At 42.8% G+C, this 107493-nt stretch overlaps 1 protein-coding gene across 2 annotated transcripts; it reads left to right on the top strand.

Annotated features, from left to right (window-relative positions):
• Window positions 1–21629: 21629 nt before the first annotated feature.
• On the top strand, window positions 21630–74296 carry LOC145348860 (uncharacterized protein C3orf85-like). 2 transcript variants are annotated; one of them, XM_080196872.1, is made up of 5 exons: window positions 21630–21703; window positions 27354–27403; window positions 37479–37615; window positions 71960–72051; window positions 74000–74296. In XM_080196872.1, the coding sequence occupies exons 2-5, from the start codon at window positions 27355–27357 to the stop codon at window positions 74073–74075; spliced, it is 354 nt and encodes a 117-aa protein (XP_080052998.1). In that variant the 5' UTR covers window positions 21630–21703; window position 27354; the 3' UTR covers window positions 74076–74296. The 2 variants fall into 2 exon arrangements, with proteins under 2 accessions (XP_080052998.1, XP_080052997.1); XM_080196871.1 differs by lacking the exon at window positions 21630–21703 and adding an exon at window positions 27085–27200.
• Window positions 74297–107493: the final 33197 nt, after the last annotated feature.

Below are 107493 nucleotides of genomic sequence, written 5' to 3'. Positions count from 1 at the left end.
TCATCCACACTATTCAGAGTCCTCCTGTTAGCCCTATACTCGACACATCTGTTATTCCTGCCAAAGTGAATTACCTCACACTTATCCACATTAAACTCTATCCGCCACCTCTCGGCCCAGCTCTGCAACCTGTCCAAGTCTCCCTGCAAACTATGACACCCTTCCTCACTATCTAGTTTAATTGGAACATTTTAGACATATTTAAAGGTTATGCATTATCATTGTTGCTTTGCTTGTAATTGATAAAAGTTGTTATTGCTAATTGTTTTTCTATACATGTTTTTTAAACTTTCTTTGATTAAAAAAGCTCCCTAGTGGGTCATTTGAATCATACTGAAGTGAACTGTATCATGCTTACCCTAGTCAAATCCAAAGTGCAAAACTTATGATCCAGGTGGACTTCATAAAATACTTTGGAGTTCCTGACCTGAATTAAAACTATCTCCTTCCAATTCTTGATACAGTTATATCCTGGTTCCCACTGGTTTTGAAGTCAGTGCCCAGTCAATGCTTTACCCTTGTGCCTCAGCTCAGGACAATTGAATGGAAATGAAGGAAACAGCATGGCTGCAGCAAAGTCGGGTTTATTGATAGAGACCCAGCAGATGATAAGCATTATATGAAATGTCTGTATTAACAATCCCCTAGGTTCCTTCACACATCTCATTGCACTCTGCCTGTGGTCCCTCCATGTCCCTGGTTAGGAACCTTATCCAAATCCACATCACCATGCCTGTTTGTGAAATCCACCCTCTGTTAGCTGCATTGTGACGATGAAACTACATGAAGACATTAATCTTGCAGTCCAATGTCTTCTGTTCCAATTTTATGCCCCACTTGCTGCCACTCCTCTTCAAAATTCTAGCCTGTGTTTTTATGCAATTTTAATGATTTATTTTCAGTCTCTTTATGCAACATAAGGTGTGTTTTCCTGAAGCTGATAGAATAAATATTGGCACAGACGCTGATCTTCAAATAGTGGTAGTAGATCATTTTACCTGACAGGGCATTTGGCTCTGGGTTTAACATCTCACCCGAAAGATAACACCTCAGAATGTGTAGCACTCCTTCAGTGCTGAAGTGTCAGTCCAGATTGTGTGTTCATGGCTCTGGTGTAGAACCTGAACTCTCAATCTTTTAACACACAATTTCAGCAACCACTGAATCATGATTGACTATTTTAGTTCTGGTAAGAGGCCATTATTTGCCTTCACCACTTGTGCAGCAGATGGGTCATCTGCTATTGAAACCTGTCAGATTTTTGGGGAAAAGAAAATTGGACGAGATCTATAATAGATTCTCTCGTTGCTTCAATGGCTGAGTGTTCAGAAAACAAAAAGATTGGTTCATGGTCCTGTGTGGTATTAAGCCAAGTCTCCATTTGCATAACCAGTTGAAAATACTGCATTTGAAGTCAGTGTTAAAGTTTAAACTTTTTTTATTAGTCACAAATAAGGCTTACATTAACATTGCTATGAAGTTACTGTTAAATTCCCCTACTCGCCACACTCCAGTGCCTGTTCGGGTCAATGTAACTAACCATTGCGTGCTGGAGGGATGGATGGAGGATTGACTTTGTCAATCACTTGTCCTAAAAGCACTTGTGTATTCTCAAGTGTCAAAATTGCTTGATGACCTTGATTGCCCAGAGTTGTTTTTCCACGTATTGAGATTTGGCTTGCAAGTTCTAGGTTAGTTTTTATATCTATGTTTGGGATGTCCTGCAGGTTCCCATGTGCCTTTGGTTGTAGAATACTGCATTCGGTATAAAGGAATTGTTTCTGGCCAATCCAATGAAGCTGAGTTTTGAGTTTGCTGTTGATTGTTGACTTGGGGCATTAAGAACCTTGGTGTTGAGGATTTTATCCTGCCACCTGATATTACAACTAGATCCCAGATAGCGAAGATGGAATGCCTCGAGTTGTTTTGCTTGATGCCAGCAGGTTGTCCAAATCTGTGCCCATAAAGAAGTGATGTAAGAACAGCTGCCTGGTAAATGTGTGGAATTTATCTCCAGAACAAAGATCAAAGCTTTTTCCACAGTCTGAGTGAGCTTGCCAAATGCTGAGCTTGTGTTTGACAAGCGCTGATTGATTTTGTTATCCGGCATTGTGTTACGGAAGATGGTACCCCTAAAATAACAGAACCTCTGCACTGATCAATCCACACCACCAATTTGCTGTACAAGTAATAAAAGTAAAAATTGCCTCTATGAAAACTAATGCTATGGCAATATTCAGAGTTTGAAATTTGCTGAGTTGGTGGAAAGGACGCTGCAATTGGCCTTTGTGCCCCTGGAAATGTTGGTTGGAATATTGTGGATTTGTGGACCAGGCTTGGCATTAATACGGCTGCCTGTTGAGATTTAGACATCAATTGTAAATTTGAGATATCAAGAGAGGACAGCCAAGAGGGAATGTATGGCTTGTCATACGTGGAGAGTCTTCAATGCTGCCAGATTCTAGATGACCACTTGTGTAGGACATACTCCCAGCTGGAGTGCCAAGTTTTGGAGCTTGAGCAGCAGCTGGAGACACTAGTGCATCCATGAGGCTGAAAGTTGTGTGAATATGTGGTCACAGCACAGCTCAAGGGACTAGAGGAAAAATGGCAATGGATGAACACCAGACAGCCCAGAAAGGACAGGCAAGTAGTCCAGGAGTCCCCTGGGGTCCTGTTCATTAAGCGGTGTTCCATTTTGGAAGCTGATGAGAGCACTGGTACCTTGGAGTGCAGTCAGAGCCAGCTTCTGACACCACAGCGGCTTGACTGTACAGGCAGGTGGAAGAAGAAAGGAAGAGCCTTAGTGATGGGGGATTCTTCAGTCAGGGGAGCAGACAGGCATGTCTGCAGCCACAGACATGACTCCAGGATTGTGTTGCCCCCTAAGTGTCAGAGTCACAGGGGTCACTGAAAAACTGCACAGCATCCTAAAAAGGAAGGGTGTTGAGATACAGGCCATGGTACATGTTGGTATCAATGATATGGGCAAAGTGAGGAATGAAATCTTGCAAAAAAGAATTCAGGGAGATAGGCAGTAGATTAAAAAGCAAGATCTTAATCTCTGGATTACTCCTGGCACCATGTACTAGCAAGTGTAGAAATAGGACAGATGAATGTGTGGCTCAAGAGTTGGTGTAGGACGGGAGTGTGTTAGATTGCTGGATCACTGGGAACATTTCTGGAGAAGGTGGGACATGTATAAATGGGACAGTCTGCACCTGAACCACATCTGGGGCCAACATCCTTGCAGTAGGTTTGTCCGTGCTGCTGAGAGGGGTTTAAACTAGTCTGGTAGGGGGAGGGACACAGTAAGAAGTCTCACAACACCAGGTTAAAGTCCAACAGGTTTATTTGGTAGCAAATGCCACTAGCTTTCGGGGCTTTTCCCCTTAGGTGGGGGAGGGGCACAGATTATTGGTGAAATAGAGACATGTCATGTTATAATCAAGCAAGTCAGAGTGAATTCACCCATGTTGAATGTCATGAGAGTAAGGCAAGGCTAGAAGACTGTTTTAGTGACTGGAGGCCAATATCCAGTGGTGTACCACAAGGATCAATAATGGGACTCTTGTTGTTATTTACATGAAGATGAAAATGTGAAGGGAATGTTAAACAAGTGTCCAGACGATAGCAAGATTGGTAGGGTGGTTAATAGTAAAGAAGATGGTTGTAGATTACAGGAAGCAATAGATGGGTTAGTCGAATGGGCAGAGCAGTGGCAGATATTTAACCCTGATAAGTGCAAGGTGATACACTTTGAAAAAAGAATAACTATTTGCTACTTATCTCTACCAGGCTCTCTTTGTTAATGGTATGTGATCTGCTGGGATAATTAATTCTTATGAAACACACTATTTGACAATGAACAAATAATTAAAAATTTCCAAAATGAAGGCATATGGAACTCTTGCTTTTATCAGTTGTGGCATAGAGTATAAGAGCGAGGAAGTAACGATGGAACTGTACAGAACATTGGTTAGGCACAGCTGAAATACTGTGTAGCTTTGGTCACCTCAAATTAGGAAGGATGCGCTAGAGGAGGTACGGGGAGGTTCACTGGCATGTTGCCTGGGATGGAGTATTTGAGCTGTAAGGAGAGACTGGATAGACTTGGATTTTTTTTTTAAGAGCAGAGAAGGCTGAGGGGATCAAGATTGAGGTGTTCAAGATTGAGGGGTATGGACAGGCTGTTCTCCTTGGTTGAGGGATCAATCACGAGGAGACATAGTTTTAGAGTGAGGGGCAGGAGAGTCAGAGGGGACTTGAGAAAAAACTTTTTCACTCAAGGTGGTGGGAATTTGGGAAGGTAGTGGACTGGAAACTTTGCAACCTTTATAAAGTATTTGGATGAGCACTTGAAATAGCACATCATTCAAGGATATGAGGCAAGTGCAGGAAAATGGGATTAGTGGTAGTTGTTGTTGGTGCATACTCGATGGGCTGAAGAGTCTTTTCTGGAGTGCATGACTGACTTTATGACACTTCGAAGGAAGAAATCATTTGAACTGTACCCTAGTGTATAGTCCTCATCAGTGGAAGAATGGCAAGAAGAGAGTGGTGTTGAAGAGTTGGATGTTTTATCACTTCCAATACTTTTAGTTGTTCAAATTGATTTAGAAAGTCATTCCTCGGGGAGATGCAGAGAAGCTATTTCCTCTGATAGTAGAATCCAAAATGGGGAGGTAACCATAAAATTAGACATATGCCCATTTGGAGTGAAATCAAAAAGCACCTTTTCTCATAAATGTTAACAGAAATCTTGACCTCTCCAGGATCAAATGTAATTTTCAAGAATTGTGTAATAAAATAAATTACCCAGAAATAATATTCAGTTTCCATTTATGAAGATTCTTGAGGAGTACCTTGAAGAACCCTATAGTTGGCCTAGGGCAGAATAAGCAGAAGCAATTAGTTATTTGCTATTCATCTCTACCAAGCTTTGTTTGTTAACAGTATATGATAGCCTTAGAGCTTTATAGCATGGAAACAGGCCCTTTGGTCCACCTTATCCATGTTTTCCCCTTTTTTAACCACTAAGTTAGTCCCAATTGCCTGCGTTTGGCCTATATCCCTCTTACCCATATAACTGTCTAAATACTTTTTAAAAGACAATTGTACCTGCTCTACTACCACCTCTGGTAGTTTGTTCCAGACACTCAGTACTCTGTGTGAAAAAAAAATGCCTCTCTGGACCCTTTTGTATCTCTCCCCAGTCACCTTAAACCTATGCCCTCTAATTGTAGATTCCCCTACCTTTAGGAAAAGATGTTGACCATCTAGCTGATCTATGCCCCTCATTACTCTAACTATCCGGTAGGATAATTTTTATGAAACACACAATAGAACATAGAGCAGGCCCTTCGGGCCTTGATGGTTTCAGAGGTCAGCGCAACAATCTAAAGCTTATCTAACCTACACTATTCCAATATCATCCATATGTTTATCCATTTAAATGCCCTTAATGTTGGTGAGTCCACTACTGTTGCAGGCAGGGCATTCCTAGCCCTTACTACTCTGAGTAAAGAACCTACCTCTGACCTCTGTCCTATATCTATTACCCCTCAATTTAAAACTATGTCAACTTGTGCTAGCCATCTCCATCCAAGGAAAAGGGCTCTCATTGTCCACCCTATCTAATCCTCTGATCATCTTATATGCTTCTACTAAGTCACCTCTTAGCCTTCTCTCTAACAAAAACAGCCTCAAGTCCCTCAGCCTTTCCTCATAAGACCTTCCCACCATACCAGGCAACATCCTGGTAAATACTCTCTGCACCCTTTCCGATGCTTCCACATCCTTCCTATAATGTGGCAACCAGAACACGTAGCTTACCTGTCCAATATTTGACAATGGGCAAATAATTACAAATTTCCAAATGTTTTCCTAGCAGGTGGACTGAATAATTTATAGAACATGGTCGTAGTTCATAGAGAAGTAATACATCTAATGACATGTAGCTTACCTATCCATGAATATAAAGGAACCAAAATAGGTCACCAGATGATGGGTGTATAGGACTTTATGAAAATAGGGACATGGGCAGCAAAACTTCAGAAGATCCCAAGTTTACAAGACAACTGCATTGTCGTAAGCCACCCTAATAGCAATTCACAAACCTGTTTGACCACAAAATAAAAGGAATTTAACAAGAGACATCTCAGGATATGTATGCTTGACTCTAATGCAGAGTTGTCCTTGTTTAAAACTGTACCAAACCAAAATAAAAATCCCATTTCTATATAACAACTGTTTGCAATTATTAACCCATTCAGCCATATCTAAGCAAAGGAGATTGGCAACTTTGATAGCAAAATGTGTTAAAGGCCTTAATGTTGAGAATTTCTGTGCTTGATGGTACAATGTTGTTATTTATCATTATTTTTGATATTGCAGGCTGGTAATTACAGTTTATACACAAACGAGGAACTAATGATACATTGTTTGTTTTAATGTGCTATATTAAGCACCTGAGTCCACATTCCATTTTATTTCTGTTCAATTGTCTTTGCACTTCAGTGTTTTCGCAAGACAGCCACTCAGACTGTGGCTGTAATTTGTGTTTCGTCAGCAGTTCAAGGAACTTAACAGACATCTTCAGGCTATTTAAGATGCAGGAGCTCACAGCACTTGATTACGGTTAGCAATTTTGAAGCACATGAGGAATGATTACCAAGAACTGGTGTTCCCAGTGGGGACTATTATTTACAGGGAGTACAGCTGGTAAAACTGAAGACATAAGGCTTGTGGTTTTCCAACCATTCATTTTAATCGAATAGAGCATTACAAGCTGCAAACCCTCAATTGTACAAGACCTGAGCATCTGATTGTAAGATTGCTCCGAGGGAGAGCAGAAGAGGGAGAAAGAACTTTTCAGGTGAATATTTTCTAAGGGGCAATTCCAGGTGATGGAACGGATGGAGTTGGCAACGTTGTAGGAATGCCATCATGTGACAACGCATTTCCTACTTCGTTGCTCACAGATTCATACAAATGCACTCTCTCTCTCGCGTACATAATCTTTATGATGGGTCCTGCTCCTGGCCCTGTTCTCGCTTCAGTTCTGGCTCCCGCTTCCACTCTGTGCTCCTACTCTGGGGTCTGCTTCCGCTCTCACTCAGGGCTCTACTCTCGCTCCAGGCCCCACTCCCGAATGAACTCGTCTTGCAGCCCTGGAAACTGCAATTGAAAATTTACCTTCCAACTCCTTTCCACTAGATGATGATCATCAGCAAGTGCAAGGAGAAACTAATATGTGATTGAACAAGCAGCTTTACAGCATCTGTTATATCTCCAGCAGTGTTTTGAGGGCTTGATTCTGGCCTCTTGGCCTGTTGGATAAGCCTGCTCTCAGAATAGGCAGTTGAGGTCCAGCAGTTCACGGGGATGATCATCCTTTGTTGCAGTGCATTTTGTATCTCTCACCTCTGACTTACCTTGTGATTAGCTGAGAACCACAACTTCCTTGTCTGCTCTGGGTCTAGTGGATGGTGTCTCTGTGAAAGAAAGGAATTTTCTGCTGTTTATAACTTTCCTCAGAATCTAAAGACAGAATTTCCACTACTTTTAAATAAAAGGTTGAAGATTGTTATTGGAAAGAAAGTGAGTCATTCAACTGGTAAGCATCATCTGTTTTTACTAAGATTCTGAGCAATATACCAACATTACCACTCAATAAGGATTTTGAGAAACAGGATCTACAAGCATTTAGAGACGTAAGGACTGATTAGAGACGGTCAGCATGTCTCACAAATTTGATTGAGTTCTTTGGAAGGGGTAACCAAGACGGTAGATGAGGACGGTGCAGCTGATGTTGTCTACATGGACTTTAGCAAGGCCTTTGACAAGGTACCGCATGGTAGGTTGTTGCACAGGGTTAAATCTCATGGGATCCAGCATGACATAGCTAAATGGATACAAAATTAGCTTGATGACAGGAGCCAGAAGGTGGTTGTCAAAGGTTGTTTTTCAAAATGGAGGCCTGTGACCAGCAGTGTGCCTCAGGGATCAGTGCTGGGTCCACTGTTATTTGTCATTAATATTAATGACTTGGATGAGAATATAGGAGGCATGGTTAGTAAGTTTGCAGATGGCACCAAGCTTGGTGGCATAGTGGACAGTGAAGAAAGTTATCTCGGATTGCAATGGGATCTTGATCAATTGGACCAGTGGGCTAACGAATGACAGATAGAGTTTAATTTAGATAAATGTGAGGTGATGCATTTGGTAGATTGAATCAGAGCTGGACTTACTCAGTTAATGGTAGGGCGTTGGGGAGTGTTAGAGAACAAAGAGATCTAGGGGTACATGTTCAGAGTCCCTTGAACGTGGAGTCACAGGTGGACAGAATGGTGAAGAAGGCATTCAGCGTGCTTGATTTCATTGGTCAGAACATTGAATACAGGAGTTATACAAGATACTAATTAGGCCACACTTGGAATACTGTGTACAGTTCTGGTCACCCTATCTTAAGAACATAAGAATTAGGAGCAGGAGCAGGCCATCTGGCCCCTCCAGCTTGCTCAGCCATTCAATAAGATCATGGCTGATCTTTTTGTGGACTCAGCTCCACTTACCTGCCCACTCATTGTAACTTTAATTTCTTTACTGTTCAAAACTTTATCTTTCCTTGCTTTAAAAACACCCAATGAGGTAGCTTCAACTGCTTTATTGGACAGGGAATTCCACAGATTCAAAACCCTTTGTGTGAAGAAGTTCCTCCTCAACTCTGTTCTAATCTGCTTCCCCTTATTTTGAGGCTATGCCCCCTAGTTCTAGTTTCACCCGCTAGTGAAAACAACTTCCCTGCTTCTATCTTATTTACTCCCTTCATATCTTAGATGTTTCTATAAAATCTCCCCTCAATCTTTTGCATTCCAATGAATATAGCCCCAGTCTACTCAGTCTCTCCTCATAAGCCAACCCTCTTAACTCCAGAATCACTCTAGTGAATCTCCAGTGCCAGTATATCCTTTCTCAAGTAAGGAGACCAAAACTGTATACAGTACTCCAGGTGTGTGGCCTCACCAAAACCTTATACAGCTGCAACATGACCTTGCTGTTTTTAGACTCCATCCCTCTCGCAATGAAGGACAAAATTCCATTCACCGCCTTCATTATCTGCAGCACCTGCAAACCAACTCCTTGAGATTCCTGCACAAGGTCACCCAGGTCCCTCTGCACAGCATGCTGCAATTTTTTTGCCATTTAAATAATAGTACATTTTGCTGTTATTCCTACCAAAATGGATGACCTCACATTTACCAGCATTGTCGAAAGGATATTATTAAACTAGAAAAAGTGCAGAAAAGATTTACTAGTATGCTACTGCTACTTGGTGTTTCGAACTATAAGAAGGGGCTGGATAGACTGGGACTTTTTTCTCTGGAGCATTGAAGGCTGAGGAATGATCTTATAGACATCTATAAAATAATGAGGGGCATAGATCAGCTAGATAGAACATAGAACATAGAACATAGAACACTACAGCACAAACAGGCCCTTCGGCCCACAAGTTGCGCCGACCACATCACCTACCAACCTACAGACCTATCTATAACCCTCAATCTCATTAAACCCCATATACTCATCCAGAAGTCTTTTAAAAGACCCCAGCGAGTTCGCCTCCACCACCACTGACGGCAGCCGATTCCATTCACTCACCACCCTCTGAGTGAAAAACTTACCCCTAACATCACTTCTGAACCTCCCTCCCCGCACCTTAAATCTGTGTCCTCTCGTAGCGACCATTTCAAACCGGGGAAATAGCCTCTGAGAGTCCACCCTATCTATTCCTCTCAACATTTTGTAAACTTCTATCAGGTCGCCTCTCAACCTTCGTCTCTCCAGGGAAAAGAGTCCCAGCTCCCTCAACCTAACTTCATAAGGCATGCCTCCCAGTCCAGGCAACATCCTTGTAAATCTCCTCTGCACCCTTTCAATAGCTTCTACATCTTTCCTATAGTGAGGCGACCAGAACTGCGCACAATACTCCAAATGAGGCCTGACAAGGGTCTTATAAAGTTCCAGCATTACCTCCCGACTCCTAAACTCAATCCCTCGATTAATGAAGGCCAGTACACCATACGCCTTCTTGACCACCTCCTCCACCTGCGAGGCCGATTTAAGAGTCCTGTGGACCCGGACCCCAAGATCCTTCTGCTCCTCAACACTACTCAGACTTCTGCCCTTAATAGTGTACTCGTTCATCCCGTTGGTTCTGCCAAAATGGACGACAACACATTTATCCGCGTTGAAGTCCATCTGCCACTTCTCCGCCCAGTCCTGCATCCTATCTATGTCCTGCTGCAACTTTTGCCATCCTTCCAGATCATCCACAACACCACCGACCTTCGTGTCATCAGCGAACTTACTTACCCATCCCTCCACTTCCTCATCCAGGTCATTTATGAAAATGACAAACAACAAGGGTCCCAGAACAGATCCTTGAGGCACTCCGCTGGTGACTGACCTCCATTCAGAAAAAGCCCCATCCACAACCACTCTCTGCCTTCTGCAGGCAAGCCAGTTCTGGATCCACAAGGCCAAAGGCCCTTGGATCCCATGCCCTCTCACCTTCTCAAGAAGTCTTGCATGGGGGACCTTATCAAACGCCTTGCTGAAGTCCATGTACACTACGTCCACGGCACTTCCTTCGTCAATGTGTTCAGTCACATTATCGAAGAACTCAACTAGGCTTGTAAGGCACGACCTGCCCTTGACAAATCCATGCTGACTATTCCTGATCATGTCAAACCTCTCCAAATGTTCGTAAATCTTGTCCCTCAGAAGCCTCTCCATCAGCTTACCAACCACTGAGGTCAGACTCACCGGTCGGTAATTTCCCGGGCTATCTCTGTTCCCTTTCTTAAAAATAGGAACTACATCCGCAATCCTCCAATCCTCTGGAACCTCTCCCGTCTCCATTGACGACGCAAAGATCATCGCCAGGGGCTCTGCAATCTCTTCCCTCGCCTCCCACAGTATCCTGGGGTACATCCCATCTGGTCCCGGCGACTTATCTACCTTGATAGAATTCAAAAGTTCCAACACATCCTCCTCCTTAATATTCACGTACTCAATCCTTTCCATCTGCTGCAAATCCATAACAAAATCTCCCAGATCGGCTTCCACCGTGAATACTGAGGCGAAGTACTCGTTAAGCACCTCCGCCATTTCTTCTGGTTCCACACAAACCTTTCCCCCCTCACCTTTTATCGGTCCTATCCCTTCTCTTCTTATCCTTTTACCTTTCACATATTTATAGAAGGCCTTGGGATTCTCCTTAATCTTACTCGCCAAGGTCTTCTCATGACCCCTTCTGGCTCTCCTAATTTCCCTTTTAAGTTCTCTCCTACAGTCCTTATACTCCTCAAGATCTTTAACATCTCCTAATTCCCTGAACCTCTTGTACACCTTCCTTTTCTTCCTGACTAGGTTCAACACATCCTTTGTGCACCACGGTTCCCTCGACCCACCAAAACCCCCTCGTCTCATCGGAACGTTGTCATTCAGAGCTCCAGACACACATTCCTTGAATATCTGCCACCTTCCTTCGGTACTTTTCCCTAAGAACGCCTCCTTCCAGTTTATTTGTCCAAGTAACTTCCTGACTTCTTCGTATCTCCCCTTACCCCAGACAAACACCTTCCTAGCCTGCCTGATCCTATCTCGTTCCAACGCAATTGTGAAGGAGATAGAATTATGGTCACCATATCCAAGATGCTCTCCTACTAGTCAATACTTTTTCCCAAAGGTAGGGGAGTCTAAAACTAAAGGGCATAGGTTTAAGGTGAGAGGGGAGAGAAAGAAAGTGCACAGAGGGGCAATTTTTTCACAGAAGATGGTGAGTGTCTGGAACAAGCTTCCAGAAGTAGTAGTAGAGACGGGTACAAATTTGTCTTTTAAAAAGCATTTAGACAGTTGCATGGTTAAGATGAGTATAGAGGGATATCGGCCAAATGTGGGCAATTGGGACTAGCTTAGGGGTTTAATAAAAAGGGTGGCATGGACAAGATGCTATAAACTTCTATGAATCTATAGTAAGCATCATCTGTTTTTTTTTGAAAATTCTGAGCAACATTATCACTCAAGTGATAGTGGTGGGGGATAAGGAAATGGCTGAGGCCTTGAATAACTTTTTTGCTTCGGTCTTCACGGAGGAGGACGCGAATAGTTTGCCAGGTGTTAACGATGGAAAGGTGGTAGGAGTGGAGGGCCTGAATGAGATCATTGTTACTAGAGAGGCAGTGTCCAACAGGCTAGAGGGACTGATGGTGGACAAGTCCCCAGGACCAGATGGAATGCATCCAAGGGTCCTGAAGGAAATGGCAGAGGTGATAGTGGATGCCTTGGTGATCATTTTCCAAACCTTGCTGGATTCCAGGGAAGTGCCGGAAGATTGGAAAACGGCTAATGTTACGCCGCTGTTTAAAAAGGGTAGGAGGCAAAAGGCGGGGAATTATAGGCCGGTTAGTTTAACATCTGTTGTAGGAAAAATGCTGGAATCCGTAATCAAAGAGGAAATAGCGAGGCATCTTGAGAAGAATTGTTTAATAGAGCAGACACAGCACGGATTCGTTAAGGGGAAGTCACGTCTGACGAATTTATTGGAATTCTATGAGGATGTGTCTAGTGCGGTGGATAGAGGGGAGCCGGTGGATCTGGTGTTTCTCGATTTTCAGAAGGCGTTTGATAAGGTGCCGCACAAAAGGTTGTTACAGAAGGTTAGGGGGCATGGAGTGGGGGGTAAGGTGTTAGCGTGGATAGGGGATTGGCTGTCAAATAGGAGGCAGAGAGTGGGGGTCAATGGGTGCTATTTGGATTGGCGGTTGGTGACTAGTGGAGTGCCTCAGGGATCAGTGCTGGGGCCTCAACTATTTAGCATTTATATCATCTGGAGAAGGGAGCCGAGTGTAAGGTGTCGAAATTTGCTGATGACACAAAGACAAGTGGAACAGCAAATTGTGCGGAGGGTGTGGAAAGTCTGCAGAGGGATCTAGATAGGCTGAGCGAGTGGGCGAGGACCTGGCAGATGGAATACAATGTTGGCAAGTGTGAGGTTATCCACTTTGGTAGGAATAATAGTAGGAAGGACTACTACTTACAGGGTGAAAAGCTGCAGCGTGCTATGGTGCAGAGGGACCTGGGGTCCTTGTGCATGAGTCGCAAAAATCCAGCCTACAGGTGCAGCAGGTGGTCAGGAAGGCAAATGGGATGCTGGCCTTCATAGCGAAGGGGATTGAATATAAAAGTAGGGAGGTCTTGCTGCAACTGTACAGGGCACTGGTGAGGCCGCAGCTGGAGTACTGTGTGCAGTTTTGGTCGCCGCACTTGCGCAAGGATATTTTGGCCTTGGAGGGAGTGCAGAGGAAGTTCACTAGGCTGATACCGGAGTTGAGGGGGTTGAGCTATGAGGAGAGGCTGAATAGACTGGGCTTGTACTCATTAGAGTTTAGAAGGATGAGGGGGGATCTTATTGAGACATATAAGATGATGAAAGGGATGGATAGGGTAGAGGTGGAGAGGTTCTTCCTGCTCAGAAAGGACAGCAGGACTAGAGGGCACAGCCTCAACATAAGGGGGGGGCAGTTTAGAACAGAGTTGAGGAGGAACTTCTTCACTCAAAGGGTGGTGAATCTCTGGAATTCTCTGCCCGTTGAAGTGGTGGAGGCTACCTCGCTAAATATATTTAAGACGCGGGTAGATAGGTTTTTGGTAGGCAAGGGGATTAAGGGTTATGGGGAGAAAGTGGGAAAGTGGAACTGAGCCACTTCAGATCAGCCATGATCTTATTGAATGGCGGGGCAGGCTCGAAGGGCTAGATGGCCTACTCCTGCTCCTATTTCTTATGTTCTTATGTTTATGTTCAATAAGGATATACATTTATTGTAAAGAATATAGAGAGAATCAACCATCTGGCAACCATTGCAGTTAAGAGTGACTATAATCCTGCCTTTTATTGGAAGCTCTATGCTGGACCTTGTAACTTGATGTCCAATGGATAAAAAGTCATCAGCCAAAGCCAGTTGAGGTCATCTGCTCAGTGTCAGTTTTTTTAGAAAAGCTTTGATTTTGCACTGTAATTGATGATCTGGATTAAAACTATTTACTTCCCCTAGAACTATGTTGTCTTGTCATTTCCTGGACTTTCCATTTCCTGGAATTTGTGATGTAAATATCAACTTGTATGTTACTGATTGTTGAATTTGAAGAAATGCCTAAAATGTCCAGTTTTGCCACGCTAGAGGGTGTATTCAGCACTCTCTGCTGTGTAGCCCTGGCATCTATGATGGGTTTTCATACCACAATATAAGCATCTCAAAATGACTTTCCTAGAGTTTCCTATCCTCTGGTTGGTTTGGTGGGCTTTCGTGGGGTTGCTGCTTATACGCCTACCTAATCTATGGAATCACATGAAGCATTGGATTTGCCAAAAGTTATAGCCTGATTAAATGCTCTAATATTGGGCTGCTTCATATACTAGACCACCTAGATCAAAAGAGCAGAAGGAGGCACTTTGGCCCATCCAGCCTACTCTGTCATTCAATGAGATCATAACGGATTTGATGTGATAATCACACTTGCAGACTGAATGCCAGATTTTACCATGTTTTCTAGGGGCTCTTTTGCTCTGAAATTGTTCATTAACTTGTACATTACTGGGCACAAAATAGCTTGTTCCTAAGATGGATCCACAACATATTATTTTAGGAAACTATCTTGAATGCTGTCTTATGAATTCTACTTCTTCCAATTTGATTTTCCTAATCTACATGAAGAGAAAAGTCACCAATGATTAGTGTCCTTTTTAACGTCCCCTTATTATCTTCTGATTTATTTATTTTCCATTCTATAGATTACTCCCACCAGTGTCTTCTTGTCCTTGTTATTTCTTATCTCCATCACCATCTATGTGGTGTCAGTAGAAAGTCCTTTAGTAGCTGTCCCTGTAGATTTTTGAACTTTTAAGAAGTACGGAAAGCAACAATTGGTTGTAGAATCATTCCAACAAGCAAAAGAAGTCAACGAGCCACCAATCTGCACAGAGATCGTGACATCTTTAAATAGGAAGCAAGAGGCTTCCTGCTGCTTGACATGTGTTCAGTTGTAGTTAGCCTAAATAGTGTGTGTCAGCTAGAATTCCAAAATAACAGTGCTTATATCAGAGCAACTTTGCATGTTGACTAGCATGGATCTCAAAAACAGGATTACTGAGCCCAGTATCTTGCTTCCTGTGTTTACAACTTGCCACTTGAAAACTTGAGCAGGTAGTGTACACTCATAAATACCTGACAATATATTTAGTAAAGAGAAGTAGCTGAAAGAGCAGCATATGCCTTTGTTCAGGAGTCAGTAATTAAAGGCTTTTTGACTGTTCGTTTCCACAAGTAGAGAAATAATTCTTCATATTCAACATCAAGTGGTGAATTCCTGTGGCTAATTTATATGGGCGAATGACAACTTGGCAAAAGATTTTTTTTCCCTGAGCAAGTTTTTCCAATGAAGATACATTGCAATTTCATGCAGAAATCCTCCTGCTGTTGAGCTGTCATCGATATAATGACAACTGATTTGCTATCCATTGAACTCTCAATCACTAGGTTTGCTTGCTGGCATCATTCACATCATAATTTGACTGAAATATTTGTGATGGATTAGTAATAATTCAAGATATCTTGTTGTAATAACTAGAGAGTCCATTTTTGTATTCTGCAATCACCTGCCAGTAAAAGGTTCTGTTGATTGGTCATTGACCTGAAAGATTAACTCTCTCTCCACTGGTGCTGTCTGACTTGCTAAGCATTTTCTCCTTTCATTAAAATATTCTTCCTGGTGTGAATGGGTCATTGCTGGGCATGAGGCAAACAGTTGAGTGTAATTTATGTATATCAGATGTTAACACTTTTACAAAACCCAATCAATTAATCAGTTAAGGAAAAGATTAACGGTTAATAATTATTGCACTGACAACATATTAGCTTACATTTTTCATTGGCCAGATGGACAGAAGCAATATGCCATGTTAATCAAAGTCATACACACAGAAGCTGCGATAATATGTACAAACATGCCAACTGGTCAACAAGACACCATCTGTTACAGATTACAGAAATAAAGTCATTGCCTGTGTGTGACAAGATAAAGGTAGCTTATGGATCAACTTACAATACCTGGGAAAAACCCAGTATACTTTCAATGCCTGGCTAAAATGCAAATTAAAGAACATATTTTCTTGCCTAAAGTAGAATAAACTCTTACGCTCTGCTTTTCAAATCTAGTTGTATTACTCCGAGCAAGCTTGAATTCTGCCTAGTGCTGGACCTACTCCCATTTCTGTTGTTGTAACATGCCTTTTAGAGACTACAGCATGATATCATTAAAAAGTAAATGTGTCATGTGATCCAGTTTTAGTTTTGCTTTTGCTTTCAGCAGAGGACACGTACAAACACACAGACACAGTTCTGATGTCTTAACATATATACAGAGGCATAAAACTTTAGCATGTGCCCAGTCCTAATGGATTACCTATAACATGTTTAAACCATTCCCTATGAGCAATTAGTGCTTTTGTATCATTATAAAAACACAACCTCCCTGAGGAGATGAAACAAGGTATCTGCTGCTCAAGTTCCAGGCTGAAGAAGCTAGAGTTTAATATTCAGTGTTTAACTGGAAGACCAAGATCAGGGTGAATGGAAGTTGGCCTGGGAAAGGTCTTCATGAACTCTCAAAAAATTTTTGAGGCAACACAGACCTACCCTATTAAACTAGCAATGAGCAGATTCATTCTAGCTTCTGCCAGCCATTGGGATTTGTGAATCTCAAATAGATGAGTTATCCTGGATTCCAGAATAACATAATGAGAAAAAAAAACAACTAAATTTATCTGGAATACTGTGACAAGACCACAAATAGCTAACACGCACTGGAATATCATGATGAGAGCTGAAATAACTAACACAATCCAGAATATCCTGGAGAAAGCAGAACTAACTAACACAATCTGGAATGCCATGGTTAGCTGGAATAACAAATTCAATGCAAGAAGGAATGGATAGAAATGCATATAGATGGAGAAAACTATAGAATCAGATGATTCTCAGTTGAGCAGATGAACTTGGAAGTTCTCCTCAAAACCACTCACCATTCTGATATATTGCTGTTCCTTCAGTGTTGCTGGGTCGCATTCCTGAAACTTCCTCCCTATCAGTAATGTGTGTGTACCTATACTACATGGACTGTAGCGAATCAAGAAGGTAGTTGCCATCACCTTCAAACAGACAATGCAGGGTGGGGAATAAATGTTAGCCCAGCCCGTGAAGCCTATATCCCTTCAATGAACCCACAAAAACCTTAATCCCTTTACAACAATCATTCAGTCTTATTGTTTTTCTCTACTGGCATAGACTCAATAGCTTTTTTGGGAAAGAGTGTTCTAGAATTTCATTATCTTTTATACAAAAAAATACTGTTGGTATCACTCCTGAATAATTTTAAGATTATGCCATTCTAAGAACATAAGAAATAGGAGCAGGAGTAGGCCATCTAGCCCTTCGAGCCTGCCCCACCATTCAATAAGATCTGCCATGGCTCAGTTCCACATTCCCGCCCTCTCCCCATAACCCTTAATCCCCTCACTTATCAAAAACTCATCAACCCGCGTCTTAAAAATATTTAGCGAGGCAGCCTCCACCACTTCAATGGGCAGAGAGTTCCAGAGATTCACCACCCTTTGAGTGAAGAAGTTCCTCCTCAACTCCGTTCTAAACCGCCCCCCTTTATCTTGAGGCTATGCCCCCTAGTCCTACTGTCCTTTCTGAGCGGGAAGAGTTTCTCCACCTCTATCCTATCCATCCCATTCATCATCTTATACGTCTCAATGAGATCTCCCCTCATTCTTCTAAACTCTAACGAGTACAAGCCTAGTTTATTCAGCCTCTCCTCATAGCTCAACCCCCTCAACTCCGGCATCAGCCTAGTAAACCTCCTCTGTACTCCCTCCAAGGCCAAAATATCCTTGCGTAAGTGCGGCGACCAAAACTGCACATAGTACTCCAGCTGCAGCCTCACCAATGCCCTATACAGCTGCAGCAAGACCTCCCTACTTTTATATTCAATCCCCCTCGCTATGAAGGCCAGCATCCCATTCACCTTCCTGACCACCTGCTGCACCTGCAGGCTGGGTTTTTGCGACTCATGCACAAGGACCCCAAGGTCCCTCTGCACCGTCGCCTGCTGCAGTTTTTCGCCACGTAAGTAATAGTCCTTCCTACCATTATTCCTACCATTATTCCTACCTCGCACTTGCCAACATTAAATTCCATTTGCCAGTTCCTGGCCCATTCGCCCAGCCTGTCTAGATCCTTCTGCAGACTCTCCACACCCTCCGCGCAATTTGCCATTCCACCAATCTTGGTGTCATCAGCAAATTTCGACACCATACACTGGGTTCCCTCCTCCAGATCATCTATATAAATGGTAAATAGCTGAGACCCCAGCACCGACCCCTGGGCCACTCCACTAGTCACCAACCGCCAATCCGAATAGCACCCATTAACCCCCACTCTCTGCCTCCTATTTGACAACCAATCCTCTATCCACGCTAACACCCTACCCCCAACTCCATGCGCCCTTACCTTCTGCAATAACCTCTTGTGAGGTACCTTGTCAAACGCCTTCTGAAAATCAAGAAAGACCACATCCACCGGCTCTCCTCTATCCACCGCCCTAGACACATCCTCATAGAGCTCCAATAAATTTGTCAGACACGACTTCCCCTTAACGAAACTGTGCTGCATCTGCTCTATCAAGCAATTCCCCTCAAGATGCCTCGCTATTTCCTCCTTGATGACGGATTCTAACATTTTACCTACAACAGACGTTAAACTAACCGGTCTATAATTCCCTGCCTTTTGCTTGCCACCCTTCTTAAACAACGACCTCAACATTCTGTTGAGGTCTCCCACACCACAGCCCTGACCTTCCCTTTAAACATCTCAAACACTCCAATTAGATAATTTCTTATACTCCAGGTAACATAGTTCTAAATATGCATCTTGCTCTCATAATTTAGCCATTCTATTTCTGTTATAATTTTGGTGAATTACATCCTTCCTATGACCTGGGCAGGACTCTCTGGCCTCCCTATGGTGTGTTTCTCACACTGGGAGGCAGCATAAATTTGGCCAATGGCAGGTTCTTTTGATCCCACTGTTGTCCACGCCACTGGGAAATTATCAGCAGTACCAGAAGATCCCACCAGCCATGGTGACCAGAATAGAATGGAATATTTCACTTGGTTGCTAGGAATAACTGTATAATTTCCAGCCATATATATTCCAGCCCTCTTGAAATGAAAGCCAACTTTCCAATAGCCTTTTTAAAGAGTCCTTATTGCCTCAGGTGCTCCTACAGAGTTCAGGAAATCAAACAGATGCTGTTTCAGCTTTCCACAAACATCTGATTTCTAGAAGTACATGTAGGCTTGTATCTGCCCATGGGCTTTTGTGTGATTTCTGTACATGGACCCATAAATTTTTTTGCTTCTCTCCAGTTCCTGCCATCTCACTGATTGATGCTTATGTGGTTTTTGACTCTTATGTGCCCATGAAATGGTTTAGCAAGCTATCCAGTTCAACGGCAATTAGGATGGACAATAAATGCTGGCCCAGTCAGCGACACACACATCCCATGAATGAACTTTTAAAAATAACCATTTAGAAAATTTTGCTTCACACCTGGGGGTGGAATGGCAGACAGGAAGTTTGTAAATAGTGTCATAGAGATCTGCAGCACAGAAAAAGGCTCTTCAGCCCATTGAGCCTGTGCCAGTCAGACAAACTGCAACTATTCTAAGTCCATTGTGCTTCACACAGTGGTGCCATGCCCATCATAGCCTTTTTAAAGGATCCTTGTTGCCTCAGGTGTTCCTACACAGTTCAGAAAGTCAAATAGATGCCTTTTCAGCTTTCCCCAAACATATTCTGATTTCTAATTGTAATGTAGACCTGTACCTGCCTACCACAACCCTGCAAGTATTTTACCTGCCTATGCCAGGTGATATAGGCTTCTGCCGCTATTTGACAAAATGCATACTTCACACCCTCGATAGATGAGACAAAAGCTTTCGGAATTTTAAATCAATCTTTTATTCAAAAAATATATAAAGAAATTTAACTTCCACAAGATGGCATACAGATTTGTTGAAAGATACCTGGCATACACAATTGCTTATCTTGCAAGTAATTTGCGCATACCAATTATAAGTATACATTTGTTCTGAAGTACTTGATATCCAATTACAGCTAATAGTTTCGATTATTTCATTTATGTCAGGTGAATATGTATACCTACATGGTGACACCAACCAACTATGACACCTGCTGTTAAGCCTACCACCTTGTGATTTACCACAGTTCTCTGTACCCGCTGTCCTTTAATCAGCTTGTCCATCTGTAAGTGTGAAAACATAGTGAAAACAGCTTCCCAGAGAACTATGTGCTGTATCAATTCACATGGGAGCTCTGCTGCATTCAATGATTTTCGTGCTTTTAACCCTTTCATGAGCTCACCAGGATGCCCAGCAAATGGAAAAAAAGGCTTTGTAAAATTTGTGCAACTATCAGTGAAAACAATGGAGAAGTATTTTATTTAATTAAGTTATTAAGTTGTTATTTATTAACTTAAGTTATTAAGTTATTTATTAATATTGTCAATGCAAGAGTAAAATTTATTAAAGTGAAGTCTATTCAAGTGCAGGAGATTTTAATGAACAAGACATAAATATTGTCCATATTGGATATTACAAAGCCATCAACATAGAAGGTAGTAACAGCAGCAAGACAGTTAGCTCAGCTGGTTAGTGATACAGAGCAATGCTAATACCATGGGTTCAATTCCTATGCTGGCTGAGGTTATTCATAAAGGCCCTGCCTTTTCAACTTTGCCCCTCATCTGAGGTGTGCTGATTCTCAGGTTAAATCACCACTGTTTAGCTGTCCCTGCTCTCATAAAAGAGCAGAGCAGTCAATGGCTTGTAACTTTATTTTTACATTTATTTACTTCAGCTGTAGCAGGAAATCACTGGTTGTAATGCTCATTTGTGCAATACTTTCATTTAAAGGCCATCAATTTAGTCAAATGTTCCATTACCTTTGTTTCTGAAATGTGTCTTAGAGGTTACCATTTGCCAAATGTGGATTGTTGTTAGTTTCTTTGCCAGGTGCCCAATGACTTTTATAAATGGATATTTCACTTTCTGAAAGGTCCAGAATAGCATCCAATTCCAAGGACATTCAGACAGTTGCAGGGAATCTGCATTCTGCAGTCAGAGATCTGATAACCACCCCCACAACTCTACCACCACCTTAAAATCCATTTATGTAACAACCACTTCCACTCTGCTCCAATGCTAAACTCACAATGTAAGATGGGGGTCAGATGGTCACAGGACTGATAGGGAAAGAAATTACATTTTTGGGGGTTTTGGTATCATGCTAAGTTTGACTTTGTCGATCATTTGTGCACAGTACAATGAGTATGTTCCTAATGGATTTGAAAATGTAGATGCAACTACTTGCTGTTCAGAAGTTTAAAATGTAATTTTCTTTTAAATAGCAATGCTGGGTGACAGGTGTCTGCAACAACAAATATATACAGAGCTTTCACCTGGATGGTGAATTTGAATCGGGATACTAAGCAGGTGAGGCAGTGGTGTAGTGATATTGTCACTGGATTAGTAACCCAGAAACCCAGGGGATCTGGATTTGAATTCCACCATGGCAGAAACCAGGATTTAAAAGTCCTATGATAACTATGAAACCATTGTTGTTTGTCGTGAAAACCCATCTGGTTCACTGATATCCTTTAGGGATGGAAATCTGCCACCCTTAACTACTCTGGCCTGCATGTGACTCGACCCACAGCAATGTGTTTGACTCCTAAATGTCCTCAGGATGGGCAATAAATGCTGGCCCAGCCAGCGATGCCCACATCCCATGGAAGTATAAAAAAAGTAGAGAAGGTATCGTCTGGCATATTTTAAGATAAATATTCAAGATTTAAGAACATAAGAGAACATGAGAGATAAGAGTAGGAGTAGGCCATTTGGCCCTTCTGATCCAATTGTAGCTTTATAGAACATAGAACATAGAACATAGAACATTACAGCGCGGAACAGGCCCTTCGGCCCACAATGTTGCGCCGACCAGTCTTATTTTTAAAAAAAAAACATTGACCCACTAATCTAAACCAATCCCTTTTCGTCCATAAACCTATCCACCAATCTCTTAAACGCCCCCAAACTAGGCGCATTCACAACTGCAGCAGGCAGGGCATTCCAGTCCCTCACCACCCTCTGGGTAAAGAACCTGCCCCTGACATCCGTCCTATAACTACCCCCCCTTAATTTAAAGCCATGCCCCCTCGTGCTAGATTTCTCCATCCGAGGAAACAGGCTATCACCATCCACCCTATCTAAACCTCTAATCATCTTATATGTTTCTATAAGATCCCCTCTTAGCCGCCTTCTTTCCAGTGAAAACAACCCCAAATCCCTCAGTCTCTCCTCATAGGACCTCCCCTGCATACCAGGCAACATCCTGGTAAACCTCCTCTGCACCCTCTCCAAAGCCTCCACATCCTTACTGTAATGTGGGGACCAGAACTGCACACAGTACTCCAAGTGCGGCCGCACCAGAGTTGTGTACAGTTGCAACATGACGCTGCGACTCCTAAATTCAATCCCCCTACCAATAAACGCCAAGACACCGTACGCCTTCTTAACAACCTTATCTACTTGATTCCCAACTTTCAGGGATCTATGTACACATACACCTAGATCCCTCTGCTCCTCCACTCTATTCAAAGTCCTCCCGTTAGCCCTATACTCAACACATCTGTTATTCCTACCGAAATGGATTACCTCACACTTCTCCGCATTAAACTCCATCCGCCACCTCGCGGCCCAGCTCTGCAACCTGTCCAAGTCACCCTGCAAACTTCGACAACCTTCCTCACAATCTACCACACCTCCGACTTTGGTGTCATCAGCAAACTTACTAATCCACCCAACTATACCCTCATCCAGATCATTAATAAAGATTACGAACAGCAGTGGCCCCAAAACAGATCCCTGAGGCACACCACTCGTAACCGAACTCCATGATGAATAATTACCATCAACCACCACCCTCTGTCTCCTATCTGCTAACCAATTCCTGATCCAAGTACCTAAATTACCACCAATCCCATACATCTGCATTTTCTGCAGAAGCATACCATGGTGAACCTTATCAAACGCCTTACTAAAATCCATATATACCACATCTACTGCCTTACCCCTATCCACCTCTTTGGTCACCTTCTCAAAGAACTCAATAAGGTTAGTAAGGCACGACCTTCCCGCTACAAAACCATGCTGACTATCTCTAATCAATTCATTACTCTCCAAATAACTATAAATCCTATCCCTAATAATTCTTTCTAAAACCTTGCCCACTACAGAAGTAAGACTCACTGGTCTATAATTCCCAGGGAAGTCTCTGCTCCCCTTCTTAAACAATGGGACAACATTCGCTGTCCTCCAATCTTCCGGTACTATACCAGAGACCAACGACGACCTGAAGATCAGAGCCAGTGGCTCTGCAATCACCTCTCTTGCCTCCCATAGAATCCTAGGGTAAATCCCGTCTGGACCAGGGGACTTATCTATTTTCAACCCATCTAGAATATCCAACACATCCTCTGTATCAACTACAATACTTTCTATTTTACACCCCTTCACCCCAGTGACCTCCTCAGCTACATTCATATCGTCCTGCGTGAACACCGAAGAGAAATAATGGTTCAATGCCTCTCCAATCTCTTCCGGTTCCACACACAACTTCCCCCTACTGTCTGTAACTGGCCCTAATCTTGCCCTGACCAACCTTCTATTCTTGACATACCTATAGAACGCCTTAGGATTCTCCTTAATCCTATCAGCCAAAGTCATCTCATGCCCTCTTCTAGCCCTTCTTAACTCCCTCTTCAACTCCCTCTTAGCCAATCTAAAGCTTTCTACTGCACTACCCGAGCCCTCAAGCCTCATCCGAACATAAGCCTCCTTCTTCTTCCTAACCAACAAATCAACTTTTTTTGTGCACCACGGTTCCCTAGCCCTACCAATTCCTCCTTGCCTGACAGGGACATACCTATCACAGACCCACAGTAGCTGCTCCTTGAAAAAACTCCACATTTCAGACGTTCCTAGTCCCTGTAATCTCCTAGTCCAACCAATGCTTCCTAATTCTCTCCTAATGGCCTCATAATTACCCTTCCCCCAGCTAAAACTACTGACCCGAGGTTCATGACTATCCCTTTCCATCACTAAGGTGAACGTAACCGAATTGTGGTCACTATCACCAAAAAGCACACCAACTTCCAAGTCTAGCACCTGGTCTGGCTCATTTCCCAGCACCAAGTCCAATATAGCCTCACCTCTAGTTGGCCTATCTACATATTGAGTTAAAAAACCTTCCTGCACACTTTGAACAAAAACTGACCCCTCTAACGAGCTAGAGCTATAGCTATTCCAATCAATGTTAGTAAAGTTAAAATCCCCCATAACAATTACCCTATTACTTTCACTCCTAACCAGGATCGTCTCTGCAATCCTTTCCTCAACCTCTCTAGAACTTTTTGGAGGTCTATAAAAGACTCCCAACAGGGTGACCTCTCCTCTCCTATTTCTAATTTCTGCCCATACTACCTCAACAGACAAATCCTCATTAAACTTCCTCTCTGACACTGTGATATAGTCCTTGACCAATAATGCTACTCCACCCCCCCTTCTACCTCCTTCTCTACTCCGACTAAAGCACTTGTACCCCGGCACCTGCAACATCCATTCCTGACCCTGCTCTATCCACGTCTCTGAAATGGCCACAACATCAAAGTCCCAGGTACTGGTCCACGCTGCAAGTTCATCCACTTTATTGCGAATACAATGTCCGCTTTTCCGCCTGTCCTGCACCCCCATAGACCATAGCCCTTTGCTCCCATGTAGGTAGAAAACTGGTGTACTCATCCTTGAATATATTCAATTATCAAGTGTCCAGCGGGGTAGAGACTTCCAAAAATTAACAAGTTCCGAGAGAAGAAATCTTCCCTTCCTCCCATCTCTATCTTAAATGGGAGACCCCTTATTTCGAAACTATGCCCCCCCCCCATTCTAGATTCCCTCATTTCATATGTTTTAATAAGATCACCACTCGTACTTCTAAACTCTAATTATTATAGGCCCAACCTTTCTTCAGAAGAGAATCCATTCTCAGAAGCAACCTCATGAACCCCATCTGAACTGCCTTGGATGCAAGATTGGGGGAAAGGCAAATTGTGCGGAAGGTGTGGAGAGTCTGCAGAAGGATCTAGATAGGCTGGGCGAATGGGCCAGGAAATGGCAAATGGAATTTAATGTTGGCAAGTGTGAGGTGGTCCACTTTGGTAGGAAGAATGGTAGGAAGGACTATTACTTACGTGGCGAAAAACTGCAGCAGGCGACGGTGCAGAGGGACCTCGGGGTCCTTGTGCATGAGTCGCAAAAACCCAGCTTGCAGGTGCAGCAGGTGGTCAGGAAGGCGAATGGGATGCTGGCCTTCATAGCGAGGGGGATTGAATATAAAAGTAGGGAGGTCTTGCTGCAGCTGTATAGGGCATTGGTGAGGCCGCAGCTGGAGTACTGTGTGCAGTTTTGGGCGCCGCACCTGCGCAAGGATATTTTGGCCCTGGAGGGAGTGCAGAGGAGGTTTACTAGGCTGATACCGGAGTTGAGGGGATTGAGCTATGAGGAGAGGCTGAATAAACTAGGCTTGTACTCGTTAGAGTTTAGAAGAATGAGGGGAGATCTCATTGAGACGTATAAGATGATGAATGGGATGGATAGGATAGAGGTGGAGAGACTCTTCCCGCTCAAAAAAGACAGTAGGACTAGGGGGCACAGCCTCAAGATAAAGGGGAGGCGGTTTAGAACGGAGTTGAGGAGGAACTTCTTCACTCAAAGGGTGGTGAATCTCTGGAATTCTCTGCCCGTTGAAGTGGTGGAGGCTGCCTCGCTAAATATTTTTAAGAAGCGGGTTGATGGGTTCTTGATAAGAGAGGGGATTAAGGGTTATGGGGAGAGGGCGGGAAAGTGGAACTGAGCCACAACAGATCAGCCATGATCTTATTGAATGGCGGGGCAGGCTCGAAGGGCTAGATGGCCTACTCCTGCTCCTATTTCTTATGTTCTTATGTTAAGTACATCCTTCCTTAAAGAGAGTGAAACTATCTATAGGTGTGGCCTCACCAATGTTCTTCACAGCTTTAACAAGACTGACCTACTTTTATACGTACACCATGCAATAAAAGCATGATGGACCATGAACAGATATTCAATCAGAAATTTCCTAAAGTTTAAGATCAGATTTACTGTGGGAAATGAAATTCCTGGGAAATGTCATTTTGCTGCAAAGGCATCCATCATTACAGCATGAACACAGTTTGCAGCTTTCCTGGGCCTTTTGCCTCACTTGCTTCTCAAATAATAGGTTATGGTTTAAATCCTACCCCAGGTATTTGAGCACATAAGGTGTGATGATGCAGCACTGAGGGAGTGATGGTTTATCCGGGGTGCCATTGTTTGAGTGATTTTTAACTGAGTTCACTTTCTTTGGTTGACGGTAAGGGTATGGCGGTACTTGAAGAAGAGCAGGGTGATATCCTCCGCTGTGCCCTGGTCAATGTTTATCCCTTAATTAACATTATTAGAGTGATTGTGGGCATTGCTGTTTTGTCTGTGCATGGTTCGCAGATACTTAGAGCTGGCGAAATATGTTATCTCAATACACGCTCTTTCTTTCGAAAAAACTGCTTCGAATCTGAACTATTCACCTGCTGTCCATTAATTCCGGCAAACAGTAACAACATTACTCCCCCGAAAAAAAGCCCAGAAGAATTTCCAACACGGTTATGTGCCAGAGTTGCCTTGGCCGCCTGGAGAACCGTTGAGCTGCATGAAGTAGGGAAGTACGAGTGATATTATTGCTAGGTCTTTATGAATGAAGGGGCGGAGGTGGGGACAGTGCCAAAGGCAATGGGCAGCTGAGCCTGGAGTCCCCGGAGTGAGACCTCGGTTCAGCATCAGACAGATCCTTCTGTCCGTGCTCCAGCAGACAATCAGGGTAAGTGAGCAACTTTGTACCGCATCTCAATACCAGGTGAAGCAGCTTTACCCAGTCTATGGGGCAGCAACTGGATGCATCTGCTCAGTTCTGACATTGTTTTGCGGCGTGTAAAAACTTACCCGATGAAATATGTGTTGTGTTTTCTCACAGAATGGCGTTTGTGACTATCCAGCTTACTCTCGGCGCTCTGCTCATTTATGGTAGGAATGAAACATACTTGCTAACCCCAACTATATTATACTAAAATTCACGTAAACCATCCTCTGGCTGAGTATACAGAAAATTTATTCAGATTGCTACCACCAGCAAACTCCTGATATGTTAAAACCACGAAATACGCACATTTCAGGCAAAGGTGTTTTTTTCTTTAAATTCTCTGTGAAGGTCACATTCACAAAGTGTTAAAAAAAGGTCATATCCATCATCTTCAGCTTGTGCCATGCTGTTTGCAAACTGGAGCTTTTGTTTTTTTTAGATGTTCATGATGATATTTTGGAGTTTATTTGAAGTTTTTATTTATTAATGTCACAAGTAGACTTACATTAATCCTGCAAAGAAGTTCCTGTGAAAAACACATTGCATCAGTTGACATTGAACTGGTTTTAATTTATTGCTATGAATGGTTATGAAATGCTTTGCAGTTAAGATTTATTGAACTAGTTTATAGCAGTCTGGCATGCTGAATTCACGAAACACGTGTCTGACCAAATTGGTTACCAGAGAATTATTTCAGAAAGTTTATTGTTGACTGAAGTCATAATTGAAAGTGCCCTAATGGACACTTGTTTCACTCTCCAAAAATGCTGCTAGACCTGTTTTCCCAGCGCATTCTGCTTTTATTTCAGATCACTAGCATTTTGCTTTTATTTATAGGATTATTTGATTTGAACTCTAATTATTATTAACAAATGCACTAGTAATTTGGCCAGATTTTGGGGGCAAATTCTTTTTGATGTCACAGAAATAAGTATATGGAAGTGGAACTGAGTGCAGAATCTGAAGATAGTACACTAAGTCACATCCCCAACACATTCCTGCCTTTGAACACTTTCTGAAACCAAGTTGAATGTGACAATAGCTGCCACACCCGACAGCAGCAGATAGCCAATTGAGGACTAATTAGTCCGGCAAGATGGCACTGTTGGAACCAGCCAGTGTCAGACAGCATCTGCACCCCCCCCCCCCCCACCCCCCCGCTCCCCAACCATCCCGATGAACTTGAAGCCAGAGGATAATGTGGTGGCAGGTTGCAGTGGAGGGCCAACAATACCTCCTCTAAATCCCCCCATGCTAAAGACATGAGTATCAGAGGGACACAGCCATGGCTACAGAAATCCTGTGGTGGGGTTCCTCAGCCACAACGATGCCAGCTATGGCTGTTCTTCATTTTGAAATGTTGATAAATCTTCAGAGAGCACCTTCATTTTCAGGGGACCTTGCAGTCTCTGATATGCTTTAACAGCTCCTACCTCACCTAGTGAGGCCGTTGATTGTCCAGATTTTGAGAGCACTTGACTGGGTCACCCGCCTCAAGAACTCATCCACTGTCCTTAATTAGAAAGCAAAAGGTGAGGTTAATTAACCACTGCGATAAGATTACAATGCAATGCGACCAGCGACAATATTTGATTCATGACATGTTTTTGGTCCTGACGTGAGATAAATCTGAGAAGTGGTAAGATTCCATTCTCCTCAATTAGCCAACACAAACTATACGCAATGTCCTAAGAAAGAGTTTGTATTTATTTGTTTAGTGCCTTACCACATCCACCAAATGCTCCAAAGCAATTTCACAACCAGTGAGTTACTAATTTTTGAACTGAACTCACTGTTTTAAGCCAGATTGTGCAGGACACAACATCTTTATGCTGAAATTTCACATTTCCCACATTATACTCCATTTGCCAGATCTATGCCCCTTCACTTCACCTATATTTTTGCATAGCCTCCTCAGATCCTCCCCATAATTTCCTACCATTCATCCATTTTGGTAGGAATAACAGCAAAAGGGACTGTTGTCCCCATATCTGCATGGGTTTCCTCCAGGTGATCTGGTTTTACCCCACATCCGAAAGACTGGCAAGGTGCATTGGCCATGCAAAATTCTCCCTCACCTGAGCAGGTGCCAGAGTGTGGTTACTAGGGGGTTTTCACAATAACTTCATTGCAGTGTTAATGTAAGCCTACTTGTGACAATAATACAGAAATAAACTTTGTGAGATCTTGATTTGATTTGATTTATTATTGTCACATGTATTAACATACAGCAAAAAGTATTCTTTGTTGCGTGCTATACAGATAAAACATACCGTTCATAGAGAAGGAAATGAGAGAGTGCAGAGTACGGTTACGGTCATGGCTAGGGTGTAGAGAAAGATCAACTTAATGCAAGTCCATTCAAAAGATTAACAGCAGCACGGAAGAAGCTGTTTTTGAGTTGTTTGGTATATGACCTCAGGCTTTTGTATCTTTTTTCCGACATAAGAAGGTGGAAGAGAGAATGTCCGGGGTGCGTGGGCTCTTGAATTATGCTAGCTGCTTTGCTGAGGCAGCAGGAAGTGTAGAAAGAGTCAATGGATGGGAGGCTGGATGGGAGGAGAAAGCATGCGGATACACAATTATTCAGAAGCACATATATTTTAGAAGTTTGTGCCATATTATGATATTGACCATTTCATTTTCTCCTTTTGTTCCTTGAAAGGCCAGAATAGAGCAACGGCCACTTACAAAGAAAAATCTATTCTTTATATAGGATCTTCAACTTCCTCAGGATGTCCCAAAGCATCAAAGGAATTAGCTTTGAAATTTGGGTCTAACTTATTGACTTGTTGGTGGCTTAGATAGGGCAGCACACCTGGTGAAAAGAAATATTGCAAAACTCAAATGGTGTTAACATCTGGGCCAGATTTTAATTTTGTACACCTGTCTTCTGGCTGAAGCTGGCAGGAACAATGCCAGGGTCGATGAGTGGGAATGGGTTATGTGTTGACGACCAAATTCCTCAGGGAACCAAAGAAAATCATCCCTGATGTATTCGGGGCCAGAGTGAGAGGATGGGAGGGGCAACGGTTAGTGTGAGGGCGAGGGAGGAGGAGGTGGGTGGAAGGAGGGGTGCTGCTTTCAGAGATGATGTCAATCAGGGGAGGATAGAAATAATCATAGCTAGAGGTGCTCAAGGATTCTTTGCAGAATGTGAAGGAGAATTTGTGATATTGGCCCTCATGGAATGTTCCAAAAATGAAAAAACATCACCTCTTGAGGACTCATTCTGCCTCCCAGAAGGCTTCTCTGACAAAGTTTACCATTGTGGGGACCACCTTCTGATTGTCAGTGGGAATAGTGCAGTGTCAGTTATGTCAACAGGCCATGGTATTCACTTTTAAATTGGGCCGCCAGCCCTTTGTGATGGGAGTCTCATTTATCTTGAAAATTGACAATGATAAAATGCCACAGGCAGGAATGCAGACTTCATGTTGATTAATTGAGCCACCCAATTTTTATGCTCCCACACTCTTAGCTGACAAAGTGTGGGGGTCGGAGATAGCCACTATTGTTTGTCATCAAATGCTGCAGGCATTTCCACAAATAACAATGAGATAAATAGGTGGTTAATCTGTTTTTTGGTGACATTAGTAAAGGCATGAATGTTAACCAGGATACCAGAACAACTTACTGGTCTTCAAAAAAAGTTTACACCTATCTGAAAGAAGTTAGCTCAGTTTAAATCTTATGTGAAAGACAACACCTGAGAAAATATCACTCCCTCAGAGCTGCACCGAAGTATTCGCTCAGATTAAATGATTGACTGATGGAAACACCCATTCTTCTAACTTTTCAAAACATAAAACATTTTTAAAAACATAAAACTTTTTAAAACATTCCATTCTTGAAGTTACAACACCAATTCAAAGGGTGGGCCTGGCAAGCCTAGATCCATAGCATTGCATGCTCCAAAAGCCAAATTCCAATTGAATCTAATTCATGACCTCCGTAAGAGAGACAAACAAGATCCAAGATGACAAGAAAGTGCATTGCACCCCCATCTCAGGCTTGATCTGATGCTTTATCTGAGTCAAAAAGGCTTTGAAAAATTGCATCAGTCTCATCAGCTACCCTGATCGTTGAGCTACCTTAGCTGGGGAGATCCCCTGCATGCTTACAGTTTCACCACTGCCAGGCACCAGCACACCCAACGGGCAATGGGCTAGCCTCATCCTGGACAAACCATCTGCACAATCATGATTTTACCCAAAGGCCAAAACTCTCAGAAAAAGTGCTGCCATCTAAGACAAGTGACATTAGTAACACTATAAGAAGTCTCACAACACTAGGTTAAAGTCCAGCAGGTTTATTTGGTAGCAAAAGCCACTAGCTTTCGGAGTGCTTCAGGAGAACAGTGACCGCGACACCACACATTCCTGCCACAGCAACCTCTGCAAGACATGCTGGATCATCAACGTGGATGTCATCATCTCACATGAGAACACCATCCACCAGGTACATGTTACATAATCTTGCAACTTGGCCAACGTTGTCTACCTGATACACTGCAGGAAAGGATGTCCCGAATCATGGTACATTGGGGAGACATTGCAGACACTACGACAATGGATAAATGAACACCGCTTGACAATCACCAGACAAGCATGTTCTCTTCCTGTTGGGGAACACTTCAGCGGTCACAGACATTTGGCCTCTGATCTTTGGGTAAACGTTCTCCAAGGCGGCTTTCATGACACACGACAGTGCAGAGTCGCTGAGCAGAGATTGATAGCCAAGTTCCACACACATGAGGGCGGCCTCAACCAGGATCTTGGGTTCATGTCACACAACCTGTAATCCTCACAACTTATCTGGGCTTGCAAAATCTCATTTACTGTCCTGTCTGGAGACAATACACATTTCTTTAACCTGTGCTTAACATCCTCTCCGCTCACGTTGTCTGTACCTTTAAGACTTGATTACTTGTAAAGACTCACATTCCAATCATTATTTTCTAAATTGAGTTTGTGTCTTTATATGCCCTGTTTGTGAAAAGAATTCCTACTGACCTGATGAAGGGGCAGTGCTCCGATAGCTAGTGGCTTTTGCTACCACATAAACCTTTTGGATTTTAATCTGGTGTTGTGAGACTTTTTACGGTGTTTACCCCAGTCCAACGCCGGCATCTCCACATCATTAGTAATTCTAGTCATGGAAAGTGCATCAAACATAAAATGTTTCTTGCTGTTTTGTGTCAATATTTTACTCATTTTAATTTACACAGTGCAGACAAATTTACTTCAGTAGTTGATTGGTTGCATATTTGGTTACTTATTTGGAGATTTAGTATACTTTTTTGAAAACAAATACTGCTGCCTTTGTTGGACATGTTTATTTTTATTAAATTAATTAGTTTTATTTTTAAGTTGTTTTAAGTACTCTGGCACAGCATCTAAATTAAAGTAGAACAAAGACAGCATTGATGGTTTGAGTAAAATTTCAGCAATCACTTGAGTGAGGCTATGGCCACCCTAAGTTGAGAGGAAATATTTTAGATAGTGTTGTTGCTTCTGATCATTATCCAAGAGAGCTCGCATGTCTGAGTCTGTGGATGTTGGCTGGGCACAGCTTTGGACTCTGCTGCTATTTTCTATCTCATAGTTCCCTGATTCTCTCAGTACAGGAATAGCGAGTTGGGCCAAGTACTGAAGAGCAGCCAGGGACCGTAAAATCTTAACCTCACTGTAACTTCAGGAAATGAGGTGGAAAATTACTGATCACTAAGCTTTGGAAGGAACTGTTACATGAAGGATCATTCACACATTAGTACAATATTTCATGTGCTCTCTTTGCCAAAGATGATGCAGCCTTTGGCCTTTCAGGGATAAATAGCTTTAGCTCTGAGGATAGATTGGAGAGATTGGGACTGTTTTCCCTGGAGAAAAGAAAGCTGAGGGGAGGTTTTGTAGAGGTATTCAAGATGCTGAGAGATAGGGGCAGGGTGAATAGTGAGAAACAGCTCCCTTTCAAGAGATAATCAAAATCTTTTCTTTCATCCAGAGGTGGCTGGAGTCTGGAACAAACTTCCTGTGAGGGTGGAGGAAGGTTCGATTGAGGTATTCAAAAGGGATTTGGATTGTTATCTGAATAGAAATCATGTGCAAAGTTACAAGAATAAGGCAGCAGGGTGGGATTAGGTGGAATTCTCAGTGAGATAGTGCAGACTCGATGGCCAAATAGCCTCATTCTCCACTGGACACACAAGACAATTGAAAGGGTAGATCCCCAGAACTGCAAGGAGGAGATTAGCTTGCTTAATATGAATGCAGTGAGTGCATGGACTAGAAGGTCCTTCTTTGCTAATTATTCTCAGTGTAACAACATGATTGAATACGTATTGTGCAACTACCACCACAATAGGTTCACAGCATACACCATTTCCCTGGCCCTGCACTCAACTCTAGAGCATCTAAATAACAAGGACACCTATGTCAGACTCCTATTTATTGACTACAGCTCAGCCTTCAACACTATTATTCCCACAAAACTCATCTCCAAACGCCGTGGCCTAGGCCTTGGCCCCTCCGTCTGTGACTGGATCCTGAACTTCCTAACTCACAGACCACAATCAGTAAGGATAGGCAACAACATCTCCTCCATGATCATCCTAAACACTGGTGCTCCACAAGGCTGTTCTCAGCCCCCCATTATACTCCTTATATGCCTATGACTGTGGTCAAATTTCCCTTCAATGCGATTTTCAAGTTTGCTGATGATACCACTGTAGTGGATGGGATCTCAGACAATGATAAGAAAGAGTACAGGAATGAGATAGAGAATCTGGTGAACTGGTGCAGCAACAATAATTTCTCCCTCAATGTCAACAAAATGAAGGAGATTGTCATTGACTTCAGGAAGCATAGAGGAGAACATGCCTCTGTCTACATCATGGGGACGAAGTAGGTGTCCAGATCACCAACAACCTGTCCTCGTTCCCCTATGCCGACACTATAGTTTAGAAAGATCACTAATGCCTCTACTTTCTCAGAAAACTAAGGAAATTTGGCATATCAGCTACGACTCTCACCAACTTTTACAGATGCACCATAGAAAGCATTTTTTTCTGGTTGTATCACAGCTTGGTATAGCTCCTGCTCTGCCCAAGACCGCAAGGATCTACAAAAGGTCATGAATGTAACCCATTCCATCATGCAAACCAGCCTCACATCCATTGACTCTGTCTACACTTCCCGCTGCCTCAGCAAAGCAGCCAGCATAATTAAGGACCCCATGCACCCCAGAATTCTCTCTTCTACCTTCTTCCTTCGGGAAAAAGATACAAAGATCTGAGGTCACGTACCAATTGACTCAAGAAGAGCTTCTTCCCTGCTGCTGTCAGATGTTTAAATGGACTTACCTTGCATTAAGTTGATCTTTCTCTATGCCCTAGCTACGACTGTAACACTACATTCTACACTCTCTTTGTTTCCTTATCTATGAATGATATGTTTTGTCTGTATAGTGCGCAAGAAACTATACTTTTCATTGTATGTTAATACATGTGGCAATAATAAATCAAAAGAAAAAAATAAATAAATCAAATCAAAAAATCACTGATTCCAGCCTGTGAACGGAATACCACAGATAGTGGGCTCAGGAATACATCTCAGTGCAAAACAGACAGTAAGATATATTTTTGAGGATCTAGCAGCTTGAAGGAGTCTGTAAATGTTAGAAAGCATTTTTGCCTTTTGCAACAAGGTGTTATCTCTGATTATCATATCTTACCTTGAAGAAGCATCTGGTAATTGATAAAAAATGTAATTATTTAAGTTCCAGAATCTGCTCCTGGAGCAGAGAATCATTTATTTAAAGTTTATTTCAGTGGTTCCTAAACTTTTTTCACTGGGCCGCACCTTCAGAATAAATATTTGCTTACGCCACACTGAATTTTTAATTGATAAGAAATACAGTCAAAAACAAAAAAAAACTCCTAGCAGTGCTTGATTCATAATATAGAACACAACTACTTTATATGATCATGGGACATCCAGAAAGTATAAAACAATGCAGCTACTTAAAAATATGATTCATTCCCAAAATATAGACAAGCCTCTTACATATGTAACTTAAGTAAATATACTAACCCAATGAGAGGTGTGAGCTTGTTTTTGTCAGGTAATCTCATTTATATTAGGTCTAATTTGAGACAAACAAACTCTCACCTCCTCATCAACACAAAGAAGCCTTTCTGTTTTCTGGTTTTTGATATTGGTCAGAGCTGAAAATCCCTGTTCACAACAAAATGTTGTGGAGAACTGTAGAAGAATAGCTAATGCTCATGAAAAGATGCATGGATACTGTTCCTGGTTGTATATCCAAAAAGAATCCAGTGTTTCATTTTCAAGGTGCGATCACTTGAAATGCAGGCCATTTCCTCCTCCTCCAATGTCAGACCTGAACAGCTGGAATTCGCAAAGGGGTCTCTAACCCAGTCAAATTTTTCTGTAGACAGCGATGGGATCAATCTTTTCTACCAGTGTTGCAACATATTCCTGCATGAGATCATACAATTCATTATTGTTTTAAAAGCTTTTACCAGTGGGAACATTTTAAGGTTATGTTGCATCGCTCTTCCAAGCCAGAGCTGAAGCTTTTTTTTTGAATACAGTTAGTTTGTCTGTAGTTGTGAGGATATTGTCATCATGGCCTTGCATACAGGCATTGAGCACATTCAGCTGGGAAAAGATATCGGCCAAATATGCCATCTTTGTACACCAGTCATTGTCATCCAGTAGGTGGTACAATGGGTTCCCTTCTTGTTCCAAAAATTCTCTTAATTCGTTCTTCAGTTCCAACACCCGATTTAAAACTTTTCCGCAGGACATCCAGCGAACCTCCGAGTGCAGAATTAGACATTGATGTTTTGATTCCATGTCTTTGCAGGGTTGAGCAATTACCACGCCTTTAGTGGTTTTGCTTTGATGAACTTCACAAAGAACCAATTTCAAATCAGCTACAAGGGTCTTGGTGATTAATGCCTCTCTGTGTAAAAAACAGTGAGTTGATATTACATCTGGACTTTTCTGTTTGATGAGTGCCACCAAGCCTCTCATATTCCCCATCATACATGGCGCTCCATCCGTACAAATTCCAATACAAGAATCCCATGAAGTCTCAACTTTTTCCAAATACTCAGACAAGGTTTGGAAAATATCTTGTCCTCTGTAATGTTTTTCAAGTTCCTTGCAAAATAGGAACTGTGTGATTATTTTGTCATTGTGAATGAATCTGATATAGGTAAGCAACTGTGCTTTTCCACTAATGTCGATCGATACATTAACTTGAGCGGCAAATTTAGAATTCTTCATACTTTTGGAAATCTTATAAATAAATGTGATAATAACACACAATACTCTACTACACTGCACTTGAATGGCATGAAATCTGGAAACTTCTATGGGTTTCTATCCATGAATGTTTAAGTGTTTCTTTGATTGTCCTTGAATTTGCCCGCCACACTTGCCATCCTCTCTCACCACACTATGTGGTGCACTGCACCCTTTGGGAACCATTGGTTTATTAATTAGTATCACAAATAGGCTTACATTAACATTGCAATGAAGTTACTGTGAAAATCCCCTAGTTGCCACACTCCGGGACCTGTTCTGGTACAATGTGGGAGAATTTAGCAAGGTCAGTGCACCTAATCGCATGTCTTTCGGACTGTGGGAAGAAACCAGAGTACCCGGGGAAACCCACGCAGACACTGGGAGAACACGCAAACTCTGCACAGTTACCCAAGCTGGGAATTGAACCCAGGTCCCTGGTGCTGTGCGGCAGCACTGCTAACCACTGTGCCTCCGTGCCATCCCTTTGGCAGCAGTGGAAATCAGAAAACAAGCTTGCTGATTTACACCATTCCCTTCTTTTGTTCCTGAAATTACTGAATTCTTGCTGTGATAACTTTTCCTAGCATTGTGTATTCTGCAGTCTTGTCTAAGTAGTTATTCTTTGTGCGGAAGTTAAGATAGGGCATTTCAGCAAGCTATTTGACAGTGGAGGACATCATCACTAAGCCTCTTCATGTTGTTACCCACTGTCTGTACCCATGCATGGCTGGAAATGCTAACTGATATTTTTCATTCCCAACCAATGTACCCATGGATATCTCAGTGCAAACTGGAAATTAAAGTTCAATTCATGATGGAGATTGGGTACCTATCAAAGTTTTTCAAGTCTTCTACAGATGATTTGTGTAATTGATATCAAAAAATATTGTCTGTTTGACAGGGCTTGCAGCAGCACCATTTTTGGCTGATCAAGAAGCCCATCACTTCATCCGCAGCAAAAGGCAAGCTGATACAATGCAAGGATACTGGGACCCAAACAGTGCACATAATGTGTGGGGAGTCACTCGGGCAGAACAGGTAACGACTGAATGTGATCACACCCTGATCTGGTTAAGTTGCATGTTCTTCAGAATTGGGGATAATTTTCCTCCAGCTGAATTTAAAATTACAGATAATTTGGGTAATTTAGAGAATTAGTCCAAGTGTGGTGAGTTTATCTTGAGCACACCAAAGAAAATTGAATGGGGAGTTTTATACACTTGGAGAGGAATTTTCTCTTTGGATTGACCACTGTAGATTCTTTAGGTCAGTCACTGAATAAGGGACCATATCAAGACGAATCCATGGGAGTAATTTCCTTATGAATAATTGGAGACATAACATCTAGTAATTAGAACCATTGAAGTATAGAAAAATTATACCACAGAAGGAGGCCATTCAGCCCAGTTTGTCCATGCCAGACCAAGAACACCCAGGTGCCCTTTCTAATCCCACCTTCCTGTACCAGGCCCATAGCCCTGTATTTAATAACACTTAAGGTGCAGACCCAGGTATTTTTTAAAAGACTTCAGGGTTTCTGCCCCTACCACCACCTCAAGCAGCAAATTCCTGATACCCTCTGTCTAAAACTTTTCTTCCTCATGTCCCCATTACACCTTATGTCACTTATTTGAATCTATGTCCCCTGGTTCTAAAATTCTCTGCCAAGGAAAACAATTTTACCCTAGTAATATTTTTGGAAGGAGCAGGTGACTATTGTTTCATGACTGGGGATTTTTGCTAATATCATAGACCACATTTTGTTTGGCCACCTGCAGGCAAAAACCCTACAAAATAGGGCACTGTGCTATTAAAGGTGTGCCCACTGCTTACCCATCCTCACCTTCACCATGCTTTTATGAGCCACATGGGAGGCATTGCGTGGGCCACCTTCCCTCAGCGTATAATACAGCCCCATATTTCAGTAGACTGTGGATATATTGGCTGGAATTCTCCAGCTGTTCACACCAGAAGAATCTTTTAGTCCCGTCGCATCTCTTATGTGGGTTTCCCAGCTGTGGGACCAGAAGATCCCACCAAATGGCACACTGCCTCCTGCTGCAAGAAACACACCACGGGGGGGCAGAGAATAACCACACCCCACCCCCCCTCCACTCCACCCCCATTGCGAGAGAATTACTACCATAATTAGTTAACCAAGTCATTAGTTTTATCGTATGACTACCGGGATGAAGAAGGTACACGAGGTGCATTTCATTTGTCTAACAGTATCCATTTCCTGTGCATTGCAACCTCTCTTAGATTTATTTTGGAGCAGAAAGCTATTGTTATAACTGTTTGCAGTGGGTTTTATTGTTTCAAAAACATTGCTGGGTTTCACAAGAACAGGTAAATAAAATGCAAGTTGGTAATTTGGCTACAATAAATCTAAAGAACTATTCAATGATCCAGCTCTTCATTGAGAAGCTTGTTAGGCAGGGGTGCAAGTTAGAAAATCAGTCATCCAGTGTGGTGGGCTTATCTCTAACCTGTGCTCATTGCTGACATTGACTATGAGAAAAAGAAACATATTTGTTTCCAGCATGTAACTCTTCGTATCTATGAATCAGTTTTTTTTAGTTCAGTAAGGATGTCATGATCAGCATAAGCTTGGAAGGCTGAAAGGGCCTGTTCCCGTGCTGTACTTTTCTTTGTTCTTTCTTTCATAATCTCTGATGATAACTACATAAACATTCACTAAATGTTGAAGAAAATGAATCTGAGCTGCTTGCTAATTTGAAAATTTTTAAATCAACATTTGGTGGAATTTTGATGCCCCCTGCTGGCAGGTTTCAAGGCGGTGGTGTCTCGTAAAATGCAACTCATGGCTAGTTTGCCACTTTCCTGCCCATCCCCAGCCTATCTCCCATTTTACAGCAGGAAGGGATGGGTGGTGGAGGGATCAATTTATTTGCATGTTCTGATGTAATATAAGGGGGTAACCTCCTTTGGAGATATCCTTGTTCATCAGAGTCACCACACCCCCCTCAAGGTCATGTCCCCTTTAACCTATCCCTTTCCATTATCCTCTCAAATCTGAACATCCCACAATCACCTCACTCCTTGTTTTCTTGTAGGTCCTGCTGATACCCCTAATTTACCTTCAGTTGGCCGTCATTAGCCCCTGTTCCTCAGGGACTGACTATAGCCCCAGCACTAGCCAATACTTGAACATGGGCTGCTGGGAATACAGAGCTGCTAACCATCTGATTGGCCGGCTGCTCTCTAAGGCAGTTGTTATGGGGCAGAAGGCTCTCCCTCTGCAAATCAATGCCTCACCGAGCATTAAGTAGCTATGGTACTGGTGAAGCTGTATTCTCCACTGACTCTTTAGATAAGAGGATGTGAAACCCTGCATTTGAAACATCTGTTCATTGCCTTTGCACTCAGAGAACAATCAGATGCAAACTACACTAGTTGCATCAGCAAATAATGGGGGTAAATTAAATCCTCCCACTGTTGTATCTCTGACTCACTTTTCCATGGAGTGTAGTTTCTCCTGTGGGAATACTGAATCAGGGAATTTAAACTACAATGCACCCGAGGAAATGGGAAGACAGATAGTTTTGTTTAATCTTGTACAGATGACATGCAGCACTTGCATTTAGCCTTAAGTATCATGGGCTTGAATGTTGCATGTAATCTTTCTAACTTCATTGCTCTTACAGAATCAGAGCCCCTATAGTGCAGAAGGAGGCCATTCAGTCAATCGAGTTTGCACCAACAGAGCATCTTTCTCAGGCTGACCACACCCCCTCTCTTTCCCCACCAAACTGCTGCCTTATCCCTGTAACACTGTGCATTTATCATTGCCTAATCCGCCTCAGCTTTGAACACTAAGAGGCAATTCTATTACTTTTCATAATTATTTGCTGTACTTGCAGATTAATCTGTTGAGATTCATACACTTTGTGATTTTTTTTTGTTTTGCTACCTTTGTCAGATACCCTGGAATTTTGAAGAAATGTGAATGACACCAAGGTGCAAACCTTAAACAGGATTACCAAATGAAACTTGACTTTCGTTTAGCCATGTATTTAACATACCGGATAAATAACTGAGGGCAAAGGTCGGGTGGGCAGGGTGGTGGGCAATAACATTTGGACAGTTTTCTCCCTGCTTCCAACATGAGAATTTATCTGAAAGACATTCACATTTGCTGTAAATGGAATTTTCAAATTTTGGAGAACGCATTTAAAATGTCAGATTTCAGTTATTTCTAGTCGACATTATCACTGATGTTCAGTACGGTCTACTAACATTCCCCAAACACAATAGCTGTCTTTCTCATGACACTTAGTGGCACTTTAATTAGAAACAGCAGGCATTTTTGGAGTAATTATATTGAATTTGCGCTTCTGGCAGGTGGTGCACTGGAAGCCAGAGGAATAGAAGTCATGTAATGGACCAAGAAGCACAATACAGGCAGAATGTAAATGTTATTCTAGCTGCTAATTTAAATGATTGTCATGTGAAGCCAGTATTAACATTCTGTTTAATGGCTGCACATTTGAGCAGGGGAATCAAAATCCTGAGAGGCTGAGATGATTTACAGCTAAAACAAAAATTCCTCACTGCCGTCATCAGCCATGACCTCAGTGGGTATCCCTTTCCCTAACAAGCATCCTGCAGCTTAGGGTGACCCTCAAATATCCCAGGGATTTGAGATTGCCCAAGAATGAAGCTATCATGCAAAGTCCTTGGAAAATTTGCACATGCACATGCATTATCCTCAAAGGGTGGTCACAGACCATCTGAACATTACAGGAATGGAACCATGGAAATGGGATTCCCTGAAGGGGCGGGAAGAGCTGGCCTGAGAGCTCTGAACTCTCCACTCACCTGACGAAGGGGCAAACCCCGAAAGCTAGTGGGTTTACTATGAAATAAACTTGTTGGACTTTGACCTGGTGTTGTGAGACTTCTTACTGTGTTTACCCCAGTCCAATGCCAGCATCTCCACATTTTGAGAATTTGGCAGCTGACATAGTTGAAGGTTTACTCTTGATTGCTAATTAGTTTGATGAGAATGAGTCTCAAGAATGTTCGAGGGCCATATTACTCTCTGAATCAGAGAATGGCAAGACTAATAGTCACCATTCCAATACAGTCTGCATCATCATCATTGCTGTCAGCCCTTTACAATTACGATTCCTGGACAGTCATTCCATTAGTTTTAAATGCTTGTCTTCCTTCACTCTCAATACACCCTTCTCCTCACCTCAGGAGCCCCACACCCACAGCTGTCCCATCCCCCATGCTAATAACAGCTGACTAACTCAATGCTCATTTTAATTTACTGACAACAAGGCTGCAGACTGACACAATGCTCTGAAAACATTTTAAAATACTGGCTGCAGATTTCAGGACAACACACACCAGCCATGACCCCCATCTGGTAGGATGCACCCAAACCTCTCACCAACACCCCTTAACCACTCTACTTTGGAGCTATTCACTGGAAATTGTCCCCTTGGATACCCTGGTACAAGGTAGAGAGGGGTACTCATCTTCTGCTCACTTTCGGAGGTCATAGTGCCTGGTTCCTGTTTTAAAAACCAATAGTAATTCAAGCCCATGCGACACCACACTGATGGGTGCAGTCAATGAGGTCTGAAAATTTGACTTCAACCTTGCTAAGCACATTATAATGCATTCAAATTGAGGCAAATCAGGTCCGCACCCTTTCTGAGTGTGAACCTCATCGCATCATCAGGGAGAACCTGGGTACATCACGTTCTGAAATATTGCTGGAGCAAATCCTGTCTTTGGCTTCTTGCCAAATCCTGTCTTTGGCCTCTTGCCAAAGACAGCCATGACGAGATTTGTGACTTTGGCTAATGGGCTCGCTTAATCCCACCCGCAGTGTCTGGTGATCTATATCTCAGCTTCCACTAGAGCAAAAACAGAGGTCACTCAACATGTTGGTGCTGTATTGGAAGCTCAGGCTGAAGTTATGTGAACTCAGCTTGCTGCCATATAAGTTCAGACTGCTGCCTTCATAGTTGTGCAAAGGAACTTGCAGGGTGTCATAGCAGTCCAGAAATATACCCTCCAACAGATTTCCAGGATCCCTGACATACTACCCTGGCAGAGTGAAAGAGCAACACAAACCTGCTGCCTACTCTCAGGATGACAGCATTCAATCTCCCACCAGCTCCTGTCTGCTACTGCCCTTACTGTTGCCTGTCAATCAGCCAGTCCAGATTCTTGATGTCCATGCTGAGAGGGTGCAGTTTGAAGCTGGGTCTTCCAAGAGTGGAGGTGCTTAACATGTCCTGCATAGCCATCTGTAGTTTCCCTCACTGAAATTTACCACTCTTCCATTTTGCAACCACTGCAATGGCACTGTTTAGGATCAGTGAGGCAGGCAACAGAAGTGGAATGTGGAACTAAGGAAATGTGAAGGGTGATAAACTGACATTTGTATTCAATACAATATAGTCTGAATGAAACATCTGATTGTAATGTGTTTTTTGCTTTACATTGTGGCCAAGTAGGTCAATAAGATTCCAGTTATTTAGATTATAATCAGTTCAGACTGTTATACAATAGCTTGCATCCTTTAAGAACATAAGAACATAAGAAATAGGAGCAGGAGTAGGCCATCCAGCCCTTCGAGCCTGCCCCGCCATTCAATAAGATCATGGCTGATCTGTCGTGGCTCAGTTCCACATTCCCGCCCTCTCCCCATAACCCTTAATCCCCTCGCTTATCAAAAACCCATCAACCCGCGTCTTAAAAATATTTAGCGAGGCAGCCTCCACCACCTCAACGGGCAGAGAATTCCAGAGATTCACCACCCTTTGAGTGAAGAAGTTCCTCCTCAACTCCGTTCTAAACCGCCCCCCCTTTATCTTGAGGCTGTGCCCCCTAGTCCTACTGTCCTTTCTGAGCAGGAAGAGTCTCTCCACCTCTATCCTATCCATCCCATTCATCATCTTATACGTCTCAATGAGATCTCCCCTCATTCTTCTAAACTCTAACGAGTACAGGCCTAGTTTATTCAGCCTCTCCTCATAGCTCAACCCCCTCAACTCCGGTACCAGCCTAGTAAACCTCCTCTGCACTCCCTCCAAGGCCAAAATATCCTTGCGTAAGTGCGGCGACCAAAACTGCACACAGTACTCCAGCTGCGGCCTCACCAATGCCCTATACAGCCGCAGCAAGACCTCCCTACTTTTATATTCAATCCCCCTCGCTATGAAGGCCAGCATCCCATTAGCCTTCCTGACCACCTGCTGCACCTGCAGGCTGGGTTTTTGCGACTCACGCACAAGGACCCCGAGGTCCCTCTGCACCGTCGCCTGCTGCAGTATAACATAACAAGTGCAGATCTATCATATATGTCAGATTGTCACTTTGCACTGTCCCAAAGTGTTTAAAGAGTTTAGTGAACATTGTCAATTGTGACAAATGATATGACGTGATGTTTCATTTAATTAACAAGCTGTGTCATGTTTAATAATAATCCTGTCATTTAGAGGGAGAACAATGTGAAGAAGCTCCCTTCATTTTTAAGAATTTCTGCCAAATAACTAGTAATTTTCCACCCATTTGTTTTAATGGTTATAAAATCAAGGCTTGCTCTCCTGATTTCCCAAGAACATTGCTTTCTGTCAGATGGTGAATCTACATTCAGTTCCAGGCACTATGGAAATCGATAGCTACATTTTCAAATGCTTTTGGGAATGGAAACAGCTGCGGATATGATTTGAGAATCACTTTCCTGAAGGGCTGGCACTGGATCTCACTGTCATTGGAATGCAATGCAATTTTCAAAGGATGATAGGGAAAGAGTGGTGTTTGGAAACCACAGGGACTGTTAAACTACTTGTAATGCCAAGTAAAAGGCTTCAGTGATCCAGTTTGAGATAATCAAAACAGCAAACACAGGGAACACAGTATTTGGAACATGTCTAGGTGAACCTGACCTGGAAGCAATGGGGAGTTATCAGGGGTAATGGGGACACTGGCCAATTTATTTCAGTAAGAAGTCTCACAACACCAGGTTAAAGTCCAACATATGTCAATTTATTTCAAACATGGATAATAACACTCAGCATTTCAACCAGTGGCACAGAGTTGCTATTGCTAGTGCTGGTGACCATGGGTGATTTTAATTTACATATAGATTAGATGAATCAGATTGATAAAGATAGCATAGAAACTGAGATCATAGAGTGCTTTCAGGACAGTTTCTTCGAGCAACAGTCCTACAGCCAACCAGAGAGCAGGTGATTCAAGGTCTGATAATATGCAGCAGGACAGGATTTATCATCGATATCATAGTAAAGGTGTCCCATGTAGCAGTGATCATAACATGGCTGAACTTTTCATTCCCTAGATTCTGGAAAGGTCCTATCAGATTGAAAAATGGCAAATGTAAAGGAGAAAAATAAAAGGCAGAATACTTTAGGTTAGTTTAACATCTGACATAGAAAAATTGCTGGAGTTTTTACTAAGATTATAGCTGGGTTCTTAGAAAATCTCAATGCAAGCAGGCAAAGCCAGCATGGTTTTGTGAAATGAAAATTGTGTTTGACTGAACTATTAGAGCTCTTTGAGGGAATACCAAACAACTGAATAAAGGGGAACTTGCAGATGTGATGTATTTAGATTTCCAGAAGGCACTTAGCAAGTTGGCATATTAAAAAAGCAAACTACACAAAATAAGACTTCATGCTAAAGAGGATAATATGGAGATTGGTTAGCAACAGGAAACAGAGAGTAAGCATAAATGATTCATTTTAGGTTGGCAAGTTTTAACAAATGGAGTGCCACATGGATTAGTGCTGGGACAATGATTTGGATGAAGAGACTGAAAATATAGTTGATCAATTTTCAGATTAAACAGAGATAGATAGGAAGGTAACTTGTGAAGAGGACATAAAGAGCCTGTAAAGGGATATACTTAGATTAAATAAGTGGACAAAAAAAACAGATGGAGTATAACGTAAGAAAATGTGACTTGTCTACTTGAGCAGGAAGAGTAAAAAAGCATCTTGTTATATGATTTGGGTGAGATTACAGAACTCTGCAATATAGACAAATCTGGGTGTCCTGCAACATGAATCACAAATGGTTCATTTGCAGGTACAGCAAGTGATTGGAATGCAAGAGGAATGGAATATAGAAACAGAAAAGTTTTGCTATTGTTGTACTGAACATCGGTGAAACATAGAATCATAAAATCCCTACATGAGGCCATTTGGTTCATTGAGTCTGCATCAACTGACAACAATCCCACCCAGATCCCACACATGTACCTTGCTAGCCTGTCTGACACTAAGGGGCAATTTTAGCATGGCCAATCCATCTAACCCACACATCTTTGGACTGTGGAAGGAAACCGGAAGAAACCCATGCAGACACAGGGAAAGCATGCAAACTTCTCATAGGCAGTCACCCGAGGCTGGAATTGAAAACTGGTCCCTGGCACTGCGAGGCAGCAGTGCTAACCACTGTGCCACCATGCTGCCCATCTAGAATACTGGGTATAGCTTTGGTCTCCTTATTTAAGAAAGGACAAAATTGCATTAGAAAAAGTTCAGAGAATGTTCGGGTATTTGATTTGATTTATTATTGTCACATGAATTTGTATACAGTGAAAAGTGTTGTTTCTTGTGCATTATACAGACAAAGCATACCACACATAGAAAAAGAAAGGAGAGGGCACAGAATGTAGTATTACAGTCATAGCTAGGGTGTAGAGAAAGATCAACTTAGTATGAGGTAGGTCCATTCAAAGGTTTGATGGTAGCAGGAAAGAAGCTGTTCTTGTATCGATTTTTTCGTGACCTCATACTTTGTATCTTTTTCCCAATGGAAGAAGGTGGAAGAGAGTATGTCCGGGTTGTGTGGGGTCCTTGATTATGCTGAATGTTTTTCCGAGGCAGCAGGAAGTATAAACAGTGTCAATAGATGGGAGGCTGATTTGTGTGATGGACTGGGCTTCGTTCATGACCCTTTGTAGTTTTTTTTGCGGTCATAGACAGAACAGGAGCATTGGTGGGCTTTCTTAACTATACCGTAGGCATGGAGAGACAGATTGTTGGTGATCTGAACACCTAGAAACTTCAAGCTGTCGACCATTTCCACTTCATCCCTGTTAATGTAGACAGGAGCATGTCCTCCACTATACTTCCTGAAGTTGATGACTGTCTCCTTTGTTTTGTTGACGTTGAAGGAGAGACTATTGTTGTCGCACCAGTTCACCAGATTCTCTACCTCTTTCCTGTTTAGAAGAATGAGAGGTATCTTATTGCGACATATAAGATTCTGAGGGGACATGATAGAGTGGATGTTGGAAGGACCTTTCTCCTTAAGGGAGAGAGTAAAACTATGATACACAGTTTAAAATAAAGTGTCTCCCATTAAAAACAGAGATAAAGAAAACTTTCTCTCCCAGATGGTTATGAGTCTGTGGAACATTATTCCCAGAGAGTGAAAGTCATTGAATATTTTTAAGACAGAGGTAGATTCTTGACTGACAAGTGAATGAAAGGATATCAATTTAGGCAGAATTGTGGTGCTGAGGCTCAATCAGATTCACAATGATTTTAGCGAATGGCGGAACAGTCCCAAGGGTGCAATGTCCTTCTCCTGCTTCTAATTCATATGTTCTTATGTATATTTGTAGAGCTATGAGTAGTGGAGAGTTTGATAGAAATGGAAGGTGATGCAGGCGGAGAGGGACGTAAGAAGTGATTAGCGTTGCCCTTGGTGGATGATGAGTCTGGGCAGAGATAGTTCGAGTCATGTTGAGATCAAAAAGGAGGAGGTATTAAGGGTCTTGAGAAATATTAAGGTAGACAAGCAGAGCCTGATGGGATATACCCTAGAATACTGACGGAGGCAAGGGAGGAAATTGCAGGAGCCTTGAGAAGAATCTTTATATCCTCACTGGCTACAGGGAGGTCCCACAGTATTGGAGAATAGCCAGTGTTGTTTCTTTGTTTAAGAAGGGTAGCAAGAATAATCCAGGTAATTACAAGCTGGTGAGCCTTACATCAGTGGTAGGAAAATTATTGAAGAGGATTCTTCAAGACAGGATTTACTCCCACTTGGAAATAAGTAGACATATTAGCGAGAGACAACATGGTTTTGTGAAGGGGAGATTGTGTCTCACTAACTTGGTCGAGTTTTTCGAGGAAGTGACAAAGATAATTGATGAGGGTAGGGCAGTGGATGTTGTCTACATGGACTTCAGTAAGGCCTTTGACAAGGTCCCTCATGGCAGACTGGTGCAGAAGATGAGGTTGCATGGGATCAGAGGTGAACTGGCTGGGTGGATACAGAACTGCTCAGTCATAGAAGACACAGGGTAGCAATGGAAGGGTGCTTTTCTGAATGGAGGGCTGTGATAATTGGTGTTCCTCAAGGATCAGTGCTGGGACCTTTGCTGTTTGTAATATATATAAATGACTTGGAGGAAAATGTAACTGGTTTGATTAGTAAGTTTGTGAACGAGTCAAAGTTTGGTGGATTTTTGTGGATAGTGATGAGGACCATCAGAGGATACAGCAGGCTATAGATTGGTTGGAGAGATGGCAGATGGAATTTAATCCGGACAAATGTGAGATAATGCATTTTGGAAGGTTCAATGCAGAGAGGAAATATACAGCAAATGTCAGAATCCTTAAGCGTATCAATAGGCAGAGGGATCTGGGTATACAGGTACACAGGTCACTGAAAGTGGTAATGCAGGTGAAGAAGGTAGCCAAGAAGACATACGGTACGCTTGCCTTCATCGGCCAGGGCATTGAGTTTAAAAATTGGCCAGTCATGTTGCAGCTTTATAGTTAGGCTGCACTTGGAATATAGTATTCAATTCTGGGTGCTACACTACCAGAAGGATGTGGAGGCTTTGGAGAGGGTACAGAAAAGATTTATCAGGGTGTTTCCTGGCATGAAGGGCATTAGCTATGAGGAGAGGTTACCATAAAAAGATCCCATGTGTCTTATGTTGTCTCTCATTGCCCAATGTTCATTTAAATAACAACATAACTCAGGGTTCAGCAACATTATCTCCTTATGACCCAAAATAGATATTTGTAACTTCTGTATGGATGTTTCATTAATTTTTGGAAAGTTGGACCAAGTTGATGAGGTAAATTCAGATACCAATCATTGGACTTCTCTTTCTCATTGAGTCCACACATTTACAGTTAGATTCCTTTAGCTCAATCATTACATGTGCCTCTGTTTAACAATGGAAAGCAAAGTTCCACTTCCCTTAACTTACACTAACATACAAATTTGGAGCAGGAGCAGATCACAGGGCCCCTGTGAGCCCTGCGAGGTTGGAGAAACTTGGTTTGTTCTCACTGGAACGATGGAGTTTGAGGGGCAACCTGATAGAACTCTACATGATTATGAGAGGCATGGACAGGGTGCTTAGTCAGAAGCTTTTTCCCAGCGTGGAAGAGTCAATTACTAGCGGGCATAGGTTTAAGGTGCGAGGGGCAAGGTTTAAAAGAGATGTATGAGGCAAGTTTTTTACATAGAGAGTGGTGGGTGCCTGGAACTTACTGCTGGGGGAGGTTGTGGAAGCAGATACGATAGTGATTTTCAAGGGGCATCTTAACAAATACATGAATAGGATGGAAATAGAGGAATATTGTCCCCAGAATAGTAGGGGGCTTTAGTTCAGTTGAACAGCATGGATGGTGCAGGCTTGGAGGGCCGAAGGGCCTGTATAATTCTCTTTGTTCTTTGTTCTTGTTCTTATTTGTGCTTAATGCAATAGAAATAGTGATGCCCTGTGAGATGGCAATGTCAGGGGTATTCTATTTCAGAAAGTTGGTGGAGGATGCAACAAGAGTTGACCTTTACAGGCACATTTTTTTAGGTTTAGAAGTTATACCCTCATTCTCACTGCGGGGACTGAGCAATGTCCTCTAGCGAAGGAAACCTGCTGCCCTTACCTGGTCTGGCCTACATATGCTTCCGGCAATGTAATTTATTCTTAAATGCCTTCTGAAATGACTCACTCAGTTCAAGGGCAATTAGAATTGGACAATTAATGCTGGCCCAGTCAGCGTCACCATATCTCATGAATGAATTAAAAAATAAAGCAAGAATTAGTCAGTCAAAATAGAGTTGAGTACAGTGGGACTCCTTATGTTTACTAATATTCAGCAGGCAGGGCTCTAGTTAATAAGTCAACAGCAGAGCAGGGAAGGAAAATGTGCCATCTGGAATATCTTGTCTGACAGACGGGATGTCGCAGAACAAACCCTCCAATTATCTTGCTTTCCTTGCCATTGAATCAAAGTTTTGTTCCATCAAGGCTTGTGTGCAAAAGCTTTCCATGTTTCCAAGCACATCTCCAAGTCTCTTTTATAACCAGCAAATGGCAATGGAAGCAGAGTTATGTTGTTTGGTTCTAATCATGATCTGGGACAGAGGCGGCAGTTACAAGTTGATGATTTAGCATTTGGATGAGGCAGGGTGTCTTTCTACAGCTGTAACTGTGACTGAGATTTTGGATCTATTCTGCTCATCCCTTATTTGAGAAGGCGGAACAGCTGCTTCACATAGTCTGCTTCACCTCTCCCAGTTGGATAACTGAGTCCAGAGAGATCCGTTTCTGGAGTAGAAAAACACAAAATACACAAGTAGTAAACTTTGGGATCTAGAACATCGGGATCCTCTTAAACGTTCCCAAAAATGATGCCCAGAGCATCGCATTTCATTTGTCGCCTGAGACCTGTAGTGTTATGACATTGACATTATCATTCTGAGTGAGACCCAACAAGTTAAAGAGAGGCAGGTTATATTTTATTCTGGAAAGGGAAACCAGAAGAATGTAGAATTCATGGAGTTAGACTTACATTAAAAATGAACTTGTGAACTGGCTTCATGATCTCCCTCTTGGAAGAATTGTGCATCTTGTGAATCTTTGTCTCAAAGTGGCAAGGAGTCAATTCACTAATTTGATCAATATCAATACCCCAAATCTGGATGTCAACAATGAAATGAGGGAAGAGGTCTATGCTAACTTTAGCCGGGCTTTCTGTAGCGTTCCAAAGCAGGTTAGGCTTATTCTTCTTGTAGAATTCAATGCCAGAGTTGGAAAAGATTCTCATTTTTGGAATGGAACTGTTGGCAGGAAAGGAATTGAAAGTGTCAACTCCAGTGGAATTCTTCTCCTTACCAAATGCACAGAACATGGGCTTATCATTCTCCAACCAGTGGCACCTTTTCTTTTTTATTTGCTTATCACTGAAGGTTACAGCACAGGAGGAGGCCATTTGGTTAATCGTGTCTGCATGGGCTGTAGCATTAAGACTTAGTACCATTTCCCTGCCTTTTCTCCTTACTCCAGTACATTGTTTCTATTCAAATAAACAATTCATTAGATGTGAATGTTAGGCCAGCACTTATTGCCCATCCTAATTGCTATTGAGAAGGTAGTGGCATGCAGCCTTCTTGAAGTGCTACAGTTCATTTGTCATAGGAACACCGACAATGCTGTTAGGAAGGGAGTTCCAGGATTTTGATCCAGTGACAGTGAGGGAAAAGTGATACAGTTCCAGGTCAGGGTGCTGTGTGGCTTGGAGGTGAATTTGTTGATGGTGATGTTCTCATGCATCTGCTTGCCTTGCCTTCCTGATAGAAGTCACGGGTTTGCAAGATGTCAATCATTTTCCATGCCCAGAATCACAAAGATGTCCACATAACCAGAGCAGTGAGAGGGCAGGTGACTGCTAGACTGATCACTGACTTATTTTTCAATTCCGTCCATCAAACTGGCTCCCAAACAATGGGTTCAACAGAGCAGATGTTTACAAAAAAATCAATGTCGAGACAGGCAGATCCAAACAAAAGCAACCAATTCTAACAATGCCCTAAGGAAAAAGTTTCAAATTTTAATCAAGAATAGAAGAAGTATTCAGTGCTTGAGGTATCTTTAAGTCCAATATCATCAATTCCTACAGTGAGAGACATGGATTTTCTATCAAGAAACATCAGGATTGGTTTGATGAAAATGATCCAGATATCAATACACTGATTGATTGCAAATGCAAGACTTACTGCTCCTGGCAGAATGATTTCAACTTAGAGCAAAGAAACTGGCTTACCAACAAGTAAAGGCCAAGGTGCACAGGTGAACCCATGACATGAAGAACAAGGCAGACAAGGCAAAGCAAATTCAATAACTCATTGACATGAGTTCACCAGCACTAAGACATGGTGCAAAATGCAACACATGGTGCAATTACTCGAGAACCAATCCCTCTGAGGCCTAAAGATGGGAGAAATCTGATCAAGGAGGAGGAAGCTGTCAATACCTATGCTTGATTGCATTCAAGTTTTCTAATTATCCCCATAACCTCCTTAGTAATAGATTTCAACATTTTCTGAACAATAGATGTTAATTGGCTAGTAGTTTCTTGCTTTCTGTTTCCCTCCTTTCTTAAAAAAAGTTATATTTCGCTATTTTCCCACCTTATGGTACCTTTCCAGAATCTAGGGAATTTGGGAAAACTGAAACCAATGCATCTGCTATCTCAGCAGCCACTTGTTTTAAGAGCCTGCCGTGAATGCCATTAGGACTTGGGGACTTGTTAGCTTTTAGCTCTAAAGCTTTTCTCAGTACAGTCCCTGGTGGTTGTCATTGTATCAAGTTCCTCCCACCCTTTCACTTTTTGATTCACAATCATTTTATGGGATGTTATTTGTATCCTCTACAATGAAGACAGATGTAAAATACCTATTCAATTTATCAGCTTTTTCTTTATTTTCCATTATATCTTCCCTCAACTCACTCCCTGAAGGACCCATGATCATTTTATTTCGTCCTTTCCTTCTTAGAAACCTGTAGAAACTCATATTATCTGTTTTTATATTTCTTGTCCACTTTCTCTCATATTCTAATTTCTCAAGCATTATTCTTTGTTGTTTTTATAAATTTTTAACTCCTGTAAATGGCTCAGAAACTTGGACTGCATTCAGATACCACCTCAAGACCCTAGAGAGGCATTATTCAATGCTGTCTGAGATGGATGCTTCGCATCAGCTGGGAGGATAGGCATACTGTGTTCTAGAAGGAATCGAGAGCAACAACATAGAGGTCATGATCATCCAAAACCAACCCCACCGGGCCGGCCATGTGATTAGGATGTCAGAGTCCCGATTGTCAAAGCAAATCTTTGTCTAGCTCGAGGAAGGCTCTCGAACAAATGGAGGACAAAGACACCCTGAAGGCTTAGTTCAAGAAATGCAACATAAATGTAATGCCTAGGAAACCCTTGCTCAGAAGAGACCTTTCTGGTGGAACCTGCCAATTGAAGAGACACAATTCTTTCAGGACACCTGATGACAAGAGGAGGCCCGAAAGAAGAGCCTGAGGAAGAAATACCAGCGATCTCGAGTCCAAGGACCTATTCCCCAAAGGCACCTTCTCAAAAACATCTGGCAAGTGTGCAGTGAAAGACATAGCTCTAGGATTGGCTCACCACAGATCCCATGACTTGTAACACAGGGTTTCTTAGGTGGACAATTATACTCGATAGCGAGAGATCACCAAAGAATGGATGTTTTTATATTCTGTCCAAATTTCTGACTTGTCCCTAATCTTTGCTGAATCTTTTAGTTTGATCCTATCTTTAACTTCCTTAAATAGCCATGATTGCTGCATCCTTTCCCTCGTGTTTCTTTTTTAATGGAATTACTTTTTGAATATCTGCTTAACTGTTTGCCACTGCAAGTCCTTTGGCCTATCCCTTAACCTACTTTCACAATTCACTTTAATCAGCTCTGTTTTCATCCCCTCATAATTGCCCTTATTTTAGTTTAAAACTCTAGACTTAGACTGACTCTTCCCTCCCTCAAGTTGAATATAAAATTCAATTGTTATGGTCACTACTATCTAAGGCGTACCTATTATGATTTCATTAATTAATCTTGTCTTTATCCAAACTGATTCTACATCTTAATCTTTAAAATTAAGCCAGCCCCCTCTAATGTACTGATGCCACCTTTAATTAACAAAGCTACCATTCCACCTTTCCCAACTCCCTGTCCTTCCAAAATATCATTTATTTTTGAATCTACAAGTCCCAGCCATTGCCATACTGAACCATTTGTTTGTAATGGCTATCAGATCATGTATATTTATTTCCAATTAAGTTGCCACCTTATCCATGTTGTTATGAATGCTCTGTGCATTTAGATACAGAGCCTTTAGTTCTGTCCTTTTACTATTTTCACAATCTCTAGCCTTATCTGCTGGTTCAGTCTTATGTTTGCATGCTCTCTCCCTTCTTGCCACTCTCTGATTATCATTTACTTTATTGAATCCTTGCTCAGTTTGATTTGATTATTTATTGTCACATATATTAGTATACAGTGAAAAATATTGTTTCTTGTGCACTATAGAGACAAAGCATACCGTACATGGGGAAGGAAAGGAGAGAGAGCAGAATGTAGTATTATAGTCATAGCTAGGATGTAGAGAAAGATCAGCTTAATGTGAGGTAGGTCCATTCAAAAGTCTGATAATTTCAGACTTTTGTATCTTTTTCCTGATGGAAGAAAATGGAAGAAAATATGTCTGGGGTAGGTGGGGTCTTTGATTATGCTGGCTGCTTTTCCAAGGCAGAGGGAAGTGTAGACAGTGTCAATGGATGGGAAGCTGGTTTTAATGATGGAGTGGGCTTCATTTATGACCATTTTGTAGTTTCCTGCAGTCTTGGACAGAGCAGGAGCCATACCAAACTGTGATACAGCTAGAAAGAATGCTTTCTATGGTGCATCTGTAGAAGTTGATGAGAGTTGTAGCAGACATCCAAATTTCCTTAGTCTCCTGAGAAAGTAGAGGCATTGGTGGGCTTTCTTAAGTGTAGTGCTGGCATGGAGGGACCAGGACAGCTTGAAGCTTTTGACCATTTCTATTTCTTCCCCATTGATGTAGGCGGGCGCATGCCCTCCACTACACTTTCTGTAGTCGATGACCATCTCCTTTGTTTTGTTGACATTGAGGGAGAGATTATTGTCATCACACCAGTTCACCAGATTCTGTATCTCTTTCCTTTAATGTGTCTCGTCAGTGTTTGAGATCTGCTCCGCAATGCTGGTGTCATCAGCAAATTTGAAAATCGAGTTGGAATAGAATTTGGCCATACAGTCAAAGATGTGTAAGGGGCTGAGGACAGAGCCTCGTGGAGCACCGGTGTTGAGGATAATCACAGAAGATGTGTTGTTGCCTATCCTTATTGACTGCGATCTGTGGGTTAGGAATTCTAATCCAGTTGCAGAGGAAGGAGCCAAGCCCCAGGCCACGCAGTTTGGAGAAGAGTCTCGTAAGAATAATGGTGTTGAAGACTGAACTGTAGTCTATGAATGGGTGTCTGACAGACAGAGTCTGTCTATCTGACATAGATAGATTTCTTTGTTATCTAGGTATTGCAGGTTTGAGTGTAGGGCCACAGAGATGATGTGGATCTATTGTGGCAGTAGGCGAACTGTAGTGGATCCAGGCAGTCCAGGAGGTTGGAAGTGATTTGTGTCATGGCTAACCTTTCAACGCACTTCATAATGATGAATGTCAGAGCCACCAAACAATAGTCATTAAGGCTCGCTGCTTGGCTTTTCTTTGGTACTGGGATGATGGTCATCTCCTTGAAGCAAATAGGGACCTCAGATTGGTGTAAAGAATCTTAGCTTGTCTTCATTCCTTGATTTATCATGATTCCCACATTTGATCTCTCTCCCCCTTATTTACTTTAAAGCCCTTGCCAGTGCTCTTGTTATTCAATTTGGCAGAACACTGATTCCAGCATGGTTTAAGTGAAGACCTAAAGGTGCCAGTGCCCCATGAATTGAAACTCATTTCTTGCACACCAATCTTTGTGCCACACATTTAACTCTCTAATTTTATTTACCCCACGCCACTTTGCTTGTGGCTCAGTTACTAATCTATAAGTGACTTTGAGGTTCTGTTTTTAAATTTAACCCTTGAGCTACTCAAACTCCTGAAGCAGAATGTCTTTCCTCACCTTACCAATGTCATTGGTACCCATTTTTGATTTGATTTGATTTATTATCAAGGAAGTATTGCACGCAAGAAAGTATTGTTTCTTGTGTGCACTAGAGACAAAGCATACCATTCATAGGGAAGGAAATGAGTGCAGAATTAGAGTTATAGCTAGGGTGTAGAGAAAGATCAACTTAATGCAGGGTAGGTTCATTCAAAAGTCTGATGGCAGCAGGAAGAAGTTGTTCTTGTATTGGTTGATACGTGACCTCAGACTTCTGTATCTTTTTCCTGACGGAAGAAGGTGGAAGAGAGAATATCCGAGATGTGTGGGGTCCTTAATTATGCTGGCTGCTTTGGTGAGGCAGTGGGAAGCATAGACAGAGTCAATGGATGGGAGGTTCACTTGCGTGATGGATTGGCGTACATTCAGAACGTTTTGTAGTTTTTTGCGGTCTTGGGCAGAACAGGAACCATACCAAGCTGTGATACAACCAGCAAAAATGCTGTCTATGATGCACCTGTAAAAATTATGAGAGTTGTAGCTGACATGCCAAATTTCCTTCTGAGAAAATAGAGGCGTTGGTGGGCTTTCTTAACTATAGTGTCAGCATAGGAAGCCCAGGGCAGTTTGTTAGTGATCTGGACAGCTAAAAACTTGAAGCTCTCAACCCTTTCAGCTTCATTCCTAATGATATAGAAAGGGGCATGTTCTCCACTACGCTTCCTGAAGTCGATGACAATCTCCTTCATTTTGTTGACATTGAGGGAAAGATTATTGTTGCCACACCAGTTCAACAGATTCTCTGCCTCATTCCTGTTCTCTGTCTCGTCATTGTTTGAGATCCGACCCACTACGGTGGTGTTGTCAGCAAACTTGAAAATCGAATTGGAAGGGAATTTGGCCTCACAGTCTTAGGTGTACAAGGAGTATAGCAGAGGGCTGAGAACACAACCTGTATGGCACCGGTGTTGAGGATGATCATGGAGGAGGTGTTGTTGCTTATCCTTACTGATTGCGATTTATGGGTTAGGAAATTCAGGATCAAGTCGCAGAGGGAGGAGCCAAGCCCCAAGCCATGGAATTTGGAGACATGTTTCATAGGAATAATGGTGTTGAAGGCTGAACTGTCATCAATAAATAGGAGTTTGACATAGGTGTTTTTGTTATCTAGGTTTTCCAGGGTTGAGTGCAGGTCCAAGGGAGATGCATCTGCTGTGCACCTGTTATGGCGGTAGACAAACTGTAGTGGATCCAGGCAGTCCGGAAGGCTGCAATTGATTTGTGCCATGACTAGTCTTTCAAAGCACTTCATAATGATGGATGTCAGAGCCATTGGGCGATAATCATTAAGGCTCGCTGCTTGGCTTTTCTTTGGTACTGGGATGATGGTCATCTTCTTGAAGCAAATAGGGACCTCAGATTGTTGTAAATAGCAGTTGAAGATGTCTGTCGATGATATAAAGAACAAAATCAACCCGGGAAACAGGCCCTTCGGCCCAACGAGCCCGCGCCGCCATCTCAACACCACCAGTCCACCTCTCTACCCATGACCCCTATCTAATGTTTTATGGCCATCCAGATTGAGGGAAACTGATTTAGGGACAATTTATTCCTGCCAATCAGCCTAACAGCATATCTTTGGGGTGTGGGAGGAAACCGGAGCACCCGGAGAAAACCCACGCAAGCACGGGGAGAATGCGCAAATTCCCACAGACACCGGCCCAAATCCATGTGTCTGCACAGCAATCAGCGATAGTCACTGAGCTGTCGTCTTGCCCAGTATCTTGTCCAGTTTAGGCACACACTAACGACATGAAGCACTAGGCCAATCTCGAACAACCAAGAGCAGCCCTAGTACGACCCATCGCGTGTACGCCCCTCGTTGGACATGAGGTGGACCGACTTAAAACCTGTGAATGAAAAGAGAAAAAACATTATTATCATACTATATCCATTTACATTACCAGGGACGCCCCAATGCTAATGACCCTTATTTAAAAGTTTCTCCTATATCCACCCATCTCCAGGATCTGACTGCTCCTCTGAGTACCAGCCAGTTGCTTTCCATGGGTTGATTTTCAAGACAGCTGCTCTGACATCTGCAATGGTGGCCTCAGATGTAGGTTCATCCAAGGCTTCTAGGGTGGAAGGTATGCTCTCACTGGCCTCTTGTTCAAAATGGGCGTAGGATGCATTGAGCTCGTCAGTTAGGGTGCATTGGAGCCAATGATTTTGCATGCCTTCATCTTGTAGCTTGCCATAGTCAGCGGGGGCCTGTGTGACTAGCCTGGGACTGTAGCTTGTCTGGTACAGTCTTTTGGCATCTTTGATGGATCTCCTTAGATTGTTTCTGGCTTTCTTGTATAGACAGTAAGAAGTCTGACAACACCAGGTTTAAGTCCAATCTATTTATTTGATAGTAAACTCACAAGTTTTCGGGGTTTGCCCCTTTGTCAGGTGAATGGAGAGTTCTGGCCTCAGACAGAGCATATAACATCACAGACAATTTACAGATTACTGATTAGAATGCGAGTCTTTACACCTAACCTGATATTCAAGTCTTAAAGAGGCCGACAGTATGAGTGGAAAGAGCATTAAGCACAGATGTGTATTGTCTCCAGACAGTACAGTAAGTGAGGTTTTGCAAACCCAGGCAAGTCATGGGGATTACAGATAGTGCGACATGAACCCAAGATCCCTGTTGAGACCGTCCTCGTGTGTGCGGAACTTGGCTATCAGTCTCTGTTCAGCGACTCTGCGCTGTCGTGTGTCGTGAAGGCTGCCTTGGAGAATGCTTACCCGAAGATCAGAGGCCGAATGCCTGTGACCACTGAAGTGTTCGCCAACAGGAAGGGAACAGTCTTGCCTGGTGATTATCGGCCTCTTTAAGACTTGAATAGCAGGTTAGTTGTAAAGACTCGTATTCTAATCAGTAATCTGTAAACTGTCTGTGCTTTATATGCTCTGTCTGAGGCCAGAACTCTCCATTCACCTGACGAAGAGGTAAACCTCGAAAGCTTGTGAGTTTACTATCAAATAAATTGGTTGAATTTAAACCTGGTGTTGTCAGGCTTTTTACTATGTTTCCAACGCCAGCATCTCCACATCATTTCTTGTATAGGTCAGGCCATGAAGACCATAGAAGCTCCACTCCCACCCTGAGACCTGTCCTGCACTGGGCAATAACAGCCTTCTGGATTCTTGCTCTTGAAGGATATGGACCACATAAGGCCAGAGGCTTTTTTTTTGGTTAGGATATCATGATTGGCACAGACTTGGAGGGCTGAAGAGCCTGTTCCTGTGCTGTAATTTTCTTTGTTCTTTAACTTCAGAGAACTGTGTCTATCCTGTTGGCTATGCTGTCTGCTACCACCACTACATTCCTTTAATTCTTTCACCAACAAACCTCCCCTTCCCTGCCACTCCCCACTCCGCAATGAAGGGTTTCCTCCACAACAGCGTCATGGTCATTTGCTCACCTACCCTGCAGTCCCTGCTTTTGCCCAGACACACAACACAGATTAAAGTTCATCAGGTTTATTTGGCAGCACAAGCTTTCGGAGAGTGACACTACGACAGCTTGTGCTACCAAATAAACCTGTTGGTCTTTAACCTGGTGCTGTGAGACTTTGTACTGTGCTTACCACAGTCCAACATCAGCATCTCCACATTTTGTCCAGACAGGCAACAAGCACCTCAAACCTCAAACTGTAACTACTGAGGCCCTCCCACTTCCATCTTTTCAATCCCTATAACTGCCTCAGTCGCAGTCACATCCTCCTGTCCCTGACCACTGACCAAATTAGGAAACCCTAAGGGATGTGACTGCCTCCTGGTACAAAGTGTTCAGGTAACTCTCCCCCTCCCTGATGTATCGCAGTGAGTGCAGCTTGGCCTCCAGCTCAGTGTCTCTGAGCTGAAGCTCTTTGACCCGCAAACATTTACTGCGGATGTATTTGTCCTGCGCCACACTGCATCCAAGAGCTTCCACATTTTGCAGTCATAACATAGCACCTATCCTGCCACCTTTATAATAAGTTAACTAATTTATTAATGTACCCTACTACTTCCAATAAGATTTACTTCTGTTAGAGGTCTCTCCCCTTCTGGTCTCTCCCACTCTCCAGAGAGTCAAATCTCTCCCCCTCGCCAGGTCTCTCTCCCCTCACTTGGTCCCTCTCCCCTTGCTGGGCATAGTCAGCGGGGGCCTGTGTGACTAGCCTGGGACTCTAGCTTGCTCCTCCCCCTCACTGGGCCCCTCCCTCCCTTGCTGGGCCCCTTTCGCCCTTTCTTGGGGTCTCTCCCCTTGGCCTGGGGTCTCTCACCCTGACCTGGGGTCTCTCGCTCTCGCTGGGGTCTCTTCCCTTATCCCCCTCACTGGGCCCTTCTCCCCTCGCCGGGCCCCTCTCCCCCACTGGTCAGGGGTATAACCCCTTCACCAGGGCTAACCCCACGTCTCTGGGGTCCTTATTCTGCTTGCTTGGTTCCCCTCCCCCCACTGCTGTGTGTCTCTCTTCTCTATATAATGGGTCTCCCTCTGCTGTTCCCCTCTTGCCACAGAATTGAGTCTACCTCCCTCCAGCTGGGTCTCTCTTCCTGCATCAGTATTTTCCTCCTTGTTGAGTTTCCTCCCCTTGATGTTATCAGAGTAATCCATTTCCCCCAGCTGTTTGTTCTTTACCCATACATTTTCTGTATGCTTCCGTACCAACCATTCTGCTGCCACTGAAAACAATGTCCTTTCATTTACTGGTTCAAAACGATTCATCATTTTGAATGCCTCTATCATATCTTGGGATTTGTAACAGAATCGATAAAAGGAAAAGTATTTCACTTGACAGATGTAAAGGATATACATTTTTTTCTATGGTTGCTGCTCTGTTAAGAGTTTTATTTCAGTTGGCTTTGATTGGTATTTATTTTTTCCCCAAAAGAGTTTTTGGCTGAGCACAGCATGGAGCCCTTGGCATTATTTGAGATTTGGTTTTGTTTAAGGCAGTACCCCTTTAAGGGCTGTCCCTTTTACTTTGTCCCTCAGCTTATCTGATTTAGTTTATATGGTTTTTGTTTTTAAACAAAATAATTGGAGCGCTTGGCGTTGAAATGACCTTGAAGACAACGCAATACAAATGATAGCTAATCGGCTGTGTTATTTGATAATGTCAATGAAAAAGCAAGTTTGGTGGGATGTAAGATGGTCTGCTGATTCTCCATCACCATTCTGTGTTACTGTGCAACACAGTTCACTGAACACTTGAACACTGTTCAAGAGCTTTAAGAATCTGTCCCTGGCGGGAGTCCTCGGCTAGAATTTACTGAGTTTCTGCAGCAACAGAACCCTACATGAAACAGGTGGCTACCACTGGTCTAAGTTGGCACTATAATTAGCTGTATGAATATTTGATATGAATCAAGTGAACAATGTTGAAAATGGAAAATTAATTTGTGGAAAGATCTTTATTATTCATGAGTGACTGTGAAAGACAAGCTGTAGTTCACACTGTTGACGTGTTATTGGTAGCTGAAAATGGCTGCTTACCTTTTTAATTGGGGTCACTGTAATTAAGTAGATACTATTAATGTTTTGTTTGTCACTTCAGCAATCCTTGTGTAATAGTTCATGCGTCACTACTTTTTACAAACTCCAGCTCCTTCCTAATTCCTACTTCTAATGCTCTTAACTACTAATTAAACAACTATGTTGGAACATCTATTGTCAAAGCTATTTGAAATTAACAGATGGCAGGAAGCATACCTTCACAAATAGCTAGTAGGTCAGCTGGGCATCTTTGCAATGAGCTGACAAACAGTGTGTGACTTTCCCTTGTACGGATATTCCTCAATGTGCTATGGTAGAGACGTGGCATGGTAGGATGTGACAAATTAGTCCAAATTGGCTCAATGCCATAAAATCACAAGAAGCATTATTTCACAAACAGATGGTCTCAGAATAAAATGTCTAGTTTGTCTGACACAGACTTTTTGTTGCAACTTGACTTGTTACTTCAAGAAATACCTCTCAGCAACATGACATCATAGAAAGTGCAAAAAGCTGATGCATCCTCTAGATTTTACAACAACGGCCTTAACTCCAGTTTTCTGCCAAACCTCCTCTGAACTTTCTCTGAACTGCTTCCAATGGAAGTGCATCCCTTCTTAAGTAAAGAGGTCAATCTGCACACTCACCAATGTTCTGTGTAGTTGTAGCAAGACTTACCCATTTTTATATTCTAAATTTCAATAAAGACCTACATTCAATTTGCTATCCTAAACGCTCGTAACTGCATGTTGGTTCGTGTACATGAACACCCTGATCCCTTTGTATTGCAGCTGTCTGCAAATTCTCTTCTTTAAATTGACCCATTTACCCCTAGTCCCTATTTCTAGCCAATCTTCAGTAATGTATTACTCCAACACCATGGGTTCTTTTCCTGTATGGTAACCTTTTCTGTCATAGCTTATCAAATGCCTTCTGGAAATCCAAATACACTACATCTAACCATTCCCCTTATTCACCCTGCAAATTAAGTCATCAAAGATTTCTTAACCATAATTGCCCTTTCACAAAATAGCATTGAGTCTGCCTGATTGTATAATCATTTTCTAATACTTAATACTGAATTCTAGCAATTTTCCAGTGGTCAACATTAGACTAACTGGTTTATAATTTCCTTCTTTCTATCTCCTTCCTTTGTCAAACAGGGTTGTTAGATTTGCAATTTCCCAATCTGCAAATCTTGGGAATTTTGGAAGATTTCAAATAATGCATCCACTTTCTCTACATTCACTTCCATTCAGACCTTAGGATGCATACAACCTAGTCCAGGAGACTTCTCAGCATCTCAACCCTTTAAATGATCATTTTAAGATCCTCTCTTCCTTTTGCTCCTGCTTTTCTACTATACGTGGGATACTTTTTGTGTCTTCTACTGTGAATACAAATACAAAATACTTGTTCCAACTCTCTGCCATTTCCTTGTTTCCCATTATTAATTCCCCAATTTCACCCTTCAAGGGACAAAGACTCAGTGTTGCTACTCTTTTCCTTTTTAAATACTTATAGAAGGTTTTATTATCTTATTTTTATATATCATAGGATCATCATAGAATCCCTACAGTGCAGAAAGAGGCTATTCGACCCATCAAGTTTACACCAACCACAATCCCACCCAGGTGCTATCCCCTTAATCCCACATATTTATCCTACTATTCCCCTGACACAATGGAACAATTTATCATGGCTAGTCAACCTAACCCACACATCTTTGGACTGTGTTAGTTTGGACTCTGTTAATTTTTTTCTCGTACTGCAATTTCTCTCTACTTTTTAATCATCCTTCACTGGTTTGTAAAGCTTTCCAAATCTCCTGGCCTAATACAAAACGTCACAACATTGTACATCTTTTCTTTCAATTTAGAGTAATTTCATTTGTTAACCATGAATGGTGCGTCCTTGTAAGATTAGTTCTTTCTCGATGCAATATATCTTTATTGATACATGAATATATATTATGAATTATCTCTTTAAATGCCTGTCACTGCTTCTCTACTGTCTGACCTTTTAACTTATTTTCCCATTCAACTTTAGTCAACTTTATCTTTGTATCTGTGTAATTATCTCTACTTAAGTTTTAAGACACTAGTTTTGGACCCAAATATCCTTTACTATGAGGTCCTTAATTTGTTTTGTCTAATTACCTGTTCTAAATTAGGCTGTTCCCTGTTTGGTTCCAGAATATATTATTCTAAAACAAATCCCAAATACTCTCAATCAACCCATCCTCAAGGCTATTTTGGCAATTTGATTGGTCTAGTCTATACGAAGATTTAAACCTCTCAATTGGTCATGTACCAACCAACTCAAGAACAGCTTCTTCCCTGCTGGTGTCAGACTTTTGAATGGACTTACCTTGCATTAGTTCATCTTTCTCGACACCCTAGCTATGACTGTAACTCTACATTCTGCACTCTCTCGTTTCCTTCTCTATGAACGGTATGTTTAGTCTGTAAAGCGTGCAAGAAGTAATATTTTTCACTGTATGTTAATACATGTGACAATAATAAATCAAATCAAATCAAATCAAAACATGGTTCTGTGAAAGGGAAATCATATTTGACTAATTTATTAGAGTTCTGTGAGGAATTAACAAGTAACACAGATAAAGGGGAACCTGTGATTGGGCTGCAATTAAGTTTACAGAAGGCATTTGACAAGGTATCACATTGGAGGTTACTATGCAAAATTGGAAGCAAATGGTTTAGTTGGTAACATATTGGCACAGATAGGGAATCGGTTGGCTAACAGGAAGCAGAGAAGGGATAAATCGATCATTTTAAAGTTGACAAGGTACAGTGACTGGAATCCCACAGGGATCTATGCTGGGGCCTCAACTATTTACAATTTCTATCAATGATTTAGATGAAGGGACTGAATGTATGTTTGCTAAATTTGTTGGTGACACAGATAGGAAAGCAAGTAATGAAGAGGACATAGGGAAACTGGGATATATACTATATATATATAGTTTGAGTGGTTAAATAATTGGCCAATGGAATATAATGTGGGACTTGTCCACTTGAGCAGGAAGAATAGAAAAGCAGCATATTATTTAAATGGAGAGAGATTGTAGACTCCAAGGTACAGCAGGATCTGATACATGAATCAGGAAAAATCTTTCATCTTTAAAGGATGTAAAGGAGGTATTGATCAGATGGACTCTCAGAGACTTTTCCCAGGGCTGAAATGGCTGCCACAAGAATTCATACGTTTAAGGTGCTGGGGAGTAGGTACAGAGGAGATGTCAGGGGTAAGTTTTTCACTCAGAGGGTGGTGGGTGAGTGGAATCAGCTGCCGTCGGTGATGGTGGAGGCAAATTTGTTAGGGTCTTTTAAGAGAATTCTGGATGAGTACATAGGACTTAATAGGCTTGAGGGTCATAGGTAAGCCTAGTAGGTAGAGATAAGATTGGCGCAACTTGAGGGCCGGAGGGCCTGTTTGTGCTGTAGTTTTTCTATGATTCTATGATTAAAAACAGTTCAGAGAAGATTCAATAGATTGATTCCTGGACTGAAGTGCTTACATAGAATCATAGAATCTACAGTGCAGAAGGAGGCCATTCGGCCCATTGAATCTGCACTGATCACAATCCCACCCAGGCCCATTCCCATAATCCCTCAGATTTACCCCTGACATTTTAGCATGGCCAATCCATCAAACCTGCATATTTCTGGACTGTGGGCAGAAACAGGAGCACCCAGAGGAAACGGGGAGAACGTGCAAACTCCACGCAGACAATGATCCAAGGCTGGAATTGAACCCAGGTCCCTGGCACTGTAAGGCACCAGTGTTAACCACTATGCCACCATGCTGCCCTTATGAGGAAAGTTTGGATGGGCTCCGTTTATATCCATTGAAGTTTAGAGGAATGAGAAATGTTATTACTGAAGCATACAAGATCCTGAGGGGGCATAACAGGGTGAATCATAGAATCCCTATAGTGCATAAGGAGGCCATTTTGCCCATCAAGTCTACACCAACAACAATCCCACCCGGGCTGACTGCTGAAAGGATGTTTCCCTTTGAACTCTAGGGGGTAGAGCTTAAAAATAAGGAAGGGCGATTCTCCCATCCCACTGTGCTAAAAATCAGAGCGGCCCAGAGCGAATCTCCCAGCACCGTCAGTTCTATGCTGGAAATGGGTGCAAAGATGCATTATACATGCAGGTGGCAATTTAAATATATTTTGAATGGTATTACCGAGCCTGGGACTGAAGTTTCTGAGCCTGCCCACCTCTCCTCTGCTCCCCACCACCACCACCCCCCCACCCGCCCCTCGCGAGGAGTATTTCACTCCAATGAGTTTTAGTATAACTCCCCACTTGCAGGGAGCTGGTGCCCTGACTCTGCTGGAGTGAAGGGAGGGAGCAGTCAGAGCCACCTAGAGGGTCGGGTGCTGGCATCTCAGCAGTGCCAGGATGGGCCCCCTTGCACTGCCCAAGGGGCAAAGTGCGAATGCCTAGGGGGCATCTTGGCAATGCCCACTGAGCATGGGGCAGTGCCAAGGGTTGGGGTCTGGTGGACCAAGGCTAAATGGGGGCCTTTTGGGGCGATTGGTGGGAGTCCGGCTGTCACTCTGCAATCAGGATTGGGGGGGGAGGGAGGAAGGCCAGCGACCAGCATGGGAATTGACACTGAGAGTGAGGGAGAATGGAACTGGGAGGATGCTAAAGATCAGGGCTAAGCCCAGACATGTTTGGGTGGCAGCGATCAGGCTGTGGATGTTAGGATTAGGGCTGGTGTTGCATGGATCGCAGGGTTGGCTAGTGATCGAGTTGGCCAGCAACTGGAAGCTGGCAGACAAGGCCAATCTCAGCACTGACACATCAGCACATGCGCAGTGGCCTGCTCAGTGCTTTACTGCTAGTCTCTCCATTGGAAATAGACTCTGCCCTCTGACGTTTTATGTGATTCATGTTGCAGCAGTACAGAGTGAGGGAGATTCTTCTCTCAACTCCCATTGAAAACAAAAGTGTTTTCATACTCACGTTTTCATGCAAATTCAACATTTAGAATTTTTTTGGGAGAATCCTAGCCAAGGCGTTCCTAGGCCAAGAGACTTCTACAGAGATGTCCTGGAGCTGAGATGACTGACCCCTCACAACTACAACCATCTTCCTATGTACCAGGTATGACTCCAACCAGCGGAGAGTTTGCCTCCTAATACCCATTGATGCCAGTTTTGCGAGGGCTCCTTGATGTCAGACCCGGTCAAATGCAGCCTTGATTTCAAGAACTGTCACTCTCATCTCACCTCTGGAATTCAGCTATGTTTGAACCATGGCTTTAATGAGGCCAGAAGTGAATGATCATGGTGAAACCCAAACTGGGCATCATTAAGCAGGTCATTGTTGAGCAGATGGTGCTTGATAGCATTGTTGATGACCCCTTCCATCACTTTACTGATGATCAACGATAGACTGATTGGGCAGTAGTTGGCTGGGTTGGATTTGGCCTGCATTTTATGTACAGGACATACCTGGGCAATTTTCCACATTGTTGGGTCGTTGCCAGTGTTGTAACTGTACTGGAAGAGCTTGGCAGCAACGAGTTCTGGAACACAAATTTTCAGTACTATTGCTGGAATGTTATCAGGGCCCATTGCCTTTGCAATATCCAGTGCCTTCAAACCCAGCTTGCAGGTGCAGCAGGTGGTCAGGAAGGCGAATGGGATGCTGGCCTTCATAGCGAGGGGGATTGAATATAAAAGTAGGGAGGTCTTGCTGCAGCTGTATAGGGCATTGGTGAGGCCGCAGCTGGAGTACTGTGTGCAGTTTTGGGCGCCGCACCTGCGCAAAGATATTTTGGCCTTGGAGGGAGTGCAGAGGAGGTTTACTAGGCTGATACCGGAGTTGAGGGGGTTGAACTATGAGGAGAGGCTGAATAAACTAGGCTTGTACTCGTTGGAGTTTAGAAGAATGAGGGGAGATCTCATTGAGACGTATAAGATGATGAATGGGATGGATAGGATAGAGGTGGAGAGACTCTTCCCGCTCAAAAAAGACAGTAGGACTAGGGGGCACAGCCTCAAGATAAAGGGGGGGCGGTTTAGAACGGAGTTGAGGAGGAACTTCTTCACTCAAAGGGTGGTGAATCTCTGGAATTCTCTGCCCGTTGAAGTGGTGGAGGCTGCCTCGCTAAATATTTTTAAGACGCGGGTTGATGGGTTTTTGATAAGAGAGGGGATTAAGGGTTATGGGGAGAGGGCGGGAAGGTGGAACTGAGCCACGACAGATCAGCCATGATCTTATTGAATGGCGGGGCAGGCTCGAAGGGCTAGATGGCCTACTCCTGCTCCTATTTCTTATGTTCTTATGATGTGGTGAATTCTGTTTTAGTGACCAGATTACTTTAGAAAGTTCTGAAAAGGCAACTTCAATAAGTAAACTCTTGCAAAGGCAAATGAAACTCCATTTTTAAAGAAAAATAAAATTTTATTTTTAAAACTAGTTTTATTAAAACAGAAAATTCAAAATGAAAACATGCAATAGACAGACAAACAAAGACTTCGGCCAAAGGAGAATCCAAGATAGGCTCAATGACACAACCATATCACTGACCTTTCTCCGCAGATCTCCACTTTCTTGCCAGAAACTTGAGCAATTATATAATTTAGTTATCTTAGATACAACCCAGCAATTAACTTAATATGACTTCATTTAATATTCAACATATCAATCATATCAATGACAGCATTAAATTACAATCTGACATCTTAAATACTAGTTTGCCATTTGTTCATTCAACTGTTGGAAGCTGTGATGACTTCAGCCAGGCTAATGAGGTTGGCGTGCTAGAGTATGAACTACTCAATGAGTCTTTGCTAAGTTAGTTTGAGTTAGTTTATTTGTTTGGTATTCGAAAGAGATATCTGATGAGTCTTATTCAAAAAAAAGATACCCGATGAGTCTTAATTGATGGTTAAATCAGGAGTCTCATGCTCCCTATTTAAAGCAGGTGTGTCAGCCTCCCGGCCTGCATTCATAGAACATAGAACATAGAACATTACAGCGCAGAACAGGCCCTTCGGCCCACGATGTTGCGCCGACCAGTTACAAAAACAATGACCCACTAGCCTATACCAATCCCTTTTCGTTCATAAACCTATCCACAGATCTCTTAAACGCCCCCAAACTAGGCGCATTTACAACTGCAGCAGGCAGGGCATTCCAATCCCTCACCACCCGCTGGGTAAAGAACCTACCCCTGACATCCGTCCTGTAGCTACCCCCCCTTAATTTAAAGCCATGCCCCCTCGTGCTAGCTTTCTCCATCCGAGGAAAAAGGCTATCACTATCCACCCTATCTAAACCTCTAATCATCTTATATGTTTCAATAAGATCCCCTCTTAGCCGCCTTCTTTCCAACGAAAACAACCCTAAATCCCTCAGTGTCTCCTCATAGGACCTCCCCACCATACCAGGCAACATCCTAGTAAACCTCCTCTGCACCCTCTCCAAAGTCTCCACATCCTTCTTGTAATATGGGGACCAGAACTGCACACAGTACTCCAAGTGCGGCCGCACCAGAGTAGTGTACAGTTGCAACATGACGCTGCGACTCCTAAATTCAATCCCCCTACCAATAAACGTCAAGACACCGTACGCCTTCTTGATAACCTTATCTACTTGATTCCCAACTTTCAGGGATCTATGTACACATACACCTAGATCCCTCTGTTCATCCACACTATTCAAAGTCCTCCCGTTAGCCCTATACTCGACACATCTGTTGCTCCAACCAAAGTGAATTTCCTCACACTTCTCCGCATTAAATTCCATCCGCCACCTCTCGGCCCAGCTCTGCAACCTATCTAAGTCTCCCTGCAGACTATGACACCCTTCCTCACAATCTACCACACCTCCGACTTTGGTGTCATCAGCAAATTTACTAATCCACCCAACTATACCCTCATCCAGATCATTAATAAAGATTACAAACAACAGTGGCCCCAAAACAGATCCCTGAGGCACACCACTCGTAACCAAACTCCATGATGAATATTTACCATCAACCACCACCCTCTGTCTCCTATCTGATAGCCAGGGAGCAACTAGAGAACTGGCTGTGTACAGATGTATGGTGTAAATAAAGTAACTTGGTGACAGGACTTTCACCTCCATGGAGTTATTACAGAGGCATACTCCTTAAACAACATGGCTTTCTGGTTGCTTAGCAATCCAAATCTATAATTTTAACTTGTTCAGTGTTTTGTGGGGCAGTCAAAACTGGTTCATCTGCCTGATAAGGACCCAGTCATCTGGCAGAATTCCCAGATTGGACTCCCTGTTCTCAAGCACAAAATTATATTATTTGTTCCTTTAAACAATGCATGATTTCATAACTAAACCAAATTTAAGTTACATTGTGGCAGAGTTTCATGTTTAGCTAATTTACTGACACAATCAGTCCTTGAGTTTTACAATTTAATATTGGCAGGCTTATTAGCTTAACCTTTATTTCAAAAATATCATATATTAAATGCCCATTTCATTCTTAAACCTTATATTAAAATATTAGCAGCTAGATATCCTTATGTTGAGTATTATATGATTAAATATTCCCTTCATCAAACCATTTCTTGATAAATGTGGAGTGGATCGAATTGGCTGGAGACTGGAATCTGAAGTGTTGGGTATCACTGGAGGAAGCTGAGACGGATCATCCATTTGGCGCTTCTGGCTGAAGACTGCTGCAAATACTTCAGCCTTATCTTTTGAGAATGGGGATGTTTGTGGAGCCTCCTCCTCCAGTGAGTTGTTTAATTGTCTACCACCATTTATGACTGGATGTGGCAGGACTGCAGAGCTTAGATCTGATCCATTGGCTGTGGGATCGCTTAGCTCTGTCTGTGACTTGCTGTTTATGCTGTTTGGCATGCAAGTAGCCCTGTTTGGTACCTTCACCAAGTTGATGCCTCATCTTTAAGTATGCCTGGTGCTGCTCCTGTCATGGCCTCCTGCACTCTCCATTGAATCAGGGTTGATCCCCTGGCTTGATGGTAATGGTTGAGTGGGGACTATGAGGTTGCAAATTGTGTTGGAGTACAGTTCCGCTGCTTTTGATAGCTCGCATCACCTCATGGATGCACCAGTCTTGAGTTGCTAGATCTGTTTGTAGTCTGTTCCATTTAGCATGATGACAGTGTCACACAACACAATGGAGATTATTCTTAATTTGAAGGTGGGACTTTGTCTCCACAAGGTTTGGAGGTGGTCACTCTTACAGATACTGTCATGGACAGATGCATCTGCAGTCAGCAGATTGGTAAGGATGAGGTCAAATATGGTTTACCAGGTGATCTGTCCAGTTTCATGCCTTTTTATTGTCTTTATAGCAATTGAAACAACTGAGTGATTTGCTAGGCCATTTCAGATGGTAGTTGAGAGAAAACCACTTCGCTGTGGTTCTTGAGACACAAGTAGGCCAGATCAGATAAGGACGGCAGATTTCCTTCACTAAAGGACATTAGTGAACCAGATGGGTATTTGCAACAATCGGCAATGGCTTCATGGTCATCAGTAAATTCTTAATTCCATATATTTTTTATTGAATTCAAATTCCACCAGCTGCTGTAGCGCAATTTGAATCCAGGTCCCTTTAGCTGAATTTCTGGACGTATATTCTAGTGATAATACTACTAGGCCATCAACTCCTCCTCTCACTAATTCCTCAAAAAGCTGATGTATGCTCCTTTAAATGTGAAAAAATGTAAAATAATTGTTTACAAATCATACACCATATGCAATTTTCCCCTTAAAATCAGAAAGCATTATAGGGGCGATTCTCCCAGCTCGTTGCACTGCTTTTATAGGATTTCCGGTGTTGTCAACTCCACACCAGAAATAAGCACAAAGCTGCATAATTTATTTAAATTAGCATTTTAACATATTTTAAATCTCATTAGTGGGCCTGGGACTGAAATCTCTGGGTCCGCTAGCATCTTCCCCCCTCGCCTGGAGTGGTGCACTCCAGCAGAATTTACTATCACACCCCACTTGTGGGGAGCCAGTGGCTCGGCTCAACTAGAGAGAATGTGTCCCCCAGAGGGTCAGGAGCCGGGGGTAGTGCCTTCTGACCACTGCCATCTTGGCAGTGCCAGCCTGGACTCCTTGGCATTTCCCAACAAAGTGGCAATGCCCACCAGGCATTGAGGAGATGGTATGGGGGTGGGGCCTAACGGGGCGGGGCCTGATGGGGGTCAGGACCTTGGGATAGATCTGTGGGAGTAGTGGGGTCCCTCTGCACTCGGGCTGAGTGACAGAGGGAGGGAGGCTAGCGATTGGGGCTGGCCATCGGACTGTGGTGAGAGGTCGGCCTGCTGGGGTTGTTGGGGCTGCAGTGGGGGGATGGGGGAGGGAGTCGGGACAGTGGGGGTGGGGGTCGAGACGGCCTGGGATGTGGGAGAGGCTGAGGTTGGCCCGGATATGTTTGGGGTCCAGCGACTGGGCCTTGGTGGTGGGAGGGACAACATTGCGAGGTTACAAGGTTAGCCAACAATTGAGCTGGCCAGCAATTGGGGGGGTGGCAATGCAGGGCCACTGCACATGCACCAGTCATGGTACTAACGGTTGGGATATGCACAGTGGCCCGCTCAGCACTATGCTGCCAGCTTCTTCATAGGGAATAGGCCTGCCCACTGAATTTTAGCATGATTAACGATAAGGCACTCTGCAGTGAACAGGATATGGGTGATACATTTTGAAACTCCCGTTGAAAAAAAGCAGGGGGATTTACGCTAGTTTTTACAAGAATTTTTTTTGTAGAATATCATTCACTTTGTGCATTTTTTCTTTGTTATCCATTTTTTGACTGCATGTATTTAATACAATTTAGGCAAGTGAATATTGGACCTCTTTGAGAGACACAGCACAATACTATATAGGTTTGAGTTCAATCGGCTTTGCATCAGATCCATCTGTTACACAGTGAGTACTGAATTAGTTATTTTATGTAAGTATTGTGTTTCACAATAAACAAATAGCCTGGATGTGCAGTCAATGGAAATGCAGAACTAACATAGGAAAATGTTTGGTGCTAGTTATAATTTGCATCCAGAAAGGTAGATACCCCAATGTTGTGCTTGGAGCCTCATGCCAGCAGCACACCTGCTCTATGGAATGGGGCAGGTGGACCTGAGCAAACTTGACGTTTCAATTTACAATTCCAAAGGAGAGAAAGTTCAGAGCCCTTCTGCAAAGTCTAAACTCATAAACCCCAGAATGATTTGTGTGAAGAACAGCTCCTTACTCACTCAGTGTGAAATGGGGAATTATCCCTCACATCTTCCAAGCATTGGCAGCCTGCCCCAGATACAAAATATTAAATAGGTAGTTGAAATCTCCTGTTCCTAGTGGCACATGACACAGCTAACATACCCTTAAATTATTTTTGCAATGCACAATTGTTAAATGTTCCTGTGCAGTCATGCTCACTGTAATTTAAAGGTAGCAACTTGTACAGCCTGTGTGGGAACTTGCAGGTTAAGAGATAATTGAGTTTGGTGAGGGGCCCAGATAGAATGAACAAGAGAGATATGTTTTCCTTAACAAAGAGGTCAGTACCTGGGTTGAGGGTGGGATGAAGGGTAGTGGCATAGGTTTAAAGTAATTCACTGAAGAATTAGAAGGGAGTTGAGGAAATGTTTTATCACCCAGAAAGTTATTGGGTGACTAATTGAGTGTGACTGAAAGACTAATTGAGGAAGAAACCCTCATCCCATATTTTACACAGCTGAAATTCCCTAACCTGCCTGGTTAAAGAGGTTGAAGGAGCAGCACTCCAAAAGCTTGTGATGCCAAATAAACCTGTTGTTTTAACCTGGTGTTGTGAGACTTCTTTCTGGTTACAGAATAAAAGCTGAAAGTCAGATTAGGCTGGATAACCCTTTGAGCTAGCAGAGATATGATGGGCCAAATGGCTGCATCCTCTTGCCACAATCCAATGGACTGTTCTTCCCCACAAATGATGTTCTATTTGCATGTTATTTCAGACTCACCTTACCTCTGGGTAGTTTTGTAACAAAGGACACCTTAACATGGAGAAAGCTTGACACAACCCCTGTCAGTTGAATTAGTGGGCTTTCTATAGTCTGACTACTTAATTTCAATTTGTCTGATTTCAGTGGCCCTAATGGAAGTTGTAGTCTTGGCAGCATAGCTCACAGGCTCATAAGGGCTTGCAAATTTTTCTGGAATGTCAAGGTCTATAGGCGGCGATATAGAATGTTGACAGTGTGGTACTTCCTCTGGAGAATTTAATCTTGGGTTCCTGAATTGTTACAATTAGCATTTTCTCCAAAGTTTCTCCAAGGCTTTCCAAAATGTCCCTAGTGCATTATTTCTGAATCTGGATGACAAATATTAAATACTCTAACTCCTCCCGCCACATTGAATTACATTCAAGGTGTCAGTCTGAAAGTTCTGTTTCTCCAAAGGAAACAAGTCTTTGTCCGGATACCATTAAGCATAATTATTTGAATTGCAGGCTCCCAGCAGAAGTCTTACCCATTGGAATATTAGGCTAATACTGCATAGTCAGGAAATCCTCCCCTTGGCTTTCTGAAATACATTCCAATGGTGTAAAACATTCCTCTATTAGTAACATGTTTGATTTGGAAAGATTAAAGCCTATTTAAGAGATTTGTTTCACTGTAATGTATTTCAGGTTTGTTTGTACATGAGGTGCTTATTGGTTTCTTAGACCCCAAGAAAGTGCGCCCCAAGGAAAACAGATGTTATGTAGATAGTTATCTGGAAATCACTATTGCAATGTTGCAGCTCTTTTGAAAAAGGCTTTTAACCTTCAGAAGGGCGATGCTAATATAACTCTGATTGTTGTCTGCCTAAACCTGAATTTCTAATGTCTCCTTTGTAGGGAGCATATCAGGAGCTACATGGATTACCTGCGACAGACAAGCATTTACCTTCAACAGCAACCCACATACAAATGATTCCAAAGTATTGATGGATAAAAAGGACATCAAATAGTTCTAATCTTGTGATTAATTCAGAGCAGATAGTGAAGGCCTAGAAGTCATGTCATTGCCAATCAATCTGCTGTGACAGCATGGGAATACCTCTCTGCTTGTATCAAAGCACATTGTAACCACAGCTCAATGAGCTCTAACTGTGCCAAGATTTATCCAAGTAGGGGCTATGCATTAAGCAATGCCTGAAAAATGTTAATCAATAAATGCTGATGGTAAACATTTTCATCGTGTCTTGTGATATTTATCTGCATATTCCTGATTTTTATTCAGAATGATTTTTAATGTCTGACAGTTTAGCGCTAAACTAACTGCTGTTTTCCACAGTGAGGAAAGGTCAGCCGTACTCCAGCATCCATGTCAGGTGCCAGTGCAAGTGTGTGTTCATAAACCGGAAACATTGCCCTAAGATTATGGGCACACAGCCTATGATAATCTACATAAAGATTACACTTCCCCACTGCAGTCAATCTCGAAAAATCAGCCTTACATTCTGGCAGGATCTTTGTACACCAAGCACTAGCTTTTAAAGATATTCAGGTTGAAGATTAAATGTGTATGTTCTTTGTGATGAGTGATGCCAGTTTTGAGGAATGGACTACTTTGCCATTTTCATATTCAGTTTTGGTTTGCACACTTTACCCAGAATCACAGAATTGGTATGCAGAAGGAGGGCATTTGGCCCATTATATTTGCACCCACTCTCCAAACCTTATCATAACTTAGAACTACCTCCTACCTTTTGCCCATTTCTCTGCACATTGTTTCTGTTCATGTCCTCTAATGCCCACTTGAATTCTTTGAATGAACCTGCCTCCACCACACTTCCAGGCAGAGCATTCCAGATCCAAACCACTTACTGTGTGAAAAAGTTTTTTCCTTACATCACAATTTTTCTTCTGTAAATCACTTTGATCCCTTGTCCTCTCATTCTTGATCCTTTTACAAGCAAGAACAGTTTCTCTTTATCTACTCTGTCCAGCCCCATCATGATTTTGAACATCTCCCTCCAAGGAGAACAGTCTCACCCTCTTCAATCTATCTCATAACTGAAGCTTCTCATCCCTGGAACTATTCTTGTGAACCTCTTCAGCATTCATCAATGCATTCACGTCCAACAAAGAACAAAGAACAAAATCAGCCTGGGAAACAGGCCCTTCGGCCCAACGAGCCCACGCCGCCATCTCAACACCACCTCTCTACCCATGACCCCTATCTAATGTTTTATGGCCATCCAGATTGAGGGAAAACTGATTTAGGGACAATTTATTCCTGCCAATCAGCCTAACAGCATATCTTTGGGGTGTGGGAGGAAACCGGAGCACCCAGAGAAAACCCACGCAAGCACGGGGAGAATGCGCAAACTCCCACAGACACCGGCCCAAATCCATGTGTCTGCACAGCAATCAGCGATAGTCACTGAACTGTCGTCTTGCCCAGTATCTTGTCCAGTTTAGGCACACACTAACGACATGAAGCACTAGGCCAATCTCGAACAACCAAGAGCAGCCCCAGTACGACCCATCGCGTGTATGCCCCTGATTGGACACGAGGTGGACCGACTTAAAACCTGTGAATGAAAAGAGAAAAACATTATTATCATACTACACCCATTTACATTTCTAGGGACACCCCAATGCTAATGACCCTTATTTAAAAGGTTCTCCTATATCCACCCATCTCCAACTCAGTCATGTGCCTGTCTAAGTTACTCTTAAAGGACTCTAGCGTGTTTGCCTCCACCACCTTACTTGGCAGAGCATTCCATACCCCCACTACCCTCTGTGTGAAAAACCTCCCTCTAATATCTGTGTTGTACCGTTCCCCCCTCACCTTAAGGTCCTTCCTATAGTGTGACCTACAGAATTGTACACAGTGTTCCAGCTGAGGCCTAACTACTGTTTTGTACAAGTACAATGTAATGTCTTTGCTCATGTACTTAATGCCTCTTTTAATGAAGCTCAGAACACTATGTGCTTTATAGCTGCTCTCACCAGCTATCCTGCCACTTTCGGTGATCTATGCACATAAATACTTAGGTCCCTGTGCTCCTGAATCCCCTTAAGAATTTTATATTGTCTATGTTCTTCATCTCACAATATGTTACCTCACACTTCTCCACATTGAATTTCATCTGCCACCTACCTGCCCATGCCACAAACTTGTCTATGCCCTTTAGCAGTTCTACTAGGTAATGATTGAGCTGTATAAAATATTCGTTAAGCCACAGCTAGAGAACTATGTGCAATGTGGTCACCACACCATAGGAAGGATGTGATTGTACTAGAAAAGGTTCAGGGGAGATTCACCAGGGTGTTGCCTGAACATAGAACATTACAGCGCAGTACAGTCCCTTCGGCCCTCGATGTTGCGCCGGCCAGTGGAACCAATCTAATGACCCTCTAACCTAAACTATTCCAATGTTATCCATATGCCTATCCACTGAATGTGCCTGGGATGGGACACTTCAGCTATGGAGGGAGGGTGAATAGGCTGGGGTTGCTTTTCTTAGAGCGGAGAAGGCTGATGGGGCATCTCATCAAAGTGCACAAAATTATGAGGGATATAGGAAGGGCAAAAATGAAGGACATTTTTCCTCTTTGTAGAGGGGTCAATAACCAATAGGCATATATTTAGGGTAGGGGCAGGAGATTTATAAGGGATTTGAGGAAAACATTTTTCATCCAGAGGGTGATGAGAGTCTTAATTCAGTGCTTGAAAGGGTTGTCGAGGTAGGAATCCTCATAACATTTAAGGAGCACTTAGATGAGCACTTTAAATGCCATAGCGAAGAAGGCTATGGCATTTAAGTGCTGGAAAATGGAGTGAAATTAGATAGGTGTTAGGCTGGCACAGACATGATGGGCCAAATGGCCTCTTTCTGTGCTGTAAAACTAGGTGGAATTTTCCCATGCTGCCTGCCACAGGAATTGTAGTGGATGCGAGCAAACCATGCAAGGGTTCATTGACCTCAGGAGGAAATTTCCAGCCTTGGGGCGAGCGCAGCCACAGAATTCCACCCAATGACTCTATGACTAAGGTAAAGCTATTTTGAAATACAGTTGCTGCCCGCTGCCATCTTCTAAACAACGAGAAATAAAAAAGCCTTTAGTCCGCACAATCGTTCCTGTGACAGTCAAATTATTGATTGGTTCTCATTGCTTCTTGCTCTCCACGTGATATTAGAGGCTGTGCTGCTATTCTGTTCACAGAGCCTGAAGATAAATGGCTGATACGTTGTTTAATTGTATGTTGGTGAACAACAATGTTGACAATCCCAAGTGTGGATGAGCTTTCACCATCTCATTGATTTCCCAACTTCTCAAAGAATAATGCTGGAGCCGTGTTGCTATTCCTACGGTATATAAATTAAAAGTGAGGATATGTTACCATCAATTTCTGATTGTATAGATGGGACTAGCCATGATTCATAACCTTACACCACCCCAAAGTTTAATGTTCTCTCAGGTGGCTGAAGATTGGGCAATACATTCAACGTGACAGTGCTTTGGCATAACCAATCAAACAGCATGGTTGAGCTGTAATGAAATGCAGTCCATGTCTCGTCTTGGATGCTGAACAAGAAGGGCATTAGCATTCAGTCATCCAGCACTGTCATTTGTTTCATGGATGCCCCTGAGAACAGAAAGAAAAATCAGGAGAGTTTTAAAACTGATTGCTGTATTCATTTTACATGACTGCCAAAACTCAAGATCTACTCCAATGTGTAGGCAAGTCCCCACAAGAACCATTATTCCCTAGTAGCTTGTAGCTTGCAATGAATGAGTCAAAGTTTGCTCTCCAAATCTCCAGGTATCCCCAAAGTTGCAGCGACCATCAATGTGATTTGCAGCAATTTTTGACATATGTTTCCCTTCAGAATTTAGACTGAAATAACAACCTTGATCATCTTACTCATTTCATACAGTCTGTTTGCCATTTGGATGCAGGGTAGGGGAGATTGTTACATGTTTTCTTTGCCTCAGCCCAACTGCACAAAAAGAAATGAGCCATTTGTTCCTTTCAGAATGTCCTCATCTTTTCCATGTTCTCCTCTCCTCCCCTCTGTCTTGTGTCCTGTTTGTTTCTTTCTTCTATTCTCTCCTCTCTTTTATTCTCTTACTTTAGCTCTTCAAAGGGAGTAGAATAGAAATTGTTCTAATTATGTTTCCCAGAATTGGTACCATGTCTTAGTGTATGTGCTCATTCACGTGGCCATAAATAACACCAAATTATTGCTCATCATTATTTGAAAGAAAGTAGACAGACAGCCAGCACTAATTGCACTCTTCATTGGCAGCTTGTCTAATTAGGGACATCGATACTGCACATTGCCGATAATAATAAATGGCAGTCTGTAATTCTTACTGATGAGATACACTTTGGCTGCAAATACCTGTCAGTGAAGATTCTGACAATGGCAGCAATTCAGAAACTTCAAGAATCCTTTGTTTTTGAGTGCGCTTTGGCAGTTTTGATGGAGAAGGTGAGCAGAGTGAGGAGATGCTCTATCCAACAAGTATCAGAAGATTAGAAGACAAGTTATCAAAAATTAGTGGGCAGGGATAGCTCATGACAGTAATGTTGAAACAACCTTAATGATCCCAAGATGAATTCTAAGATAAACTGATATCTCTCATTATTCTGTTTAGCCACTCATAACTCCTCCCACTCCATACCCACATCCTCCTTCAATCATTGAAGCATTCTTCATTCCAACTTCTTATAGTTCCACTGTAACACTTTCCTCACTATTATTTCTTTCGCTGTCTCTACCATCATTCATACACCAGCAATCCTCACATTCCGTGTCTCAAAATGTCTCACTGACCTAACACTGAAACTCTCCTGCCTCAACTTTCATTCCCGGTCCAGGCGTGCAAAGTTGGGCCAATTCCTGGCTCCACAAACCCCACTCAGGAAAAAGTACTCTGACGGGTGAAATTTTCAGTCAATATTGGTGGGGAGCAGCGATGGGGGATTTCTGAGGAGGAATGGATGTAAACGGGAGGCGTGACATGCAATCCCAAAAAGATGTCAGAGGCTGCTGAGTGCAGAGGCCAGCTTCAGTGCGCCAAACATTTGTCCTGGTAATTAAAATAAATAGTAAAACAAAAAACTGCCCTCACACCATCCCAACACCCATTGCCTGCCCATCCCCTATCCATGCTAATCTATGCTACGATGTGGGAATGCTGGCGTTGGACTGGCGTAAACACAGTAAAAAGTCTGACAACACCAGGTTTTAGTCCAACCGATTTATTTGATAATACTCACAAGCTTTCGAGGGGACTGCCTCTTCGTCAGGTGAATGGAGAACTCTCCATTCACCTGACGAAGAGGCAGTCCCCTCGAAAGCTTGTGAGTATTATCAAATAAATCGGTTGGACTAAAACCTGGTATTGTCAGACTTTTTACTGAATCTATGCTACCTCATGCCCTCTACCTGCTATTCCAAATCACACAGTATTCACCATGGGCAGTCCTCAGGATGTGGAGATGCCGGCGTTGGACTGGGTTAAGCACGCTAATAAGTTGTGTCTTTATATGCCCCGTTTGTGAACAGAACTCCCACTTACCTGATGAAGGAGCAGTGCTCCGAAAGCTTGTGGCTCGTGCTACCAAATAAACCTGTTGGACTTTAACCTGGTGTTGTGAGACTTCTTGCAGTCCATAGGACTCATGCTGAATTAAATAAAATTATTTTGTCTTCTGACAAATTTTAAAAGTCAAATTGATTAAAAACTCAATTCACTACATTTAAATTTCTTTTAAATACAAGTATTTATATTCATTGTCCCATTTTAAATAATGTAGAAACATTTGGAGCTGTCATTCAAACTGTGAAGTTAGTAGGCATTTTCCAGTGATAAGAGGAGGAGGTCAGTAATGCAGCACTAACCAGATGATAATAACTCTCAGTCTTATGTCAACAGCGTGAAATAGCAGGAACTGACATTTTTAGAACCTGCGGCTTTTTTTTAATTTAAAGGGCAGGAGACAAAAATTGTTTGTTAGTTCTCTTGATAGCTCTTGACAATTTTCTTGACAGATCTCTTGGCAGTTCCAACGAGCTTATGTACCAAATTCATGTCTATTTTTAAAAATGCCAAAGGGCGCTTTCCACTCACAAAGAGTTCATCATTCCCAAAGGACACTTAACCTCTCCCAAAAGTGTCCCAGAATCATATTCAAAAGGGTATCCAACCAATCCAAAGAACCCTGGTAGCTCTACACCTTCTCCTACTTGAAGTGCACGTCAGGTGAGATTCACCTAAAAAAATTCCAAGTGTTGAATTCACATAAAAACTGGAGTAAATCCTGCTTTTTTTATGAGTGGGAGTTTCAAAATGAATCTCTGTGCATTGCTGAGTGCAGTGTGAATCATGCAAAAAAATCAGTGAGTGGGAGCTATTCCCGCCCGAGAGGCTGGCAGATATCGCTGAGCAGGCTGATCTGTCAGTGCCAAGATCAGTGCATGCGAGTAATCTCGCACTGCCAGCCTCCTGATCGCTGGCTGGCATGATCACTGTCTAACCCCATGACCATACAACGCTGGCCTGCAACTCTTCCTCACGGCCCAATCACTGGCCCTCCCAGACATGTCCAGGCCAGCCCGCTGTCCCCCCCCCGCCCATGTTGACCTTTCCTTCCTTCCCATAATCCCAATCTACTCCCGCAGTCTCGATGCCCCCTGCAGTCCTGACCCCGCCATGCAACCCTGAGCTTCCCCCTCCCAATCAGATGGCCAATCCTGATCTTTGGCCTCCCTCTCTCTGTCATTGATCCCTTTGCATTGTGACTCCCCTCCCACCCTCAATGATCTCCCCCAAGACACCTTGCCCCATTATACACCACCTCCATTAGGCCCTGCCCCCTTGGCATTGCCTGATGCCCGATGGACAGCACCAAGGCACCCCCTTGGGCATTGCCACTTTGCCCCTTTGGCAGTGCCAGGAGCCAGGCTGACATTACCAACCTGGCGATGCCCAGTGAGCACCCTAACTTACTTCTGACCAACCTCCTGGGGTGCATCAATGGCACCCTTCACTCCAGCAGTGTCAGGCCACCAACTCCCCACAAGTGGGGAGCTGTTGTAAACCCCGCTGGAGTGAAAGACTCCTAACAGGAGGGGGAGATGCTAGTGGGCCTGGAGGCTTCAGTCCTGGGCTCACAAATGACATGGCAATGGTAATTTACATCATATAGCTTCACACCAATTTCTGGTGTGGAGCTGACTGCACCAGAAATCCGGCATCCAGAGACTCGCAGAGGCATGGTGTCTAGCAGGAAGCCGGCTAAATGGTCTCCGCTTGAGTCTCCCCTGTTATATTTTAGACCAACTACTAGCCAAAATCATATCTCACTGAGGCAGCTGAATTTCATAAGAGCTTAAATCCCCAGAACCTGATGAAATGTATCTCAGATTGCAGTGGGAGGTAAAGGAAGAGATTACAGGGGCCCTGACAGAGATATTCAAATCTTCGCTGGCCACAAGTGAAGTGCCAGATGAGTGGATGATAGCTAATGTGGGACCTTTATTGAAGAAGGGCAGCAGGGATAAACCAGGTAATTACAGGCCAGTTAGTTAATGTCAGACGTAAGGAAATTAGTGGAAACAATTCTGAGGGACAGGATTAATCAACACTTGTAAAAGAAGGGCTTGATCAGGGATAGTCAGCACGGATTTGTTGGTGGGAGTTCCTGTCTAACTAATTTAATTGATTTTTTGAAAATGTAACTAAAGATATTGATAAGGGTAATGCAGTGGATGTGGTTTACATGGACTTCAGTAAGGCCTTTGACAAGATCTTATTAAGAAGGTTAGCCCAAAAGGTTAGAGCCCATGGAATCCAAGGCAAGTTAACAAATTGGATCTAAAATTGGTTTGTTAATAGGAGGCAAAGGGTGACGGTAGAGGATTGTTTTTGCAATTGGAAGACTGTTATTAGCAGTGTAGCACGAGGATTGGTTCTGGGACCCTTGGGGGATGGCAAAGGGATTCTATCAGCCTGTTGCACTGCCAGAAATCAGTGCGGAGCTGATTACCATATGGAAATCATTATTTTCATATGATTAGAGAGATTGGGAAGGTAGTCTCTGGCAAATGGAATTTTGCTTTCCAAGAAGGCAAATGGAATTTTGTCCTTCATTGCTAGAGGGATGGAGTTTAAAAAGTGAGGTTATGTTACAACTGTATAAGGTGCTAGTGAGGCCACACAAAGATCAAAGAAAATTACAGCACAGGTGCAGGCCCTTCGGCCCTCCAAGTTGCACTGACTATGCTGCCCAACTTAATTAAAACTCCCTACCCTTCCAGGGATCATATCGCTCTACTGCCATCCAATTCATGTATTTGTCAAGACGCTCCTTAAACGCCGCTATCGTATCTGCCTCTACTACCTTCCCCAGCAGCTCCCCTCCCCACCTCCGATCAGAGTCAGCTCTTCTCTCCCCCTGGCCCCAATCACTGGCCCCTCCCCCATTTTCCCTGATCATGTGCCAGCAGAATCCATACAAATGTCTAAAATTGGAACATTTTTTCTGAGAACAGAACAAAGTGTTTGGAACAGATTTCATTTCACGAGCGCTCTGCTGAAGGCAGGCCTTGGCTCAATGTCTACTGATACTTCACCCACATTTTGTAGCGTTTTTCTTGTCAATTTTTGTCAGTGGTGGTTTGCTATGCTTTTTCTCTCAGACATATTCCATAAGCCTTCAAATAGGGAAAGATAGATAGAGGAACAAATCTATATTTGGTCAGAACTATAAAGTGGTGATGTTGGGACTCTATTGCCCAAATATTAATCAGGATAATGTTACAGTCAATGGAAAGGAGGTGGGGGTGGAGGGGGGTGGGGCTAGGGTTGGGGTAGTTTCTACAATCTGTTCAGGCAAACTTCTTTGACAATATAACAAGGAAGAAGACTTTGCTGGATCTGCTGTTGGGAAATGAAGTAGGTCAATTGGACCGAGTGTCTTTGGGACAGCTCATGGGGTAAGAGTGATCATTGTATCATAAAGTTTAGCAATGGAGAATGGCAAGGAACAATCTGAAGTAGAAGTTCTAAATTGGAAGAGAGTTAACTTCAATGAGGTGAGCACGATACGGCCAGGATAAAATTTAACCAAAAACTGACATGAAAACTGTAATTAAGCAATGGATGACCTTTAAAGATGGGATAAGATATGGAGCAGAATTAGGCCACTTGGTCCATCAAGTCTGCTCTGCCATTCAATCATGGCATTTTTTCTGGTTGTATCACAGTTTGGTATGGCTCCTGCTCTGCTCAAGACCGCAAGGAACTACAAAAGGTTGTAAATGTAGTCCAATCCATCACGCAAACCAGTCTCCCATCTATTGCTCTGTCTACACAGAGCCTGGTAGGTATGGATATGATCGGCGCAACTTGTGGGCCGAAGGGCCTGTTTGTGCTGTAGTGTTCTATGTTCCATGTACACGTTCTGCTGCTCGAAAAAGCAGTCAGCATAATTAAGGACCCCACGCACCCCAGACACTCTCTCTTCTACCTTCTTCCGTCGGGAAAAAGATACAAAGGTCTGAGTCACGTACCAACCAACTCAAGAACAGCTTCTTCCCTGCTGCTGACAGACTTTTGAATGGACTTATCTTACATTCAGTTGGTCTTTCTCTACACCTAGCTATGACTGCACTCTCTCATTTCCTTCTCTATGAATGGTATGTTTTGTCTGTATAGCACGCAAGAAGCAATACTTTTCACTGTATGTTAATACATATGACAATAATAAATCAAATCAAATCAGATATTTTTCTTATCCCCATTCTTCTGCCTTTTCTCCATAACCCCTGATTCCCTTATTAATCATGAACCTATCTATCGCTGTCTTAAACACATTCAATGACCTGGTCTCCAACTGCCCTATGGCAGAGTTCCACAGATTCACCATTCTCTGGCTGAAGAAATTCCTCCTCATCTCTGTTTTAAAGGATCATCCCTTTAGCCGAGGTTGTACCCTCTGGTTCGAGTTTTTCCTACTAATGGAAACATCCTCTCCAGGTCCACTCTGTCCAGGCCTTGCAGTATCCTGTAAGTTTTAATAAGATCCCACCTTACCCTCTAAACTCCAATGAGTACAGACTCAATGAGTCCTCAACTGTTACTCATACAACAAGCTCTTCATTCCAGGGATCATCCTTGTGAACCTCCTCTGGACCCTTTCCAAGGCCAGCAGATCCTTCCTTAGATACGGGGCCCAAAACTGCTCACAATACTCCAAACGGTGTCTGACCAGAGCCTTATGCTCCCCATCCCTGCTTCTGTATTTCTAGCCCTCTCAACATGAATGCTAACATTGCATTTGCCTTCCTAACTGTCAACTGAACCTGCACATTAATCTTAAGAGAATCTTGAACAAGGACTCCCAAGTCCCTTTGTGCTTCTAATTTCTTAAGTGTTTCTCCATTTAGAAAACAGTCTATATTTCCATTTGTCCTTCCAAAGTGCATAGCCTCACACTTTCCCACATCGTATTCCATCTGCCACTTCCTTGCCCATTCTCCTAACTTGCCCAAGTCCTCCTGCAGTCCCCTTGCTTCCTCAATACTACCTGTCCCTCTACATTTCTTTGTATCATCTGCAAACTTAGGAACAGTGACTTCAGTTCCCCTTTCCAAAACATTAATGTATATTGTATAAAGTTGTAGTCCCAGCACCGACCCCTGAGGCACACCACTAGTCACCGGCTGCCATCCTGGAAAAAACCCCTTTATCCGAGTGAGTGAGGACCTGGCAGATGGAGTATAACGTTAGCAAATGTGAGGTTATCCACTTCGGTAGAAATAACAGTTATTATTTAAAGGGTGAAAAGCTGCAGCATGCTACGGTGCAGGGGGACCTGGGGGTTCTTGTGCATGAATCGCAAAAACCCAGCCTGCAGGTGCAGCAGGTGATCAAGAAGGCGAATGGAATGCTGGCCTTTATAGCGAGGGGGATAGAATATAAAAGTAGGGAGGTCTTGCTGCAACTGTACAGGGCACTGGTGAGGCCACAGCTGGAGTACTGTGTGCAGTTTTGGTCCCCTTACTTGTGGAAGGATATATTGGCCTTGGCCTTGGAGGGAGTACAGAGAAGGTTCACCAGGCTGATACCAGAGATGAGGGGGTTAGCCTATGAAGAGAGACTGAATAGACTGGGTCTGTACTCATTGGAGTTTAGAAGGCTGAGGGGGTATCTTATTGAGACATGTAAGATAATGAAGGGACTAGATAGGGTAGAGGTAGAGAGATTCTTCCTGCTTAGAAAGGACAACAGATCTATAGGGCACAGTCTCAAAATAAGGGGAGGCAGTTTAGAACAGAGTTGAGGAGGAACTTCTTCACTCAAAGGGTGGTGAATCTCTGGAATTCTCTACCCGTTGAAGTGGTGGAGGCTACCTCGTAGAATATATTTAAGTCACAGCTAGATAGATTTCTGATAGACAAGGAAATTAAGGATTATGGGGAGAAAGCAGGAAAGTGGAACTGATTCACTTCAGATCAGCCATGATCTTATTGAATGGCGGGGCAGGCTCGAAGGGCTACATGGCCTACGCTTGCTCCTATTTCTTATGTTCTTATCCCCACTCTCTGCCTTCTGCCAGCCAGCCAGTCTTCTATCCAACCTCTTACCCTTAACACCATGGGCTTAACTTAGTTAACTCTTAGTTAACTCTTAACTCTGTTCACTTAGTTAACAGAGATGATTCAGTTTCAGGCTAGGTACATCCCAACAAGGGGTAAAGGCAGGGGAAACCAAAGCCAGTCCTCAATGTATGATGATGGAGATAGGGAATAGAAATGAATTAAAACAAGAAGTTGTATGCTGCATACCAGATGGATACTTCAGTTGAGAGCCAGGCCAAACACCCTAAGTTCAAAGGGCAAGTAAAGAGGAAACTAAGACTGACAAAAAGAAAGCATAAGAATAGAATTGTAGTTAACATAAAGGCTAACCCAAAAATCCTCTATCAGCATGTAAATAGTAAGCAGGTAATATAAGGTGCACTGGGTTCTGTTAGGGACAAATATGTTCATATGCCCAGGGCAAGAATAGAATACCTAAAAAGTACCTTGTATTGGTGTTTATTTAGAAAACTGATGTTATCAGTAGAAGTGGAGTTAGTACAGATGAAAATTGAGAGGAGGTATGTTAAATGCTTGGTTTCCTTACTGATTAGTGATCTGTCTATCTCAGCCTTGAACATACCTAATGATCCAGCCTCTGCAGATGTTTGCTGCAAAGAATTCCACAGATTTACTACACTGTGAGAGAAGAAATTTCTTTTCATCTCTGTCTTAAATGGGCAACTCCTTCGTCTGAGATTATTCCTTTCGGTCCTAAACCCTCCCACAAGGGAAAACAACCTCTCAGCATATTCCTTACCAAACTCCTGAGATTCCCATATGTCTCAATAAGGTCATCTCTCATTCTTCTAAACTCCAATGAGTGTAGGCCCAACTGACTTAAATGCTCTTCATGAGAAAATCTCTCCATATCTGGGATCAACCCAGTGAACCTTCTCTGGACTGCCTCCAGTATATCTTTCCTTAGGTAAGGAGACCAAAATGTTCACAATATTCTAGGTTTTGGACTAACTAGTATCTTGTATAGTTCTAGTAAGACTTCCTGAAACCACTGCTGCCTCACAGCCCCAGGGGCCTGGGTTTGATTCCCAGCCTGGGTCACTGTCTGTGTGGAGTCTACACATTCTCCCCATGTCTGTATGTCTGCTTTCTCCGGACGTCAGAGTGTAATGACTAGAATTTTCACAGTAGCTTCATTACAGTGTAAGCCTGCATGTGACATTAATAAATAAACTTTATACTTTGAAACCTGAAAGGATTAAAAAGCAGATACACGCTTTGAGAATTCTGTGAAGCAGCTGTGACTGCACATTAAATAGAATAATAGACATAGATGGTAACTTTGGTAACTACAAGGGAGTCTCAAACTACTTCTCCAGGTAACAGTTATAGACCATCTAGGAATTCGAATACGTGCTTCATTAACAATCGGATAGTCTATTATGTAGACGTGTCTTATTAGTACTTGGATATTGTAATTAACGAAGTGTATTGATTCTATAACTGATTAACCAAAATAATGTATGTCAAGTGCCATAAGCAGGAATATGTAATAGTAAATTTAAATCTAAATTTTTGATTGGTGTATGCAAATCACCTATAACTGAGCCTGAAGATATAAATGCCATTGTAATCCTTTGCTTGGAAAACCTGCAAATTACATGGTGGGAAGTTGGTTCCCTCGTTATAGCTTGAATATAAATCTTGGCCTTGATTCCGAGTGTCACCTGGTCAGTTATGAGGAGTGAGGTACACAATAGTTAAATAGCTGTAAAACTCCCCAACACTTCCCTATTTTTATACTCCATTCTCTTTGGATTGAAGGCCAACATTGCATATGCCTTCCCTATTAGCAATTGAGATGTTCAGTATCAGTATCAGGGTTGGCACCTTGGTCACCTATCTGTGACGATCTGTGAGTTTGTGCCTCAGCTATAAGGTTGAATCAGTGAAAAGTTAGCAGCGCAGACACAGCTTGAGGTCACAACTTGAAAAATGTACCACCTGTAAGAATAAGTTACCAAAGTTGTAATTGTTCCCTTTGTGAGCCAGATAGGGTGAGTGACATTGCAGGAACATAAATCCCCTCAATAAAATGATACTTGATTTAAGAATGCATGAAATTAAGCAATGAAAATAGAAATTTTAGTCTTTCAGACCTATTTTCTCCCAGAGTAGTTCCTACTGAACGTACATTCAATCTTCTAAGGGCACACTAGACCCATCCTACACATTTCTGTTTCTGGTTTCAAGGTACACCTGCCATCTTAGCCAATGGTAAGTGAATTGGAAAGATCCAACTGGAAGTAAGTGTTATTTGGCTTTTAATTTAAACACCTTCCAAGTTTTCTAGGTAATGAGACAAACAAGGACAGTAATTCAACTATTTCTTTATTTAATACTTCTCGTAATAACAAATATAAACAGTTGCAACTTATTAACTCTTTACTGAAATTTACTCTAACTGAACATCAACTGTCAACTGAACTTTACCTCATAACTGCACATTAACTTTAATATTTACCTGAAAATATTTACCACTGAGTTTAGGAAAAACTTTGGTGAAGAAATATCCTCTATGTATAGAATCTATCTTCTAATGTTGGCAAGTGTGAGGTGGTCCACTTTGGTAGGAAGAATGGTAGGAAGGACTATTACTTACGTGGCAAAAAACTGCAGCAGGCGACGGTGCAGAGGGACCTCGGGGTCCTTGTGCATGAGTCGCAAAAACCCAGCTTGCAGGTGCAGCAGGTGGTCAGGAGGGCGAATGGGATGCTGGCCTTCATAGCGAGGGGGTTTGAATATAAAAGTAGGGAGGTCTTGCTGCAGCTGTATAGGGCATTGGTGAGGCCGCAGCTGGAGTACTGTGTGCAGTTTTGGGCGCCGCACCTGCGCAAGGATATTTTGGCCTTGGAGGGAGTGCAGAGGAGGTTTACTAGGCTGATACCGGAGTTGAGGGGGTTGAGCTATGAGGAGAGGCTGAATAAACTAGGCTTGTACTCGTTAGAGTTTAGAAGAATGAGGGGAGATCTCATTGAGACGTATAAGATGATGAATGGGATGGATAGGATAGAGGTGGAGAGACTCTTCCCGCTCAAAAAAGGCAGTAGGACTAGGGGGCACAGCCTCAAGATAAAGGGGAGGCAGTTTAGAACAGAGTTGAGGAGGAACTTCTTCACTCAAAGGGTGGTGAATCTCTGGAATTCTCTGCCCGTTGAAGTGGTGGAGGCTGCCTCGCTAAATATTTTTAAGAAGCTGGTTGATGGGTTCTTGATAAGAGAGGGGATTGAGGGTTATGGGGAGAGGGCGGGAAAGTGGAACTGAGCCACGACAGATCAGCCATGATCTTATTGAATGGTGGGGCAGGCTCGAAGGGCTAGATGGCCTACTCCTGCTCCTATTTCTTATGTTCTTATGTTCTTATGTTCTCTGAAGGAAATTCCTTCAGGGCACATGTTTCTTACAATGGTTGATGTCAAACAAAGAACGTAAAGCCATTTATCTACAAATTCTCCACTCATTTCCAGAAGATTCTCTGTCATCCAGCCAACTGTGTAACCAGAAACCGATCACATAGCTCGAGTACCCAATGAATTTAGTTGCAAACTACGCAATTGTGTTTAGTTCATTTGACATGTACTATACATAGCGGTAATAAAATCTGATGCCACGTTTGTTCAACTGTAAACAACTTCATTTATTTAGTCAACACAGGAAGCTTCAGATCACAGCTCCCAAACCAGAGCCTTACCCAGAGCAACTTTATGATCTGCATCTGGTTTTAATTATAAATTGACCAAAAATCCCACCACGCTTCACTCTCAGCCAGAATAGCTATTTTAAAGCCGCTATTGCCATTATTGTTGTTAAATTATTATTGAAGCCATTCATTTTCAATCCAGAAAAGGGACCTAGAAAATGGTCTTACCTTTAGGAACAAAAAATACATGGAGATTTAGTTCTAATGCCATTGCTAGTATATTTAAAGAAAAAAAATTGAGATTTCTTTTTAAAGGCTTAAAACAATCACTGAAAGAAGAAAAATAGTCCAACATTTAAAATATGCCATACCACCAAATTTTCTCTCTCTCTCTTAATTGGAACCTCCTTAATCCAAACTTTACTTCTTTCTGTATCTGTTTTGATTGAAATTCACCCTATTTTCTTCTCCAGTGATCTTGTTTCTTTCTCCATCCTGAAAAACTTTTTGTTTAAGGAGCTGTTTTGGGCACAATGTTAGCACTGCTGCTTCACAGCATGAGGGACCCGGGTTTGATTCCTGACTTGGGTCATTGTCTGTGTGGAGTTTGCACGTTCTCTCCGTGTCTATGTGGGTTTCCCCCAGGTGCTCCAGTTTCCTCCCATGTTCTGAAAGACATGCTGGTTAGGTGCATTAACCTGGATTGTGGTGACTAGGGGAATCTCACAGTAACTTCACTGCAGTGTTATTGTAAGCCTTACTTGTGACTAATAAATAAACTTTACTTTTTACTTTGTCCACCATGGTCCCAATTGTCCCAGTTGTCCTCAGCACATGATATCCATCTCATCAAGAAGATGATACAAATTTTAGGCTGTAAGGTAAAAGAAGATATTGTTGAACAAGACATACCACAAGATGGCCCACTCCAGCAAAGCCTGAGCTAATATATTTCAGGTGGCTTTACAGTCTGAAAAAATCCAGCCATGCTTTGGAATGAAACTGCTATATATGGATGCAAGTGTCCTAAGGAGGAATGAACACAGAAGTTTCAATGAGGTAAGTGACCACATGCTTTGGTAAAACAATTCTTAAAAATTGTTTTAACAACTCATGGGGCAGATTTTATGACCTCGCTCATCCCAAAACTGTAAATCCCTGTCCGAGGTCAATGAAAGTTTCCAATGTCTGTCCCTCACCCATGGCGGGCAGGCCAATAAAATTCCAGCCACTGTTTCCTAGGCCACTTCAGAAGACATTCACACTGGAATGTTAGATATGAGGCTTGATTGTTAGAGATTGTTGGTAGGTGATTGATGGGGTGTATGATTTGTGGGGATTAGGCAACTGGTGCAGTTAGTAAGATAATGGCATTTGATGCATTTCACTGACCTTGGCCAATCATTGAATTTTTGCAGCCATGAATCCAGATTCACAACTATCTCATTGCACTGTCATTTAATCTGGTGACTGGAAGGTCTCCTTCCTCCCTTTTAAAACAGGGCATATCTCCTTTCCATCTCCTTCAGACAGTAACAGACCAAGCTAGAGTCCCAGGCTACCCACAGCGACCCCAGCCGACTATGGCACAGTCTGCAAGACATGCTACGAAACAGGCTGTAAGAGGAAGGCATGTAAAATCACCAGCTCCCTGATGAGCTCAATGATTCTATGCCCGTTTTGAGCAAGAGGTCAGCGAGAGCACTCCTTCCACCCTGGAAGCCATGGATGAACCTGTACTTGGGTTCACCATTGCAGATGTCAGAGTAGCCTTCTCAAAGCTCAATCCATGGAAAGCGACTGGTCTGGATGGGGTACCTGGACGAGCACTCAGATCCTGCGTGGATCCCCTGGCAGGGGTATTCACAAACATCTTCAACCTCTTTACAACAATCTGAGGTTCCTATCTGCTTCAAGAAGATGACCATCACCCTATACCTAAGAAAAACCAAGCAGCATGCCTTAATGACTATCAGTTAAGTTACAAGTGGTGTACCTCAAGGATCTGTTTTGGGGCCACTGCTGTTTGTCATTTTTATAAATGACCTAGATGAGGGTGTAGAAAGATGGATTAGTAAATTTGCTGACAACACCAAAGTTGGAGGAGTTGTAGACAGTGAGGATGGATGTTACAGTTTGCAGAGGGACATAGATAAGCTGCAGAGCTGGGCCGAGAGGTGGTAAATGGAGTTTAATGCGGAAAAGTGTGAGGTGATTCACTTTGGTAAGAGTAACAGGAGTACAGAATATAGGGCTAATGGAAGGACTCTTAGTAGTGTTGATGAGCAGAGAGATCTCGGGGTACATGTGCATAGCTCCCTGAAAGTTGGCACCCAGGTTGAAAAGATTGTTAAGAAGGCGTACGGTGTGTTAGCTTTTATTGGTAGAGGGATTGAATTTCGGAGCTGTGAGGTCATGTTACAACTGTACAAAACTCTGGTGTGGCCGCACTTGGAGTATTGCGTACAGTTCTGGTCGCCGCATTATAAGAAAGATGTGGAGGCATTGGAAAGGGTGCAGAGGAGATTTACCAGGATGTTGCCTGGTATGGTGGGAAAGGCTGAGGGACTTGAGGTTATTTTCATTGGAGAGAAGAAGGTTACGAGGTGACCTGATTGAGGCATACAAGATGATCAAAGGATTGGATAGGGTGGACAGTGAGAGCCTTTTACCTCGGATGGTGATGGCTAACACAAGGGGACATAGCTTTAAATTAAGGGGTGGTAATTATAGGACGGATGTCAGAGGGTAGTAAGGTCGTGGAATGCCCTGCCTGCAGCAGTTGTGGTCTCGCCAACTTTAAGGACATTCAAATGGTCAGTGGATAGGTATATGGATAACATTGGAATAGTTTAGGTTAGAGGGTCATTAGATTGGTTCCACTGGTCGGCGCAGCATCGAGGGCTGAAGGACCTGTACTGCGCTGTTATGTTCTATGTTCTATGTTCTATCAGCTCTGCCATCCATCATTATGAGGTGCTTTGAGAGGCTAGTCATGGCACCAATCAATTCCAGCCTCCTGGACTGCCTGGATCCAGTACAGTTTGCTTACCATCACAATAGGTCCACAGCAGATGCCATTTCACTGGCTCTGCACTCAACCCTGGAACACCTAGATAACAAGGACATCTATGTCAGTCTCCTATTTATTGACTACAGCTCAGCCTTCAACACTATTATTCCCACAAAACTCATCTCCAAGTTTTTAGGTGTCCAGATTACCAACAACCTGTCCTGGTCCCCCATGTCGATACCATAGTTAAGAAAGACCACCAATGCCTCTACTTCCTCATAAGACTAAGGAAATTTAGCATGTCAACAATGACTCTCATCATTTTTTACAGGTGCAACATAGAAAGCATTTTTTCTGGTTGTATCACAGCTTGGTACGGTTCCTGCTCTGCCCAAGATTGCAAGAAACTACAAAAAGCTGTGAATGTAGCCCAATCCATCACACAAACTAGCCTCCCATCCATTGATTCTGTCTATACTTCCCACTGCCTCGGTAAAGCAGACATCATAATTAAGGACCCCACTCACCCCAAACATTCTGTCTTCCACCTTCTTCCTTCGGGAAAATGATACAAAAGTTTGAGGTCACGTATCAACCAACTCAAGAACAGCTTCTTCCCTGCTGCTGTCAGGCTTTTGAATGGATTTACCTTGCATTAAGGTGATCTTTCTCTACACCCTATCTATGACTGTACACTACATTCTGTATTCTCTTGTTTCTTTTCCTGTGAACAGTATGTTTTGTCTGTATAGCACACAAGAAACAATACTTTCCACTGTATGTTAATACATGTGACAATAATAAATCAAATTAAATCAAATTCATCAAGACCCTCAGTGCAGTCATCCAAAATCTTTGACTCTGCTCTCTCCTGTTTTGATGTGGAGATGCTAGCGTTGGATTGGGGTAAACATCGTATGCCCTGTTTGTGAACAGAACTCCAACTTACCTGACGAAGGAGCAGTGCTCTGAAAGCTAGTAGATTTTGCTACCAAATAAACCTTTTGAACTTTAACCTGGTGTTTGAGACTTCTTACTCTTCTGTTTTCCAATTCCTCACTTTTTCAAATTTCCAGCATATACACCATTCCCCTTTAAGAGATGCAGGATAGCTTTAAACATTACAGACTAATTTTAATTAGTGCCAGACACTCATAATATTGATCCCCTGCTCATGCATGCAGCAGATGAATATTGTCATCAGCACTGGTCACTGACATCATAAAATGAGCAGACAGCATAAAGTTAGCGTGTTGCCTGCATCACAACCAATGGGTGCAGGTTAATCACACATAACAATTTGTGTACTCCTTTTATAGGAGATATTTAATTTAGCCCTAGATTGTGCTCAAATAGGAATTGTATGTTGGTAATAGCAAATTATGCACATATCAAAGCAATAGAGGCACAAGATGCATATATCCTAAATCAGAGGCAATGTTTACATTTTGTCATTCACATTTACAGGAGTACAAAAATGTTTCCATTTTATTATAACAATTATTGTGCTATCAGTGAGGAGCACCTTCAGAAAAGTTCATGCTTGAGGCCTTGTAAGAAAGAAAAATAGCATGATTTTTAAATGATTTGTAAAATAAGTTTCTAGTCGGGGTTTATGTTACTTCATGAACAGATTGTGTTACATTAATAGTCACTAGGCCACTAGGTGGGGCATTCAATCACATGCAGTAACTGAATCAGAGCACTGAATCGAAGCAATAAAACATTGACACTGCCCATTCGATGGGTATAGGTAACCCTTCCGCTAGGACTGAACCTGGGTCCCAATCCTGTGTAGGAAGGTGGTGGCTGGTGGGGATACTCATGTGAAGGGGGGCCCCCATGACAAACATGTATCTGCAGTTCATTGATATCCCTTCCAAAATTGATCAAATGTAAATTTTTAATAGGAAGTTAAAAACGATTGGAAATAAACAAAGGACAGAAAGTGCAAGAAGACAAGAAAGAACAGGAGAGATGGAGAAAAGGGTGGAAGAGCAAAAAATAGAAAAATTCAAAAACTGAACATTTGTACTCGAAAAAGGAAGATCTGTAATGCCATAGAATCCAGATATCTGGCTCAAAAGCTTCACCTTTCATAAAAATATTACTCCACATTTAAACTTGAGTTGTTGAAGGTACAGATATATCTGTAGACTGCAAATAGGAGCATCTAATGGTAGATTCCAGAGATTTTCAAGTCAGCATATGTCTTAATTCTGAATGTCTCTTTCCCAGTCTGTAGCCGTAGGCTCCAGTCTCAGTGGAGACAAGCATTAGAGTGCAGTCATATGTGTGATGAGCTTTTCAGCTCTCAACCTTTTAGTATTAAGCTGACAACCTTGGCAAGGCAGTCTGAAGGACAGGCAGCCCTTTTAAACCTTGCATGCAAATTATCAGCTGTGCAGACAGGGTATTATAACACAAATCTGGTAGCAGATCTTGTCAAAGTGTCTGGATGGAGTGTGTCAATCGCAGTGACATACAGCCCAAAATAATTCTGAATTCAAAGGTTGAATGAGTATCTCTCACTGAGAGCATTCCTATGAATTATTTTCCTCGTCTGTTAGCCTACTCACTTTCATTCTTATCCAACAGTGTCACACTCCCTTGACTCGATCGACCTGACAAAGGGTTGGTAATACATCAGAAGAAACCAGACCAAAAAGCACAATAAATCTGTCATGAAACAATATTATTTCCATTTAGTTTTTTAATGGATGTTTCTTATTCCAACACTTAGGTGATCCATCATCAGCATGTAAACAAGGTGTCTTTAAAATGTCAATTTACTGTATCCTTTTCTTTTCACTTGTAACTCATCAAGACTTCGCACAGCTCACCTTTATGTGAAAAGGAGAATCTTTCTGATTTTCACATGCTCCTGTTGGCTATAGGATCCTACAAAATGGCGGGGGGGAGGGGTCATTCTCTCCTCCCCCATTGGACACTCACTCTTCATATAAGTCCTGGCTCAGCCATATTAAATGCAAAACACAATTGGTTAAAGGCATCCAAAGTTACTGCAATCTGCACCAAAGTTGGAGCTCGGCTTTAGCAGTTTGATATTTGGATGCCCAGCAGAGGTTTAGACCAAGCATTTGAAAATGATAATTGACAGCTTCCACATTTGCCACTCAAGCATCTAAATGAAGGCCTAGCCACTGCATAAATTTGTCACCTAAGATGATTTAATTTAAAATATCGTTCATAAATTATAACTATTCTTTTTGAGAAATCAGGCACAATACTTTGGCTGAATTTTCCAGGCCCATCCATGCAGGCAAAAATTCTGTTATGGTTGGAAACTCTTATAAGGGGGGGCCATAATGTTATTTACACCAGAGAGATCTCAGAATAAGATCTGATCTGTCCCCTCACCCCATTGACAGCATAGCCAGATTCATGGGCATTGAGGGCATGAACCTCCGTGGATAGGTTTATGGATGAAAAGGGATTGGTTTAGGTTAGTGGGTCATTGTTTTGTAACTGGTCGGCGCAACATCGTGGGCCGAAGGGCCTGTTCTGCGCTGTAATGTTCTATGTTCTATGTTAACCTGATTACCATAAATTTAATAAATTGGCATAATGCCATACATTCCAGGGACATCAGATGTTCCCCCCTGCCCCCTCACCCCGGTGTGATGTCAGAATCATACTGCTCTACGGGATTGGAGATGACCATGCCGGGGGTGTGGAGGCCGGTGCAGCCTCCAGGTGATCAGGGGCATGGCAATGCCAAGGAGCAAGGCCAGGGATGGGCAACGAATGGAGAGGGCTTACTGGCAATAATGGATTTTGGGGGGGAGGGGCAGGAAGATTGCCTGTGACAATGAATGGATGGGTGGGGGGAGTTCTCCAGCAACAATGGGAGGCAGTCAGGTAGGGAGTCCCAATATTTGTTGGAGGCAGGAGAGGAGCTTGCCTCTTACATTGAGATTGGGGCACCCTTTAAAAAGGATGCCCTGATCCCTGTGGAGAATGCCTTTTGATGTGATTTGATTTGATTTATTATTGTCACATGCATTAGTGTACAGTGAAACGTATTGTTTCTTATGCCCTTTACAGAGAAAGCATACTGTACATTAAGAAGGAAAGGAGAGAATACAGAATGTAGTGTTACAATCATAGTTAGGATGTCATAGAGTCATAGAGATTCACTGCATGGAAACAGGTCTTTGGCCTGTCCCAAATACCTAGGTTTGGCCCATATCCCTCTATACCTATCTTACCCATGTAATTGTCTAAATGCTTTTTAAAAGACAAAATTGTACTTTCCTCTATACAACCTCTGGCAGCTTGTTCCAGACACTCACTACCCTCTGTGTGAAACATTGCCCATCTGGATTCTTTTGTATTTCTCCCCTCTCACCTTGAACCTATGCCCTTTAGTTTCAGACTCCCCTACCTTTGGGAAAAGATGTTGATTATCTAGCTGATCTATGCCCCTCATTATTTTACAGGCCTCTACAAGATCACCCCTAAGCCTCCTACACTCCAGAGAGAAAAGTCCCAGTCTATCCAGCCTCTAATTATAACTCAAACCATCCTAGTAAATCTTTTCTGCACTCTTTCTAGTTAAATAACATCCTTTCTATAATAGGGTGACTAGAACTGTACACAGTATTCCAGGTATGGCCCTACTAATGTCTTGTACAGCTTCAACAAGACATCCTAACTCCTGCATTCAATAGTGTAGAGAAAGATCAACTTAATGTGAGGTAGGTCCATTCAAAAGTCTGATGACAGCAGGGAAGAAGCTGTTTTTGAGTCGGTTAGTCCGTTTCCTCAGATGTTTGTATCATTTTCCCAATGGAAGAAAGTCAATAAGTGGAAGTTTGACATAGGTGTCTTTGTTATCTAGGTGTTCCAGGGTTGAGTTCAGGGCTAGGAAGATGACCTTGATGATGTATTTAGGTCCCAAACCCTCATGAATGGCAGCACAAAACATGCTCCTCTGCTTTTTTTAAACAAAATGTCAGAAGATCGGGAGTGAAAACTTGGCTGTTTTTCTGGGAGAAGTATGCTGGTTTTCAGTCAGAACCTGACACTTTGACCAAAATTCTCCAACATCAAATGCCCTGCTGTCACTGCCAGTGAGAATGGAGAATTTGGCACTCAGCCAAATCTCCATTCACAGTAGTGGGACTGGAGAGTCCCAGCTGCCATTTGCCTTTGTCACCTTTTGGGAAATTTCCTCTGAATGAACAGGCTGGTTTGTATGGTGAGGTTTCCATCGAATGAAATCTTTAAAAACTGACACTGGCACAGAAGGCGGATAGCTACTTCCTTCTGTTTATATAATGTTGAAACGATCTGCTGGCCTCCAAACTTAAGGTTTTTGATTTGAAAGCAAAGCTTATCATTAAATAGGGTTACAACATTTCAAGTTAATATAAGTGCAATATTTTATCCAGATTAGAAAAACTATTAACATTCTTACATATTAGTCCATCATACTGAATGGGATCTTTATATTGCTTTGCATCACAAATGGCAGATGCCATGAACCTATGTAGTTTTTCTATATAGTGAATGTGCTCATTAACTTGAGGTCAAGATTCTATCATAAAATATATCCTCTGAGACTTGACAGCAGCTGTTTAACCACCTGCAGTTACTTCTTCCATTTCCTTTCATCTGTGAAAAGACTGTCCACCACTCATCTGTTTGCTGTTGACAATTAAAATCACCACATGTGTACTAGGGTTACCCATGAAGAGAATGCAAATTTCTTTTTAACTTTTTGAACTTTGCTTTTGAATATTCCATTAAATATTTGCCTCCAACTGAAATGTCAGTGCAAAATTGTCAATCAAAGCAATGATTGTTTGGTAACTGAGATGAGAACAAAATCAAACAGAACCTTGAAGAGGGCCTACAATTAACATAGAATTGTTATCCTGAATTCTGAACATGAGAGTTTACAAGTAAGAAAACTAAGACAAAAATAAAATTCATACACAACACAAAAATTATACATTTAAACTAGTTACGATTTTGTTATTGGGCCCAAACGTTCTGAGTGATCTGTTTTGAAGTTGTGGTATTGTGGCGCATAAACCAAAAGTGTTAATGCTTCTTATATGGTTCAACTTGAAAAATAATTACAAGACCTCACAGGTATTACAATAATTCTCTATTTCTCCATGATAGTATGTCATTTTCATTGTGCTCTTAAATAGCCCTGAACATGTGGAATATTTAGTACAGGTCATTCAGTCCCATTAGTCATTTCTGTTTCCCTTAAATCTCTTCCCATCCTTGCTGATTTAAATCTATCAGCATAACTCTCAATTCCCTTCTTCTTTATATGCTTATCTAGCCTCCTGTTAAATGAATGTACACAGTTTGTCTCAGTTTAAATTCCACTTACCTATACCTCTCTGGGTTTCTTCCAAATGCATTATTTGATTTGTTTGTGCTATCTCATATTGAAGATCTCTAGTTTTACTCTTCTCACAAGTGGTAAAGTATTCCCTGTGCACTTACATCAATGTTCTTGGCAGATGGGAGGGAACCACGCAGGTTTCCTTGTTGACATTGTTGATGAATGTCACCCCATTGCACAGGTAACAGTCCATGGTGCTGCTTGCCAAGTTTTATGATATAGCCTGTCTAACAAACAATTATTTCTCCTTCTGTTTCTACTTTACTAGATTAATATCTAGATTTATATTAAAATGTTGAAGTCCTTTATTAATTCACACATTAGTCTTCTCTTTGAAATAGAAAAGAGACACAACTTGATAGGTATAAAATTGCATTTCTGGGATCTTGTAAATTTTTATGGCAACCTTTCCAGCATCACTATGTCCTGGTGACCAGAATTATATGTGAGTGCTGTCTAAGTGTCATGTTCTCCATGCATACTTGATGTATGCTTCCTTCCTTCCCCACAATTTCCACCAATTCTTTATTCACTCATGGTGTCTTAGTAGTCTTTATTTCTTGTTTTTTAGAATCATAGAATGCCTACAGTACAGAGGAGGCCATTCGGCCCATTGAGTCTGCAACAGGTCTCCAACAACTTTCTCATCTAGGCCCTCCCCTCTGCCCTATCCTGAAACCCTGTACATTTACTATGGCTAATCCACCTAACCTACACATCTTTGGACTTTGGGTGGAAACCAGAACACTTGAAGGAAACCCATGCAGACATGGGGAGAATGTGCAAACTCCACACATTCACTCAATGCTGGAATCGAACCCTGATACGGTGAGTGTGGAATGTATTTTTCAGTTGAATATCATTTTAAATATTTCCCATTGTCCTTTCATATTAGTGCTTGCTAAAATTTTTGTTCATTCTATTTTTCAAGTTCTATTCAAAGCCCATCAAAAGTAACTTTTCGCCAATCTATTATTCTTTGCCATGCTTATATCCTTCCCAATTATTATTTTAAAGCAGGTTATTTTATTGTCAACACTGCCTAAATATTCCCCAAGTTTAGTTTTCTTTAGTTATCTGCTCTGATTGTGATCCAATAATGAATCCTCCCTTGTTCGGCAGTTAGGGATAGGCACTAAATATTGGCCTAGCCACCAATGCTCACATCCTGTGAAAGAATAAAGAAGAAATGCAGGGCAGACAGCATTTGTAGAGAAGGAAGCAATTAAAGAGAGGAGTTTCCTAGCCCCACAGAGGCGGGTTATGAGATACAAAGGAGGAAAATGTATGTAACACACATGGTCATCTTCACATGTTCCCATCTCTATGCACATTTGTCTGAGGTGAGAGCTCAGCTGCACCACTATTTATGTGATAGTAGCAGATAGCTAATTAGGTTACTTAATAGAGCAATTAGCCAATTGTGAAATTAGGTTGCAATTTTTCCAACAGCTTAACCTACTGTAGGAATTGAGCAAAGGCACCTTCACACCAAGTGACCTGAGCTACAAATCCTGTGAGGTCTTTTGTTAATTTGCCAACATTAATTTCCAGAGATCTCCAAGGCATGCCATTGCATCCACTTCATGAGGACTGATGTCTCCACTAATGTAGCTCTTGTTGCATGGCAATCCCACTGAAGGTACCTCCATAATGTGGCTGACACTGCTGCTGCTGGCACCTCAGCACTCACACAGAAAAGGTGATCAGCAAACCGTATTCAGGGGTCATGCTGAGTCCCAGAGGCTAACGCCACTTGTACAGGGCTCCCAGTGGCAGGCGTACAGATTTGAGGTTGGTGTCAGGATTGTGAATCAATCAAGAAAATTTAGCCTAATGTTTCATCAGAATTGCTGCTGACTGAATTGCTGAGTATCTCATCATGTTTTTATTTTGGATTTCCAGCATCCAGAATATTTTCCTCTTGTTCCACTTTAAGCAGTGCAGTTAAGTTCTAATTACGCTAGTCAGTCACAATATTGGTCCCCTGCTCAACTGACTAATCAGCACTAACTGGATGCTGGAATCATTGAAATGAGCTGACAAAGTTGTTGTGCATCATAATCAATTGGCGCGGGTTAATTGAGTATCATAATTGCCATGCTCATTTTCAGGTGTGATTGAATTTAGTTATCATTTATTGCAACACAAGGATCATACCAATCTGGATCGGTGCAGGATAAGAGAGTCAATTATTTTGTTGTAAAGAGCATGCACTCTACATTCCCATGGTGTATGGGCTGCCCTTCATAAACCACAAGAGATTCCACTCCCTCAAAGTTCAGATTGACTGTGATAATGTGCATTATACAGGTGGGTGCCCATTTCCCAAGGAGCCTCCATGACAGTTGCATTCTTTGGTGCTCCTAGATCCCCACCGTCTTTGCGGGAGAGCAGCAGCTGGAGGGATGGCTCCTTAGAGACAAATGTACTCAGGAGATGGCTAATGACACCCTTGCTGAGGCCACAGACAACTGTGGAGATTCACTAAACGAGGCTCATGATTCAACATGTGCACTAGTGGAGCAAACAATAGGCCTGCTAAAGATATGGTTCCAGTGCCTGAACCACTTGGATTAATAACAATATAACAACATAAGAGCCAGAAGCAGGAGTAAGCCATCTGGCCCCTGGAGCCTGCTCCGCCATTCAACAAGATCATAGCTGATTTTTCTCGTGGACTCAGCTCCACTTATCCGCCTGCTCACCATAACCCTTAATTCCTTTGCTGTTCAAAAACTTATCTATCCTTGCCTTAAAAACATTCAATGAGGTAACCTCAACTGCTTCACTGGGCAGGGAATTCCATAGATTCATAACCCTTTGTCTGAAGAAGTTCCTCTTCAACTCAGTCCTAAATCTGCTTCCCCTTATCTTGAGGTCATACCCCCTAGTTCTTGCTTCACCTGCCAGTGGAAACTTCTTCCCTGTTTCTATCATATCTATTCTCGTTTCTATAAGATCTCCCCTTGTTCTTCTGAATTCCAGTGAGTATAGCCCCAGTCTACTCAGTCTCTCCTCATAAGCCAACCCTCTCAACTCTGGAATCAACCTAGTGAATCTCCTCTGCACCCTCTCCAGTGCCAGTATATCCTTTCTCAAGTAAGGAGACCAAAGTTCTACACAGTACTCCAGGTGTGGCCTCACCAGCACCTTATACAGCTGCAACATAACCTCACTGTTTTTAAGCTCTATCCCTCTAGTAATGAAGGACAAAATTCCATTTGCCTTCTTAATTACCTGCTGCATCTGCAAACCACCTCCTTGCGATTCTTGCACAGCAACATGTTACAATTTTTTTACCATTTAAATAATAGTACATTTTGCTGTTATTCAAAATGGATGACCTCACATTTACCAACATAGTATTCCATCTGCCAGACCCTCACTCATTCACTCAGACTATCTATATCCCTTTGCAGACTTTCGGTGTCCTCTGCACACTTTGCTCTGCCACTCATCTTAGTGTCATCTGTGAATTTTGACACACTACGCTTGGTCCCCAATTCCAAATCATCTATGTAAATCATAAAAATATTGCAGTCCCAATGCTGATTCCCGAGGCACACCACTAGTTACGGATCACCAAATAGAAAAATACCCGTTTACCCCCACTCTTTGCTTTCTGTTAGTTAACAAATATTCTATATATGCTAACACATTACTCGTAACACTGTGCACCTTTATCTAATGTAGCAGTCTTTGGTGCAGCACCTTGTTAAATGCCTTCTGGAAATCCAGATACACCACATCCACAGGTTCCCCACTGTCCACTGCGCATGTAATGTTCTCAACGACTTCCAAGAAATTAGTCAAACATGACCTTCCCTTCATGAACACATGCTGCTTCTGACCAATGGGACAATTTATATCCAGATGTCTCGTTATTTCTTCCTTGATGATTGATTCAAGCATTTTCCCTACTAGAGAAGTTAAGCTAACCAGCCTGTAGTTACCCACCTTTTTGTCTACCTCCTCCAGTACAGCCCCCAGAGGTGTGCTGTGCACTCCATAACTTGGCACTGCAACAGGGTGAGGAGCTACATGAGGAGGGGTGCCATACCTCCGCAGATAAAAAGGGAGTTGAAAAAGGTACAGTCAGCATGGTTTTGTGAGGGGTAAGTCCTGCCTCACAAATTTGATTGAATTCTTTGAGGAGGTAACTAAGTGTGTAGATGAAGGTAGAGCAGTTGATGTCATATACATGGATTTCAGGAAGGCGTTTGATAAGGTTCCCCATGGTAGGCTCAGGAAGAAGGTAAGGATGTGTGGGATAGAAGGAACTTCGGCCAATTGGATAAGTAACTGGCTGTATCATAGAAGACAGAGGGTGGTGGTGGAAGGAAAATTTTCAGACTGGAGGCCAGTTACCAGCAATGTACCTCAGGGGTCAGTGCTGGGTCCTCTGCTATTTGTGATTTTTATCAATGACTTGGAAGAGGAGGCTGAAAGTTGGGTTAGTAAATTTGCCGATAACACCAAGATTGATGGAGTAGTGGATGAGGTGGAGGGCTCTTGCAGGCTACAAAGAGACAGTGAAGCTGAACAGACTCCCAGAAGCTTTCAACCATGACTTTCTTGTGCTGAAACAAAGCTTGCACAGATGAAGGACCTGTGCTTTGGCCTGGGAGGGGAAGGTGGGAGAGCAATGATGCCCATGACCAAGATTACATCAATATGACTGCCTTGTTGCACTGGATTCAAGCAGGAGGAGAAGGTGAAGAAAACCACTGAACTGCCATCCTCTCAGAGGGGATGCAGAGCTGGGCCAAAAAGTGGCAGATGGGGTTTAACCCTGATAAGTGCAAGGTGATTCATTGTGGTAGGACAAATTTGAATGCGGATTACAGGGTCAACAGCTGGGTTCTGAGGAATGTGGAGGAACAGAGAGATCTTGGGGTTCATATCCACAGACCTCTGAAGGTTGCCACTCAAGTGGATAGAGCTGTGAAGCAGGCTTATAGTGTGTTAGCATTTATTAACAGGGGATTTGAGCCGTGGGGTTATGCTGCAACTATACAGGACCTTGGTGAGACCACATTTGGAATATTGTGTTCAGTTCTGGTCACCTCTCTGTAAGAAGGATGTGGAAGCATTGGAGAGAGTGCAGAGGAGATTTACCAGGATGCTGCCTGGTTTGGAGAGTAGGTCTTACGAGGAAAGGTTGAGGGAGCTGGGGCTTTTCTCTTTAGAATGGAGGAGGATGAGAGGCAACTTAATAGAGATTTATAAAATGATGAGGGGGATAGATAGAGTGGAAGTGCAGATACTATTTCCTCAGGTGGATGTAGCTGTTACTAGAGGGGCATAACTATAAGGTTCATGGTGGGAGATATAGGAGGGATGTCCGAGATAGATTCTTTACTCAGAGAGTGGTTGGGGTATGGAATAGACTGCCTGCTGTGACAGTGGAGTCGGACACTTTAGGAACTTTCAAGCGGTTATTGGATAGGCACATGGAGCACTCCAGAATGATAGGGAGTGGGTAAGCTTGATTTTGGGTTTGGAAATAGTTCTGCACAACATTGAGGGCTGAAGGGCTGTACAGTGCTTATTGTTCTATGTTTCTATGTTCTATGTAAGGTGGCAAAGACCAAGTCCTGGTGAAGATGGACAAAGGACCTCGGAAAACGGCCACGGACCGAATGAGATGCAGGGCTCATAATGCCCTGATTGCCTCTCGCTTTGTGGGGGATACGGATTAAAGTGGGCAAAGGTGTCCCCACGTGGGGCTGAGGCCTTCGCTGAGAAATGCCAGCAGGAAGTTTCTTCACTGATTGCTCTTTTCATGGGCCAGGCACAGAAAGTCAATAAGCAGACGCTGCAGGAAAATAATGATGACTTGTTGTGAGGACAGAGTAATGCTCCTCAAATCTGCTACAATTGTCTGACTCCTGCCTGACATCTCCCACTGAACAGAGTGATTTATGGGTGATTAGTCAGTGAATGACAATCTCTGCCGATACTACCTCCTCTGAGGTTAGGAGTAGCGGTGTGGTCTGCCCCTACACTGCAGCTGAACAGAATCCCAGAAGCTTTCAACAATGGCTTTCTCATGCTGAAACAAAGCTTGCAGAGATGAAGGACCTGTGTGATGGCCTGGGAGGGAAGGTGGGAGAGGAATGATGCTCATGACCAGGATTACATCAACATGACTGTCTCGTTGCAGTGGATTTGCGCAGGAGAAGGAGGTGAAGAAAACCACTGAGCTGCCATCCTCTCAGAGAGGATTGAGGATGTGCCAGAATTGTACTTCCAACCTAAAAGTTGGGATTTGCTTTTAGGCTGGAAGTTCACCCCTCCCTGCCACCCGACCCTCTGGGGAGCCCTGATTGCCCCTTCGCTCCTATGGGGTTGGGCCAACAGTTCCCCATTAGTGGGGAGCTATTGTCAACCCCGCTGGACTGAAACAGTCTGGCGAGGGGTGGGGGGGTGGGGAATGGAGAGATGGTAACGGATCCAGAGGCTTCAGTCCCAGGCCCACTAATCACATTCAAATTACATTGAAATACCTATTTGAATAATTACCCTGCTTCCCTGTCCATTTCCAATGTGGATCTAACGCTGCCAGAATTCCGGTGCTGGGAGACGCTATCGCATGCTCGGATCTCCCAACCCACTGTTAATTTTTTTGAGAGAATCACGGCCCACATCTTTTTCTTTTGTATAAAGCTCATAACCCCCAAGATTTTTAGGACATTACACTAATATTCATAACTCTGCCTTTGTACTCCAGCAGTTGGAGGATGACTGAGCCCAGGGATACATCATCTGACTGGGGCTCAGCAGAGTCCTGTGTTCCAGTATCCCTCTGCATGCCGGATCCCTGGGACATCCCTGTCTCCACCTGCTGTCGATCATCAGCTATGAGGTGCTCACCAATCAGTGACCCACAAGCCTGCCTACTGGTTTTTCCCACTGAGGTGTGAGTATCTGCGCTGGTGGAGGGTGCGGTTGACAGCTGGGACACCTCATCGCTGAGATGTTTCCCTTGGAGCTGCTCAGGTCTGTGGTTTCCTGTGGGTGTGAAGATGATCTGGGCTGGCTGATTGATTAACCTGCAAGGGAAGTTTGAAGAAATTGACCTGACAGGAGGATGGCGCTGTGGCTGGATGTATTGAGGGTTCTCACTTGTGTCTCTTGCCCCCACCTCACCCTCAGTACAGGTCCAGTCTTGCTCCTCTCTGGTCAGCTCAAACAGGGTGAATTTCTTCAGCTCAGGCATCACACCAGCTAGCTGTGCTGATCACATCAGTTGTACTCGAGTTTGTCCTACAGTGGGACAGATGGGGAGAACGTAGGTAGGACTGGTACCAAGACAGATGGCAAGGATGTCGGGCATGCTGGTAGGTGAATGGGAGCAGGGCAATGAGGAGGAGAGGAGCTATGGAGGGATAATGGGGAGTGTGAGTGTTGGGATTCCTTGAAATGGTTGGGAGTGAGATCACCATGGAAGTGTGTTAAGGGATATGGGCCAAATGCGGGATTAAATGGGATTAGTTTTGGGGTTTTAAAAAAAAAGGGCGGCACGGAGAAGTTGAGCCGAAGGGCCTGTTTCCATGCTGCAAACCTCTACGACTTTATGACTCGATGACTGGACACATGAAGCGGCAGACTTACCTTGGTTGCAGGCAGGTCATTCATCTTCTTTCAACACTGGATCCCTGTCCTCTTATGGAGTGAGCTGAAACTCAGTATGACTGCCACTGTCCTCCAGGCTGGATTGGTCACTTTGCTGGCAGGCCATCTGCCCATGCTCAGGTAGAGGATGTTGTGCCTCTGCTCCACTGCATTCTTCACGCTACACAAATGCCAGGCAATGACCATCACCAATAAGAAACACTCTAATCGCTGTTCCTAAATATTCAATGCTGTTGCCATCACTGAATCTCCCACTGTTAACATCCTTGAAATTGCCATTGACCAAAAACTCAACTGGACTCACCACATAAACACAGTGACTACAAGAGCTGGTCAGAGGCTAGAAATACTGCGGCAAGTAACTCACCTCCTGACTCCCCAGATCCTATCCACGATCTACAAGGCACAAGTCAGGAGTGTGATGGAATACTCCTCACTTGCATGGATGGGTGCAGCTCCAACAACACTCAAGAAGCTTAAGACCATCCACAAAGCAGCCCGCTTGATTGGCATCACACCTACAAGCATTCAATCTCTCCACCACCGAAGCTCAGTAGTGTACTATCTATAAAATGTACTGCAGCAATTCACCAAAGATCCTTAGACAGCACCTTCCAAACCCACAACCACTTCCATCTGGAAGAACAAAGGCAGCAGATGCATGGGAACATCATCACCTGCAAGTTCCCCTCCCAGCCACTTACCATCGTGACTTGGAAATTTATCATCATTCCTTCACAGTTGCAGGGTCAAATCCCCAGAATTCCCTCCCTAACGACATTGTGAGTCAACCCACAGCACATAAACTGCAGCAATTCAAGAAGGCTCACCACAAGAGCAACTAGGGATGGGCAATTAATGCTGACCAGCCAGGAACACACAGGTCCCACGAATGAATGCTTTAAAAATCTAGCCTTTTGGTGAGCGCTCCCTCTGAGAAATGTGGTGCTGTCTTTCTGGCTGCCATCCTCCTGATTGGATTTGGAACAAGTGCTGATGAGGCATTCAAAAAGCGTGCCACTGCTCCTCCCC

Source organism: Carcharhinus amblyrhynchos, chromosome 10 (assembly GCF_965287045.1).
Source record: "Carcharhinus amblyrhynchos chromosome 10, sCarAmb.v2.hapA, whole genome shotgun sequence".
NCBI classification, from domain to species: Eukaryota; Metazoa; Chordata; class Chondrichthyes; order Carcharhiniformes; family Carcharhinidae; genus Carcharhinus; species Carcharhinus amblyrhynchos.
Note: the sequence above shows the minus strand (reverse complement) of the source record. Positions and strands in the feature narration are given on the sequence as shown.

Bases quoted from the DNA above. Each gene is read 5' to 3' on its own strand.
- LOC145348860 (XM_080196872.1), top strand. From the start codon at position 27,355: ATGGCGTTTGTGACTATCCAGCTTACTCTCGGCGCTCTGCTCATTTAT. The intron at 37,616-71,959 runs GTAACGACTGAA...AATACAATTTAG, and splicing joins GAGTCACTCGGGCAGAACAG to GCAAGTGAATATTGGACCTC. The intron at 72,052-73,999 runs GTGAGTACTGAA...TCTCCTTTGTAG, and splicing joins TCAGATCCATCTGTTACACA to GGAGCATATCAGGAGCTACA.